At 30.9% G+C, this 144,179-nt stretch overlaps 1 protein-coding gene across 1 annotated transcript; it reads left to right on the top strand.

The window, feature by feature from the left end:
* The first annotated feature begins 42,397 nt into the window (after positions 1–42,397).
* Positions 42,398–135,582, top strand: LOC129963462 (delta-sarcoglycan-like). The gene is made up of 8 exons (XM_056077859.1): positions 42,398–42,481; positions 69,784–70,008; positions 90,486–90,587; positions 100,038–100,125; positions 105,789–105,908; positions 109,055–109,127; positions 130,392–130,515; positions 133,334–135,582. Exons 2-8 carry the CDS (start codon positions 69,787–69,789, stop codon positions 133,550–133,552), a joined length of 948 nt encoding a protein of 315 aa, XP_055933834.1. The 5' UTR covers positions 42,398–42,481; positions 69,784–69,786; the 3' UTR covers positions 133,553–135,582.
* Positions 135,583–144,179: the final 8,597 nt, after the last annotated feature.

Here is a 144,179-nt window from a genome sequence, read left to right as displayed (position 1 = left end):
TTACATCTTTTCATTATGATATCTTATAAAGATTTGATTTTTTAATTATGAATCTCCGCAATATTCAAGGGACATTTATACAATCGTTCACATTATTTAATGAAACTCTTTAATGGAAGTATAAGTGTAGGCGCAATATTTAAGAAAATAAAAATTTGTTGTGGATGGGTATATACAGGGTGTTGTCGAATGCGACCGACAAATTCAGAGGTATGATAGTAGGCATCAAGAGGAGAAAGAATCACCATACAACATGTGGTCCCAAAAGACATTTAGGGACGCGCTTAAAGGACCCCCGAACGCGCTCGCTCATACCAGGTGTGCTTGCGATTTCTCCAGCAGGATGACGATATGTGCTATGAGATCTTCCACTGTATCCAAAGATGTCTGATAAACAAGAAATTTTATGTGGTCCCAGAAGAAGAAATCCGAGGGATATTGAAGGGCGGAAAACATGGAGGCTAATCAACAGGTCCGCCGCGCCCAGTCCACCTCCCAGGATATTTATTATCTAAGTAGTTACGCACAGAATTCGAAAAATGAGCTGGTGCACCATCATGCATTAACCACATGTTCTGGTGTGCAATGGCCGGTATCACTGCAGGAAAATCCGGAAGGATGTACTGCACGAAAACAAGGTACTTTGCGCCACTGAGTTCGAGCATTAGATGCGGTCCCAACAGATTATCTTCGAGAATTCCTGCCCAGATGTTAAAACTAAGTTTGTGTTGCACGTTCGACGATATAGTGATATGGGGATTTTCGGATGACCAAATAATGTGTTGAAGATGCCTTCTCTAGTAAAGCAGACTTCATCTGAGAATAAAATTCTTGCAGGAAAGAATGCATCTTCCTGTGTGGCACCAAACATCCAGCGTGCGAACTCCATTCGACGTGGGAAATCGTCATCGCATAGGAGTTGGATTCTTTGCAAGTGGAAGGGATACAGGTTTTCAGCACGCATGACTTTCCACACCATTTCGAGCCGAATGCCCAATTAAGCTGCGACTGATCGTGTGCTTGTCAATAGGGTATCAGCAAAGCGCTGGAAAGCTCGTTTTCTGTTTCAGGTGTGCGAACACTGCGTTCTTTCCCTACAATTGGCCTCGTTATTTTGAAGGATCCTGTCTCCCGCAACCGTCGATCAATATTTGCAAAGGTGCTGTGGTGTGGACAATGCCTACTTGGATGTTCTTTGTGCTAGGCGTCCATTATCATCCATTCGGCCGTAAATTAAATGCATATCCGCATATTCTTCATTCGTGAAATCTGACATGTTGTTTAAGAATGAAAGTTATCGACTATCAATTCTGCATTGCTCTTACAAGCTGCTTTTATACTCCTCAAAACATAAATTCTGCAATGCTCGCTGCTTTTATATTCCTGAATTCACGGAAAATTTACAGACGAGAAAGCGTTTTCTTCTCGACTACCTAGCTCCAAATCCTCGCATTTATAGGGCCATTCTCTTCGCCAGGCTAATTGTCTCTTCTATGTCTGTTTTTGCGATTTTCACAGAATAAACGTTTTCTGTGCAGCAATGTTTCCTGGCAAACATTTTAGTTTTTCTTGAATATCTTAACATCTCCTCAGTTTTCACATTACAGACATATATCAAATTAAAGTGTATAAAATTCCTTATATTTTCAAGATTTTATTTTTCTTAAAGTTTTAATATTTTTGCAGATAAGGGTTCTAAACTACTTTTTCGTTTTCAATAATTTACGACCCCCTGGTTCATCAAATCACCATATTACATGAAAAATAGCCTTTAAGAATGTGCTTTCACTTAAAAAAATTCATTCTTGAAACACCATTTGTTATTTTTTTATTAATTTTTTACAGTTTCCAACAGTTCTCCGACTCCCTATATTTTTGCGATTTTCACCTTCTAAACGTTGTTTGGGACCCCATGTTGTATAGTGATTCTTTATCCTCTTGATGCCTACTACCACCCCTTTGAATTTGTCGCCCTGTATATATATATATATATATATATATATATAATCCTGTCTTTCACTTTTTGTTCAAAGACTATTGATTTGTTAACTATATTGCTATGAAGTTGAATAAGATTTTCTTATTTTCTTAGTCGAAAAGTATATTTTGAGAGTGACGTGAAAAACGTATAGTAACATTTTAAATGATAACTTCTTATACATACATAATTTCAAAAATTATCGATAGCCTTGTGAATAACACAGGCCTCTTTGTATTTTTTTCATATTTGCATAGCATTTAACTGATAATTTATTTTTTTTTTAGTTTCTTTATTATATTTTTTACATTCAATCATTATAGCCACCAATTCGGAGGATACTTAATAGAAGAAAATAACTCAGATATGAAAAACATTTTTTGAATGTGTTTTGTTCCGGCTTCGAATAAGCCACAATAAATAAGAATTCTCGGCAATATTTTGGCATTATGCTAATAGGAAGTACGAGAAACATGAGAAAAACGTGAATTGTCGACAAATTTGAATGAAAGAACATTCGAATGCCCGTTTTCCTTTTTTTAAGCAGAAATATTTCTGAATTTAAATTTAAAAGTAGAAAAACACTCATCTAACAACATTTAATCCTCTTTCCATGTTTCGCTTTCAAAGAATTTGATTAAACCTCAACATTCTTTGTGTGAAAGAAAATTTATTCATTTGATACAGATTTGCTGTTGCCCCCGCTTTCATGTTCACGCAGAGAGAAAAGCAAACAACAGGCAACTCCCATTCATAAACTTTCCCTCGGAGGACAAAAACCGAATAAAATCGCAGATAGCGATACGTCTTTCGGGAAAACACCTTTCCTCCCGAAGGATTGGGGAAGGGAAAAAAAAGAAAGTGTATTAAATAAAACGATCTCCTTCGGGCTATGTAAAGAAATAAGCGCTCTACCTCTCACTAGTTACGGATACAGCGACTGAAAAAATTCTCCAATCCAATAGTTTTCTTCTCCCACCCCTTTTCCCTTTGTCCGTTTTCGCGGCCATTAGTTAAATGATGAGAAAAGCGCGGGAGATTCGGTTGCCATAGGAACGTGACATCTTGTTGATTGTGTCCCTGCAATGCTCACCCCCCAGTCGCCACAAAAAGAGAGTCGCGTGTTTTCTCTTTTTGCTCGGTGTCAATGCCCATGTTTTTTCCACCTCCAGGGGAAAGTGTTGCTCCTTTTGTGGACATGTTGCTTTTTCAGGAAGATATTCGGAAAGCAGAGCGGGCATTCATGCCGAGAATAAGTATTTATTACAGACGAGTTAGCTGAAAGCGAAGGAAAAAGTTTGTGGATTTCCTAATGCGATCGGTGCGATACAGGATAAAAAAAAAATCTTTTCAGATCTTTCTTCCTTTATGCCAGGATATGTTATATATAGTTAGGCGAACTCGCGGCAGTCGAAACGATTTACAGTTTTTTTTTAGTTCTAACATTCCTCAAATTCTGGAAGATAAATAATCTTGCGTACTCCAGCTTTTCGCTTGGATGATTTTCTGGATTATGGGCTCATTATTGTGGCCTTTAAAACACTGAAAAGTTTTATCAGAAAATAAATACAACATTTTAAAAGTTTCGAGGCATAAAAAGCGAAATGATTGAATGAAATTAAAGAAGGTGCAATGCATATGTGCTGTTGAATATGTTTGTAAAGATACGCAATACAGGCTTTTATTTCACGTAAATAAAATATCTTATACAATATTCCATTTTATTTATGTTCAGGGAATAAAAATAGATGGATTGACTTGAAAACTATTGAGGTGATAAATTGTAAAACCTTATTCAAGAACAGAACTACATGAAATGGTAATCGTAGAAAAGCCGGGGTCCATCCATAAAAGAAGAAAGAAATAATAAAAAGTATTCTTTATCTTACTATTAACAGAGAAATTTGTACTTAACCCATATATGTTGACATTGAATAGTGAAACTAACATTGACTTTATATTAGTAATTATAATGTAAATATAAAACGCTAACATATGTAACACAAAAATCACTCTTTTTTTACTTATTACGGAATGGCTGCAATGAAATGTAAATATATCGATGTATGAAAAGTTCCAGCAGACTGTTTCATTCAATGATTTTTGTCATTCCTGTTCACCATGTCAATCAGTTCATTCAGTCAGAAGTTGTAAAAAATTAAGAAATAATTTTAAATCGGAAAACTTAATAATTGGGAGTGGAAAATAGGCTTAATCATTACTATGGCTCCTCACTATGACTTACCTGCTGGAAATAGATAACTTCCAAAACTATTAATTTCCCCAAAAAGGTTTTTGCCTTGTCTTAAAACTCAAATAATTATTTCTTTAATTATATCGATTTTCTTTCTATACAGTTTTTTTTTCTTTACTTTTAATAAATTGTTCAATTTTAATTTACAATGTTACGATGATTTTAATGTTAGGTTTGGTTTGAAAAAAGTTTTTTATGAGTAATGATAATTTCACTTGCCTTTTCAATGCTATGAAATTCAAACTCATCCATCAGAATATTCAATCACGCGCTTTTGCTATTGTTCAAATTAATTCCGAAATAGGATTTTCACTTTTGGTTATATTTCATAATCTATACTGCCATTCATCATTCTGCCCATTAATTTGTTGCAGAAGGATTCCGTTTAAAACCGATTTTTAAATATTATCAAATAAACTGGTTTTAAAAAAATGCATTGCATATTAATCGCTTAAGAATCTAAAAAAGCAACAATTTTCGCCAGCAAGATGATCACCAAAGACGGCTCGTAATTAAAAATTACATTTAATCTCCGTAACTAGTCACAATGTTGAAAGATTAAAAATATAAATACATAATTTCATTTAGATATTAATAATAAATATGTGGTAAAATAATCTTAATTCTCTTCATCTGAAATATAGACATTTCACATAACAGGCCAATCAATCACATAATGAATACCATAACAGAAAATCGCCCCTTCTCTTGTACATTATATTAACTTTTTAGAAAAATCTGTTACATCATTCATCTCGGGTGTAATCTTGTATAGCTAATTTTTAACGAGTCAACAATCTGTTTCAAAATTCTTCTATAAGTATTACGCACTTATGCTTATTGTAAGTAATGGTCGTAATCTGGAGATAAACTATTGTGAAAAATTATTTATAAAAAATGCAACAAAAATATTTATATAATAGATATCAATTCACTCTGCAACATATTACACCTTTTTTTACATCTAGTGCTCTTCTAGTAATAAGAAAAGATTATCACGACACGAATTCGTAATTAGACAGTAGCTTCATTTACATTGGCACAATTTCGATGCACATTCGTCCATGAAGTCATCAAATTAATTAATAAAGTCGATGCACATTTGTGAAAAAAAAAAAAAAAAAAAAAACGTCCTTCCTATTTTGTTGCTGTTTTAATTTGAAAATTTCAATCGTTACTGTCAGAATTGTAAATATAGAAAAGGAAATTAAATAAATAAAAACAATAAAAATAAAAGATAAGCCCTGCACCAAAGATGAAATCGTGATTTTTCGAAACTCTACATAATATGAATTGTCAGAAATTTATTTTTAGATGAGCTATACAAATATATTTAAACAAAAAATATCTTCGAAAAAAAAACTTATTTTATCCATAAAGAGAAGACGGCAGTCAAACAGCGAAAAGTAAAGGAATTTCATTAAACTGAAACGGGAAACATTTGCTAAACAATAATTTTTCCTTTACCAAAAATCACATTTTTATAATCGCATTTAAATAAATAAAAGAGATGTGTAACTTCAAAATTAAAAGAAGCTTTTCAACGAAATAAAAATCCATGATTTCTTAAAAGCCCATTCCCCATTATGAGGCATAAAATATTTCATTCTAAATTCAAGACCAATAATCGGTGAAATTCAAAGATATTTGAAAACAGCTCTTCGATTTACTTTACAGTTCTTTTGATGGATAACCTTTATCCTCTATTTTCAAGTAGAAAGAAAAAGAAAAGAAAACGATCCATATATTTCAAAAGTTCTTTTGAAGATTATAGTTACCTTTCAAAGGAATCGCATCTTTTTTTTTTTTTTTTCGATTCTCCTTAAATATTTACAACTCGTTTTCTTTCTTTTTTTTTTTAATTTTCTGTAATTCTAATTAAGTCACACATAGCCTTTCCATTTAAACTGAAAGTATATTTTCCATTATTTATAGATCAAACATAAGGATTATTCTTTTTTATCTTAAGCTTATAATTAACAATTCTTTCTTGAGTCTTTGTTTCGTTAATGAAGTTGAATATAATAGTCTTCTTAAATCGTTGTTGAATATAATGTATCGTTATAAAATACAAAATTTTATAACGATATATTCTATTCAACAAATTTCTAAAAATTACTACAATGAAAACATATTGCATAGATGCGCTACTATATGAATGGCGACTTTGACGCAACAGCCTAATTAGAAAAAAAGTACATTGATACGTATAAGTTTATTTAAAAATATATATTCTACATTTGAGTCGCCAATAAATACATAGATAATTTTTGCTGTTAAGACCGGTTGAAAGTGACAATATAAGCACATTCCAAAATAGAATTGATCCACGAATCAGCCTCGAAATATTAAAAATCGAATAATAGGATTTGAAAACACTAAAGGTATGCGCAAGGATCTTCTCTGTAATCCTAAGAGCATTGTAGATAATCTCTGTGTATGTCTGTAAAGCACATCAAGGAGTAATGAAAGCTTAGTTCAGCAAGTCAAATTGAAAAAGAACTTTTAATTTAATATGATTCGAGAATAAGAAAAACAATTCCAGTGGAAATGAAGACTAAGAAAAGTGTTTGAATAAAGATAAATTGAAGGAGGAGGGAGGGAGAAGAGTTGAAGAAGCAAAATTCTGTAAAAGATCTTCGGATTACGTCACTGTGATTTAGGAACGGTAGTGCAATTGAAAATGATGATACCACATACTTTACTCAAACAAACAAGAAAAATCAAGTTAAACCATATACTCGGAGCTTAATCTTTACTAATAATAAAGATATATATATATATATGTGTGTGTGTGTGTGTGTGTACAGGCCAAAGCTCTACAGGCCAAAGCATTTGACCTAGCCTAGAGCTACCAAACTTGACATATACAGAATTTGGAGGGTGAGAATGTGCACTTCAGAGTTTTTTTTAGTTGTTGTTGTTGAAATTTTAAAATTTTTCAATAAGAATCTACGTTAATTAAAAATTGAGCGAAATTTTGATACTTTTCCCGATAATAACCGAAAATATAACAACGCAAAAATGGTGATAACCTCACATGAATGTTCGAAAAATCAACTTTTCAATGATATCAATGCTTCAATCTAATTTAAGTTTTCATTTTTAATAAATTAAAAAATAAATTTTAACCATATTTTTCAACAATTCATTTCGCACAAAATAAAAATAAAATTTAACCTGCAAGAGCGCGTTACGCAAACATGAGGAAAATTAGTTTTCGTTCATGTGATGTCATCACATTAACATAAACTGAAATTAAAAGGTAACGGCAGTGGTTTCCCAAAACCTTTCTCGAATACTCTCTAATAAACTTGTCACACCAAAGAATGCCTCTTTATTTGACTCTGGGCTCAAAGAGTAACAAAATATTACATTTTAGTTTTGGTGATTCATCTCAGCCATCCGGTTAATAGTATTCAAAAATTTAATTTGTGCTTTAGACATATTTCTCTGACCGATCAAAACCAAAAATTTGATGCGAAATTTCACTTCTAGTCATAAATCCCCGTACCAAATTTGATAAGTTTAAGTGATCGCGTTTCTGAATTATCCTGTTTACTTGTCTGTGAAAACACAGATGGACGGACAGGCAACATTGAAGACACCTGTCGAATTTGGCTCAAAATTCGACAGGTGTCTATACAAAAGATGGTAAAACTGCGCACCGAATTGTATCAATCTAACTGTCTTCGCTTTGTTGTTATCGGGTTCAATTGTATCCGAACAGCCCGACAGATGAACTTCCTCTGAACAGATTTTATTCAAAATTTGATAGAAATGTGTGAATGTCATATAAAGGCCCTATACAAAATTTCAGCTGGCTAGCGTAAAGCGTTTTTGAGTTATCCTTGGTCAGAGACGGACAGAAGGAGTTTTTCCAAAAATGCATTTTTCGAACTCGGGGAGGTCTAAAATGAGCAGTTGGAATGCTTTGACGATGCACTTTCTCTCCGTACAAGAGAAATGAAACTGTGACTGCAAACAAGAGGAAGTTAACTGTGACTGCAAATGAAAAGAAGAAAAGTGTCGTTTTCAGCACTTGTTTGTATGAAATGAGAAATGGAATATAATATTTTCGGAAAAAAAAAAGTAAATGCCAGAAAATGTTTTTCATGATATTTTACAATATTTATATGATTACTTGAAGAGAACAGTTTTATTTAAGACAAGCGTGGTTTAATATCCACTCTAATCAGAGCTCATTTTTAAACCTTCATTAAAAAAATGGTTTCAATGAAGTAAATAATTATATTTTATTTAACTTGAATAAATAAATGCTCTGATGAATGACTAATTATAAAATTTTACATTGCTATTCTCACCTGTAAATCCTATTTAACAAAATATTTTTGTAACAATAATATCTATCTATACTTATAATAAAGCTCAATGTGTGTGTGTGTGTTGGCGCTCTACAGGCCAGGTCATTTGACATACAGCTATCAAATTTGGTACATGTATACCTTAGAGGTCGTGAATGCGCACCTGGGGTCCCTTTTTTTGAAATTTTAATTAGAATTTTAATTATTAATTTAAAACTAACTTTCCCGCCAAAAAAATCTTCCATTTTCCCCACCGCCAACCTTTCCGCCAAAAAAAAAATCTTCCATTTCCCCCATCGCCAAATGAGTAAGGCTTCCGTTTCTTTTTTCTCCCAACAGTAATGAGGCTAGGGTTAATATTTTTCGGCGGATTGTTTTAAACGATTCTGTTTATTTTCTTAATGTTTTATGCATTTAAAATTAAACATTGTTAATTAATCCATGTTTCAGATTCATTCTGAAGTACTTTTGAATTAAAATAACACAGAATAAAGGAAATTAAAAATGTATAATCTGCCTAGCGTTACCCCAACTAGCGTAGAAAAATTCATGCATTTGCGTTACCTAACTGGCGAAGAAAATTCACGCATGCGCATTGTTCTGATTGTTGTCATGACAACAACTTTCAACGGATGATTTAAATTACTTTTAGGTTAGTTGTTTGCTTTTGTAATTAAATTGTATTTATGTTAGTTATATATATTTTTTGTATATGCTTACAGTTTTAAGTACATCGTTTTTTAAGTAGTTTTTTTAAACCTGTTTAAGACCGATTATTTTAAACGATTCATTTTATTTTCTTAGTGTTTAATGCATTTAAAATGAAACATTGTTAATGAATCGATCTGTTCATGATGAATCTGAGAAAATTTTGTTGACAAATTCTTGAGATATTACATAAATTAAGAAAGATATTCTTAAGTGCCCATAAAGTTTAAATGCTCAGTGACTCTATTATCAGTAATCATATTATTAAAAAAAATGCTTTGTTTCAGTAAAAAATATTATTATATTAATTGCAGATTAATCATTTACACTTTAATTTAAAGCATAAATTCTACGAGGGGTAACAGAAAATTAGAGAGATACATATAACGTTATGACTGAAGGGCTTTTTAATATTATGAGTGAATTATATGACTATCAAAATTTGAAGTTTTAAAATATTTTGCTGAAGAATCTATTAAAGTTGGAATTGCATAAAATATTTAATTATTAAAATTTTAACGAACATTAAGATTGGCGAACCGGCTGGTCGCCAAAGGCGCCTAGTACTTATAATAAAGCTCAATGTGTGTGTGTGTGTGTGTGTGTGTGTGTGTGTGTGTGTGTGTGTGTGTGTTGGAGCTCTACAGGCCAGACCATTCAACCTACAGCTACCAAATTTGGCACGTGTATACCTTGGAGACCGTGTATGTGCACCTGCATGTTATTTTTTCGAATTTTTAACTAGAATTTTATTTATTTAAAAAATAAGCGAAATTTTGGCGTATTTCTGCTATAACTTCCGAAAATATTACCGCACAAAAAAGATTTTTACTTGAAGTTAAAGATAAAAAATTTATCTTTTAAATGATACCAATGTTTTACCTTAAAATTAAATTTCTATTTTTAATGAATTTTTAAATAAATATTTTAACGATATTTTTCAACAATTTTTTTCGTACAAAATAAAAATAAAATTTAAGCTGCATGAGCACGTTTCGCATTCATGGGAAAAAATTAGCTTTTTTCAAAGTATTGCCATCACATTGATTAAAGCTCCAACTAAAAATAAAAAATCTTTTTGGAAATGAAATCTGAAAAAATATAATTTTCTGCACGTGTCTGTAAGAAATGAAACAAATATGAAATATTATTTTTTTTTAAATAAATTCGAGAAAAATTATTTTATGATCTTTTACACTCTCTATATTATTAATCCAATAAATCAGTTTTATTTTAAGGCAAGTTTTGTTTAATATGAACAGGATATCCATTCAAATCAGGGCCACACAGCTAATTTGCAAACCTTTAGTAAGACACAGATCTGCTAAAATGGTCTAAATGGAAAATGATTATATTTTATGTAACTTGATTCAATAAATGCTCTAATAAATAACGAATTTTTGATTTTACATAAAGCTTCTGCTGTGGAAATCACGAATAACAAAATGTTCTTGAAACACTAATATTTTAAATAAAAAGAGTTAATTTCCAATCAACTAAATCAATAACTTAAACTGACTGATTTATGAACATTTGAATATCACTATTCAATAAAAAAAGGATAATTTTAGATTTTCCATCGATCGTTTCAACGAAAATACGCCAATCAGCGCGCAGGTTTCTTAAGATTAATTGGCCTAAGATTATGAAAATGTTGAGTTTTTTAAAATTTTTAACATTCAAAACTTCATAAATAAGTCTTAGTTGATCGTTGAAAATAGAAACATTCATTCATTTATTTAAAATTTGGTGTGTCCAGAATATTTTTTAGAATATGATACCTTACTGCATTAAATTTAGACTTCATAATTTTTGAAATATATTTACAGGCCGGAACAAAATATTTTTATTGATTTCAGTTCAATCCTTTTGAAACCAAAACTAAAAACTGAATTTTATGCTGAATCTGAGAAATTTTTGTTGAATTATTGTTTGAGAATTACATAAATTATGAAAAATATTTTGTTGTTCACATAAGACTTAAATACCGAGCGATTCTGTTTGCAATACTCATATTCAATAATAATAATAAAATAACAATAAAAATGATAAATAAAATAAAAAGCTTGGTTTCATTAAAAAATATCTTTATACTAATTGCAATTTCAGCATTTCCACTTTAAATTAAAGATGAAGTTTTATCGGAAATGACTACACATTAGGAAAATATATATAGTAAATTGAACGAAACGATCTAAACAACAGTATAAGTTTGGTATGACTATCAAAATTTGAAGATTAAAAATGTTTTGTTTGAGAATCTATTAAGAGACCAGTTACTTAAAATATTTAATTGAAAATTGTAGCGAGCGGTAATACTGGCGAACCGGCTGGTCGCCAAAGGCGGCTTGTTTTAAATAAAGAGACTAAATCAATCACTAAAACTGGCTGATTTATAAAAATTTGAATGTTACTCATCTATAAAAACCCACGTTGTTAGACCTTTCCATCCTCTATCTTAAAGAAAATAAGCCAATCAGTGACCGGAGTTTCTCCAAGGCTGATTGGCTTAAAATAATGAGTTTGTGATAAATAAGGATTTTACGCTGGAACAGCTTATGATGATGAAGTAAACAAAATTTTGAATTACAGCTGAGCAACTAAATTGTGAAAATATTTGAAAATGTTCACTTTTTTTTTTTTTTCAACAGCAAAAGAATTTCCGTTTTTTCTTTTAAATTTAGCATTGCTTTAAATAAAAAAAATGGCTGATGGCTTTTCCAAATAACCAATAGTTCTTTCAATTTTTTTTATCTGCAGCCTTAGAAAAAAATTGAGGTTTCGAAAATAAAGTCGTTTTTATATTCAATTTAAAATGTGTAAAATGAGCAAATGGAATGCATAAAGAAAACGGAAAAACCCTGAAGGTTTTCAAAAAAATTAGGAATCTTTTATTTTTTATTGATATTATATATTCGTGATATTCGTGTGAGTAATATTTTACGTATCATTCAACGGCGGCTTGGTTGCATTAGCACGATATGCATACTACTAATAAAGATGAATGTGTGTGCTGGCGTTCTGCAGACCAGACCGTTTGACCTTCAGCTACTAAATTTGCAAATATAATCTTCGAGAGTGAAATTGAGAAAGTTGTGTATTTAGAAGTGATTTTTTAAATTTTAATTTACTAAAATTGAACTGAATTTTGACATTTTTCCGTAATGTCTTCCAAAAGCGCACAAAACAAATCTTATACGGATTTAAAAAAATTTTAAATATCTTTTTCAAGTTACCAATTTAATAGCATTGCGAATATTTACTAAATTTCCGATTATTTTAAATTTTTACTAAATTATTTACGAATTTACTAAATTTCGGATTATTTTAAATTTTTACTAAATTATTTATGAATTTACTAAATTTCGGATTATTTTAAATTTTTACTAAATTATTTACTAATTTACTAAATTTCGGCAATTTCTTAAAAATATTTTGTTGCCGGATTTCCAGTAATTGATTACATTGTTGCCTTTAAAATCAAACTATTTTCTTTGTTTTCTCAACTGTCTAATTGCGTTATTTCTTCCATTGTTGAAAGCTAAAGAACAAGGTTTTTGATTATATCTAGAGATTGCAATACCGGACCAAAATTACAATACCGGTATTCGGTATTTTTTAGATCTCAATACCGGGATACCGGTTTTAATACCGGTATTAGAAATTTTAGAAAAAGAAAGAAAACACAGGTGTTCCTTTGTTTTATTTGCCAGTTTTTATTAGAGAGTGTAAATATCACAAAAAATAATTTGTAACTTATAAATTATAACAGTATATAAAGAATCACAAAAAAAGTAAAGGAGCAACTTATTTATTTAAATCACAAAAAATTGTAAATATCACTATTCAGTCTGTGGTACTAATACAAATTTTTGAAATGTGATCTAAAAAACATAATGCATCGATTGTACTGTCATTAAGCCTGAAAAGTAATTTTGTGCAAAAATTACTAGCTGTCGAAAACGCTCTTTCGACATCTACGATAGTTAGTTACCACTATGCGATATACTTTTCCCAAGTATTTACCTCTAAATCCCTCATCTTCAAATAAATCGATTTCTTTTCGGATGGTTTTGGATATAGCTAATTTCTGTATTGTGTTTTGATTCGTTGAAATTTTCTTATTTATCGCTAATTTTAATTTTTGTTCAAGAGACAATTCCTTTTCACTATCGACATTAGTGTCATCATAATCTTCGATAACTGAACAGAATTCTTTTGAATGTGGATAGGTTTGTGGGTAAAAAATTTTAAGAAAATTTACTATAAACGTAATCAGATTTGAATTGGTTATTTTCTTTTCTTGTTTTTCACTTTCATTTTTAAAATCATTATAATTATGTAAATACCATAAGATATTTTCTATTTCGATATGCCTTCCTTCTGTGCGATTTTTGAATGTAATATATAATCTTCATATAGTGATGTGCGCTGTTCTAGTGTGATGTGTGCTGTTAGGAGTAAACGGTATCAACGTGTTTTAAAATCTAACATATGTTCTGTTTTTTTTTCAGTTAGTATGTATTTTAATAATATGTCATCTTTTATAGAGGAACGTTTAAATATCTTAACAATTTTTCGAACTTTATAAATTATAGGAAGCAATTCTTGATGGATTAATATTTCATCCTCATTAGCAATAACTTCTTCAACAATTACATTGTTATTATCTTCATTGTCAATATCACTCTCACTCTTACTCTCTTCAAAGTTGAAATCCAAAGTTTCTATATCTACAGTATTTGGATTCTTCTGTTCTTTATTTTTTTGGTATAATACATCTATTATTCCTAACTGAATTCCATGAGCATAGTACAATTGCTGATTTGTATCAATCAACTTTCCAACTTTTTTTCATAACTGTTGCTCCATCAGTCATTATGGATACAAATTCTTCTTTCAGGGATAATCCATGTTTCGCTCATTTAGATTTAAGCAATTAATTAAGACATTAATTAGTTAATTAATTTCGCCCGTTAGGGAGACATAAAAACAAAAACGTATACTATTTTGCTATGTTAGCGATCCCTGAACATATAATGGAGACAATTTTAAAAATTTCTAGTAAATACCGAAAAACCGGTATTTAAACTTGTGAATACCGGTATTACAAAATTGTACAAATGGCTCAAAATACCGGTATTCGGTAACCCGGTATACCGGTATTGCAATCCCTAATTATATCTGTGTAGTTTGCGAAAAAAAAGTGTAGTAAAAAAAATATTGCGGAATTTAAACTAGACATTTCCATTTTTAACAGCGCCTTCATGTTAAGGGATAGGTCTCCATTAAGTGATTTGTTAAGTCTCTTATTAAGCTACTTGTCCTTAAGAAATGCTTGTTAAGCTACTTATTCTCACTGCTCCTAAGAAATACTCGTAATTTTCGAAACTTTTTTGGGGTGGAACGGATTCTAAGGTATCCTATTTAATATTCCCCTTATTCTTGAAGAACTGGCCTATCATACATCGGTTATTAGAATTTGATCAACCAAAGATCTGAATATCAAAATCAACTGAATCAAAATGTTTTTATATTCACTTAGATTGGGAGAGTTTAACATTCATCAGGATAAGAAATAAATGGCTTTTAACTTCTTTTTTATTTTATTTAACAGTGCTTTTTATTTCCTCTTTTTGCTTTGCTTTTCCCTCCTCCCTATAAGGAAGCTTCCCAACAAAATACGAAACAAGAAAACAAGCGAAGTCGGTTGAAAGAAAGGCCGCCCGAGATGGGATTGGCAGAATATATTTTTTTTTCCACCCTCATACTTCTTCCCTCATCCCCCAAGCAGAGTGCCTCCACGTGGGTGCAGCGCTGCGCATTTCCACTTGTGTTGACAGCCTGTCAAAATGCGAGAGTAAAATGGAGCCTCGAATATTTTGTTGACGTGGAAATAGAATTGGGCAGTTACGCGTGGAGGTGCCTGGAAAAGGGGAAACTGAAAGAGGCAACCGGAATCTGCAGAAGAGAGGAAGCGCACAGTCCCTGCAATCCGCTGAAAATAAACGCTTCGGATGATGTAAATGTGGCTCATGTGACGCTGAGGTCGTAACGATGCTTTTTCAATTTCGATTTTCGAAATCTGAATTTGATCACTGCTCCAACTGTGATTTAGCACTATTTTGATATTTTTATAATGTAACAGTAATAGGCAAAAAGTATGGAAAATTAAAATAATAGCTTCTCACTCCAAACCCCCTCCCACATAAAACCGTTTTTTTTTCTTTCTTTTCTTTTCAGCGCGGATGTGAGAGTAAAAAAATATATATATATTCTTCGAAACTATTTTTTTCCAAAAGGAACAAGAATTCGGCGACAGCACAAGTCTCTTGATCGTTTGAATTAATTCATATCTATATATTTATAATTTGATCGTATCCCTATCTGATAATATCTATTGCTCTCTAAAGCAATTGTAAAATATATAATATTTTTTAATTGTTATATTTAGAATAAACTATCTGTGGGAACGGAAGTGGAAAACAATAATAAAACGCATCATTAAACAAATGGTGAACAATGCGTTTTGACAGACAGTTGTGGAAAACAAACGAGTCACCAAATATATCGCAATTTATAACGGTTTGAATCAAGGAGTATCATTAGGCTGCCATTTTTTAAAAAGTGAGCATCATAGTTATCACATTTTTAAAAAAAAATAATAGAAAAAAATATGAAAAAAATTTAAATGATTATAATGGATTATTCAATTTGTTATTTATTTGAAACGAATGACTCATTTGCATTTTTCGAAATGACATCCATATTATCCTGCTATAGCATAACGCAGATAATAATAATGTTTAAGACTTTTAATGCGTCCGTTTACTTTAGACTAATGTGAGTAAACTTAATATAAGGGATGTTTAAAAATCGACGAGTAACTCTCATGCATTATTATTTATATTTTCCCCTAGGCAAATTCGATTCAAATATAGAAAATAATTTCAATACTGAAAACAAACTTCTTTAAAACCTTTTAATGTAATATGTCATTTTCCCGAAGTAAGATATTAATATTGTAGGTTGAGCTATTCCTGTCTTCTATCCATATCAGAAAAGTAGTATCCTGTTTCAGGTATGAGACGCAATGCATTTTGCTTCTACACAAAACAGCAGAATTCTTCAAATAATTTGTCGAAATTTTCTTATAAAAAAAATTCTTTGTACAGCAGCAAAAACCAAATAAATAAATAAAAAATGAAATAGGTTATCACAAATTTCAAGTTATCATCTGAAATCATTTTCATTTTGCAATTTAAATGTTGATTGTTGATAATTTGATTTTTGACAATAGTTCGTTACATTAAATGCATTGACAAATTGTTTCATCAAAAAAAAAAAAAAATAGATTGATCTTTATTGAATGCAGAGATATTTTTAGTAACATTATTAAAATACAAAATAGATAGTTGTAATTCAGATTTAAAACAAACGTCTGAAATTTATTTTTTTTCCTGATATTTATGCTTTATGTTATTCCAATTCCTAAGATCGATAATCCCAAATCACCTAAAATCTTTATATTTTTCTCTGGTCACGTTTTTTCGACATTTTGAACCCCATTACCTAAATAATATCCTGTTCTCATATGATAAAAAGTGATTTTTAAAACTATTTTTATCAAATTTACTCTTAACTTTTTGCCTTATCCAGCTATATCTGAAGAAGTTGCTTTAGAGTTAGTCTTTTGTTGTACACCTTCATCCTACTGATTGACTTTATTTAAAAAAACATATGGATATGTTCTAATGTCAAAACAGATTCGATGGGGGGTTTATTTGTTACAGTCACTTTTGGCATTACTTCTTCGTTGTTATATTGATAACATTAAAATAAAAGAAATATAAGTCTATTAATATTAAAATGCATGTTCTTTTCCAATCACATATTCATAACTTTGACATACAAGTTTCTTCCCAACGAAATGTTTGTATTTTTAAAACGTGCTTCCTTTTCATAGTACGTAAATAAGCGCTTGCATATTCATAAAAGTCTTTAAATATTCTATTCTTTAATATGAGCAGAGTTTCACAAAAACGAAATATTGCTTTTGTAATAAATCAATTATTAACATACCGTATTCGAAAACTCCTCTCAAAACATTCTGGGCTTCTAGTTTATTTAATGATGTAATTGTCAAGGGAAATATAAATGTATCTTTGACATATAAACAAGAACAACTATTTAATAAGCGTAAATAAACTGTATTGAACTAAGTTAAGATATGACCATTCTTAAACCATTGGTAGTTAACGACTATAATAAAAATGCAAGTTATATTTAAATTTATAAAATAATATACTTTAAAAAAATTTGTTTTACACCCTATTAATTTTAAAATGTTACACCCTAACTTTAGATTACCAGAAATACTAAAATAGCTGACTTAATTTTAATCTTAGAAAATATTGGATATATACCTAAATATAAAATGTATATAGGGACAATGTATATAGGAATCATGATGAGGTGACGAAGTTCACGGTCATATTCTCCTATTACCAAATCGGATTTACAGCCAATATAAACCAAACTAAATTATTTTTAAATGGAAAAGACAAAAATTGTGAAAAGAAATAGAATGATGATTCCAATAGACGTTTTGAACAGGATACCTAAAAGAGAAAGCGCGTGTCCCAACTCAAATGGCTGCCATTTTAGCCAATTTGTACTAGTCACAGTGGTGAAGGTTTCACTGTTGAGTTCTTCTGTTTCTTCTTTTCAGTATAAATGCAGCAAAACAACTAGTTCGAGAGAAATGACGCTTATGCAGACACACAATTTTTTTTATTTTTTTTTTTTAAATCTAAGCCCCGATATATCTCGCTTAGCGATAACTTACCATAATGTTGAGTTGAGCAAAGAGAGTTGGCAAAACAAACAAAACAAAACGTAAAATAAGAAGAATTGTGCGAAAAATACTGTTTTGGCATTATGCCTGTCTGTCACTACCAACTGTATGTGAACGCGGCAAATGAACAGCACTTTGTGCTAGACGAATTAAATTTAATATATGGACTCCATGTCAAATTTGAAAATTCTATCAAATTTTTAATTAAATCATGTGGAGGAAAATCAGCCTGCCTTGCTGTTCGAGTGCAAATGAATTTAAGAACTGCAAAACGTAAAGAACTAGATAGATAAAATTTGTACACATGTTAAGCATCTAAAGTACAGATTCTTATCAAATTGTATACCAAATCTATCAAAAGGTTGACCATCTGTCAGTCTGTACATATCCATGCATGCAATGCAATAACTCGTTAAAACGATGACTTGCATCAATAAAATTCGATGTATGATATTGTGTGATCAAATTTCAATATTTGTGTCAAATTTCAAATTTTTCTGCCCGAGGGTGACAGTCAGTTAGCGCAGTAACTGCAGAACATAGATAAAATTCGATGTATAATTTTAACATCTGAACTTTACACTTTCGTTAGCATGTAAACGCAATAACTCAGGAACAACCTCGATAAATGAAATCTGATTCACAGTTGAAACATTTAAAATGCAGATTTGCATCAAATGTTGAACTGAATCCATCAGGAAGTTGATGGCGTTATACATTGGTGTGCAAAACTTAAGCAGCAATGTAAATTTTAAGCAGGTAGCCATGAAATTGCAGAAAAGGGGTTATTGCGATCAGTACAATGAACACGCAATTCACTAGAAAGCTGATGCGTATGCAAATGTCAGGAACAAAACGTCATAGACGATGTGAGTGTGCGCAAAACGCATTCCGTTGGGGCGTGCAGCTCAAGACTACAAGGAAAGGAGGCGCAATTAAAAATATTCGCTGCAAGTGCAAGTGAGTTCTTTCGTGAAATATGATTAGAAGAAATCACCTGGGCGACTTCACACGTGGAAGAATGATCGAAAAGCTGGAGAAGGGACGCAACTTGACCAGTATAGCTGAAGAGTTCGGAAGCAACAAAAGTGTCGTTTCGTTCGCTTGGAAAGCCTTCCAAACCATAGGCACAGTTGTTAGAAAGGTTGGTGGTGGTCACCTCAGGAAAACAAATGCAGTGGATAACCGATTGGTTTGGTTTGGTTTGTATTTTTCTGGCACAAGAGCCATCTTTGGCTAAACTGCGCCATTCATGTATGGATAACCGATGTATCTTCCAGTAGGCGAAATTAGTTCGATATCAGTCAGCAAGCGCCACTGTTCAGCAACTGTGCACAGCAAGTGGGCGACAAATGTCGCGGTTTATTGTGACTAGACGCCTTCACAAAGGTCGGAGATCGTTACTGTAAGGAGGTGATCCTTCTCCATGTGCGTCTGTTCCGAGGTGCTATTCGACCAGGCTTCGTTTTTATATATAACAATGCACGGCTACACCGGACAAGTGATGTTTAGCAGCTACTGGAAAGTGAATATATCACTCGAATTTAAATCCCATAGAACATGTGTGGGATGTTTTGAGGAGGCGCCTTACGGCACGATTACATCCTCCGGAGAACACCCAACAACTGAAACAGAGGCTGATTGATGAAGGGGTACTCTGAACTCAAGAACTGTCAGAAAATTTGGTGCTGAGTATAGAGAGACGGTGAGAAGCAACCATTGCAGTAAGGAGAGGGCATATCCCATATTAAGGAATACCTGTTTGTTCTTCCTCTTGAACAGACAGTCGTGTGTAGTGATCAAAAAAGCTTTTTCTTTGTTTGATTTCATATTATATGCATTGCATTCATATTTGCGCAGCTATGCTTTCATCATCGTTTAAGTACAAAATGCTGTCTCTCATTTCTGAATTTCATGTCTCTCAGGTGATTTCTCGTAAAGTTATGATGAAAAAAGCACCTGTTGCTTAAATTTTGCGCACCAGTATATATATATATATATATACTAGCCGCCTTTGGCGACCAGCCGGTTCGCCAATCTTAATGTTCGTTTAAATTTTAATAATTAAATAGGTTTAACCGGAGTTTAACCCCCTTCTTCGCCAAGTTGCGATAACACACCAAAGCTGGCAATCTTTATTATGCACTATAATTGAACATCTGCTTCTTTGCTTTTGAACATTTCGCAAGGCCGTTGTTGGCGATTTTTAAAAATTTCGCCAAGCAGGGGATAAAACTTCGGTCGTACCATTAAACATTTTACGCAATTCCAACTTTAATAGATTCTTCAGCAAAATATTTTAAAACTTCAAATTTTGATAGTCATATAATTCACTCATAATATTATAAAGGCCTTCAGTTATTGCGTGATATATATCTCTCTAATTTTCTGTTACCCCTCGTAGAAATTATGCTTTAAATTACAGTGTAAATGATTAATCTGCAATTAATATAATATTTTTTACTGAAACAAAGAATTTTTTTTAATAATATGATTACTGATAATAGAGTCACTGAGCGTTTAAACTTTATGGTCACTAAAGAATATCTTTCTTAATTTATGTAATATCTCAAGAATTTGTCAACAAAAATTTCTCAGATTCATCATGAACAGATCGATTCATTAACAATGTTTAATTTTAAATGCATCAAACACTAAGAAAATAAAATGAATCGTTTAAAATAATCGGTCGAAAACAGGTTTAAAAAAATCTACTTAAAAAACGATGTACTTAAAACTATAAGCATATACAAAAAATATATAACTAACATAAATACATTTTACTTACAAAAGCATGCAACTAACCTAAAAATAATTTAAATCGTCCGTTGGTTGTCATGCCAACAATCAGAACAATGCGCATGCGTGGATTTTCTTCGCCAGTTACGTCAACGCAAATGCGTAAATTTTTCTACGCCAGTTGGGGTAACGCTATGCAGATTAGACATTTTTAATTTCCTTTATTCTGTGTTATTTTAATTCAAAAGTACTTCAGAATGAATGTGAAACATGGATTAATTAACAATGTTTAATTTTAAATGCATAAAACATTAAGAAAATAAACAGAATCGTTTGAAATAATCCGTCGAAAAATGTTAACCCTAGCCTAATTACTGTTGGGAGAAAAAAACAACTGATGCCTTACTTATTTGGCGATGGGGAAAATGGAAGATTTTTTTGGCGGAAAAGTTGGCGTTGGGAAAAATGGAAGATTTTTTTGGCCGGAAAGTTAGTTTTTAATTAATAATGGACTACCCCTAACATTTAGGGGGATGAAAAATAGATGTTGGCCGATTCTCATAGATACCGGATAAGCACAAAAAATTTCATCAAAATCGGTCAAGCCGTTACGGAGGAGTATGGCAACGAAAACTGTGACACGAGAATTTTATATATTAGATATATATATATAAGCCCGAAGTACGGGAAGTTCGCGAATCCTTGGCCAAATGTATGTTTGTGCGTGCGTGCGTGTGTGTGTGTGTGTGCGTGCCTGTTAGCGCTCTACAGTCCAAACCGTTTGATATACAGTTATCAAATTTGGCATATATATACCTTGGAAGTCGGAAATGTGCACCGTGGACCGATTTTTTAAAATTTTTAATTAGAATTTTAATTAAAAATTAAGCGTAATTTCGGCGTTTTGTCGCTATAAACAGAAAATATTACAGCACAAAATCGATTTTTGCATCAAATTAAAGCTTAAAATTTAATTTATAAATTATGCTTAGATTAAATTATATTAAAATTTAATCTGCACGAGCACGTCAAATTAAAAAAATAGCTTTTATCAACGTGTTGCCATCACATTAATAGAAGTTTAAATTAAAAAATAAATCAACTATTATTGCAAATTTAATAAACAAAATTGTAATTTTCAGCAGGTGTCTGTATAAAATGAAAAAAAAAATTAAATAAGATATTTTCTGAAAAGTAAAAGGAGGAAAAGTTTTCTATGAGCTTTGACAATACCTATTTTATTAATTCAATAAAACAATTTAATTTAAGGCAAACATAGTTTAATATACTTAGGATAAATCAGCGACCATCAGCTAATTTGGGGCATACATTTGCTAACAAAATGGTATAAAGGAACTAAATAATTATATTTAATATAACTTTAGTCAATAAATGCTCCGATGAATTAGGAGTTTTAAATTTTTACATAGGTCCTCTGCTATTTGAATCATATTTAACAAAATATTCTTGAGACACCAATATTTTGAATAAAAATTGTTGAACTCCAACCAACTAAATCAATCACTAAAACTGATTGATTTATGAAATTTCAACATCACACTTCTATAAAAACTGGCGATTTTAGACTACTTCACCGACTGTCTCAATGAAGATACGCTAATCCTCTGCAGGGTTTCTCGACAGTGATTGGCCTGTGATTATAAAAATGATTGTTTTAAAACTGATGCATAAAAACTTCATAAATCGTTCAGATTCATCGCAGAAGATAAGGACGTTTATTTACTTATTTAAAAGTTGGTGTCAAGAGTATTTCGCAGAATATAACCAAAGGATTGTTTAAATTTAAAATTCGCAATTTTTTCATAAGTTTATTTATTGACTGAAATAAAATTTTATTTGCATCGTCCTTTTGAAAGTAAAAAATTAACTTTACGATGAATCACAGAAATGTTTGTTGAATAATTCTTTAAGATATTATATAAATTATTCTGCAGTGCACATATAATTTCACTGCCGAACGACTCTGATTTCAATTTGCATATTTAAAAAAAGACATGGTTAGCTTAAATATAAAAAGCTTTTATATTGATTGCAGTTTAACATTTCCACTTTAATTTAAAGTAGAAATTTGGCCTGTGATTATCAAAATGTTGATAGTTCTAAAACTGATGCATGAAAACTTCATAAATCGGTCAGATTTCACTGCTGAACGACTTTGATTTCAATTTTCATATTTAAAAAAAAGACATGGTTAGATTTAATATAAAAAGCTTTTATACTGATTGCAGTTTAACATTCCCACTTTAGTTTAAAGTAGAAATTTTATGGATACTGACAGAACATTAGAGAAAGTAGTACAATGAAACAGAACTGTTTAAGATCTACATAAAAGTACGACTGAATCATATAACTACCAAAATATGAAGCTCAAAAATATTTTGCAGAAAAAGCTACTAAGATAACAAGTTACATTAATTGAAAATTTTAGCGATCATTAATACTGGTAAACCGGCTGGTCGCCAAAGGTGACTAGTAAATAAATATAATGACATTCATGTATAAAATATAAATAAGGACATGCAGGTGAAATTCGACAGATGGCGCCAACAAAGAAATGTCTTTAAATAATATTAATAACAAAACTATTTGTCCTTCATATTTGTTTTAATTAGCCCTTATTTTTGTTATTTGCCTTTGCAAAATATTTCGTATTTTTTGAAGCGATATTTCGGGAGACAATGTGATCTGGGATCTTTAACATTAGGTCCATGGAGCAGAAAAAGACTAAGGATCACCCTTAAAGGTAATTAAAAACTGAATACTCAATTTGCCTTTGTATTCATACACGATACGCAACGCCTTTGCTCAAGATATAATTCGTTCATTTTGAAGGGCGCAAATCTAATCTTCACGCTATCACGTTGTTACAGTATATACGTTCACTGAATAATTTCAATTATGGCTTTAATATGAGAACAGAATAACACGAGATCATATTTTTATATATTACAAGCTTATTTTTAACTCAAAGGTGTCACTTATATTTGAATTCGTTTCTGAGACAATTGTACTTAAAAAAACAAAAAACAGTACACAGAAGTACTCATTTTTAAATACTTCATTTTTAACAGGGTGTAAAACAATTTGCTCTTGATTCCTTTCTTCCTACTTTGGCCGATCGTCCCAAGCCAGTTCGCGAATTGGCCGGCCAAATCCCGAAATCAAGAAAAGATCGGACATAGGCCGGTAAGTTTACAGCAACGTTGATCAGATCGCGAATTGGCCGATTTCGGGCTTTGGCCGTTGGCCGTAACACACACACACACACACACACACATATATATATCGGGAGACATATATATACATATGTATGTATGTATGAATTTATGTACCCATACTAAAGTGACTATGCGAAATTCAACGAGACATGTTACAGCTCCAATTACGGTGGAATAAGGGAGTTGTAAAAAATAACCGAAAAAAATAGAGGCGATTTTAGAAAAATTCTATTTAAAACAATGTATGTATGCTATAATAATATAAATGAAAGAAAAAGTTTCATAGAGTTTAACTGTAAAACTGGAGGAAATATTTGCGTTTAAAATTATGATTTTTCCGTCATTTCGGTTTTGTAACAGAACTGGACTTTTTGAATTTTTAGAATAAAGGTTGTAATAAACAAGTCTGGGTTTTTTCAAATTTTATTTCCAGAGTTTCAAAATCTTGTAAAAACAGAAAAGAATAAGAATGGAAAAGAAATGTAAAATTGTATAGCAATTTAAATTTTCACGTAGTTGCGTTGTTATTTGCAAATAATAGAAACACATTCTAAAGAATGAAAGCAGTTTTATCAATTTTGCGAAAACATATAGTGGCGTGTTTTATAAATAATTAACGCAACATATTAATAGTAATGGGCAATTCTAAAAAATAAATGTTGGGATTCCAATGTTCTTCTCATTTCTCATTTTTTAAGCTAATATTTTGTATTCTTTGTGCGAATACATGCATATCGTATACGTGCATGGTACGATATTTTTTGACAAAAATATTAAAGTTTTAACTTATTTTTATTGGATTCTCTTAATAAGTGGTGAACAAAAGCTACCCTATAGAACAATAAATTTTCCTTTTCAGAGTAAATTTCTTAAAGAAATTTCAGAATGATATGAAGAGACGGGAATTATCTATGTTTAGAACCACTGTTCATAAATTGTACGAAACAGAAAAGAAGGCATCTATAAAAAATGTTATTCGAAGTAGTAAATGTGAATTTATGATGCTCCCATAAATTCGAAATGTATGTTTGGGGCTTGGATATGGCAATATCAGTTACTTTTGAACATCTAAATGGCCATGTCCAAGACACAGACACATTTTTTGAAGGACATTTTGCACTTGGACCCTCTAAGTTAAAAACTTATTTTAGTTAAGTTATCTGTAAAATTCGTAAACATACTTTCTCTTTTTCTTAAGAGCAAAACCATTAACACAAATTTAATCACTGTCTTGATTTTTCGACACACAACAAGTTTTGCGCGTCTTTTTTTTTTTTTTTTTTTTTTCAGTCCGAGCGATTCCTTTCTCCTGATAATTCATTCCTCGCTGACGTCAGCCAACTCTCGCCGATGCCTGTTTTGATAATAAATTGACAAAGGTGTGAAAGGGCCGTCGACGTCTCTAATGTGAGCCACCTGACAATTTTCATTTTATAATCAGAAAAGATGTTGAAAGCATCCATTAGACGGAACAGTTTCCCAGCGCCATAAAAAATTTACATGTCAGCGAAAAATAAAGCCACTTTCCCACAGTCAGAGAACAACGCAACTCCGCTCTTTCAAACATAATTTGAATCTTTATCGTTAGCAAAGTATCGCCTCGACAGCGATTAGCTCTTGCTTTTCCTCCACTTTTACACGCCAAATATTTTGCAATTTACCTTCGGAGCACAAGCGCACGTCTTTTTTCCTGCTGCTTTTCAAAAGTAGTTTCAGGTTTTTTTCCCCTCCGCTTTTATATTTACACGAAAACTTACTCGGGAAACTTGGATAAAAAGCTTTTATTTTATGAATTATTGCAAAATAGGCATTGTTGAACTTTTCTTTTGGTTTGGAGGGAGACATGGCTTAAAATTTACTGTATTTCGCTATTTTTCCCAATCGACTCAAGTGAAACTCAGGAATGAAGAAACGAAATGAGAGCAATAAAATAATATATCAGTCTTTATAAAATGGTTGCATGCTTATTTCCAATATTTATTATTAAAGTTAATTGTTTAACTTTGCAAAATAAATATCATCGAAGCAGACGGAGATCTGTACTTTCCCGCTGCCAATAAATACGTGCGTTTGAACGAGACTTTATTCACAGTCGACGGAGAGCCTTCCGTCTTTTTCTTTTCTGATTTGAACTTTATGTCATTGCTATGACACTTTACACTTTATTCTAATCTTTATCGTATATGTATGCACATTATGGTATACATGATATGATAACTAGCTGCTTTGGCAACAAGCTTATTCGCACTGACTTTTCAGGTTGTTAAATGATTCAGCATTTTTTTAAAAATAATCCTGCTATGAATGAGAAACCTAACTTCAAATGCATCAGTTTGCTACAAATTAGAAAGTGTTTATATTATGAAGTAAAAGCAGAAATGAACCTCTTACTATGGCGTTAAAAGCACAGTGCTGAATGTTCTGATGAATGAGTAACATTAAAGAGATTATTTGTCAAATTGAATTTAAAAAATATAATTGTAATTAAAGGTAAATGAAAGTATTATCATTAAAATAGTAATGCACTTTAATTTCCATAAGCAAATCAAAAATTAAACTTATTTAATTAAACTTATTTTTGCGATCGATTCAACTTTCTGTTTGACTCTGCTTCTTGATTGCCTCTGAATGAATGGACGTTTTGGTGACAGACTCACCAAAACATTTCTAATAACATTTTGCAGTTCCATTAATTAACTAAGCGGAACGCTCAATTCGATGCAGCTATAAAAAACGTTCAATGGAGCAATCCGAAATGTGTATGTTGGTCTGTTAGATTTGGGTGGTGCCATTCGAATTTGATATTAAGAGGGATTTCTGTGCCGCGTACGTTATTCTCTTATACAGATAGATACAGAGGCATTTGGACGGTTGGAAAAAATATATCTTTCTCATGTTATTGGTTGTAACCACATATTCTAGCGGTTTTGTAGCTAAAAACATGAAGAAATAGCTAACAATGTGCATTTTATCATTAGCATAACAAAATTTTATTTTCAAGGATATATAAAAATAATGCATACAAATGGGCAGGGGGTCTAATAGCTAATTTCTCAACCGACAGAGATATACATGTAGTTCTAGTTGGAAAAATGTCTTAAATGACTGAAAGAATTGTATTTTATGTTGTTTAAATCAATAAATGCCTTTAAAAAAATATAAATTTTAAATTTTTATGCAATTTCTTGGTTTTATCAGTCATATTTACTGAAAAATATATAACATATTTTACATACATACAAATATACAAACATATTTTAAGGACCTTTTCAAAAGGTAACACAAATGGTGTAAAATTTCAATTTATCAACGATCTTTTAAAATCTCTCGCGAAGCAGTGTATTTAGCTGCAAAATCCGTAAGAAATACAGAATTTCAATGCCTCATTAATTAATAAATTTTTAGTCACAGAATAATAATTTTTTTTCGTTTAAAGTGTTACAGTATTTCGAATAGTTTACTAAATATGACTGATAAGGCAGAAGGACAGTATAAAAATTCAGATTTCGTAACTTTCTGAGAAATATATTTATTAACTCAAACCATTTCCAATACGATTTTTCCTGTCTTTTAAAGCATTTTTTCATCTGGAACTATATACCCATCTCTAACGGTTTAGAATTCAGCTATTGGATCGCGATCAAAATAAATATGAGTAGTCATGATAGTCAAAAGTAGGAAACCCTATATGTAATGCAATGCGTATTCTATTTGTGGAAAATCTGTGATCTATGAACAATGGTTGAAACCAAATGTGGCGTATTGGTTATCGGACCTGCGTAGAAGCAGTTGTAAGTTGTTACGTATATTAATTTTATGTAAAAGGGGCAATTGAAACACCGAAATGATCCCATATAGAGACAAACTGTTTAAATTCTGCTCAGAAATGGCGCCCAATAGTCAAATTTAGCTATTGTTCTTCCGACTCTTCCAGGCGGCATTTAAGGGATGGTGTCACTTACGAGATTATTTTTTGTCGAGTTTTTGTGCTAATGTGGAATGAAATAAAAATATCGATGTCAGTTTTTTAACTGCAATCTATTTAGACATATTTCTAAAATATTTAATAAATCATCAAGCATTTATTAATTCTGATTATTCTGAAAAATGTTTAATTAATTTCATTAATGATCTATTATAATTTTCATATAAACAGTTTCTTCCTATTAAAAATTAACATTTTTTTTGGATACGTATTTAGAGCTCTTTACTCAGTAAATTGAAAAAAATACTTGTTTCTCAACAATTATTAACAATTACTATAGTTCTATCTTTAGAAAATATTTCTTCCAATGACTTTTGCAAGTCTTTGAATAGCAGAAAAGGAGTACTTCTGTTTGAAAAAAAAAAAAAGATAAAATTTAAATTTCATTTTAGCCTTCTATCCAAATTCATATCCAAGAGACATTTTTTAATTAAAGAACTTCATTAATATCAGACGATGATTTGAAGTCTGAATAAAAAAAATACAGCAAAAATAAAATTGTTTTAAACCAGAGGATTGTTAAAATATTTAATTAAAAATACATGGAAGACAATATAGAGCAACAAGAAAGTTCTCCTTGAAATATTTTTATGCGGTTTCTAATGAATATATTTATTCGTAATGGTCACGACAAAATAGGTTTCCATTTTCTGTCCCTGATTCTATTTTATATCAAAAGCTGATGCTTTTATGACGTCAAAACATCATATTACCCTTAAAGAATTTAAAGACCGAAGCTTAAAAAAAGAAAAAGAAATTTCTTTCCCAAAGAATGCACGCACAGAATAAGTCCAGCTTGACAAGTTCCTCTCATAATCAAAAAGGATCTTTGAAAGCATCCATTAGGGAGCTGATTCACATACAAAGTAAAAATGAAGCAATTAAAATAAAAGCAAAAAAGGACGCTTTTCCTCGAAAGCAGAAAAAGAAATTAATTAGCTATGACTTCTGAAGTATCATCTAATCTATTTGGATTTTAGCTTCAAAAATATTCGAAATTGGCATTTTTTGTTTATTATTAGTTTTCTTCGCCCGTGCAAATAAATTTTCTAAGAGCTGTTCGCGATTGAATTTGTTTTTGCTTCTTAATAACTCTGACTGTTCGAAACCATCATCCTTTACTCCACTGTTTTAGACTTTGGGACTGTGAATTATAGCTATGCATTATTTATGAAAATGGTGGCAGAACAGTGAAAGAAGCAGGTTTTTAAATTGTTTCTCAGCATTCTGGTTTGGGACCCGAAACCTGTTTTCACCTGACCCAGAGCTGACAGCCTCAATGAAAAATGAGATTTTAAAGCAAAACGATATTTGCATAATTAAAACTTTAGCATATTGTAATTGCGATTTGCTTTCATTTTATTCCGCCGGTTGAGTGATGTCATTGTTCCCGCGGATTAGGAGGCAAATGCGACTTAAACGTAAGAGCACCGTGACTACTGAGAATCGATTTCAATTTCGGCAGATGCCTAGAGCCATTAAATTAAAAAGGGGTTGCAAGTAGGTAGATTAAAACACTTTATTTTCCAAGTTTCTAAATAGGCAAATCTGCAAAAAATACAAATTTTATGAATGATAAAATATTAGGACAATATTAATATTCTATCAAGTTTAATTGGTGAAGTTTCTGTGATATTTCATTACGTTGGCTTATCTATTTGAATATTTATAAAATTGAATGTCTGATAAACATGGATTTCAGGCAGTCTGGAGTCATGATAGATCCATAAAAGCAAACTATATAAAAAAGTACATAATCACAAATTTCGTATAATAAAAATATGTAAATCTAAATTAAATTATCAGGATGTTCAAATTGTGTTGATATATGAAACGAAATTAAATTGAGTGGGCATTAAATATAGTGGCTAGAGCCTCAAAATAATGCCATAAATTCTTTATTTCATAGCTCAATCCATCGTCTGTTAACTGCAACATCCAATCGATCTGCGTGCCAGTCTATGGTAATCCATTTTGTGTTGATTTATTTTACTTTTCATGCATTACGATTTGAGAGTTTTGAACAGACTAGTTATTTAAATTTTCATAAACACTAATTGTAATAGTTTGGAAAAAAATTATGAAAACCGGATAAATATATCTTAAATTTTTTTTTCTTTTTATTTACGAGATATTTTGCAATTATTTAAGGATGGAAATTATTGCGACTAAGCGAAGTATTAAGAATTACTTTTAAGAAAACCGATCAATTTCAAATTTTAATTAGTGAAGAAAACTACACCAGCATAATACAGTATAAGGAGAGTTTTCCGATAAACTTTAAAGAATAGCAGGTATAAGGAGAAGATACTGTTTTATATAGGACTAATTAATCGCAAATGAAACAAGGCAAGAAGGGTCACTTTGATAATGAAATAACAAACCGAAACGAAAATTAATTTCCCGACTTAGGATTTTTTCATTACGAAAATAAATTTTAACGCATTAACTGCCACCTATGATAATTGGACCACTTGACTGAGCAAATAGGGCCACAGTGGCCTGGTGGTAAGGGCCCAGTTTCAAGTTCGAGTCTAAGGATTTCAAGTTCGAGACTCGATTCCGTTGAAGAACCGTCGTGCAAACGGCCCTGGTGCACACCAAATCCGTCGGGGCCAAAAGTCCTCCCGCTGGTGTAGTATGGAAACGTAGAGGAAGATGCCAGCTTAGGCGTCCTTGTTACTTGACAGGGGCTCAAAATTATGAGGTGCTTCTCAAAATAACCTTAGTCTTAATTTAAAGTAGGGCGTTAATAAAACTAAACTAAGCTGTTAATTTGATGATCCCCTCTTTTCTATATCTAATTTATAACAGAGGAAAGAGCCATTTAATTAAATGGTTTAGTACAGTTAGAAAGTTGGTGAGACACGCGGCACTGAGTGTATAAATATGGAATGGTTTGGTGACACCTGCACGTAACTGGCATCTGAGGGCCAGGTAGAAGCCTACAACTGAAGAATTAACATAGCACCCAAACTAACTTTAACAATAAGACTGGCATTAAAGAAAATAGTTTTTACTCGACTCATGCTTGCTGATAATACGATAGCTTGAGTAAACCTTTCTAACAGTCTCAGAGTAAATGTTTAGCATGTGCCATGTCATGATATGCTTTTTTTCTCCCTCTTTATTACACACAACGACTCATGCAATGGACATATATTGAGCTTATAACCACACGTTACTGCACGAAAATGTCTCCTCTATGCACGTTTGAGTTTTCTTAATTTTTTTCTCAGACATTTTTTAGAATTCTGCTTCTTAAAACCATGAGCGGAAAGAAAAAACGAATTATATCTTGCTGATGGGCATAAAAATCTAAATTCCAATACATCTACAATAATCCAAACACATTTCATTTCGGATATTGGATAGAAAATAAAGTCAGGTTTGACAGAAAGTAAATACTTAGGAATAGCTATAGCCTACAAGTATTGAAATTATAACATAAAGATACAACAATGAAAAAATCCACCAGTATTCACTAAAATTATCTGACCATATTTATATATATTGCAAAATCTGGAAAGAAAATTCTTTATAAATTATTGAATTTCAAATCATTTCACTTGATTCTTTAATGCGTTTCTTTGAAATAAAATGTAACATTTGCTTATTAAATGAAAAAAAGAGGAGAATCTCGAAACAAGCATAAATTAGAAATATTTTCAATCAGAGACAAACTATCAAAATTCCAAAAGTATATTTTCTGATTCGAAGCATCTGGTCATCTAAGCCAGAAAAGATGTCATGCATGAAGCTCCATTTCTTAGCAATTACCTTTACAATAATAATCGCCCCATATTTGAGCTTCTCTGCAGCAAGCCTTAATGTCCCTGGTGTTCGGGATGACAAAACGCTTGTCACCATTTAACAGATTGATTCTTTTTTGGTGCCCAATTCGCCGTGAAGCCGAGTCAAGATGTCTGTATCTTATCAAACCTTGCAAAATCATTTAAAACTTCTAACTTTTCGAAGGCGGATGATGCGAGCGCTGAAGCGTGCCACGAAGACTGGAGTTCGCCAGCCGTGAAAACAAAGATAAAGGATTTACTCGCCCGTCCCTGTTTACGAGCTCCTTTAAGAGACAGTTTTTCTCTTGGAAGTAGTCGTGGCACTTTCCCGGCACAGAGGATGAGTCGCAGAGAAGTTCTAAACGAGGGCTACTATTCGATTGCATGAAGTTCCGAAACACAAATTATTGAAATCCAAAGCTAATCTTCATCTGGAAGTTTATTTCTCATAATGTTTAGAAGTTTGATTTACTGGGTGGGAGAGGGAATATGTTAGATTTCAAATTGAGCAACCACTGCGCTGTAGGCACTCTTCGTCTTTATCAGTTTTCGATTTGATCCCAGTAATGCGAGAGGGAGAGACAGAGTTCTTCGCTTATTGCTGAAAGTGTTTTTCCGGATCAATTTTTATTAATTACGATCAATTTATCCTTCAGATCTCGAATCAAGCAGATTTTTCAGTTCCTCCAGAACAAATTCTGTTAAAAGAGAACGATTTGTTCACGCAATGCATTCTTTGTTCTTATCCGAATTTATACAGATGTAAGCAATCTTTTTTCTATTTTCCAGAAACAGATGGAATGAGAACTCGGAAACTGGATTCAGAAAAATGTGATACATGATTACTTATAAAAGTTTTTCCCTCAACATGACTGAATATTCTCAAGCACTATGCTGCCCTCTTAATACCACAGTATATTGACACAGAATATCGTGAAACAAACAGCTTCGTAGTATTATTAGTGTTATTCTATTAAATCTTCCTCACAGGTTATTTTTACAGGCTCGTTCTCCATTCGCAATTGCTTCAGTAGGAATAGAAACTATATCATGCAGGTTTTATCTTCGTTTAAACTTTCATTTACTAACATAAACATCACTGCTTCTTTTTCACTAATGTGAAAAAATGTGCTGGAATGCCGTTACCGGAATTATACTCCATCAATCGGAATTTACATGCTTTAAAAATGTTCAACTTTTTGCACTTATTATATACTAAGACAATCAAAATCATTAAAATGGATACTGTAATCTATCCTTAGATAAATAATGTTTTATTTGCCTTTAGATGCTACTAGCCGCAGGATCCGCGGTTTCTTCGGGCGTCTATTTATTCTAAATACATATCAAAAAGCGAAATCATACAGTTTTTATATTCAATGTAAAAAAAAAAGATTTAAACCTCAACCCCTAAATATTCCCTACAACTTTAAAAAATATTTTTCGAAAAGATTTAATTTTAACAAAAAAATAAGAATATCTGAAAAAGACATTTGAAAGATTTAAAAGTAGTTAAGTTGGTTGAAAAAGACAATTTAAAGGTTACCTATTTCGGGTACTTAATAGTTTGTTTTCTCGATATATCTATTGATCGATTGAAAATAAATAAATAAAAGGGTTGCCGTTTCTTAATGCCAAGAAAAAATATTTTCAATGATCAAATAAGAATTTGTAGATGGTGCTCCCTAAAAAAAGTTTAGAAAGAATTTCAGAAACTAAATGGAGAGTGATTAAAATAAAGCACATTCAAGTTTCTTCTATGAGACGAACATTTCAAATAACGCAAGAAACTATGATTAATGTTTTTGTTCGGTTACAAGAGGGGCAATAAGTGTTGTCATAAATTCCTAATTTATCCGATTGGGCCAAAGCCCTTTGGCAAATAGATTTGCTCTTATTATACTCCCTCTCTCTTTCTCTTTTATTTTTTAGACATGGATTAAGGACTAACAGATAGGAATATCTCTTACAGTTTCTGAGTACTTGCTGTTTTAAAATGCTAATATGAAATGAGATTTTTTGATAGTAAGTGACAATATCTTCCATTCATAGTATGGATTTTGAATCTATAACTGTTTTTTGAGGGAGGGTCCATTTTTTCATCCTAAGAAGCATGTGAATGCCCAGACTAATATGGTTTAGTCTTGGCTATTCTATGAATAACTTCTGGTGATTTGAAATTTTTAAAGTTGGGAGGACATCGAAACTGCCTGTTCGAAAATTAAATTTCTTTCTGTAAACGAGAGCTCATCGGTAGAACGTAACGCGTAAGAAAAGATAACGTAACGTAACGTAATCACTTCAGCCGGGCAGAGAAATGAATGGAATGAATTCTATTAGCGAAGGATTATTATGATAAGATATTTTAAATTGAAACTGAAATAGAATTCCAGCGATTATAAAATTTAGGTAACCCTTCAATAAATTTTCTCGGAGTAAGATGTTATTTTTATATTTTGTGTTGATTCAGATTTTTAGATTTGCATCCGCGCGCATTCAGGAGTCTTGATATGGATACATTAAAATTTCAAAGTACTAAAATAAAAGAGAAATGAAGTCAAACAGTTAAAATTGCAGCAATTTTAAAAGACGGCATTTAAAGTCGAATGACTGCATGTGCATATCAGTAGAAATTCAAAATTCAACTCAAAATTTAAATTCAACTCAAATTCAAAAAACTATGTAAGAAAAGCAAAAATAACTTCCGATATTGTCAAATGCGCACCAGTGATAAATATAACTAAACAGTAAAAATAGGTTCATATTTCAGACCTTGTTATAAAATGTAATTAAATTAATTTCGAAAAATCGACTGAAATGAAAGAAAGAGTCGTTTAGAAATATGTTAATTTTTGTGCATTATTTGTTTAGAACTTATAACAGAAAAAGGAGAAATATTTCTTCCACATTTAACGCCTTTGAAGAAATGCAAGAGCTTTATAATAACTAATTCAATTCTTCTAGATACACCACATTTCATTAGAGTCCATCAAGAACTATGTAAGATTTAAACATTAAACAAATGGATTTTCAATTCTATATATGCTTCCTTCCTACGTTAAGTATTATGCTGTCTTGATGCCGTCGCTTCTTCCTGCTCATTATTTTTTTAGACAAATATCTTCTGCATTATAAAGCAATTTTGTGAATTCTTTTAAATGTTCGCTGAAAAATATATTATCTCATTTTTAAATCAATCATTTTTTTTAACTGATGACAAATTATTTTATTACCACTTGTTCTATTTCTTTATTTTGATGTTGACATTATTTTTACCTGGATACTCAACGACAGGAAAATGGATGGGCCATCGTACAATTTTATTCTGCTATTTCTTCAATGAATGAATGGAAGTATTCGTGCCCAAATCTTGAAAGACACTGATGATAAGAGTTATATAAAATAGACGCCATTAAATGAGTGGGAAATTCTTCCCTAGACTTTCTCATAGACTGAAACGATACGGAACGCTTTGTGCGCCTTTGAAAATTGAAGAAAAATGATTATGCAATTTGGATCTTTGGTAAGTTAAATCCAAAATTTGATTTTCCAAGCAGAAATCGCAAACTATTTTTTATTACTTATTTAACTGTATTTGCGATTTATCAAGAGATGTGCCTACGAACGAATGCACCATTCATGGAGGGATTTTATGATATCTACACCATTCAGTGTGTAAAACTGCCTGATCCCTCCTGCTATTTGCGTTTTTGAAACAACGTATCGGCGTGCTGATATACTTCCTGCAGCAGAAGTTTGAAACTAAGCTACTATAAAAATCTACAGTTTGGGTACAGTTTTTACATCTCGTGTAAATTTTTATCTTTCAAATTCTACTTGTTTTTACTTTACCGTAGACAAAGCATAAAGAAAGTAATGGAATCGTCAAAAAAATTCGAATTCGATGCAATGATGAATCTCCACATTTTAGACCTACTTAAATGGAAAAAGAAAAATGCATTTTTTGAAAATGTTTGTCTGTCGATGACAAGGATAATTCAGAATTGTTTCGAGATAGGAAGATGAAATTTGTTATATGGCCTTTACGCCAAATGTGTAGATTTCTATCACATTTTGAACAAAATCTAATCAAAGGAAGTCTGTCTGTCCGGCTGTTCGCATGTAAGTAAACACGATATCTACAAAATGAAGAGTGTCAGATGGATAAACACAGATTTAGCGTGTATATTGTGGACAGCTCCCAAATTTTTCACCAAATCCCAGATTTTTTGCCATCAAGAGAGGGAACATCAGATGGTCTGCACTTTTAGAAGAATCTAAACGCGATGACTTAAAAATATGCCAAATCTGGTATGTGATTTGGCAACTGCAATCGTAGTCATTTTGTCAAATGTTGGTTTTAATCGGTAGAGGGGAGAAAGCGCAAATTCATCTGCGTTAGAGAGTATGCGAGAAAGTTTTGGGAAGACCACTCTCACCGCTGGTTGAGCTTTGGGTTCGCAGATAAACAGGTGTCATTTCGAAAATGATTTTTTCGAAGCCAGATAAAACTGAGATAGGATATTTTATTCAAATCTTAGGCTTTGACGATTACAAAACTTTCACTTCGTTAATAAATAAGTAAAAATATTAACATTGCATAGTTTTTAATGGTTAAGAATGCTGGCACCCATTTCACCGCGCGTTTTCTTCTTATGTTCCGTTGTCAGATAGATCATCGAAGCCAGGTGACAAAGGGGCAGAAGCCCGCAGGTAATTAGCAAGATCCTCTCGAAAGCCGGGCCCTCCTGTTATTTATGATTGCAATTTAAAGCTTAAATTACATCCCTTTCAAGAACTTCCCATTAATTACAGACGTCCTGACTTTTTCATCGCGTTTGAATTGAGCTTATTTTTTTACTTTTACACCTTCTTTTTCTTTCTTTCTCTTTTATTCTTTTTCGTACATTCGCAGTTCAAGAAGCAAACCGTTCGGATTGTTTGAAAAAAAAAAGGAAAAAGAAAGAATTAGTAAGAAAGACTTTCGCTGCATTTTGGAAAAAGAAAAATGTTGTAATTAACGCCTTAGGTGCCACTTGTGTAACAAAATGAATAGTTACTTAATTCCAGAGGGGGAGGAACGCTGGAAAATTTGCATTTTTCAAATGAAGAGGATTCATTACGTCAAAGTTACAAAAGAGCGGTTGTATAGAATTTACATCCAACAATTTGTGCTGTATTCTTTTCTTTATATAGAACACATTATGATTTGATGAGGTATGTAACAGCCTTTTTTTACCTGGTCTGAACATTTAAAATGTAACCATCCAGACAGAATAATCCCCCCCCCGTCTCCATTTTCAAGAGATAATGCGAAATACATCATACACGAAACCTCCAACCTCGATAACGTGACCGTCTTTGGCAATTTTTCCCGCCAGTTCATTTCGCTTCCTTTTAAACATAGCTAACCAGCCAGAATTATCTATTATTATTATGTAATCATAATTTAAAATAGTATTTTTTTTTTTTTTTTTTGTTCTGATAAGAATTTTTTTTTGACAAAAGTGGATCGCCATGACTATATTAAAAACAACAATAGGGTCGCAGAAGACTGCCTTTATTAATAAGATTAATTCATTCATTAGACTCAACTTTGATGAACTTACCACAGTAAAATATAATAGAAGTATAATTAAAACAACAGAAATACAAACAAAAGCTTTATTTCAAATTCTACGTGCAAAGAAAGGACAGAACATTCTGATTGTTAGATAATCGCTAAAAGGGCGAAATTGTGAAGTTACCCTGCCCGCTTTCGAAAATAAATAAATTCGAAATCGGACCTCTTTCGGGAGTTTTTCCCACAAAAAATATAAAACGAAGTCACATTTTTATAGATTTCTCTCAAAGAAAGAAAGTAGTGATAATGTATCTAAGAAATAGGAAGGTTTAGTTTAGTTATATTAAGGACACCTTTTAAAAGCAACACTAGTGCTATTTTGGGATGGGCTCCGTAACTTTGAACGGCGATCAGATGACGAGGAGGACAGCTGAGCTGCCCCCCCCCCCTTTCCAAGCTTCCTCACCACACCAGGGGGGGGGCATTCGTCCCCGACGGATTTAGCAAGTACCAGATCCCCTTACACGACGGTGCATCGGGGGAATCGGGTCTCGAACTTCCCTCCAGTTCCGAAGTCGAGACTTTACCACCAGACCACCGCGGCCCCTAACAAAACGCGAATGATCACATACCTAGATGTCGTAGCATCTCATATGAAACAAAAAAAACTGATGAATTCGGGCTGAGTTAATGATTGATTTATTTTCTTTATAATTTTAAATAATAAAGAAAACGATTATTTTTATCATTTAAATAATAAAAAATCTAATGCAAATTAACTCGTATGGATATACAATCTATCGAGGATGCTAGTAAGATTTTCAACCAATAAATATCTTCTGCTGAAGTGATTTAAACAGATTTTTAGCGCTTGTTCCATCGCTTCTTTCGTTCAATGATGTTACTACCGTTTTGTAACGGATTGACGGAATTCACGGCCATTACTACTATTGAGAAAAAAAATTGTAAAAGTGCCATTATAATTTAATCGTTATTGTAAAAGTGCCATTATAATTTAATCGTTATTGTAAAAGTGCCATTATAATTTATTGAATTGATCAGCGTTGTTGTAAAGGATTTTACGTAAATGCTAATTGATAAGTTTGCAGAAGTATTATGCATAGTTATTTACAAAATACTAAATAGTACATGAATAAATAAAACATTATTGCATAAAATACAAAAATAACTCGTTGTGTATGGAAAATTTTACGACAATAGACTTTCACAAAACACTTTTCAAAAAGGGAACAAAGCCTATAACGCCTTTCGGTAATTTATTTGGTTCTTTGGTTATTCAATACGCTTTCAGTTACAAAGATATTAAATATAAAATTTTTTACTGACTTAAAGTATCGTTTGGTGGAAATTTGAACAAGCAAATCGACAGCAGAATGACAACTCAATTACAATGTAAAAGTGTATTTGTTTTGTTTTCTCTTACATGTATATATAATAAATAAATGCAGACATAGCCGTTAGTGTATATTGTTAATATATATATATATATATATATGAAATACAATATTTAAAAAAAACGTGCATTTTTGTAAATATGAACAGCATTCATGTTTATGCAGGAATTCCAAATGCAGCGCTGCTTGTTTTCCAGTCATTCAAGCAATTTCTAAGGTGTAAATTCATTTTTCGCTTATAGAAAGTTAAATATTGTGATTTGCTTCAAAAGCAGCATTTCCAAGTGTCTATTTTTTTCGTAAAAAAATAAGTCAACTGGGATAACAAAGAAATTAAAGAATAGAAAGCATGTGTGCATAGTGTTGGTGAGATAGACAGACTGTGACAGTAACTCAAATGTCAGCTTACTGAAAGCTATGAAAAATTGTTGTTTCTTTCCAATACCTCTCTTACGAATGTGTGCCCAAGGGCATCCACTTCCATTCGGAGACAGAATAATTCATTTGTATGTTTGAGAAAGAGAAAAAAAAGGGGGTGGGGAGGGAACCAAAAAGTCCCTTCTCATAATTGCCGAAATTTGTTTTCTCTTTCTCTCTCTCTCCTTTTCTTCGTTAAAAAGAAGATGAAGTTGTGTAGAAGCGCGCCTCGAAATGACTCACAACGAGGTGAGCGAAACAGGAAGGTCATTAGAGGTTCCTCAGTTTTCTAGAAAATGATTAAACCACTTCATTTATAAGATGCACTCATTAAAAAAAAATATTTTTAAAAAATCACAAAGCACTTTATTTTGCCATCTCCAAAAAAAGAAAAAAAATATTTATATGATGATTAAAATAATCCCCATTTTCACTCCATTCGGTAATTTATTAACGATTTTTTTTTTATCTGGATGCAGTAAAATTTAATCGCACTTAAAAAAACTTTTATATTTTAGTGTGTGATGTTAGAAAAGTGATTTCTTGAAACGACCCGCCTCGGAGGTTTCTGAATATGTTATGATGTAATGTGATCCTCTGATCTCTGATTTCCAACTTTAAATGTCTTTTTTTTGTGTGTGTGTGTGTGTGTTTAATTATTAGAGTCTTTTTTTTTCCTATTTGGTTGTCTGTTTTTACATGGAGGTGATAATTTAAAGATTTTGCAAGTACAATGTAGTTTATGTAATTATAACATGAAATGGTCTTTCGAGAAATTTTATTTTAATTCTATTGTAGTTCTAAAAATTCCATTTCTTGTTCTACGATTCGGTTTCCATGGTTTACTTCAAGTGGAAGTCTCGATATGATCGTATTTTTTTATCCAATTCCGGCATTTCAAAATTTCGACACCTCATTTCTACTTTATTGTGATCAAATTTTTTCGGTAGATTTATACGGCGTAACTACGGCTTCAATTTCAGTTATTCTAAAATATATTAAAAAATGAATTTGTAGCTAATATTTTTATTACCATTTAAATACTATACTTATTTGAGAAAAACCGCGAAAGCTTTTGATATTTCTTAATACTTTATTTAACTTTATTTATTTCATGCTTGCAAGGATGGAACTTCATCTTCGATTTTTCACTCACTTTCTCATGTCGTAGACTTAAGTAATACTGTATACTTGTGTATTCCCTGTGACAATGGGCTATTTCCTTAACTTCAAAATTTAATTATCAATTAAACATTAATTAATTAAAGCCTTGATTCTTTTAAGAGCCTTCATCAGTTAGAGAGTCTGAAAAATAATAAAGTATCGGACTGAAAAGTATAAAATAATTAAAATAAAAGAACTTATCATGTTCAATAGATTGATAAAAGTGTCTTTTTGATAAAATTTATCAAAAAGATACTTTAACAAGACTAGCATTAATGCCGAGTAAACTATAAATATGATTTATCTTTATAATTTTTTGACCAAATAATTTAAACCTATGTTTAGATACACTTTATTGATTTAGAGAGAAATTACTTTAAAATGTTACGCCGAAATACAAAGAAATAAAATTTACTGTCCTTAAAAAATAATATAAGAACTTTTACCCAAAGTAAATCTAATTTAAGTAAATTTAGGGAAAAGTAAATTATTTTTAATGTTATTAACAGTATATTCCGTTTCTTGTGATCGATCGAAAACATTTCTTTCATCTAGAAATATTTTTCCCAGGTTATCACTCTGTTGGTAATTGTGATGAATTTTTAAGAATGACAAATGATGAGATCTCAGCTGGGAGTGGTGGCCTAGTGGTAAGGCCTCGGCTTCGGAACTGAAGGGTCACGGATTCGAACTCCGATTCCTCCGAAGAATTCTCGTGTAAGCAGATCTAGGGCATGTTAAATCCGTCGGGGCCAAACGTCATTTCTCTGATGTGGTGTGGAAGTTTGGAGAGGGTGTGTGTTGTTCTCGTCATCTAACCTGCGGTTCCAAATTACGAGCTTCAACCCAAAATAGGCCTAGTGTTGCTTTAAAACGGGACGTTAATGTAACTAAACTAAACTAAAACTGACAAGGGAGTGAAATTCTTAAGTTTTCGTGTTACGACAAACACTTTTATATATAAAGAGAAATATCGTATAGCATTTTTATATCTTGTTACGGAAATTCTAATAAAATCGCCCCAACTGAAACAAGAAGACATCCGGTGCTTTAAAATATTTGGATAACATGGATATTGTACTTAGCTATAAACAATTGCCATAATCCTCTCGCGTAGCAAACTCTCCCATTGGAGGTTCAGACGGAGATGCAGCAAACGCAACAATAATACTGCTGCACTCCAGAAGAAATCCACTTATCTTTCCACCCCATATTTGCGAGGTTATACTTGATTCCACCTCAAAACTATTCATTTAAAAAAAAAAAATGCATTGCTTACGAAAGCTCTAATTTTACAACTCAAAATGAAATCATTTCGAAATTACATCTTCTATACTGCCGTGGAAGGTGTGATTTTGGATGTCTTAATTTCATATTGCCATCACATAACATTTCTTATAAGATGCGCAGTAGATTCCAAAATTAAACAGCCGCGACACATTTGATTTGCGTCAATGACTATGAAATGACACCGTTAGAAAATATTTATCCATCCCAAATATTTAGAGAATCCAATTTCCGACCAAAGAATACTTCATTCTGACACAAATTCAGTTCCTTAACAAAGTTTAAAAGAACTTTTCTCTTCATTTCGAAAGTCCTTCGCCTCAACGACATCCGAAATCATGATGTCCTCCGGTTTAATTCTGTCGGCAGCGACTGGCAACAACACGTCGTGCGTTTGACGGATAGTACAATATTTACCTTTAGGAAACGGATTTCCCTTATTTAACCATCACTCAGGCGGCCCCTACTGACACAGAACCCCCCGATTAAAACTACTCTACACTGTGCCCGGCGAACACGTGGCCCCGAGGTAGCCCTGACAACCGAATAACAACGCCCCTCCCCATGACGTCATGGGACCGCCTCTTGTGGAGTGCTAACGCCATCTATGGGCCAGATCTGCAAGCGTGGGGAGAAGTATCCGGCTTCTAATAAGACAGCGTGAGACTGGAAATTTCTATTCGTTTGCATCCGGCGCTCCGGACTTTCTCTCCCGGACGCTGCGCCTCTGGGAAGGCGGCAAGCTTCAATCGTCAGGTGAGTTGATCCCTGTTTCATTCGCTTCTTTTCTCAAGTTTCGTGAATTCGGGCGCATCACGAGTTCCTGTTATACAAAGCAAAGAACTGATAGAAAGTAAGAGTTACGATTTCAAAAATCAAAAAAACATTAAAAGCATTTTAATCTGTAGAGCCATTTTCTACAAAATAATGATATATCGATTTGTATTAAATATTAAATCCTTGCTGTCAGTACAAATGCCACTATCCGATGAAATTTCTTTTCTGACGCAATATCTAAATTTCTTCGGCACTGTCTTGGCTTCTCTAAATGGACTTTTTTTAATTTATAAAACGGTTGTTTTATAATGCTTATTTATATCTTACAAATTTCGAAACAAGATCCTAAATATTTATGAAGTTCTCTTAAGATGAATGCTGCATTTATATAAAACGCTTGACAAAAGATTTTCATTCTCCTTTCTTGATTTCAGAGATATTTTTCCATTATATATTAATTTATTTTCAAAATTTCTTATTATGTTATTGTAATGATCCTGGATTTCTCCGAATATCGAAAATAAAAATAAATTAAAAAAATTGTCCAAGTAGAAAAAATGTTATCAAGAAATGTAGAAGTTACGAAGAGGAATTAGACAGAGTTATCAGTGCATTCTTAAAATCACTTTTTTTTTAAATGAAAAGCATTTTTTTGAAAATCAAACTTTTTCTATTCCTGAATATTACTTTTTATTCTTTGGTGAACAAACAGCACAAAAATACGCCTAATAAGCGAAAAGGAATAAGGGTAAAAATTATATTTCCGAATTAAAAATTTCTCATGATTTCCATTTGTATCTAATTATAGAGAAAATTTCCTTAGATAGATTCAATACATTATTTAATTAACTTACTTCATTAATTAAGCACAAAATCTAATAAAATTGAACTTTAATAATTTTTTTTTTCTCTTTTCACTCGGTTGTATTGCTTTGATTTCAAAGAAATGTTCTTCAGTTTTTTCTTTAAAAAAAACAGTTATATGCCAATTCATACAGAAATTCAAAGAAATAACAATCAACATTTAAATAATACGCATTAAAATAAGTTTAAAATTTGAATCTGCACCATGCTACTCATGACATACGATGTGATATTTTTTTTTCAAAGGCACGCAGATTTTATTTTTAATATTTTTGTGCGAAGCATATTTTCTTACTACTATTTGGTAACTTTTTAAAAAAATTTCCCTCTCTATATATGTATATAAAGGGGGTATATATATATACATATATGTATCTACAAAATATTTTATTTAAGAGGAAGCACATGTGAAGATCAAATATATTTAATTATCAAAATTTTATTTTTGATGATGTTACGGAAACTAACCGATGTTTACCCATTAATGAGATTTTTTTATAAGAGTCATGCGTTGCAGATGGAGCAATCCAAAGAGGAGGGCAGGAAGAACAGTGAGAAAGTTAGTTGGGACTTTTACAGTTTTAGAATATGATTCTGTAGGAAAAGCATTTTTGAATTCAGTGGGTAAAGTGCGTAGGGAAGTAAGAGTTTGTAGAAATTAAAAGCTGAAAGTGAGGTCTGAGTTCGAGTGATTAAAAAATAATTATTTTTAGAAAGCGGATAAATTATATATATATATATATATATATATATATATATATATATATATATATATATATATATATATATATATATATATATATATATATATATATATATATATATATATATATATATATAAAATCTCCTTTTTGAAAACGAAGGTGGGAGGTGGATTCGAAGCAGCCCAAAAACTTTTTTATGCTTGCATTCTCAATCGCAATAATCAGGTTCGGGTAATGCTTCGAGCAAATCAAAGAAAATCGGAACAAATCGAATCGAAGAAAAATATATATACAAAGTAATATATAACAATAAAAATGTAAAAAATAATATGGAAACCGAAAATATATCAGAGTAAAGAAGAAAATAATACAAAATTTATGAAAAAATGGGAAGAAGAAACGTAAAACGTGCTTCCCCTGATGCGTCGATTCTCTTGCTTTAAGGAGAAGAAATGTGGAATTCATTAACAATATCTTTTCCTCTTCACAATGTTATGAGAAGTGTTAAATCAACATTTTTTTTTTTTTTTTTTTGCAAGAATTACGATGAGACAGCGCGTGGAACGAATAGAAACGCAAAACAGCGGAAAAGATCTCGTGAGAAAGTATAATGAAATTACGCAGTTTTAAAAAATAATTACCTGCTGCGGCATTTTGATGAAAAAGTAAAATTCAGCGCAACTCCAAAGTTAAAGAGCAATTTGAATTAATACTGAAATTAAAGCGAATTTCGAGTGATTTAAAAATATTTACTTTTTGATCACGGATAAATAAACATTATCACGCATATATGTTATTGTAAATGCGATTAATTTGGTGATTATGTACTGTTGTCGCGATTAATTATAATCACTACTAAACTTATTGGTAATCAGCAATAATCACCAGTTTATTATATATGCCGCAATAAATATAAATACATATAGAGAGAGAAAGGAAATGGGATAGATACAAAAGAGAAAAGAGAAGAACAATTTAATTATGATCCTAAAAGTGCACACGATTTAATCAACATGAATGCATTCCTAATTAATTTTTTAAAAAACTGATACTTTTAAGTCTAATAAGCCTAGATCGGTCAACTCAAATATTTTAGTTGTTAATTACTATTAACGGGAAGATTGAAATTTGTAACCGATTTAAAATTTGAAATCATTTTAAAAATTTGTCTATAAAACTGGGATAAGTTTCTTGAAATTCTTGAAATTTATGGCAATCTTTTAACTCGCGCTAACAAAAAGTTCAATGGCTTTCATAAAGCAGATTTTTTTGTTAACGACGAAGAGAAATGATCAATTGAAGAGTATTAACTAACGTGAAATAAATGTTGCTTAAAAGATTTCACCTCTAAATGATTTCTCATAATTTAGAACTTTTCTTTCTTAATAACTATCCAAATTACATTCAGTGATTAGATATGATCAATTGCTGTCTGGAGAAAACTTCAATATGTAGAGGATGATCGGGAACAACTTAAGTGTTCCCGATCATCATTAATATTTTCTTAAGTGTTTGTAAAAAAATGGAATAGTTAGTTTAGTTTAGTCAGATTAGGGATGTTACAAGAGGCCTCCTTTCGTAAGACGATATGTCACTCTTTAATTTCATTTATAGAATTTCGCACAAAAGAAGTGGGAAAACGTTTATTCCCGATTGATTTAATATGTTCAAAGCGAATATTCCGAAGATTAAGTTTCGAATTGACGATGATCCGATCATGAGGCTGAAATTATATTATCTGATGACCATGGTCCTTGAAAGCAAAATGGGGAGAGTAAAACACTTTTCAGTTTCTTCTTCCTAATTTCCGTTTCAAAAGTACATTTTGAGATTTCCTCTTCCATATCAAAGGTCATTTCTTTGCAGGAAAGAAATGACACATAACTCAACTATTGAGCATAGGGATGAAATCCAAACGCTAAAAATGTATTCCTGGTAACCATACATATATTGTTAACAATTCGGCACGATTATTATCTTTCCTTGTTGTCAAGAGCTTTGTCTCCAGTGTACAGAGGTTGTACTCGACGGAATGCCAACTCTGTAAATGCTCTGAATAAAGCGATCTATCATTTTCAGGAAGTAAATGAAGTTAGAGAATGAAGGAAAAGGAATGAAAGAATTTGGAAAAGTTTGTCAGCGAATGAGGTGGTTCTTCAGAATATTTATTCAGAAAACTTTGGAATCAAATCATAACCCCAGATCAAAAGAGTAATGGTAGGGCAACGTCAAGCAAACAAATCAGTCAATGGTTGCAGACAAATAGTAATAAAAATTCTTAAACTGATAGACTATTCCATCCGAAGCATCAGGAGAATTGTCATTTCTTAGGATATGTTACATCTTTTACAATGTTGAAAACAAGTTCTGTGCATGATAGTTCCGTTCTATGTTCTGTAGGTTGTAGTTGTGTGATTGTTGCTCCTTTTAAATTTTCAGTTCTCGCATTTTTAATCACATTCCATGAAACCGCAAATAGCAAAATTGCTGTGTGTTAAGACTTAATATTTGCGGTGAGTGAACCGCTAGGAGACTGATTCATTTCATTTCATTAAACTCACCGCCTGCTCCTCGAGTCTGCTCCACAAGTGTTTCGAGTGTAATAAATTCCCTCAGATCATTACGAAAAACTTTATTCGTCTACCAAATCCTTCGATCAAGATATAAAAATAAATGAGGCCCATTTAAAGGGAGCTTTCAGCTGGGAACAGCCAACTGAATCTCATTTGCTTAAAAGCTCATAAAATGCGGATCCTGGTGGCCACCAGGACGGATGATTACGCGCCTTCCAGGACGACCAGTTTGGAAGAGTGGTTGTCAAGGAATGGTATTCCCATTAGTTTTCCTAGGAATCGATTCATTTCTAGTTAACAGTTTCAAATCAGAAAAAGAAAATGCAATTAATTGTCAGTCATACAACGTCTGACTCTAGTTTAATTAAGTTTTTAAGGACGCCTCCGCTGTTACCGCAGCTGTTGAATGAATTCGTAAGAATTTAATTATTTTTCGACTCATTCGAAAAATAATTGCTGGTATTATTTCCAAACTGTTCACGAAGAGCAGTTTTATTCATGGTGAAACTGCTTTGTCACTTGTCTTTCAATAAAATTATCCACGCGTATTTGAAAACTGATTGTGTTTGTTAAGCCAACCACTTTATTCGTTTAAACATCCATGTAAAACCGGACAATAAAAGTGACTCTTCTCACACTTTTCAACAGTGGATTATGTTATTGGATTATTTTATAACAATTTTATCAGTAAAATTTCGATGGGAGAAAAATTGAAAGGGAAAATTCTTGAAAGTAACTGAGTGTGAACATTCCAATTACGAACTAATATGGATTTTCTAGTTTCTTCCATGATTCAGTATAATTTAATAATAAATTTATGTAGTTAATTTATGGATATTTTTTAAATGTCAACGGTTCTCAAGCCCCTCCAAACTATATCATCAGTGTTACAGCTGATGTGTAGGATTATGCATTGCAGAAGAAATACCCGACTCTTCTCTTTCAGCCTTTGTTAAAAATTTAAACCATACGTTGTTTTTCTTATATTTATTTATTTTAATTGTATATAAGACTGCTACTAATATCCAAGTCAGCATTATCACGCAGAATGTAGGTTACATTTATACTTGCATTACCGGTTTTATTTTTATTTACTTTTTATATCGTTTTTTTTTAGAAATATTTTAAATAGCATTTAATAATGCTGTTGCTTCTGAGATGTAAAATCAGATTGTGTGAAGGGCGTAAGGACGAAATCTTTCTATTCACATTCATTTTTGTAAAATTACCAACATACCATAGCTAGGATTTTAAGCAATGGCATGTGTATCACTAATGGTGCAACACATTATATTCGAATAGATATTTTTTCCAAAAAATATAAATTATTGTAAAATGGGATATAAATGGTGTATATATATATATATATATATATATATATATATATATATATATATATATATACACCATATATATATATCCCTATATCCCGATACAAACGCTGACGGGCGCACATATGCACTTACACACACACACACATCTATATATATGGAACTTTTGGAAAATAAGCAGCCGGATTCTTCACTAAATTTCCTTTTTTAGATGCCTTTTAAAAATTATCTGTTAAAATCCATGATTAGTATTAGAGCGGTATATACAACTCCAAATGCAGAAAATAGGTAGCAGGAAAAAGCGACCACCAGAAGGCATCCAAAATTTATGTACCATTAAACTAAGTTTCCAAAATATGCAACCCAAAGTATATCTGAGCAAGAAATGTTTTAGTTTCAGCGTGTGTAGCCCCTGTCAAGGTGGGAAATAAAAGCGACGGCAATTCAGTATTTAAAGAGAGGTTCAAATTGAAATGATCAGAAAATAATTAATTTTAAGAATGTGGGGAATTAATTTATTACAAATATAAATATTTACATTTTTGATGCATCTCCGCACTCCGTCTTTTAAATTGTCGTATTCCAGTTACAGATTTGGGGTTCATGTTGAAATTAAAAGTAGTCTTTTTTAAATCGTAAAATATTCTTATGATCGTAAATATATTTTTGATTTTTATTTAATAAGAATAATTTGTGTTTTTCAGAACAACATTTTTAAGTTGGAAAATCCCCGTGCTGGTGATCTTTTTTTTTTCTTATTTTAATCATATATATTAACTCATAAATTAAAGAAACAACACATTTTAGTCATTTAACATACTTTAATGTAAACTTTGTGGGGAAACAAACAGTGGTTTTATGAGAAACTTCTGAAACAGCTGCCGTGAAATTCATGATTAAAACAAAGAGGAAAAAAAATAGTTAATATTTTCATAGTTAATAGTTTCATCTTATATATTAATTATTTTGAAGAGTTTGAATATCTCTTGTGAAATAATTTTACCACAAAGAGAATTTAATATATCTAAATTCATATTCAATTTTGAAACTAACCAAGGGTTATTTCGTGACACACCTCCTCATTTTGAGCAGTCAGATGACTCTTGAGCTGACTGTCTACTTTCCAGCATTACCATTGTATGGATATTGTGAAGAAAGGATGTTCAAACTGAAAATTCTATCGTTGTTGCTTGTTTCATTCATTCAATCTTTTAGAATTCGGACGAAACAGCACAAAATATTAGCGCCTATACATATATCATCATCAAGCTGATATCGCCAATTATGCAAATTGACTAAAATATATAATTGGTGGCAAATTTGCTACTAAATTCCAATTCCAAATTTATACTGGTCGAGCTGAGAGCTGAAAAACAAAGTGCGAGAAATATTTGAATGTGGCAGGAGAGTCACGAATAGAAAAGCTACGCTATTTTGAAACTTGACATAGCCAAAATGTTTATTCTTTAGGAAATCCGTATTTGTAATAAAGGAGACAAATTTTAATGTAGAAAGAGTAACCTTTTTTTAGCAATATTACTGATATCGGTTCATGGAATAGATGTGTATTAATTATAAGTCTATTCCCCTTCAGAATCATATAAGAAACAAGTACTAATTATAAACTTACCCAACAGATAACTTATTCACTATCTCCCTGTATTTCAATGTTTATTAACAAATTAAATCGAACTCATAACTAAAATATGTTTATTATAACTGGAAGATGTCAGTTTTGCTATGTGGAGAGTTAATTTTTGCTACGAAAGCAAAGTCGTTGATGTAATCATAGATTTTAATTTGATAGAATTAAGTAAATCTATTGAAATTTGATTTAGAAAATATATAGATAACTGAATTGAAACGGTTTAAATTTTAAGTGAGAATAACAGTCTAATGACGCAGTTAGAGCGAGAAACAATAAAAGTGTCTCAGATTAAGAAGGCGGCCCTCCCTCTCATGGGAGAAGCCCTGAAGCGCCTTAACACTGATCATCAAGGGTGTGGCTGATTTTCTTAACAATTTTTTGACAAATGATTTAAATGTAACTTTATCGGAATTCGGCCGTTCCGAGGCATGAAAATCAATTTACGGTCACATATTGAAACGCCGTAAAGCAGAAAAAATCTCCCAAGACAAAGGGGTTATAAATTAGGGTTTATACAAAAACCGACTTTTTGAAAAACCGGTTTTCGAATTCGACATTTCCAAAAAAACCGGTCTAAGCTGGTTTTCGAATTTTTGACAAAAAAAAAAAAATTGAGTAGGTAAAAATAAAATAATTTTCCCTATTCTATTTTTTTTAAATTTAATTTTAATTTATATAAACTAACAAAAAACGAAATCAATATCAAAGTCAAAATATAAAAAACAAAGTTAAAGATTACATATATATATTACTTACACAAAATAACGAAAACTCAAACTCAAATTTCAAATGATATTTATATTATTTTCACTCATTTTAATTTCTCCTAAGAAAATAGGATTAAAAAAAAAAAACATAAAATATCCATTGAACGGTGGCTAAGTCTCGTTCTCATTTTGGACACAATATTGCCTGAAATTGAAAATACTCGTTCACTAGTTACTGAGTTTGGCATCAAATTACAAATCTAAGTTTTTTTTTTCTTTTATTCGTTTGTTCAAATAATGAAAATTCAGCTTTCAGTGTCTTTGGATTTGTAAGTTTTTCTTCAGGGTCTTCAAGAAACTAAACAATTACACTATTTCCGACAATTATTTTATGAACTGCTTTCAAATGATTATGTAGATTGCTCGTAGATGATCCTTTGAAGCTCAACATTTTATTACAATGATTTCAGATTGCCTTGTCTATCTCGAACTTTTTGAAACTATCCCAAACTTCCGACTTACTCATTTTTATCTAAAAATGAAATTAAAGTTATTGAATAAATATTTTTGACGTTTATTTTACAATTTTATTATTTTAACTATTAATATTAATGCAAAATAATCTAATCTACATATTTTCTAGGGATTTAGAAAAAAAACAAAAAAAAAACACTTCTTAATCTAATTCCGTTGCTTGCTAAAGACATAATTTATGTTAAAAGGTTGCGAAAAAAAATATGGAATATTTTAACACCCTGTGTTTTATTTAAAATTCCATTAAACAGAAGCCAGAACTTCTTATCTTACACTAATTTTTGATAGAAGAAATTTATATAATAAAATTTAAATTTTAAAACGTAAAATAGGAAATATAAACATAAAAATTAAACATAATACTTACGTTATTTTTACCAAATATAACAACTTTATATTTTTGTTTCCAGTTTTCACCTTCGCAATATTAAGTAAACCTGTCATGACTCGAGACGGATCGGATTCTGAGACCACATTTCGACAATTCCATTTCATTAAGGGGTGAGACGCGGAACTAAGGCACATTTGACCTTGGATTCCTCGCATTAGATACTTTTTTAGTTCTATATTTTTTCACGTGTATGTGAGTGTTATGTCATTTCTGACAGCATTTTACTTTAACTGAATATTTCGTATTGATATGGCTAGTTCAAGTGGTGCAAAAAAGCTTTCAGGAGTGGTACGAAGAAAATTTTATATGATATCATTAAATACTGTGATCAAGAAGCAGAAAACGGGGAAATATTTATTCCTTTCACACGTTCGTCGAAACGAGCCAGTCAAATTGCTGACGTTTCTATTAGCCCCGACTTCATAACGATAAACAAAACATCCAACGAGAAGCAAGAAATGAACTTTATCACACTTTTGTTTCACCTAGAAAAAAAGTGAAAAGGGATGTTCATGAAAAACATAAATTGACGAATTCGAGGCGCAATTGTGCAGCGTACAAGCACTGGCCAAGACAACTTGAAACGTCGAAAAAATGTGTTTGCTGCCCTTTGCATAGAATGAATAGCAAATCAAATAAGTTCAAAATTGATTTTTACATAATAATATGAATTCTTAAAACCGGTTTTCTTAATTTAAAAACCGGTTTTCGAATGTGACAAATTTACTTTAAAAAACCGGTTTTTTAAAGCCGGGCTTGAAAACCGTCAAACCCTATTATAAATATTAATAGTGAAACCATATATTTCTGATCTTAGTTTATGCGTACTTTTTTTTAAAAAAAATAACATAAAAAAAACAATTGAAAACAACTTATTCTGATAAATTGGAGAGGGAATCTTAAGCTGAGACTTACATGTTTAATGGAAAGTAATTTCAATAACATTACGATGCAATTGTGCTCAGTTCTCGACGATCTTTCAAACTTATGAAATTAGGTTATTAAAAGCTATATAAGCTGAGTCTTTTATTTTTTTCTGGTCTCATTATTTTTAGGATTTTTTTTAATGGAATCCGATGAAAGAGAATTACTTAGATGTTTTTAAATTTAATTTCAAAAGAAATCGAAGTCTTCAATTTATTACAAGGATTTCGATTAGGAAATTAGGAGGAACATCATTTATTACATTTAATTACATAAATTACACATTTTTTATAAAAAGATTTTTTTTATTAATTCTTCTTTGTTTATTTATAATTATTTAATTCAATTGCGAAGTGTTTAGATTTCAGTGGGAGTGGCACAGTTTTGAGAGGAGAGAAAATGAAAAATATTCTATATATACTAGAAGTGGATAAAAAAATATCAAGTTTTATTTAAATATTTCATCTACATTAATACGTTACATTAAATACATTATTTTGAAACAGAATTGTAGTAGCAGACCATATCATTTCACATCTTTCACCGGATCATCACATTTCAGTGCCAAACTTTTAATTGGTTAGCAATTATCTGATGAATTAGAAATGCAGCTTTTTTTTTCAAATTCTGCATTTGTTTGTCACATAAAAATAGACCGGGATAATATTTTTTGGAAATAAAATTTTTATGAATAATTTTAATTAATTCAAATATGGTGTCCTCAATTTTAGAAAATTACCATCCATGGCAAGAATTCCCAAAATAAGCAGTGAAACTAGAGCAGCCTTACTTCAGATTATCATCATAACTTTGGCGTTTTACACGAAATTCATCACTGGCAAATTTTTATACGTGAATATGTAGGCTGATGAAATCTGATATCAGTGGATCTAATGTTTTGTAAGATCTTCCATTACTTACAAATTTTGAAAAATTCCGAAAGTGGGAAACATTTAAGTCCAACATTGTCGAGAATTTCAAAAATATCAATTTTATATTTTCAGGCGAACTTAAATGGAAGCGTACTGCAAAACTGACCACATATATGACGAAGAGATAAACAAGTTTTTTTTTTTTCGTTGAATTTTTCGTGAGATTGTTCCTTATGCATTTTTGTATACACTTTAAATTGTTAGATTTCACTCAAATTTATAGAGAAACCCGTAAGTAAGAATAGTGTGTTCCTTAAATTTTCTACCCCTCAAATAAGTGAAAACTTCCCCTTGCTTCATTTCCTGATAAAAGCGGCTCCCTTCGGAAAAGCAGCGGTGCTCGATTAATCTAGCTTACATCGAGGCCACACCTCATCGACAGCGAGAAAGTTGAAGCGATCTTTCTGATCACTTGAATATTTTTAACTGGCGCATTTGTTTTAAACTTCGCAGGACGCATGCGATTATCAACTGCGCCTCACAGCTGTGACCTGTGTAGATTCATGCCAATTAAAAATTGCTAATGTATAAAAATCTTAAAATATATAATGTGCATGACCGGCTTTGCATAACAGGATGTCAAAATAACATGTAAAATGGTTCATAATTCGTAAAGCGCAGACAAAAAATAATTCTTATTCGGTGTTTTTATACTGAAATTCATAATATAAATAATCACTCAGGAAAGAAGATTGTAATTTTTTTAATCAGTAGAATTCCTTAATCATGTGATAAAGATATATTTAATGATGGAAAAGAAAGCAGCTGAAACATGTTGTTAACGCTATATCTTTAGATTGACTACTAGTAAGATTTGAAATATAATATACAAATATTTTGTGAGCCGGAAATTGTAACGATTCTGGCTATCTTTAATATTGATTAATACCAAATACAATTATTTTTATGATTTTAAACACGTTTTGTCATCAGTGGAAAACTGAATAACAGGGATATTTATAACAAACTAGTGATCTGCTCCGCATGCGTATTTTTGGATAATTTAGGAGAACGATTGACTCACCGAATGAATATTGAATAAGAAAAACCTACAATTTTTTTTGTAATGATAGCCTTAGTTGATTATTATGTAGTTATAAATTTCATAAAAAGAGTATCAGAGTTGAAAGTAGGGCCATACTGAGATAGTGTTGCGTTCTTGGCTGAATTGCCGAAGCTACTTAGTTCATTTTTTATCCTCTCTGTGACTTTCTTCTCCCTGAAAAAAAGTTGTTTCCCAGTAATATTTTTTTATTTTACAAATTTGTAAGTAGATTTAATAAAAGAGGTATATTTTTGAATAATTACGTCTTAATGAACTATATTGAAGAAAAGTATTTTACACAGCAGATTAAATTGACACACAAATAAATTCACATCAAATAAAATCAAAACGTAAATATTTTTAATATTTTGAAGGTAAAAGAAATTCATTAGATTGTTTTTATGACAACTACTGAAATTTGAGTTTGTGTGAAATAAGGTAATATTCTATCTCAGGTTATTAAAAGTAGCTCGAAAATTGAACAGAGAAAACAAAGAACCTACTTTACTTGCCTACAGAACAGTGTTAGGCAAGTAAAGTAGGCCAAGGACGCTGAATGCATGTGAAAAGGTCACAAGTATTTAATGTCCGATAAGTGTGAGCAGCAATCCATTTCGAGGCATAAATGTCTGTGGATTTCATTTATCTCTTCTAATGGTAAATTCGAGAGCGTGGATTGGCATTTGCAGGCCCAGAGCAACCAAATTTGACACATATATATCTTGGAAGAACATGAACTTTGGAACGATTTTTTTTATAAATTTTAAATGATTAAAAATGGAGCGAAATTCTGACATTCTTCAGCGATAACTTCTGAAACTATTTATGCACAATAAGGAATTTCACACTTTTAATGAGACCAGTTGAATAATCGCACCAATTGATCTTGAATTTTTGCAATTTTTCAGATATATGTTTTCCCAAATTTCTAACAATATATTACATTGTTCCTTTGATATTTAAACCGTTTTCATTGTTTCATCAAGTATTCATTCGCATGAGTTTCTGATTTTGCTGAAAGCTGAAGAAGAATTCGGTTAAATATCACTGTGGCTTACGAGGAAAATAAAAAAGCTACAATACCGAGAAATTTAGGCGATAAATGGATATATACATTTATAATAATGGTATGGAGTTATCTGGCTGCCTCCCTTAGAAAGATTTATATAGTTAAAATAATATGCTACTGATGTCTGAAAATCTGCCGGATATAAAATTATATGTAAACGATTTATCTGAAATCGAATACAGCCATATTCTAGGCAAATCAACAAGTCGTTTCAGACGACTAGTTATAAATATAATAAACTATTGATTTTTGATTATTGAATTTTGATTGATTGATGCACATTATATTTGTACACATGTACTACTGAATTTTGAATAGTATTTTTTTGAATATATAACTAGCATGAGACCATTTTGGAATTATACTATTATTTCGATTATTTTTAAAGCACTGAAAACAAAGTTCTCATAAAAGTTTCTAAATTCTGGAGCGAGCTAAAAAAAGAAACTGCAACTACATATCATTTTATTAACTGAGTTTATGTCAAAATCAAGACAAGGGCATAATACTACGTAAGAACTTGTAAACACCCGTGTTACATCAGCACGTTTATTTTATGAACTGGTGCACAGCCCTTGATAGCTTCAATTTGTATTTTTAGCAATCAACTTTCGGCGATCAGCTGATTCATCGTGGATACTGACTATACTTACTTTCAATAAAAAATTTTATGCTTAGCATAATATTCGGGATTCACTGAAAACATCAAATTGTAAAAGAATTAAAAATCGTGTTTATTTAATTGTTTTACATTTATTATATTCATAACGAATATGAACAGCCTTAATACAGTCAAGTCCCAAGACATCTTAGCACTTAAAAAAGTTATTGTCTAATTTTCACAACACATTAATCTCACTTTTTTTTATTCGTCATGCAAGTTACACAGATACCAAACCGAATCGTTTTTCCTGATCAAAGACGGAATAAAATCACGCTATTATATATTTTGAATCAAGGAAAATGATTTGAATTTCAGTGCAACAAGGTAATCTGTAATTGAAAATGAGGTAAAATTTTTTTAAAAAATTACCAAAATCTGGGGAAAAAAATGGTGCGACTATTAAACTGGTTAATATTAATTTATAAACTATTTATTCTGATAATTCTTTTGAGTTTTAAGATCATAAAAATAATTTTGTGTTTTAACATTTCCGGGAGTTATCATGAATAAACACCAAAATTATGTTTAATCAATGAAATTAATTAAACATAATTTTGATTTAATAAACTGGTTTTATTTGGGTAAATAATTAATAATGTTTAATTTTTCATTAATTAAAATTTCAAAAAGATTACTTCTAGATGCGCTTTATACAGGTTCCTAAGTATATATTTGCCAAATTTGAAAGCTCTGGGTCTAGGTGGATTTTCTCTTTATTACTAACTAGCTGCTTTTGGGGACCAGCCTGTTCCCACAGAATTTTGATTGTCTGGTTGTTAAAAAAGAGGCTTTTTACCTTTGATATTTAATAAGACTGAAAAATATAAATGAATGACAACTATACAAAATTTATTTTCACTTTTATCGTCGTTTGTTTGCCAAAAAAGCATTTAAATACAATATATTTTGGACTAAATGTCCATGTCTGGCCAAATGAAGCAACAAAAAAAGTATGCGTAAAAGATGCAACAAATCTATCCCTCATTTTATATACTAGATAAAAACAGAATGTGATATTTCGAAAAATTAAATGTGATAACTTGAAATCGAAACAAATTTCCAAAAACAATAACACAAAAATGCTAAAAGTATCATTTAACAGGGCTGAAACATTTTCGAATAATTAATTTTGTGAAGAGTAAAATACTCTTATCGCTTTTTTCCTTATTTACGAAAAGAAAACCGAATTGCAAAATCAAGATAAAACTGAAAATATACAATTATAAAAGTGAAACAAAAAGCAAATCTCCGCGGTCTCATTATCAAAAGATTATTACGATTGATTTATTAGCAAAGATTATTATCTAGATATCATTATCATTGATTTGAAATTCGTGCGAGAAATTTTTCCAAGATACAAAATTTATCAAATGAAATGAAAGACCTTTCATTTAATGAGCTTGAGTTGAAAAAAAGTTTTAAAAAATTGTATAATATCAAAAAAGCAGAAAAATGAAATCTAATTTGGAGCCAATGTATAAAAATACATTAAATAAAGCAAATTTTGTTAACATAGCTAGAATAATGGAAAATGCTGATGTAGTGAAATGATTTGATGAAATAATGAAATAATTTTAATTAAACGATTTGATGAAATAATGTTAATTATACGATTTGATGAAATAATGAAATAATTTTAATTAAACGATTTGATGAAATAATGAAAGAATTTTAATTAAGCGATTTGATGAAATAATGTTAATTAAACGATTTGATGAAATAATGTTAATTAAACGATTTGATGAAATAATGAAATAATTTTAATTAAACGATTTGATGAAATAATGAAATAATTTTAATTAAACGATTTGATGAAATAATGTTAATTAAACGATTTGATGAAATAATGTTCATTATACGATTTGATGAAATAATGAAATAATGTTAATTAAACGATTTGATGAAATAATGTTAATTAAACGATTTGATGAAATAATGAAATAATGTTAATTAAACGATTTGATGAAATAATGTTAATTAAACGATTTGATGAAATAATGAAATAATGTTAATTAAACGATTTGATGAAATAATGAAATAATTTTTTTTCATTACAACAATGAAGAGCATTGTTGGCAATCATGAAAAAATATTTCAAAATATTGGTTAAAATTGTGAGAGAAATTGGATTTCAATTAAATTGATACCCTCAAGTAGATTTCTTTTATTAATTGTGAGGTAGAAGAAAAATACTTTTGGAGAGAGAGTATTCATGGAAAATATTACAGAAAAATGCCGAAAAGTTTTTTAATTAACTGAAATCCTATCTAACATTTGGAAGTTGACTGTGATTTTCCCCCTTATTTTCAATATATATGTGCTAGGTCTAAGCAAGATCGGACAAAATTATGGATTTGTATATAAGACAAATATCATTCATCTTATATATAATAATGATGCTAAACCATTACAAACAAAATAAGTAAGATTTAGGTTTAATTGCATTTTATTTTTATGCAACAAATTTTACTTCAAATGAGAGTGTTATATTTACGTCTTGCTTCCTGCCTCGAAGCTTAAATTTGCATTCATAATAAAAGAGAATACGCCTATAGGCGTGGTGTTTGACGGAACAGACCGTTGAGTCTGTAAAACATACGGGTGGAATAAGAATGTGTACCTCGGAGAGTTTCTTTTTAATTTTAAATAATTAAGGAAGAGTTTGGCTTTATAGAATCATTACATCCGAAAATATTATCATGCAAAAATTGTTTTTAAATCAACAGAAATCTGAAAAAAAAATATTTTTCAAAGGATACTACATAAGTCCTTCACTATGCTTCCCTTAAATTTCGCTGTTTTTCTTTACTAATGCTAAATTACTAATTTTTATGCTTTATTTCTAATATTTGAACATACGTTGCTGTTATGAAAGGCAAACCTACTTTATTGTTTCATCAAATCTTTAAAATTGAATGTTTCTGTTCTGATAAAAACAAAACTCATCTTAAATGATAAAAGATATTTTGATTAGTATTATATAAAATCTCCTTTTCGGTAATAAAATGCAGTCTGTTATTGTTGCTTTGGCGGGGATTTTTTGCTTACTTTTTTCTAGAAATGTATTTTTTTAAATAGATTTACCATATTGTTTTGAACGTCTTGCCTCTTATCTATAAACTTAAAATCCTGTATCCACATAGAGTAAAATGATCTTCTCTAGAAGAGACGCCATTCATTTATTTCTTATAAGTAGATAATGGTATAATAAGTAAATAAGTAGTTATGGTTTATAAATAATAGTTAATTTTGAATTACGCTGTCTCCTTCCCAAAAAATTAAATAAATCTCTCAATTGTCGGTCATTCTTCCTGTACACATTTTAGCAGTTGAATGTAAAAACCAAAATCATGAATTTTATTAGATTAAAAACATAATCCAACAAAATTTAGCCCAATTCCTTTATACTGTTATTCGTTCACTATAAAACCAATTCATTTCTTATTCTTTTGTAATAAATAATACTTTCATTTACCAAAAATTAATAAATTGGAAAAGTTAAAATCGGTTGGCATAGTTAAATTATTAAAAGGAAAAAATTAATTGGCTGCTGATAGTATTTAATAATGCAGAAACTATGCATATTTTTCCTTTTGTTAATTTTTATTATATAACATAAAGAAATAATTTGTGCTTATCAACTGAAATATATTTTCCCCTTCTTTTTTCAAAATACAAAAAATAGTGCAGAGAACTCCTTCTGCATTCATTCCACTTTCTGGTGACTGGTGAAATAAGAATATTATTCTCCCCTTAATTTATCATCAAAGAAACACCAAAGATATGCGAGATTGAAACATTTTAATTCCTTTTTTTTTTCTTTGTAAACATGGTCAAATAAGTATACGGAAATATACAGATCTAAGAAAAAATGTGAGTGCTCCTTACATGATTTGCCTCGGATCTTTTGTTCTCCCTCCTCTTGCAACAATTTCTGTGGCTCGAGGACTTTTTTTTTCTTTTAATTTAAAAGTCCGGCGAAGTCGCATGTCCACTAATTTTTTAACAGTGAAATACAGCTGCAGAAAAAGAAAGCTCCTCCTGCAAAGAGTGATGTCATTCTTTCCTCTCCTTCGGTCTGAGAGCTCATTGTGGCACAGAAGGGAATGTGTTTCCAACAACAGCACACTCTCGAGTATCTGGATTAATGTGGAGGAAGGACTGGGCGAACAACAAAGGGTAGGCCGGAGTTCTATGAACTCATTTCATTGTCCACCAATACCAGAAGACAAAAGTTTTTATACTAAAAATCTCTGTTGCAATACTTATTTTCTCACTTCTTATTGAGTACTAAGACTTCCATTTATCGCAAGCCATGTAGAATGTTGAACGCGGCAGCGGCCCGGTGAATCATAGAAGCAATTGTCGATAACGTGGCAAGTTAAAATAGAAGGCTATGTACTAATAGTTTGTATATATATTTATATATTATACTGCATGCTTCAAGAATTTATTAAAGAAAATGTAAGTTAAAGGATATAAACTGTTCGCATTTTAACATAAATTCTGTAATCTTCACTGTGATACACTTAAAATGCTTTAAGCATACCCGAGAACAATTTACGAAAACTGCACGTATTGTGCACTTTTAATCAGGAGCAACGACAACAATTGAGGTCCGTCACACACTGACGAACAACCAGCAGAACGCCTTCCATAGCCTTGTCTGCATTCCTCATTTAATTACGATAAAAGAAAACTAGGCCGGATAGTCGTGAACCGGATACTCGGGAGGCACTGTGTATACTGGGAAGAGAAGGAGCATATTACCTCATGTGTAAGAAAGCTCATTTGCTTCTGGGCAAGTTGGCCACTCCGCACAATAACTTCCATAACGTTTAATCCAATATAAAAAGCTTTTCTTTATTTTATTTCTTTATTTATGCAACAAATTATATCAATTCTACTCTCAAACCTAATTTTTTAAAGAATCAAGTGTTAATGAATCATAGTATTTTTGTTGCCTCATAAATCAAAATAGTTCTTACAGGAAGATGAAAAGAAATTTATATTGAATTTAAAAAGTTCATAAACGACCTAGATTAGGACTGCTTAAAATTTTTCCACTAAACATTTTCCAGTAGGAAAAAAAAATCAGAAAGCATATAATAAATAATATGAAATTATTAATATAGATATGGTAATAAATTAAAAATCGTATTTATTTTTCATTTACTGCAATACGATGCGAATAAAGCATCTAATTTATTTAAATGAGTGATAGAGCTAATGTTGAGAAGAACAGGATAAACTGGAAATGATCCCGCTTATCTGATTCGTCTGGATTTCCAGTAAATTTATTGAAAACAATGATATGGCTAAATATTATAAAGTCGCGAAAATGTGATGCATTTTTTACAAGTATTGAAAATTGTGAATGAAGAAAACAGGGTCATAACTTAGGAAGCTATGCGCTATTGTCATGTCACACACTTTCGGATATTACAACAAGAGGGAAAGAGGGATTATCACCACATTTTTATAGTTTTCGTGCAGAAATCCTCCAAATGTTTCAGCTACAGGAATTTCGACTACCTACGCAATAACTCCCCCGCATTTGATGTTCGATTGCATCGCGAGGCACCCACTTTTCCACAAATCTAAAAATGATTCCCACAGAGGCATCGCATGCATTTGCTCACTTGTGAAAGAATTGAAAAGAACTGATTTAATTAATTCCGGCGAAGTGCTATCCTTCCGAAATCGATTCGCGCTCTTAAGTCTGGCAAAGACAGATAAACGAAATCATGCTAAACGCGAAGATTTGAGGCCCGAATATAATATGCATACACGCTATTAATTCTAATGTCGTTAGCGGTCTGATGTATTATTCATTCCCAAGGAGTGACGCGCAAAGAACCATCTTTTATGAAAATGGTTACTTAGCAGTTTATTTGAAAATTACCAACCAATAAGAAAGCTGTGAAATGTGGGAGTTTAGAAATTCGCTCACGGCTCATTGAGAAATGTATTGTAATGCTGAATTATTTATTCGCACGGTTCATAAATGGTTCGATGAATTGAATTCTCAACGGAAACGATGTTGTAATTAGTATCCTCGCAAAAAGCAAATGAAGTATCAGGACTGTGGTGAGTGCAAATGAAAGAATTTTTATGTGACATTTTCTGCAAAATCCCAAAAGAAATGAATACTTTCCTTTTCAATAATAATCAATGGTATTTCAAACACAATTCGCAAATATGCACACAAAAAAAAATCTACCAACGCATGCATCCGATTTCTATTCATTTCTTAATTCATTTTCTTTATTAGTGCTACTGGCATGACTGAATTAACTAACATAGAACTGATAGATTCGACAATAATTTTGAAAGAAAATGAGATATAAATATTTATTAAGATTTCTATATCTATACATTAAAATAATAAAGAAAATGAATGAACCAATTGCCCAGGCCAAACTACAGCACCCATTTCGGTAATTTTTGCTTCATATGAAATCTAGTCATCAAAAATCGCTTGCTGTTACACACGCTCCCTTTTCAAGAAAAAGAGAAATAAACTTTTGAACCATATGTTCTTTGTTAAGGAAAGCCTGAGACAGAGTTCCCGGCCTTTAACAATCATCTAACCCCTTCCTTTCCATTTCCAGAGATACTGTTGTATAAAACTCTGACAAAATGTGACTCACCAAATGGATCGGTTTCGCCATTTTTCCTCTCGATAATTCGCCAGTTTGAAGTATAATGAATCTATCAGAAGAATCTATCATTATTGTGCAAATGGGGCTTAAAATAATACTTTTGTTCGCTTTTACTTATATTGTAATTATACTTTTTACTTTATATTATTATATCGTAATCATACTTTTATTAAATTTTACAGAATTAGGATGCATTTCATTAAAGTTGACTGGCATGACTAAATGAACCTTAATACTAGCCGCCACGGCGACTACCTTAATAATATTAACTTTCGTATATCGACTAATTTTGATGAAATGAGTTTCCTCAAAACAGATGAAATTATATTTTAAATTAGGATTGCAATATAATGATTTAAAGAAATTGTTTGCTTAGATAAGCTTGCAAAGTGGCGAAATCTTTCTAGTTGTTGAAATTTGAGTTTTTGCATGATTTTTCTTTTGTTATACTTCTAGAAAATCGAATGAACGAGAGATTGGTTCTTTGGTTTCATAAATTATTTTTTATGGCGAGCAAGGAGTGACGCGCAAAGAAATATCTTTTATGAAAATGGTTACTTAGCAGTTTATTTGAAAATTATCAACCAAGCTGAACCAAGCTGAAGGCGTATTATAATATTTGAAATTACTAAAATGCCTAACATTAAATGATAAAAGTAAAGTTGCCAAATCTTCTAAGTTGCAACCCTTAAAGTTCCTTTAGAATATGGTATTGCCTAGAACACACACACAAAAAGGGTTTATTTAAGGAAAAAGAGAAAGAACAAATTTTAAAGACAATGAAGGAAAAAAAAGCAAATTAGTAATAGGTGTACAAAAGGAAACATGAATTGAAGACTGAACAAAACTTTTATATTTTGATACCAGTTTTTTTAATTGATTTGGCCAAGCAGATATATTCTATATGTTTTAAAAAATAAATTCTTCTAAAGCTATTCCTTCAAATTAAAATAAAACTGAATTTTTTAAATGTTTTTGTGACACAGTATTTTATTAGAAATAAATTAGCCAATGTAAGATATTTTAATGCGAGTAATGAAAGTAAATGTTTTAAACTTTTTTCATGCTTGGTATTTTATATAAATTTCCAGTTGTAAAGAAAATATGGAACAATGGGCTTTTAAAATAAAATTTGAGTCTAGAATAAATTTTTCGATGAATAGTCATTTGAAAATCACTGTTAAATATCCAAAAATATGAAATATTAGATAAGAATTTATCTAAAGGAGGCTGAGGCTGTTTATTTAAAATGTTATAAATATAGCCATAATGCGATTTCTACATGCAGATTTAGTAGTTTAATTTTTGTTGATGAAAAAATTGAATCAAGTATTAATACGATTGGCGTGAACAGACTCTTAACAATAACAATCCCTCTGTTTACCTTTACTACGGCTAAACTATAACAATTAAAATGAATAAATGAATAGTGATATTTTTTAAAAAATGGATATCGTAATGAATGTTAGCTCAGATGCAGCAAAAACGGAAAGTAACATTTTCTTGAAGATGAAGGTAATATCCCTCTTCTAAGCCTAACAATGCGCCAAATTATTTAAATCTACAAACTCTCTGCTTGTTTGTTTCAATGCGATCAGCTTTCTTGACCGAAACGTGACATTGGATATGAAGGATGCAGATGCTCTATTCATTTTTCGTTTTGTCCTGGAGAGTGGAAAATCTTTCAGTTTACTGAATAAATTAGAGTTGCAACTGCTTATGGACAAGGAGAAAATAATGCCAAAATTGAAAATTAAATCATACAAAGAGAAAAACAATTAAGATTGTCCCATGTAATCAGAGAAGTCTTGCTTTCGGTTCGTTTTCATGGTAAAACGTGTCTAATTTTACGGAACTTGGCGATATTCAAATGAATTACATTGCTGAATTGCCATTTTTCGCTATACGTTAAAATTCTATGAAGAGAAAAACAAACTAACTAGAAATTTTTGAATACTGTTATTTCAGAAAATAAATTTAATTTATCTTTTTCCTAATTTTCTGAATATGAACTATTTATTATAATTTTTTTTAAAAATCTCGAATTCTGATCGCCTTGTTTTCAACTTATTAAGAAATCAAACTTCATTTCCGAAACAAATTAATAATCATTTTCCCCCTTTTTACGGTTCCAAAATATGAAACAAAAATACAATTTTGGATATAAATTTCATATAACATATTCATTCTTTATGCTCATTCTGCTTTGATTTCATATTCTCGCAGATGGAAATGCAATGTAAACTTTGGGGAATTTAGTTGAAATCTGATGGTGTTCAACGATTTTAAAATGACCTTACATCAAATCTCATCGACCTTGATTTGTGTGTTTCCCATATTGATATACATAACAGTTCGATTCAGATTACTACGGTCGATAAATTATTAAAGACATATAATTTTGGTGTGTATTTTCCGTGTTAAAGTTTATCTATTGATATAACTGCCAGTTATAATGACAACTCCATGTAAGATTTATCGGATATGGTTGATCTAAAACTTGGAGATTTATTTAAATATAAAAGACAATTTTTGAAGAATATAATTCTAGCTTTCTACTTCTTATATCATTCGATATATATTATTCATATTAAGCATAAATATTATTCGAAAGTGGATACTTCCTTAAGATTGGAAAAAGTATAAAAAACTGCAATTATCCCAACTAATTATTGTTTGAGAATTGCCAATTACAAGCAAGGCTACATTGAATTTTTTACAAATTGCAATTTACATAAATCTGAAATATTTTACGGAAATGGAACCTCGTATTAGAATCTGGGATTTTTTCCAGCTCATTAAGTGTGTCTCGTTACATTATGTAACATGTTTTCATTTTCTGTAGCCCCAGAGCATTGCTGATTTTTTAGACTCTGTCATTTTGTCAGAATACGATAAACTCCGAAAGCTTTCGCTCATCTGGTACAACCGGATTTTCAGTAATTCTCAGCTCAATCTCCTTTTATTTAAAACCATGGTCATTTTCTGTGAATATCATTTCACGAGTGAATGATCAAAAAGAAAGTGAGACAATTATGAGAGCAGTCATTTTAAAGGCCAAAGTTCCCTGAACTCAATTAATAAGCGGTCGCTGCCCCCTCCGGTCATTCAGTCCGGCAGTTATTGTGTTTAACTAATGGAATAACTTTAAAGACTCTTTCGGAATCCTTCCGGCCGAAATGGATCGCTCTCGGCCATTCCAATTGTCCGGGGGCACCTCGTGTGCTACAATGAGGTATTAGCGTAATAATGGACATATATATTAATCGCGAGGGTTTCTCCGATCTCATGTGGCAATCACTGCACAGTGCGTGAATGAGAGCGATAATGAGACTTTGCCGCTCGCCGATCGATTACTATTTTAAAAGGGTCAATATGTCTGTCCATGTTTCATGCTTTCGACACGTCACAAAATAGCCTGTCTAAACATTACATACGACCACAGATGTTATTTTAAATTTCATTAAAGGCGTCAGAGTATCTCAAAATTGTGAGAAAAAAAACTTCCTCCAGATTTTCTGTATTTATTGAGTTATAGTATTCATTCAGCGATATAATTATATGCAGGTAACCACATAAAACACGATAGTAAATGACTGCAGCAGTTGACCACAGCAAATCCTGCCCACACAGCTTCGTTCAGTGGTGGCGGGGAGATCGGCTGTACAAAAGAAGAAGAAATAAGTTCCTGTAATGGTTCAGTGTCCTCCTGTAAAACCAAGCAGTAAAAAAAAAAAAAAGCCACCAGAAATTTTGGAAGTGAATAAATAAATAAGAAATACTTTTTGCGAAAACGTTATTCACCAAAATCGTGATTTAAATGTAATGCTTCCTTTCTTATCTTTATAATCCTGCTCGAACGAAAGTTTTGAAATTGCTTTCATTTTTTAAGCTTTTGTTATTCTGCGTCAGATGCAGATTAAGACAGACTTTAAAAGTTGTTAAAACTTTTTTATATTCACAATTCTCGAGCACATAAATAGGTTTTAAAGACGTGAGTTTTCTTATTTGAAGAAAGGTTTTCCCAGTTCTCAGATTGTGTTAAAAGGAAACCAGATTTTAAGAAATTTCGTAATGTGTCATTTCAAATTCATAGGCGAAACAGTATTACTTTCGGAATCACTAAACAAAACCCCGCAATTCCACACAATTTGATAAAGTGTCCAATAAAATCGATACTTGTGAAACTTGAATTTTTCTGTGGCCATTCTGAAGTATGTAGGCGAAGTAAAAATGTTATACACCTAACTCTTTTCATCACATTTGAAACGTAAGTACATTCTTTTAAAAGAATGCTTGAAATCTGATTTTATTTTTGCTATTAGCTACCACACAAATATCAGAAAATCTATTTGCGTCTAGTGAATAGTGCAGCTTATTCACAAACTTGCAACATTTTTTATTTCATTGTTATGAGGTAAATCGTGCGAAATTTCTTTTCAAAAATTTCATTTTTTTTCAAGCCGAATTGGTAATTTAAAAAAAAATTTAAAAGTTATCAATAATTATTTTGTGTTAAACATAAAATAAAACTTGCTATTTAAAGATACTTTTTTTTGTGCTATATTTGAGTTCTGTTATCGAGGTTTTTTTTTTTTTTTTTTTTTTTTTTTTTTGAGTTTTCTTAAAGAATATAAACTGAAATATGATTAACAATTTCAGAAGATGTTTCAATATCAAAAAAGTACTTTACAGAGGAACATCGATTGGCACATTCTGGATAAAATGAGAAGTATTTTTGTTAAAATAAACTCTAATTTTATAATTTTCAACTTTTAATTCTTACCTTACCTACCTAATATTCTTTACGTTGTAACATAAGGTTATAGAACACGTCCATATGATCAGCCTTCCAAAACAAAAGAACCGTATAACTGTAGCGTTTCAAAGACAGATATCAGCAATTCTTTGAATGAACTTATATTCTTCTGAAATCTCGACAAGCTAACAACACCGCCTGAAGAAAGTGCATATCTGAGAATGTTTCCTGACTAAGTTGAAAATTTCTACATATGGATGAAATATTTAACATGTATCGTCCACAGTTACTATGATGTATTTACCATGGAACTCTTTTGATGTTACGAATATCTTCTTTTATTAAAATGCTGATATTATTAAAAAAACAAGTGGGCAAAGAAACTCCATTTTTAATGTTCTCATTTACAGCAAAAAAGGGAAAGAAATCCTATATCTTTGACTTCATATCGGAACTTCATTTCTTTTTTAAGGGTCCCAAAAATCTGGAAAGCAAAGATTTGTTCTTAGGGAAAATGTATGTTCAAAGATTGAAGGTTACATTTAAAAAGCAGCCATGGTTAAGGGTAGGTACAAATTGTAGCAAATTTCCTATTCATATTAGTTAAAACGTTTTAGGAAAATTATAAATTAAACATGAATATCAACGCATTTTTTCTTACACACCGAGATGTAATAATAATACTTTCTAGAGAATATTAAATAAATTTAACAGAATTATACCTGCAATAGCAAAAAAAAAAAAAAACAGAATTTAAAAAAGGATTCGAATGTTAATTTACTGTTAGTTAATATATATATTACACATATTCCTCCTAAACGACAGAAAAAGAATTGTATTTCATATGTAATCAATTATCACTATTGAATGAAGATTTATTTTAAATTACTTAAGATGGCAATGTAAATATTTTCTGATGTGCTGACATTAGATGCCATAATATAATAAAGAAACTAGTATCACTTCATGGATTTCCAATTTCACAATTCAAAATTGTATTTAAATGTTTTATTTATTATGGAAAATTACACAAAATCAATTTATTTTACCAAAATCTATTTTTATTACTTCATATGCAATGTTGCAGAAATAAAGATTTTAAATATTTTTATGCAATGTTTTATAAAAATACTATATATATGGAGACTAAATTTCGGGGATGATTTCTAATAGTATGATAGGAATAATTGCTTATTCACAAAGCTTATTCATCCAATTCTAAACAGAAAACTATGCCTTAAGGTAGAAAAGAAGTTAAGCTTTAAAGAAAAACATAAAATTCCATTTATCCTTTTAAAAAATTTGTGTATAACTTTTCCCATGTTCAGTATGAGAATATATATGAATGCATGAATGAGAAGAAAAAATTGAAAAAATTTTTCGATATAATTCTGTTTATTTTCACAGTTTTATAAGTGTAAAATTTTTACAGTTTGGTTTCTTAAAGGATAAAATGCATAACGAATCGTCTTAAAGGTATCTCAAGCGTATGCCTTCAAATAATCTATCTCATACGAGGAATAACGAATTAACAAATGATCCAATTTATGACGAGCCACTTATTATACTTATTCACTTAAGAAAGCGGTGAACTACATTAGGCACTTTTGCCAACTATTCACTTAGGGTTATGAAAATTTGTATGCATATGTATAAAAATATAAATATGTCAAACATCTATTAAAAGAAACTCTTTAAAGCAAAATATATTATTTTTTAAAAAAATTAAAAAGATATTATTTAATTTTTAGAAATTTCAAAATATTCCAGGAGATTTAATTATTTATTTTTCTATTATTTTTTCCATAAATAAATTTAAATTTATTTGGAGCAAAACTGTGCATGATTTTTAATTCCAATTAAAGGTTAATTTTTTAGAAATACATTTATGCACACTTACTGAATTTTCATAAGAATTTTATATTTTTCTGAACTAAAATTGACTTTTAACGAGCTAAAAAAGTTCGAAATATAAAATATATACCCTATTTTTTTAATGCTAAACCGAAACCTTTATTATCAATTCTATTTAATTTTTTCAAAAATGAAGACATCGAGAACATTTCAAAGTTATTTAAACCTAATTTTAATATCATTTTGAGAAAAGTCATTAAAATCTACGTTTCTTTCTCTTGGCCCTTCAAATATTTATTTTATTTAACAATACATTTTATAAAATTATTTTAATTGAATATAAACATATATTTTGGTGATGAAACGATAAAAATAAAATTTCACGTTTCGTCCATTTTTACTTATGTCAAAGTCTACTTCCCCTTTAATTCCTGTTATTCCATATATATATATATATATATTTGGAAAAGGCAAATGAACAATTATCGTTTGTGTTTCAAATAATGCCCCTCGGGCTCCATAAAATTTAATTTGAAATTAGCCACTAAGAGAATTTAATGAAAACACTCTTTCGATGCTTAGAGTGGTGTTGTAATCAAAACATTTGTCTCTTGCAGGAAATGGCAACAAAAACCTTAACCGTGCCTGTAGCTCCTGGTAATTCCTGCAATGGCGAATTAAATCCTTCAGATCCCACTCTGCTCACAGTTGTCTACCCTCAGGGTGGGATCATCGGCTGGAAGAAGAGAACTCTCTACCTGTTGCTCATCCTCCTGGTGTCCGTGGTGATCATCAACTTGACGCTGTTATTGTGGATTATTAAGATTCTCGATTTAACTTCGGTCAGTTTTTATTTATAAGAATATGCCCTCAAATATTTGTATGATGACATGATTTCAAGACAAGAGTAATCCAAATAATTTTAATTTCATGAAAATTGATTTTTGTATATAATTAGTAATTAATTTATCATTCATCTAAATTTGCAATAATTATAATTTTCATGAATTTATTTCAAAAAAAAACATTCTTCACGGTGCTTTTTAGAATTTATATTATTTTCGTGGAAGAAATGATGCAAAAGTATTCGTATGTAAGATTATTACTATTTAAATAATTTACGTATTTATCGTATCTTGGACAAACCATAATCATTGAAATGCAGGATACGGCCAAGAATACAGAATAAAAAGAGAATATGTTTTACAAATTCGCCGTGAAGCTTTTTATACAAAATTCTATGAGGAGCGGAACATTTTATGAAGTTGTAATTCTCTTATTAGATACATTTTCTGATTCTTCTTTTTACTCAAGCCACTTTCATTCCTATTATTAATGCTTCATTTTGAATTCTGATATGCTCATCTTTTAATCTTATCTAGTTTAAATTTGAGGGAATCTTCCCTTTTCTATTTAAATGCTTAAGAAACATTTAAAAAAACCCGATGTTGTCTCTTTGTTCGATAATACTATAAGTTAAGTCTCATTTGAATGACTTTTATATTTTCTAATGTTTTATAGGTGTGTAATGAAGTTTTAAAATGTATTATAAATGTCATTACGTGGAAATTAAATAGAACATAAATATTGAAATATAAGCCAATCATTTCAAAATTTATTATCGAAAGGCAATAGTATAATAGATGGAATTCCATTTTAAGTTTCTTAAAACAAGAGTTCTAAGAAATTTGAGATTTGAGTTACCGTTCTAATAACAGTGTTAATAAATATTTTCAATATTTAGAATTTGATTCTTTTGAAATTATTTTTCGTATAAAATTGAAATTATTTATTCATAATATTCTTTAAAAGGAAATTAATTTTAAACTCAAAATATCTGCATTACAATTCAATCTAAAGATAATATTTTGTAGCAATCTATTGAATAAAATCTCTAAATTTTGCAAATAACATTTTATTTTAACAATAAAGTATTTTCGGTTTCATACCATACTAGAAATACAATTTACATCTAGTTCCAAATTTATGGTGTAACAACTGTTCCAGCTTTACAGTTTTACTTCTTTCGTTGAAATCGGTTCTTTTTTTATTTAAAAAATGACATTTCAGTTTTACTATGAATAATATAATTATTTATGCTAATTCAGTGAAGCCAATTGTTAAAATATTTTTAAGATTTTTATCGCTTGCAATTAAAATATTAAAATTTCTTAATAGTTATACATTTTATTTAAATTTTTTTCCCCATTTTTACTTTTTTTTTTTTTGCTCAGATAAATTAATATACTAAACCTTCCAAGTAAGCAAAATTTTACTCAATAATCTTATAAAAATATATAATTTTATTAATGTCATCTTTTTATTGATTTATAAAGAAAATAGAGGATTTTTTTCACTTCTGCGTTTATTTAACAAGGAAATTGAGAGAGAGAGAAAGATTTAACTAAAGAGGAATTATTGAACAAATTATTTCATTAAAAAAATAGGTAAATAAATAAAAGTTGAAAATTTTTGAAATGTGTAATGCTTAAAATTATTCTTTTAATTCAAATTAATCAATTTATTAAACTATTCATTAATTATTCCTTCATTATTCACTGGCGTCCGGCTCATGTTGCCATTTAAAAGCTCGTCTAACCCTCTAGAGTAAATTAGAAATGAAAACGCATCAGAACAGAACGCCGTCTCATACCCCCGTATCCGTGACCATTCTGGTCACTGAACGGTTTGGTAGGCATGTTACGGGAATTTTATTTAATTAACAAAATATTTACAGTAGGAAAACGAAACAAAAATAACTATTTACAAAATTTACAATTATATAAGAAATTATATTATGATGAGACCGTTTACATAATTTTTCAACTTAGAAATATAATTTGTAGTAATTAACTTAGAAATATAATGCAGATTGAGAGATAAAATTTGTAAAAATATACATATAATCTGTGTTCACATTTTTTATGTTATAGTAGATCAGGATGCAGTTAAAAAAAATCAGATGGAAAATGATTTGAGAAATGGAAATGAAGACAATCTCTGTTTGATTGAAATGTGGGGCAGGAGACTGCAGTGCTTGTTTTTTCTCTTAGTCTTTTTTGGTATGAGACTTGATGTTGAGTGCTATGGAGGCGAGAATAGGTCTCTATTTCCACTTATAAATTTAATTATACTGTGGATTTTTTGCCTGGAAAGGAAGTTGGCGGCGACTCTTTTGAGCCATTCCTGTTCATGGCTTGGTGATGGTTTTTTCATATGCCAGGAGATTGTAAGGATGCATTCCGTAGCATAATGAAGTGCGGTGCCTATCCCACCACAACTGCACTGGTCACTCTCAGACAGGTTGAACCTTTTGAGGTAGGCAGGAAAAGGGCCGTGTTCTGAGAAGAAAATAATTTCCTCTCTGTTCCAGTTAGTGGGATTAAGGTTGACTGAAGGTAGGATATTAAAAATTTTTCTGCCTGTGACACCATTGCTCCAATATCCTTGCCATGCCTCAAGCATGTCTTTCCGGAGGAGGGCTTTTATATGTGGTTTTGGTATCTTTGTTTGCATATAAAATTGCCCATTTTGGGTTGCGTCCTTTGCCAGTTGATCTGCTTTTTCGTTACCTATATTGCCCGCATGTGCTTTAACCCATGAAATTTTTATTGTTGGTTTTGAAAGCAGGACACCAAAAATTTCTCTTGCTTTTTGGTTTGTGCTCTTTGGATTTGAAGATGCCAAGATACTAGCTCTATTGTCAACATGTATTTTAAAAGTATTGTTGTTTGAAAACTGAGATGTAAATTTTACTTCTTCATGAAGTGCAGTGAGTTCAGCTTGGAAAACGGTATTGTTGTCATTCAATTTGGCAGACCAGTGGTAGGACCAGGTATCATTGAACAGAACACAAAACGCAGCTCCAACTCCATGTTCTGTTTTTGAGCCATCTGTGAAGATATTGATATTATTTATTTGAGATAAATTTATTCCTTCATCTTCCAATGAAATTTGGTTGGGATTGAGATGCTGTGAAGGGTGAGTAGACCAACCAGTTGCTTTCTTCTCTAGATCTTCTGGTTGTATCTCTGTTATATTATGAGGAAGAGGGATTCTTAGGCGATATATTGTCGTTAGTCTGGCTTCAAACTGTAATTGCAGGTCCAGGGGTGGAATGCCGAGAATGGTTTGTAGCGCTGCTGTTGGAGTTGTACGGTAAGCACCTGAAATGTAGAGAAGAAATGGTCTCTGAATGGTGGAGAGCTTCCTCTTCATTCTATATGTTGGGTTTAGACACCACGCTGATGAACCATGGGCGAGCATTCTCTCAACTACTGTCTTGTAAAGAACTCTTTTGTGTTTCTGAGAGATTCCCCATGTGCTTCCAGCGATTCTTTTGAGGTTTTGGTGCATTTTAATGGCCTTTTCTCCTTGTTTTTCTATGTGTTCTAGCCAGTTTAATTGGTCATCAATGTGGACTCCTAGATATTTAATAGATTTATTTCTCTTAATGATGTCTCCATTCCACATGATTCTGGGGTCTCTCGCCATTTTGCTGAATAAAATATGGGTTTTTTTTCTGTGGAGATGGAAAGTTTATTATTTGAGCACCAGGAATTATATTTGGCTATTGCAAATTCAGTTTCTCTTTCCAGGCTATTTTTTGTGTCCGCTTCGATAACCAGTACAAAATCATCTGCAAAGACTTGGATGTGTACATTTTCTGGCCAGACCTGCTTGAGAATTTCGTTGGCTACGAGATTCCACAGAGCGGGACCACTGCATGATCCTTGAGGGCAGCCTTGTCTCTGATCTTTCATGGCCCTACCTTCTGGTGTTATTAGGGTCACTTTCATGTTTTGGAGGAGACTGTGAAAGAGACGATTGATGTTTAAAGAACAGGGACTTTCATCCAGACTCTTGAGAATTTCTTAGTGTTGCAAGTTGTCAAAGGCTCCTTTTATATCAATAGAGAGCACTAAGACATGCTTGCCCTCTCTTCTTGCAGCTTGAATTTTTTTTTTCAGCTCATGGATGGCTGTGTCTACTGATTTGCCTTCTCTAAACCCATGTTGACGCTCGTTGAGGCTATTAGTGGTCTCAAGATGATAAGTTAACCTTTGGGTCATTAATTTCTCTAGCACCTTCCCGATTGTTGGCAAGAGAGAAATGGGTCGATATGAAGATGCCAGTCTCTGATCTTTTCCTTGTTTTTGGAATAAAATAATATTTCCTATTTTCAAGGAATCTGGGAAGCAACTTAATTCTAGGCACTTATTAAAGAGAGTTGGGAAGATATTATGAAAGCGCTTGTGTATAATTTTAAGAAGGAGGTTGTCAATTCCATCAATACCGGGAGCTTTACCTGACGGAAGGTTGTCTATAATCATTGAAATTTCTAGGAGGGAAAATGGGGGGTCAAGTGGCTGCGTTGAAGTGTTTAAATTATAGTTAGTTGAAATAGCAGGAGATGGGAAAATCTGGTCCAAGATGGTTTGCGCTGCTTCCTTCAGACTTCCTTTTGGGCCACTGTTCATCAGGTATGGAATTTGAGATGGGAAAACAGATTTCCGGAAGGCGGCTTTGTAATGCTTTCCATATGGGTTGGAGGCTGAACTGCAGAAATTTCTCCAGCCCGTGTTTTTTGCTTTTTTAATATGTTTTTTGTACTCTGTTTTTTCTTTCTTGAAGATCTGGTATCTCCACTGCTTTTCAATTTCTGGCGCCCTCTGTGCTCTCTTTCTTAGTGCTCTTACTTTCTTTTTATGAATTTCCAATTTTTCTGTCCACCAGTTTGGTTTCGTTAACAAAAGCTGTTTTTTGATCTTAAAGGTTTTGTTGCAGGCATTAATAATAGAGTTTTGAAGAACTATTGTAGCGTCATTTAGCTCTCTGGAATTTCTTGCTGTTGCTATTTTATTTTCTAGATAATAAATATCTTTACCAAGTATATTGAGAAATCTAGGATGATTCCCATGGCATGTCTTGTATCTTTTGTAGAACTGGTTAGCTATAGTGGATGCTATTGTAGTTTGTATATATCTATGGTTGAAAACGCATCAATAAAATCAGATCATAGTAACGAACACCAACAAAGGAAGATATTTTTAAAAACAGAACTTAACGCTTTGGAAACGCAGCTATTAGACAAACATTAGTATGAGTTTTCTACTATTTGCAATTTATCAATTATATTATTAAAACGCGATGAAAAATAAAGTTCCCAATTTTCACTTGTATTTTACTTGCAATGTGATTTAAAAATATATTTCTGTAACAGTATCTGATACACATCAACGATAATGTTAATATTTATTCATAGCTAGCTGCTTTGGTCACTAAGTGATTAAGCACAACCGAAATTTGGGTTGTGCTTGATCACTTAGCGGCGGTTAACTTAATCACTTAGCAATCTTTTGCTGTAATTTTCATTTCAATTTCTGTTTCCTCATGTAAACTGCGCATACAGTGAGCAGAATAATTCTTCCTTAGCTCCCATCGATAGAAAAAGATCAAATGCAATGAAAGCAATTTGAATTTCATAATAACAATAAAATTTATAGCCAAAAATAATGCATTTTTTTATTTTGCCAAACTTCAGTCAAAAATGGGCACAATTAAATTTTTATCATTATACAGTTCTTTAAATTTTGAAATGATTTAAAAATCAGTAGTATGCAATAACTTCTTTGGAGTACCACGAAAAAATATCAATACATCGCCTAATCTTTTATTATTTAAAATTCTTATTTAAATTTCATGAGAGTTGATCCGATTTACATATTAAAATCCTCCATGGTATACTCATGCCAAATTTTAAACTATTAATCAAACAGTATGACTTGGTGAACATCAGCGCATACTCAAATTTTCGTTTATTACTAGTTCAGATAATCAGTCGGCTAATATTACAACGGAATGAATCAGAAATACTTTTAAATAATAAGAAAATCAGATATGGGTAGGATTTTTCTTAAAAAATTTAAAAATAATTAAATCTGAAAATACTACTTCTTATTTTCTATTATTATCATATTATTAATCAATTTAACTACAAGGTTTTGCTTGGAATATTTATTCATAATTATGAGTTTTCAATCTACTTCGCTGGAAATATCGATGTAAGTTAAAAAATATTTCTTCAAGAATTGTATGATATTTGTGAAGGCACTGTTCATGGAAATATTGCACTTCAGCAGAGAAAATGATTTCATGAATGATTCATTAAAGGGAAACCGGCAAACATTTGTATCAAACAAAGATGAATAAAAGAGATATCGCTGCGTGTGAAGGGAACGGATGTTTCAAATTCAGTCTTAAAAGTATTAAACTGGTATTTGTTTTTTTTCATTTGAAATTATGCTAATGGAAAACAAAATCGAAATTCGAATCTTAAATCCCTTACATAACGACTGAAACTTAACACTATGTATTAAATGGAGGTTAAAGTGTTCAAAAAAGACAAGAGGAATACCTCATTATTAATATAGTATATACATTTAAATAGAAAATAATAACACAGTTGCATTAATATTCCAGTTTGGAGAAAGATGAGAGAATTTTTGTTTGTAACGTGATTAGATTAGCTTCTAAGCTGAATACCTCCTCCCTTCCCCTTGCCAACCTAAGCCTCAACACTGAAAAACTTTGCTTTCCGACGCAGGATAAGTTGCATCAAACCCATATAGATGGCACAGATCTTTGACAGAATCAAATTTCAAGCCTGGGGCTTTCGATTCCAAAACTGCAACAAGTACTGACAACCACGTACTAAGTCTTTTCCTACATGTACCCTTTTTCCCCACCTTTTTGCTTGTTGTAAACAATTTTAATTTAATAAAAAAATAAACATTTCTTGTTTAAAGATCTGCAATGGTTTCTTCCCTTTTAAGAACATTTATTTTGAAAATGGTGACCAGATCTCTTATGATAAACAATACTTCCAATTTTTTAACATATATATTAGCTCTGTTTGGATTCAAATTATTTATATTTCACTGTTTTCACAAATAACGGAGCAAATGTAAGCTCCAATATTGCAATCTCCAACAAGAACACATTTAAGCTCCAATATAAACTTATTCGGTTTGTTGTAGTTGTAATCTTTCGCTCCTATGAAATCCGTATTAGCCATTAAATTGCCATTCTTGTATTTTACGACAGATTCTTATAGTTTTTATTTTAAATTTATTTGTTATTGAAAAAGATATTTATTCGCAAATCTGAATACTTCTTTTAAGTCTTTACATATATGAAAGTACTTTTTATTTTCTTTTGATTTCAAAAGAAAGTTGAAAATGAGTGCCTAATTTCAGAGGGTTTTTTCTAATAAAAACAAATTATTGATTATGACTTGAAAGGACACGAAGATGAATGAAGAATAAATTCGTTTTATTCGTTCGAAGAATAAATTTTGTTTTAAAAGAATGGTCTTGTTCTATGTTTTTAATGAATCGCACTGTTTTTCATTCTTGAACAAGAACTTTAATTTTACGTTTCCAAATTTCATAAAAAATTGTTGAAATTGTGTTATAGATAAAATAAAATCCATTGAATCATTTTTAAAGCATAAAAGTGACATCTCTTTTATGACAATTAATTAAAAAAATGTAACTTTATGATTTTAATTTCTTATTATTTTGTTTAAATGTTTTAAAAAACGTCTTTATTTCTAAATTTTTAAAATAATTTTAATTCTAACTTCCTCTATTGTATGTTTATTTAAGCGTAAATTAAGTCTTTTCATTAAATTTGAGTAAACCTGAAAAGCTTTCATTTGCTGATCACATCGAGTAAAGTAAATATTCTGAAACTTTTCTATGCCCTTTTAAAATAATAACACTTTAAAAATGTATATTTATAACTTGAAAGAGAGGTAAACAGACTCACTTGGCAAGTACAATATATTTATTAAAATCTGAAATAATTATCATTTGATAATAATTGCGTTACATGAACTGCATGTAGGAAAATAACCAAATTTAGTCTAAATCGTTTTGTTAATGTTTCTTTGTTCGTATTTTCAAAAGGAAGCATTAGGAATGCGCTAATATTTGTTTGTACAGAATAACAAAAATGATGGCGTGTGTCATTAAATCCTTATAATAATCATAATCTGACATCTTTTGTCATCATCGGCTAAATCTTCACCAATTCAAAAATGCAGTTGATTTTTGTAAAGGCCTGATAAAGCATTGTACAGAATAAATCAGATAGTTTCCAGAAACAGAAAAATAAAAACAAAAGGAAAAAAATATCTCCTTACTTTTCTACCACGTGTCAAAACATGGTCGGGCGATAATATTAAAGGCTTGATTTATCTGACAAGTCTTTTCCTAAGGATGCGTAACGCTTTTACGCAACTTACAGAATGCATGCTAGCTAAAAATATAATAAAAACGAAATTGAAAATTCTACTTTGGAATTAATATCCAAAGTAAACATATTTTTTGTCAAACTCTTAACATTCGCAAATGCACACGAATGCAGGATTTGATGATACTATAAAAAATGTTTGAAATTTATTACAACAATATAAAGCAATGTGCTTAATATGAAGCTTGAAAGATTCTTTTGAAGTGGAACAAAAATATGCTGAAACAAAACTGGGGTCAGTGAAAACAAATTTTGGAATTTGAATATTTCATAGAAATGTTCTTATATGACAACATCCTTGATTCAAAATCAAATCTAATTCATCATAATTCGATTAAATTTGTAATAATTAAATATTTTATTAAAACATTAAAACCCCTTTCTTAATGATCACCTCCTCCAACCCAAGGAATAATTCACTGCCAAATTTTGTAGCTCTCACTTCGACAGTCAGCCTCGTATGCCTTTGTATTCTGGAAGTTACGCATTCTATTCGATATGATATTTACATCATGGAATCTATGCCAGCCTAAAAATATTATGTTAAAAAGAAAAGAAAGAAACCAAATAAGAAGATTTAAAAATACAATAATACAACAGTTAAAATGAATAATCCATTCAAATGTAAAGGGGGTTGTAAGATAAACTCTGATCATACGCATAAAAGAAGTACTTTGTGTTTAGAGTTTTTTAAGCTGATTTTGTCTCTATTTGATAAACTTGTTTGAAATATGAAAACAGTTTTTTTTTCTATCATCTTTTGTTTCAAATTTAAAAAATAAATCATAAAGCATTTAAAAAATATTATAAAGTATTTAAAATCACGAAACGTTTTGTTTAAAAGTAGAAAAGACCCTTATGATAAATGTAAAAGCACGATACCATAGTCTTTGCCATAGGGAAGATTAAGTTTGAGGACATCGATAGATAATTAGTTGGCACTTCAAAAAAAAAAATTGAGCTACCTCCTTAATCAGCAAGGGTAATAAACATATACTTGTTTTTTATCCCTAAGGAACAGAACTGCTAAACAATATTATGGTTTAAGAAAAGAGAAATCTGTTAGAACATGACTGCTGGAGAAGGAAATTTCATTTATGAAATCACATCAACTTGCTTCCGCTAATAAGAGTTAAGTTTAATGACTCTGTTTCATTGCAAGAGTGTGTCGCCTATTTAAGACGAAATATACATAGAGTGAATGAAGAAAAAAAACTAAGATTTTTTTTATCATCTCTAAATTGTATGGATCATAAACAATCCTCTTTTTTGGATTCCGCGAATAAGACAGAGTGAAAAATATGAATCTCATTTTGCCCCATTCGTCAAAAACTTTCGGATAAATACAAGACTGAAAATTATGTTGTTTTAGTTAGCAGCAGTTTTAGAATCATAAATGTCCTTTATTATCACAGCAATTCAAGTTTTTGGCAGTATTAATAAAGGACAAAGCGAGCGTTTTTACTAGGACATAATGACAAAGGAGGACCAATACCAAGGTTGGTGAGATAATCAAATGATGATGAATCACTGCGGGAAGACTACGCAAACAAAGTTCACTCAAGAATATTAAAAAAAAAAAAAAGTCCTCAGAGTGGAACAAAACAATTTTGTCTCCTCTAATTATTTCATTCTTTTCATTTCTGATTAAGTTACTGTAGATTTAGAAGAGTAGTGCTGTGTATTCGATAGACAAGGTTTTTCGACTTAACACCTGTGCCTAACCCTTGATTTAATATGTTAGCTTTAATAAAACTATCGCCATATAAAAAAGAGTTAGTGGGCAAAGATTAAATCCATATACTGATAGAAAATAAAGACAGCATCGCAAATGGGTTGTGTTAGATAAAACGAAATTCGGTAATCTGAACAATAATATCTATTCAAATTCAAGATAGGCGAATAAGAGTGCCAATACGAAAGGCATTTTTTTAAAAATATTTTTAAATGCGCGATGCCAATTTCGCTTGCGTTGTGAGCTAAATTTAACCCAGGAATGCCTTTAAGGGTAACAAGTAATCAACAACGGAGTTGTGTAATGGAGATACGAGAAGACGGATTTTTTTCGCTATATTGCAAAATGATGTTGCAGGAATGTATCCTTTGATCATAAAAACTCTTTCAAGAAGGGCAATGGTACCCCTGAGAGGGAAGATCGAATTTTATCCTCATGGCTGTGGCGCAACATAATGCACTTGCAGCAGCGTCTGTTAGTATCAGAATGACATAATGAACAATCATAAATTGATTGTTTGAGGGACAGCTTCAAGTTGGCTCCCTATAACACTCATGCCTTTAACTCCAATCCACCATCATCTGAAACTTCAGCGATTTCAAACTAGAGATTATTGGATGCTCTAGCGGACATCTATTGTTTTCTCAGATGTGAGCAGTTTCTGTCTTAATACTTGTGATGACGATATGTTAGTTACATGAACAGTAATTAAGTTGTCTGCGACTTTGACACTGAACTAGACTTAAACAAGAATTATGGTCCGGAGAAAATATACCTATTCCAAGAGAAGCACTCTTGTCGTTATCCCATGCACCTTGACAGCAAATTTTTACATCAGCCTAGAAATTGAACCTGTTGTCTATCATTTGTATCACTACTTCACGGGTTGTTTTCTAGTAGTAAAATGTTTATCTACATACTCCTTCTTTCATTTAACATGCTCTTTAGAGTGCCGATATATTGTCTTTGACTGCGAGATCCTCAGATCTTTCTCCTATCGTGTATATAGGATAACATGGAACAACAAATACAAAGTCAGCTGCAACCAGCAGGGGCCGTTAAAGTGTTAAACCCTGCCAACCGCAGGGTTTATTTAATTGACTTAGAGTAACAGGTTTGGAACTCCATTCCACAAAATGGCATATGGCATCTGTCCAACAACAATGCAAAAGAGCTTACATACCTGCATTCGAAATTGTGACACTATAGTAGTTATTATAGTACTACCATTTCATATTTCAAACTGATATATTTCAGCCCGTGACTCTGAAATTGAAATCAAATAAATATATTACTAAGAACAAATATTTTGACTCAGTTTCATTCATTCATCTGTCTTCATTTCTTCTTGCTGTTGAGATTTTACTTCCCTGCAATGTATTTGTTTTCACTAGATCTAATGCACATAAAATTAGTTTCAAAATTCCCAGGCACCAAATTGTGTAATTCCCGGTTTCATGTTTTCACAGTTTTCATAATTTGAAAGTTTCTCCTTCTTTCGTTAACAAATGGCTGCTCTCCAAAATGTGTTTGTATGAAATTATCAAAGATATATATTTAAGAAAGGATATATTTTCCATTAATTAAACTACCTAATGTTTATCCTCCTTTTATAATTTTGATATTTATTAATAAATGAATTGTTTTTATTCACTGTAATGTATTTAAGAATCAAATTAATAATTAAACACCATGAAAAATTACTCAGAAATTCACAGAATTGTGATTCCATAGGAAAGCTGTAGAAATTTAGGTTATAATTTAAGTTTCAGAGTGTTAGCCTGCCTTCCTCTCCTTTTTTATTTCACAATTTCGCATTTCATATAGCTTAATTTGTTTCCGAAAATTTTGGAATTTCCTTTCAAACCCATTATTAAGAAAAATTCTATTTTTGCAGATATTTTATCTATTTATTTGGATTTCTTAAAAATATTCTCTAAAATAAATTTTTAGAAATTATAGTACATTAAAATCGCATTTAGCTTACAATGATTTTTAAGAAAATTAAGCATGTAAAATACCTTTTTACCTTTTTACGTGCATATTTTTAGATATGAATTTAATGTTTTTCACTGATATCATGAAGTAAAATAAAATTAAATGCTCTAATTCATTGATTTCGTCATTTTCTTCATAGAAATAAGTAAAACAATAATTATTTTTAACTTTTTGAACTCTCATTGTCTTATTAATCAACATGCAAAAGTGGCAGTTTAAACATCCATGATAAAAAAAGATACACAAGTAGAAAAAAAAACTCATTCACCAAATTAATTTAAAATCTGATATAGATTTTCAATTCTTGTATTAATGCTGAATTTGATTTCTCTATTTCGCTACATGTTCGCGTTATCGGTTTCATAAGCTCGCAGATTAAATAAGGCGAGTTTCGTTCAAAATCTGATTCGGCTCTACAACTTTAGAATAAACATCACATATCAGATTTTATTTATCCATTTCGTTACAGTGTCATTTGAAATTGGAAAATTCACAAAAATCTTCAGGACGATTCTTTATAAATAATATAATCCTTCTCTTTCATATACTTCGTATAAGAGAAGCAATAAAATCTCGGTTAATCGAACTCTGATTAATCACCTGAGTCACCCTAAATGCAAAAGCGTGCGTGCGTTGGGGGGCTAAGACCAATGAATCGCACGTCGTACTTTAGTATGATTCCGCACCTCAAACTAAATATAGTTGCACAGCAAATCCTTCCATCTTATTTCTAAACCGAATCTTCTGTAACCACCAACAAAAAAATGTACATCTGTAAAGGCATGGAAGCATGTGAAATTATCGTGAATCATTCTGAAGCAATGATGGACCAGGAAACAGTATTGCAGTGTCAAATTCCGATATTTGATCGAAGAGCACAAAATAAATGACAATGCTTTTAGAGTTCGTTAAGAGTTTAGGTTATTTAATAACTTACCACATTATTTAAGTGCCACCCTTTTTAAAGTAAAAATTAAAAGTGACCGTTGTATCAGTTCTAGCCAACTATAAACATTAAGTTGCGCAGAAACCATAGTACATCGATCGTTTGTAAAACCGTGGGAAAAAAGGGAATCATACAGATGAAGTTTGCATTCGATCATCCTGAATGAAAAGTAAAAGTGCCATTTCTATGGCAGTAATGAATACTGAAAGATGCCATGCCTAAAATTTTCATAGGGATTGTCTACATATTTAAAATTGCACACACTTTGAAATTTCCTATGGCAACCCAAGCAATAAAAGATAGTTATCCAATCATTGACCAAATACTGCCATGCAGAGCTGTTTAAGTGGGGGTGACCTCACCTGCGATGTTGTCCCGACTGAATGTTCGGCGATGATCACTGCGACTTGTTTCCGACATATTTACCGATCATTTTCCGATATTTATTGACCATTGCCGACCCAATATCAATTATTTTCCCATGCATTTTATCAGTGAGAAACCCAATACCAATCATTCCATCAAGCATTTTATCAATGAGGGACCCAACACCAATTATTTTCCCATGTATTTTATCACTAAGCGATCCAATACCAATAGTTTCCCCATGTGTATTAACAGTAAGCGATGCAATACCAATCATTTCCCCATGTATTTTATCAATCGGTGACCCAATGCTATTCATTAGGCCATTTGTTACTGAACGCTTGCTGGCGCCATATTGAAATATTGTTCCATGGTTATTCTATTTTCTTAAACTATTGTCACAAACTGTCGTGCTTTCAAAATTTTGCTAAACGACTGAAAATACGAAATATTTTGTGTAGTTTATTTTTCTTTATTACTTATAAATAATTTTATCACTTATTTTGATAAATTTAAAACTCCGTAAAAAATTTACTTTCTTTTGATAGAATGGCGTTCCCCATGATTCTGTTATTTTAACTTTCCTGATTTCTTCAACTTTTGGACTATTATTATTGCATATGCTTTTCCATATTCTTACTCTATATAGTTTTTAAATGACAAAAGGATTTTTTTACTACTCTTTAAGTAAAATAAACAAATATTAAAATAATCTGACCATAATTTTAAATCTGATCATCTGTACATCTATCTATCAATATATAAGATTTATTTCCTTCATTTATATTTCCTATTTGTTTTATTTCGTTGTTTAATGTATGAAAAACTGTTAAACACATTCATAGTGTCTATTTCGTTATTAATCAGTATAATTTTACACACACACACATATATATATGCAAAATTAAATGGTTAAAGCCTACAAAGTAATAATTACGTAATAAAATTTCTTTTTTATTTTCTGGAATTTGTTACATTTTGTAAGTAACATCATATGAGCTGACGAATAAAATCTCTAGTTTATATAATGACAGAGATTACCCACCTCATTTGTAAAAAAAAACGACTGTTAATAAAATATTATGGCAATGGAATTTTTTACTTTTATTTCATATTTTTTGCCCTCAACGCGTTTTTTAAGTTATATTTTTATATTACAACAATGCAGTAAACGATATTTGTTTCAAGTCATTCATGATTAGCAATATTTCAATGCCAAATAAAGTGCTGTCGCTATTTTGAAATGTGTGTATGTTCCCATAAATACATCGTTTTTGAACAATACGGAAAAGATAATATTATGGGGAAACTACTCGTAGGAATGAGCCGAAATTTTGCATGTCCCTCTTTGAGATTGTAGAAAGTGGTCCAAGAGCATCGATTTTCGTTTTGGAAAAAGTATCTTGGGCAGTTGGTACAAGTTTTAATGTAGCTTTCAGTTATTAATTATGATAAAAAAGCATCCTTTTTAAAATGGGAATCAAAGTCTCTTCTTCAAGTTCATGGGCTAGAGATCCACTTCCATCAGGTGCGGACAATCGCACACTGATCGAGATCGGTGCATCGAGTGCGGATAAAATCCAAGTTCAAACGGTCTCACTTTCGCATGATACAAAATTTTACACAAGGAAATCCCGGATCGGCCGCTGTCCCTTTTTTACTATACTGCTTTTACATTTTGCATTCATGAATTTCAAAAAAAAAAAAAAAAAAAATCCAAAAGGGAAAACAAAGCGTTCATATCGGATGTTTTTTGCCTGAGGAAAAATGGTTCCATTTTTTTTTATAATAATAAATTTTGCATCTCGCATATTATCTATAAAGTACATCATTTAATACGATTGATAAAAAATAACTGTTATATAATTTTAATAAATTTATATATAGATTTTTAAATTTAATTTTCAATAACACCTCTTACTGCTGTACTGAAATTTAAAATAATTTCATTATTTCACTCGTTTTTATAGTCACGCATTTTTATTTCTTCATATGATTTTTTTAAAAATTGTTTCTTTGAACTTGAACGTCAAGGCACTATTTTCACTTTCGCCTTTGTTAATAGGATAGGGTTCACATTCTCTCTGTAAGTCAAGCAGTGTGCAGAAATGGCTTCGCGGGGACTGCTTTAGTGGAAGCCATCTGATCAGAAAAATGAGAAGAAACCAGCCTACAATGTTTCAGATCATAGTTCAGAATTTCCTTTATTTTTATCCGAAGAAATAATGTTTTTGAAGGCTACATTTTAATTTTTTAAAGTGTTTTGTTACTTACTTATTTTTGAACTATAAGCAAACGTTTATATTAAGGCGGGCCTCATATCATCCTTTGAAGGGTGAAAAAATTATAATTTCTCATTTCAAATCGGGAGAAATCGCCACCCGCCTACTCTATCGAAATAAATATCGCCCCCCCCCACACACATTCACACACACAGAAGAGGTTACAATGAACATCGCGAAAACCGTTGACGGCGTCCCCCCCACGCACATAGGGGGGAGTTAACGGATGCTTCGGAGATTTTTATTCGCCTTATCTGGTCGGCTTGCCACCAGATAACTGCGAGGGCGCGAATGCTCTCAAAATGTATCGACATCGAAGTGCGCGGAGGACTCTCTTATCTCGGCCGATACGAGGGGCAATTTGAAATGCCCTCTTTTTAGCTCTATGGATTCCCGACTCTGTTAATGATAGCTTTCAAGAACTGGTCTTCAATCTTTTTTCTTTCATTTGAATTTTTTTTTTAAATTTATTTTAGAAAGAATCTGGCCTTGTATTGAATAAAATGATTCAGCGCAAGGATGAGAAGGAATAAACAGTGTTCTAGATAACTACTAGTAATTTGGATAGCCGCAAAGTTTGACTACAAAAAAAAAAAAAAAAAAAAAGAAAGAAAGAAAGAAATAATTGGCGTAGATAATTTTTTTTTAATTCGTGACATTTTTAATGTAAACAGTATAGCATATAGAAAACAGATTACCGGAAAGATACGTATGTGATTTCAAGAAAATGTTATATAACACATACTTGCACTTTTCTGTTCGCTCTAATCTATTGAGTTTTTAATCGACCTACAGATATCATTAAGCCTTTATCTAAGTTTGCAACAACGGAGAGGTTTGTTGAGAAAGTGTGAAGACAAATGATGCAAACCTGCAAACAGTTTGTGAGATCGTTTCGCGCTTCTCAGTGGTATGAAAGATGAAATTTCCACTGATCTGGGCGAACGATATTTTGTACGTACTGAAACGGAAGATGATTTTTCCATTTATTTCGAGTAGAAGATACTTTAACAAAAGAAATTTGTCTTGCGCCAAAAGAGAAAATGGAGATAATATATATTTTGATTTTAAAAAAAAGTTTTATGAGTGTTTTTTTTTTTTTTTGTCTGACTGAACAATTTATTTTATAAGTAACGTGCAAATAACCTGAATTAAATTATCTTTATAATAGGAAAGACCATGCTTTTTTAGTCTAATGCAACAGCATTTTTCGTATTTCTTATATAAAATCCTTGTCTTTAAAGGGGGTATTGGGCTACACTTAGCAGTCGTCTAAAAATTAACATTAATATTCAATTTCTCTAAGGATTTCGAATGAGTTAAACAAGATGAGATGAGTACAAGATCATTAAAGATGAGTGCGAGAATAAATACAAGTTCCAAGATAGCATATCACAAGGGGAAGAATTAGAATGGTCATTTTCGCACCGACTTGATGACGCATGTGCATTGAAAAAGCTGTTACATAGACTTCTTTTGTAGAGAGCATAAAGTTCCTCTTTGGCTGGAGTCAGTATCATTCTGACATCTCTCTGGTATGAGAGTGTAAATGATAGTTGAATATGAAAAAGTTCTCCATCGTTTTTTGTCTGACTGTTGCAATCTGTCACTCTTTTCCTACAACAATACAATATCAATGTAGCAATATTTTTCAGACTTTACGCAAAGATTTTTAAAGCTTTTCAAAATCATTCAGAAGCTTCTATATCACTAGACCTTTCTGACGAAATGTTTGAAACAATTATGGTTGTGATTAAGGCTCGTGACTAAAACTGTACGAAAATGGCTTCGAACAAGCAGGTCACTAATTTCTTTGTAGTATTCAAAGAAAAAATGATGTTAATTCTCAAAAAATTCGAACTCAAGATCTGGATGAATCCGCAGTTTTTTAATATTATTGAGGCTAAAAATATTCATTTTTGGAGAAATTATGCTCACTGTAGCTGTTGTAATTCCAAACTTGCAAGCCCAGAATTTACTAGGCAGCATTTCGTTAAAATTGCAGATTTTTATCAAATTTTCAATGAAAACCGTTTATGGAAAATTTGTCTGAACAATAATTTAAAAATGCTAAAAGATAAATGGATGAGATCATGCCTACAAATTTATTGTTAGAATTGTTGATTTGTATCAAGTGTAGAACTAATGGTGGAAATAAAGTCACCTATCATCAAGATTCAATTTTCTTCACTGTACAATTGCACATAACCCAGCAGAAAATGTTAATAACATATTGAAAAGCAAGGAAAAATATTCCCTTTGAATTTTACACTATATTTTTATGTAAGTTTTTTTTTTATCTTAATGAAAGGTGATATATGATATAAGAATCAAACTAGCTCCATGATTAGGAAAATTTTTGCATATTATTCTCTCAGCTTTCTCGCAGGCTTGCTCCGTGTGACTGGTTTCATTCTTAAGTTTATCGAATAATGAAGAGAATCGGGTGTTCGCTTCGGATCTCAACTCGAGGACAAATTTCGTCAAAGTCTGATATTTGTTTACTATACTCGTGATAAAATTGTGAGCTGAATTTCATGCTGTTAGTTTGTTGCATTTTGAGATTATTGAGTTCATGTGCAGAGAGAAAGATGAGCCTTATCCAAAAATTTGATGCATATCTCCTAGTTTGGAGTTTTGCTCTTCTTCCAAATTTCAATAGTCTTTGTTGTTTCCGTTCATAAATTACAGTTCATAGACAGACACAATTCTAAAATTGCACCTTCTAGGTGAAAAGTAAGCGTACAAAAGCTAAGTAAATTTCATTGATTTACAACTACAGTAAATTGCATTGTAGAAATTTTGAAGAAATTAACATTTCTATGAAAATTAGACAAAATATGATGACAAAATGAGGATATTTTAAAACATTTTTTTTCCATTTTATGTCAGTGGAAAATAAGATCTGATTTTTTTTTCCGACCATCCATGGTTTATGTTATTCTTATATTTATTTATTATTTAAAAAAAAACAACTGTAAGTGTCACGAATGAAATGCTGGATTATGATTATCGAATCAAACCAACAATAAATTAATTAGGGCTATTGATAGAATAGCGAAAGCACTGAAAATCTTTTTAAAGTGTGTGTCCATAAGATGGGGGTTTCTGTAGAACCGGATTATTTAATATATAACTACCTAGAAATTCTGCAATACCGGCAACTTAAAAACCTACAGTTTTTATTGCATTATTTTCATGAAAAATGTACAGATTCAAATGAGCATTTGGTTTTCAAGAACTGCGTACTCATATTTATTCAAATTTAAATAACAGTATTTTAAAATTTCAGAGCATTAGCCTAAGATTTTCTTAATGTTTTCACATTCGTTCATAAATGAAGGTGGCCTAGCTTTGTTTTGCATTTGGCCGACTGGAACACGAACAGCAAGCTTTGTGTTAGAATATTGAGTTTCTTATTATTTTATTTAAAATTAAAAATTTTGACACGTGAGATGCTGAAACCAGCGGTTTTGAATATGACATGCAATTGAATGTTTTCTGTTTGTCATTATGTTAATTATTAAAATACTGTTTATACGGATATTAAATTAAAACCAATACAGTTGGAAGATGAAAGCTGAAATTTTCATTTGGGCCCTGGTCTACGCCAGTATATTTGCACTTCAAATTCATAGTACATTTTATCGTACATTTGAAAATTGGAAATGAATTTTTTAATTCCATAAGTCATCAAATAAAATAAAGCACTAAATAATGAAAATGACTATATTTCATTAAAGGACCAAAAATTGATAAAACTGACAAAAAAGAAGAAAAGTTTCGATTCAAAATCAATAATAGCATATTTACCTGTTTTCTATAATATTATATAATTATTTCTATATTTTTGAATAAATTAAATCATTAAAATCAAAGTTTTACTAAATTTAAATGGAATCCCTATACATAAGAAATCTTTCATTTGTCAGGAAGTCATTTTAGCACTCCGTAACGGTTTGAAATTATACAATAAGTGAAGCATTAGTACTTTAATTCGACGGATAATTATTTATATGATTTTCATCCAACACAATCCAAACTAATTCAATTTGTTTAGTTGAATAGAAGCATTGATATCGCAACAGTAACAACCTATTAAATGCAAATAATAATGCAGAAAATTCATATTTTCTGAATTTTCTCTACGCTTTAGAAAAACTAAATAAAAGAGTGGAAGTGATCTCCAAAAATGAGAAATTGTACCTATGTTTGAAATAACGCTAAAATAAAGAACTCACTAAAAGTAACAGCATGCAAATTCATTTATCATTAGATAAATATGAGCAACTCAAAGTGAATCTGACACTAGGTTCAAAGAAGTTAATATTGATGTAATATAAAATTACAATTTTCAAATAGATTTGTTTTTTACTTAAAGCCCTTTTACAAATTAAAAGAATTCGATTTATTATTTTCATGAACGCATAATTTTAGTAAGCCTCTCTCTCTCCACACGTAAGCAATATGTTATCCGTTGCTACAGGAAAATAAACTTGCGAATTAAAATGGCATAAATGTTCAAACATTTCAATTTTTTAATTTACATATTTACTTAAGACTGCTTTAAATGATGTCTTCTTGTTTATCTCCATAAATTCCGAATCCTTTAATACGAACTAGGAATATGATTTGCCAGTGTTTTTCATTTATGCCGTTCTTATTTCGTTCCAGGAAGGTCCCGGAAAGATGCGAATATCCGAAAAAGGACTTCGGTTGGACAGCGATGCCGAATTTCTGGACACTCTCAGCGGGAAACAAATATGGGCACTTCCTGTAAGAATTTTGAATATTCCCCTGGTCAATATTATTGAATATTGTCACGTGTCAAATTGAATAACTAGAAATAATTCTGAGAGATTTAACCAATATTAAAAAAGCCGTCAGAAATGAAAATAAATTTCTGTTGCTAAAGCTAAGTGGCACTTTTATCGATCCCATTCTGAAATGCAACATTTTTTTGCAATAATAATGCTTTGCGAATAGGAATAACAAGGACATGTTTCCATGCAATAATAAACTCATTGACAGTGGATCTAAAACTTATATCCATACGCGCAGAACGGAGAGTTCAAAGATAACAGAAGATTGAATGATCATTTTGTCAGAAGCATGTTTTGAATCATTCATACTTGATGTATTTTCCTATTATCATTTCAAATTTTTAAGTGAATAAAGTTTCGATGTAATAAAATAATGAAAAAAATAATTAAAAACCGATAGTGCAAATACGTTTTACAAAAAAAAAAAAAAAAAAAAAAAAAAAAAAGTTTTAAAAACACATTTTTGTTATCTTCTTAAAATATCTTTATTAAAAAATTCTTTTTTTTTAACTTATTATTTATTATAATAAATATTCTAATATAGCGAAATATATATCTCGAATTCTTTAGAAGTTGTAAGTATGTAAAATTAAAATCTAATTAAAGTAATCGACAAATGAACTGAAATCAGAAGGCATAAAATATTTTCATATAGAATTTACAAGTGAACAAATTTCCTATGTTTAGCAAAAAGTAATTTCGAAACTCTTATACATCACTTAACCAGGAAAAATAGATTCGAAAATTTTATTTTTATAATCATTAAAATTATAAAATTAACCATTTAACTGCTTAGACCTCTTCAGACAATGCGCATCTAAATTGTATGGCAGTCATTTAGCGATGACGAGTCTACTCGCCAAACTCAGAGTATGTGTAAATTCTGTTATAATGAAATGACTTTCCTTTTTTTATTTCAAGAATTACATTTATTTATTTACTAAAACTAACATATATTTTTTGCCTATGAATAAAAAAAAATGATGGTTGCCTGACTTCTTCTGGGATGACTACTGCAATACTGCAATGCATTTAAGAAAAACAATTCATATTATATGCGGAGTGTACTAGATAATAATTATTCATTCATTTTATTTGCTCCTTTGATTTCGATTTGCCCTCAAAATATTTTAAACATCTTGAAAATCACGAGTATGTTTGGGGTTTTACTAAAATTTTAATTCAAACTGCAAATTGTCACTACTTATTACTCCTCACGAATAAACTCGTCATAACGCAAAATGTTGTACTCTTTCCGTGGCGTGCCCAAAACAGTTAACTGACTAATGAAAAGTTTATAAAAGTATTATTTAAACTTTAACAAGTTCCTTTTATGCTCGAAATATTTTCAGCACACCTCGGCTAGAAAAAAAAGTCCCCATTAATGATTATGCTCAAAATATAAATTTAAAAACATAATTGATAAATCCACCAAATAAATTTTTATAATAACAGTCATTTTCAAAATATATATTTTTATTTTAAGAGAAATCGAATTGTTCTTTGCATTTTCTTTACATCTTGCTTACTGTTTGTAATTTCTTAGCTATTTACATGAACAGATGATTGCAATGACTAGAGGTCAAATAATCTCTGACGGTGCTGCAGCCGATTCAGCTTATATCTGGAAAATCCATATTCTGGTAGTCCTCCTTAGCTCAGAAATCCGATAAATTCGTTGGAATGTTGTTTTTATTAGGAAACCAAAACTTGTTTCTTTCCCTCAGAAGTTGCATTTTGTTACTAACAAGGCAGTTCCAATTGGAAATTCTCATTTTTTTTACATAGTTCTCTTAAGTAAAATTTTAGAACTTTTATTGCAGATATCGTTAAATTTTCAACTGTTTGGGTTCTGAACGACATCGAATCTTAGAGATTATAGTTACTTTCGAAATGAATTCTGAAATATACGCACATCTCATTCATGCTTTTCAAAAAATAAATGCAACTACTTCAGGAAAAGCCTTCGTGTTTTTTGATACCATCAACAAAATTATTGACTAGAGTTGTTTTCATTTTTTCAAGAGGTCCAAAGAATTACTAAAGCAAAAAAAAAAAAAAAAAGGAAGCAGATATTTTTTTATTCAAGTTTGCATTCCGCCATTCTGTGGCAAATCGATTATAACAAGATGAAACTCGACAATTCGAAAAAGGTTAAAAAAACAATATTTGCTTTCTTCCTAGAAATGCTAACTTTCGTAAAAGAAGGTCTAAGTACCTTCTCAAAAAATAAAAAAATAAATGTTTGAACTCAATTTATTAGAATACAAATGGCAGCTGATGTTATAGAGTCTACCTGGTTATATATACAAACCATGTTTTAGTATATAGTTTACTTTCGATTTTAGGATATATCATTTCATTTTAAGGATTTTGAGCTTTAACCGCTTTACTAGTTTTTCTTATATTTTTTCATACCTTTAAAAGGCATTTTGATTAGTCTAGGAAACTATTAACGATAAATTAAGGTTGATTATTCGATGTGTTTGTACTATATAAAGATTAAATAATCAATAGAATTCAATGTATCATATTCTACCTATACGCCGCCTCTTAAGAAAGAACCTCGTTACTTAATATCATTTTAATTACCAAGTCTTTCTCCAAACTTACATTCGATGCGAAGTTTTTGAGTCTTGATAGCGGACTCCTCCAGTCAATGCCCGATTTTGCAGTCAATGCAGATTCGTGTTTGTGTGTCCTGGTAATACCAACCTCACGACCCTGTGCCTCGAAAGCGCAGTCCAGCCACCTTGTAGCTATGTCCAGTAGAGTTACAACGAAATTATAATAAAATTATTGTGATTTCATCCACCTCCTACAGCCATCATTAAGTGAATTGGAGTCTCATTGGAATTGAATGAGTGTTACTCAATTGGAGTCTCAATGGAATTGAATGAGTGAGACTCAATGGAATGGGTGTCTCACGCATATGAAATATAGCTCTTCTGATTGTTAGAATCAATCCTTAATGAAAAGACAGTTTCACACAACCCAATTTCCTCAGTACTTTAAATTTAGAAGATTTAAAGCTTTTGAATATAAATGAATCCAAAATTTAAAAAAGAAAACAGGCGGCAAAAAATTAAAACTTTTCCCCAGCTACCATCTTGTAACAGCAGACGCTTATTCTTAGTTCTCAGAAATAAACAAAATCACTAAGGCTCTGATTAGAGAATTTCATTTCAAAATTTGATTAAAAATAGATAAGAAAAAATGAATTTTCATTTATTTACTGGAGAAAACAATTTACACAGATATTCACTTCTTTCTTGAAACTGCTGAGTCAATTAAGAAACTTCTCATAAAAAATTAAAAATTATTAAGTTTCAGAAATAAGCATACAATTTAGTGTCTTCACATTAAAAAAAAACATTTCTAAAGGCATTCTTGACATTTTGACTGCCATATTATTTCAAATCTTTAATGATTTCCTCCCTTCGCTTGAATTTTCAATGTTTAAACCTTATTTGTTGCTGCAGCGGAAGTAAAAAAATATTTTTAGAAATCTTTTACAGACCTGGCTCATATTACCAATTAAAAATACATCTGAAGGTGGCGGGATTTTTTTTTATGATTTAAAGGGTTTGGTTGAGAATTTCTGGGTAAACAATTTCGATTCCATGAGACGGTTTTCATTTTCCATTTTTTCCCGTGTAACGGAATCCTTTTCAAAGATCTTTCCTGTTTCTTTGCTTTCTACAACTCTAGTCGAAACCTTTGTAGGGAAGTAACAAGATGTGAAAGAGAGGTGAAAGCGAGTCGACGTAGGCATTTCGAGGGAATTTGAAATCTTTACAGTTAGTCTTTGATCAGTCCTATCACAATTACAGTATATCAATGATGAGTAAAGGATTTTTGAACTTTAGATTTTTGAGTTATCAATAATCTATTTCTCTACACATAGAATTGCTTTTATAGGAAAAAATAATAAACTTCGATACACGATTCGATTAAGAATAAGCAATAGCATTTATATTTTGCTTATTCTTAATCGAAATTTTATCTTCAGATCTTGTAAAATTGTACAAATAATTGTACAAAATTCATGCTACTTCATTCTAGTTTGACACAGAAACTAAATTTTACATACATGCAAATTAAATACAAAAATTCAAACCAACATTTTCATTCAATCGAAAATGTGCGAGATTCTGTCGAGCATTTAAAATACATTTAAAACACGCTTCTCGCTAATATAGATATAGATTCACGGATATCAAAGCAAATAGCTAAACGTTATAGATATCTAAGCAAATAGTTTTATACACTGAGTTCACAATAATTTTCGCTTTATACTCGAAGTTTCTCTATTCACTGAGCAATTTCCAATCATCCCAATCCAACCATTCCATCAAAATGTTAAGATCTCATCGTAACCAAACAAAATGCTTTCCTGTTGATTTATGAGACAATAGAATAATTTAAATCAAAATAACTGTGTTACTTATATGCAATCATTAATTTAAATGACAGCCATTTTTATTTTTCTATTAACCTGCTGCTTATTCTCTTATTCCGGCTCTGATTAATAATTTTGCATGCTTTATTTAACTCTTTACTTTAACTATGTAATATCTTGTAATCTATTTTTTTTTTTTACTTGTTTCCTGATGTATCCGGGTTAAGAAATGCTGAAGAAATGAGGATGCAATGCAAAGTTTTGCTATTTTTAGAATTTCAACGTGGGTTATTGAATTAATAGGGCTCCATTTTAATTCCTTATGAGAAGCGGATTCTGTTATGAATCTGAGAAAAAAACAATTCTTTTTATTATTCATAATAATAAATTTTGAAAAAGTAGAAAAGTTTTTTTTTCCCAAAAATCTGGTAGTCGATAAAAAAAATCACCTTCCAAAACTCAGCCAAATAAAAAATAGCCAAAAGTTAGATTCTCTTTTGTATTTATATTAACCTTCAGGATATGCTATTCGTAGCCACGGTGCATCGTCTTTGAAATTCAGTCCAGTCTCGTAGCTGCAGTCCATCACGAGGCTACGAACCCCACGTTGAGGTAACAAAAGAACTAAATAAAACATCGATTGTATTCTTTTTTACCTACGAGTAGTGTTCTGGATTCTTAATTTCTAAGGGGATGGACAGATTAAACCAAAATTTTAATAAAAATTGTTCGTCGTGAGGAGGCAATTATTCTTTTGAATTGAATAATCTTTCTATTATGAATTGTCATGAAGCTATTAAATTCCTTATCTTTAATTTCTTTCCTTTTTGAACTCATTTTTGATTTCATGCGAAATTTTTCGCATTTGACAGCAAATGTCCAGTTTAAATGCAATCAAAATTATTTTCGCCATCTTTACCAGTTAACTTTGCTTTCACTTTGTAGTATTTTATTTCTGAGGATCTACCAAGTATCCATTAAGCAATGCGTATTTATTTTCGATATTTTCATGTCTGCACAATGTTTATCAAGATAAAACATTCAAATCGTGAATCTACTTTAACAGCTGTATGACCTCTAGGTTTTAATTAGGTATTTTAATTACCGCATGAATGCCGTGAATTTGTTTGCTTCTATTTCCCAACAACGTTTTCAGATTTTTTTTAATTGCTATTTTTGTTCATTTTCTTCGTACCTTAAATTTTACATCGCCGTTCCTTCGTTCTAGAAATCTGCATGATAATACCAGATATTACAATTTTTAATTTTAGGGTGAACCCTTTCTCAAATCCTGGTAAGTTCATGATTTTAAGCGCAATATTTACGAAAATTTTGCAGATAACTCCATGAAACTTTTTTCTCTGTTTTTATTTTGACATAGCGTACATTTCTCTAACTTGAGTTCAATCGGAAATATTATTTTAATCTAAAAACAAGGAAAGGATCAGAGACTGGCATCTTCATATCAACCCATTTCTCTCTTGCCAACAATCGGGAAGGTACTAGAGAAATTGATGAACCGAAGGTTAACTTATCATCTTGAGACCACTAATAGCCTCAACGAGCGTCAACATGGGTTTAGAGAAGGCAAATCAGTAGACACAGCCATCCATGAGCTGATAAACAAAATTCAAGCTGCAAGAAGAGAGGGCAAGCATGTCTTAGTGCTCTCTATTGATATAAAAGGAGCCTTTGACAACTTGCAACACTAAGAAATTCTCAAGAGTCTGGATGAAAGTCCCTGTTCTTTAAACATCAATCGTCTCTTTCACAGTCTCCTCCAAAACAGGAAAGTGACCCTAATGACTCCAGAAGGTAGGGCCATGAAAGATCAGAGACAAGGCTGCCCTCACGGATCATGCAGTGGTCCCGCTCCGTGGAATCTCGTAGCCAACGAAATTCTCAAGCAGGTCTGGCCAGAAAATGTGCACATCCAAGCCTTTGCATGTGATTTTGTACTGGTTATCGAAGCGGGCATAAAAAATAGCCTGGAAAGAGAAACTGAACTTGCAATAGCCAACTTTAACTCCTGGTGCTCAAATAATCAACTTTCCATCTCCACGGAAAAAACAACCCATATTTTATTCAGCAAAATGGCGAGAGGTACCAGAATCATATGGAATGGAGACACCATTAAGAGAAACAAATCTATTAAAAATCTAGGAGCACGTTGATGACCAATTAAACTGGCTAGAACACATAGAAAAACAAAGAGAAAAAGCCATTAAAATGCACCAAAACCTCAAAAGAATCGCTGGCAGCACATGGGGAATCTCTCAGAAACACAAAAGAATTCTTTACAAGACAGTAGTTGAGAGGATGCTCACCCACGGTTCATCAGCGTGGTGTCTAAACCCAACATATAGAATGAAGAGGAAGCTTTTCCACCATTCAGAGACCATTTCTTCTCTATATTTCAGGTGCTTACCGCACAACTCCAACAGCAGCGCTACAAACCATTCTCGGCACCCGCCCCCCCCCTGCACATGCAATTACAGTTTGAAGCCAGACTAACGACAATTTATAGCCTAAGAATCCCTCTTACGCATAATATAACAGAGATTCAACCAGAAGATCTTGAGAAGAAAGCAACTGGTTGGTCTACTCCCCCTACACAGCATCTCAATCCCAACCAAATCTCATTGGAAGATGAAGGAATAAATTTATCTCAAATAAACAATATCAATATCTTTACAGATGGCTCAAAAACAGAACATGGAGTTGGAGCTGCGTTCTGTTGTGTTCTGTTGAGTCATTGTGTTCTGTTCAATGATTCTTGGTCCTACCACTGGGCTGCCAAATTGAATGACAACACTATTGTTTTCAAAGCTGAACTCACTGCACTTCATGAAGCAGTAAAATATACATCTCAGTTTTCAAACAACAATGCTTTTAAAATACATGTCTACAATAGAGCTAGTATCATGGCATCTTCAAATCCAAAGAGCATAAATCAAACAGCAAGAGAAATTTTTGGTGTCCTGCTTTCAAAACCAACAGTAAAAGTTTCATGGGTTAAAGCACATGCGGGCAATATAGACAATGAAAACGTAGATCAACTGACAAAGGACGCAACGCAAAATGGGCAATTTTATATGCAAACAAAGCTTCCTAAACCACATATAAAAGCCCTCCTCCAGAAAGACATGCCTGAGGAATGGCAAGGAAATTTTAGCAATGGTGTCACAGGCAGAAAAATTTTTAATATCCTACCTTCAGTCAACCTTAATCCCACTAACTGGAACAGAGAGGAAATTATTTTCTTCTCAGAACACGGCCCTTTTCCTGCCTACCTCAAAAGGTTCAACCTGTCTGAGAGTGACCAGTGCAGTTGTGGTGGGATAGGCACCGCACTTCATTATGCTACGGAATGCATCCTTACAATCTCCTGGCATATGAAAAAACCATCACCAAGCCATGAACAGGAATGGCTGAAAAGAGTCGCCGCCAACTTCCTTTCCAGGCAAAAAATCCACAGTATAATCAAATTTATAAGTGAAAATAGAGATCTATTCTTGCCTCCATAGCTCTCAACATCAAGTCTCACACTAAAAAAGACTAAGGGAAAAAACAAGCACAGCAGTCTCCTGTCACACATTTCAATCAAACAGAGATTCTCTTCATTTCCATTTATCAAATTGTTTTCCATCTGATTTTTTTAACTGCATTATGATCTACTATATCATAAAAAATAAGTGAACACAGATTATATGTATATTTTTACACATTTTATCTCTCAGCATTATATTTCTAAGTTGAAAAATTATGTAAACGCTCTCATCTCAATCTAATTTCTTATACAATTGTAAATTCTGTAAAAAGTTATTTTTGTTCTGTTTTCCTACTATAAATATTTTGTTAATTAAATAAAATTCCCGTAACATGCCCACCAAACCGTTCAGTGACCAGAATGGTCACGGATACGGGGGTATGAGACGGCGTTCTGTTCTAACTGGAGTTCTGGTCCGTTCTTCTTTATTTTTTGCAACTTCCTCATTTCGTTGCTATAGGCAATAATATTTCTTAAAGAAAAGAAGAAATTTCTAAATATTCATTAAAATTTCAAATATATTATCAAAGCTAAAAAAATCTAGTTTGTTAATTTATATATATATTAACAGCTCACATTTTCATGATTTTGTTTGGAAAACCATTTTCTATTTTTTAGCTCATTAATTAAAATGTATTTTTAAAAGCTTTTTTAAAATTCTGTATTGTTTCACTGATCTTCGTGACTTCTAAAATATTATTATCGTGTGAGAAGATGATATTGTTTTGGTTAGGGAGTTTTGAAGCTCGAAATTGCGTAGACAATGAATATTGAAGTAATGAATTAAGCATAAATGGCAATTTTCATCATCATCTTTTAATCACATACATTTTTTTACCTGCTTTTACCAGTATGGCATTATTATTATTAGGTATACTTCTTTGAAAGCAGATGCGTTTTTTTAAAAAAAGGTAAAAGGTTGACCTGCTTTTACGAGTATTGCTTCATTATTACGTATGCTTCTCTGACAGCAGATGCGTTTTTAAAAGGTTGACGTAGAACTATGACATACATCATAGCTGTTATTTTATCTCAAAATCGGTCGAGCTCCAAAACTTTGTTTTTTGTTTGCCAGCTAGAAAAATTGAAAATGAAAATTTTTTAAAAAATTATATATATATATATATATATATATATATATATATATATATATATATATATATATATATATATATATATATATATATATATATATAATTTTTTTTAATTTTAGAGAGAGAGAGGGAGAGAGAGAAATCTCGTGATTGCTTCAAACCGGTTTAAACTGGTTAATGACTTAAATTAATTAAGACAAATAATGACATAAAAATAATAATGTTCTCACATGATAACTTGAAATTTGCGATCGTAGATTTCATTAAAATTTTTTTCCTTTCATACTTTTTTGCTGGCCAATATTCAGAATTTTATTCAGGAAAAATGACTGTAGTTAGCTCTGTTTCTAATTGCAGTCCCAGTCTCTGAAACTGGAGTCGGCTGGAAATGTTACTATGAAAGCACGGAACAGTCGAGGATTCATTACAAACATTCTTAGCTTGGGTAAGTTATTCAATTTTCACTTTTGATTATCAAGTTGTCTGTTATTTAGGAAATTCAGCTTGTTTTTCAGAATATTTAACTCGATAAGTTCCTAGCCTTTGTCAACCACCTTTTTGTTATAGCCCTAGGCATCCGATTTCTTCGATATACTCATGACATCGAATAGATATTCACATTTCAATTTTATAAATAAAATAACAAGAGGTATTTAGGTTCTTTCTTGAAATTTATTCATAGAAATTTCATCATTTGTAAAATAGAAATTTATTCATAGAAAAATTTTAAAAAATTAATTGTATATGGCCAATCTATAGAGATAGATACGAACTGAACGAATATATATTGAACATATATTCGGTAACAGAACAAAAAGCGATCTTTTTTCTCACTGATGACTAACGAAGTCCAAAGGTAAAGTGTCATGCCAATCACCGGTGAAGCTTAATGAGTTAATTGCATTTGATTTTAAAGCAGAATATTATTCGTTTAGGAAGTTAATCGCTGTTTCGAGTATTAATCTTATGGCCTTTTCAAGCAAAAATATACTCCGATTCAAATGCTTAAAGAACCTCCCGTGTCACGTCTCCACTGCTCCAAAATAGCTCACAGAACTGTATGGACACTGATTAAAATCGAATAAAATTTCGATTATAAACGAAATTTTTTTAATGAAATGCAAGAGCACTTAAATGAAAGTGGGAGTGTGGACCTAGCGTGGCAGAATCCTCTCTTGGATGGCTGCGTATGCGAAGAGAAATCTTATAGATGGCGGTGAAAGAAAAGCGAGACTTAGTCTGTTAGAAGACCCGCATTTATTGATGCAGGCGGTCATTTAAAAGCAATTTTGAAAATTTAAGAACTTAAAATAACCCGAATTTCTTGTACAATAGAGAAATAAAGTGTATTCTTGATTTCTGTAATATAGGGAAAAAAACGGTTATATCCATTTCAGAATGAATTTTAAAAATTTACAATCACAAATTTTCAGGACAATCTGTATGGGACTAGGAAAAATTACTTAAAAGTGTGTAATCCATCTAAAACGTATATTAAAAATATTGAAATAATAATAATTATTTTTTTTTATTTTTAGATCTTGTGTGTGAGAAATTACAATCAGTTATAAATTAACTTCCCGATGAACTAATGCCTTGACTTGGCGCCTCCTGTCTGTAATGAACATTTTTAATCGATTGTTGTTATCGTCGTTGTTAGGTTTTATTGGTGCAAGAGCCTTTTCTTGTCCAAATATACGGTCTAATTGCATGCTAGATTGTAATTATGCTTCACATTATAATCGATTGCAAAATCTGTAAGACAAACATACAAATAGGCAAGAAAGTGAAACAATATTTCGTTTTCATCCAGTTCTATTCTATCTATTCTTAAATATGTATAAAATTTCTTGTCTTGCGTATCGGAGAGTTCTAAAATCGATTCCAAAATTTTCGCTGAACACACAAACAGAAAGCGAGACTGAAAACGTATTAATAAAAAAATATTATTTGTAGTACATTGTAGATATAAATAGATTATAAGATTAAAAGCTTTATTTTTTTGTAGCAGAATCTTCTCTATCCGCAGTGTTCAGGAAACAATCAAATCAAAAAATAATTATTAAAATGGGTTTGGAACAAACAGTGATCCAATAACAGAAAGAAATCGGACATGACATAGGCTTGGAACTAAAAAAAAAAAAAAAGAAATTCATAAAATAAGGAATTGCCAAACATTAATACTGTGAAGTAAAATAAGTATGATAAAATGATCGATAAAAGAAAGAAATTTAAATGAAAAGTATTTGAGATGTTAAAAATATTGAAGAATTATTACATAAAAGAAAATGAATCGATCTCAAAACTGAAGAATGCGATTCCGAAAACGGTGAAATCCCATTTCAGCTGAAATATAATGGCAAATACAAAATAAAAAAATAATGCTGGAAGAAGATATTAACAAAATTCAACTCAGTAATCTCTGCATAAAAAATGCATACAAAATGTGAAGTTTACGATTCCACAACTACATTTTGTCCAGGAATCCTCAAATTATAATTATGCATTAAAATCGAAAAAAATGCATTGTCAATCCACAATTTAAAAAAAAACACGCCAAAAGACATGACATAGGTGTAGGGATTGCAATACCGGTATACCGGGATACCGAATACCGGTATTTTGAGCCATTTTACAATTTCGTAATACCGGTATTCACAAGTTTAAATACCGGTTTTTCGGTATTTACTAGAAATTTTTTAAATTGTCTCCACTATATGTTGAGGGATCGCCAACATAGCAAAATAGTATACGTTTTTGTTTTTATGTCTCCCTAACGGGCGAAATAAATTATCTAATTAATGGCTTAATTAATTGCTTAAATTCTAAATTAGCGAAACGTGGATTATCCCTGTAAAAAGATATTGTATCCATGACGACTAATGGAGCAACAGTTATGAAAAAATTTGGAAAATTGATTGGTGCAAATCAGCAATTGTGCTATGCTCATGGAATTCAATTAGGAGTAATAGATGTACTATACCAAAAAAAAAAATAATAAATAAATAAATAAAGAACAGAAGAATCCAAATATTGTGGATATAGAAACTTCGGATTCCGACATTGAAGAGAGTAAGAGTGAGAGTGATATTGACAATGAAGATAATGCCAATGTAATTGTGGAAATTGATATTGCTAATGAGGATGAAATATTAATCCATCAAGAATTGCTTCCTATAATTTATAAAGTTCGAAAAATTGTTAAGATATTTAAACGTTCGCCTACAAAAAATGCCATATTACAAAAATATATACTAATTGAACATAAAATAGAATATATGTTAATAATAGATTCTAAGACACGTTTGAACAGTTTACTCCTAATGATGGAACGGTTTTTGAAATTTAATTCAAAAATTCAAAATCCAATTCAAAAAGCAATTATCGACTTAAACCTGCAAATTAATTTTTCAGACAGTGAATTCGACTTAATATCCAGAACTATATGAGCTCTACTTCCAATAAAACTGAGTATAGAGGCATTATGTCGGAGAGATTTTAATTTATTAACAGCTAATGCAACAATAAATTTATGTTGCAATCATGAGAGAACAGCACACATCACTATCTGAAGAATTATATATTACATTGAAAAATCGCATAAAAGAAAGGCATACCGAAATAGAAAATGTCTTATGGTATTTACATAATTATAATGATTTTAAAAATGAAAATGTAAAAGAAGAAAAGAAAATAATCTGATTAAGTTTATAGTAAATTTTCTTACAATTTTTTACCCACAAACCTATCCACATTCAAAAGAATTCGGTTCAGTTATCGAAGATTATGAAGATACTAATGTCGATAGTGAAAAGGAATTATCTCTTGAACAAAAATTAGAATTAGCGATAAATAAAAAAAATCAACGAACCAAAATACAATACAGAAATCAGCTATATCCAAAACCATTCGACAAGAAATTGATTTATTTGAAGATGAGGGATTTAGAGGTAAATACTTGGAAAAAGTATATCGCGTATTGCTAACATTATCGCCAACTAGCGTAGATGCCGAAAGAGCATTTTCGACAGCTGGTAATTTTTACACAAAATTACTTTTCAGCTTTAATGACAGTACAATTGATGCATCATGTTTTTTAAGATCACATTTCAAAAATTTGTAATAGTATACACACAGACTGAATAGATATTTACACTTTTTTTGTGATTTAAATAAATAAGTTGTTCCTTTACTTTTTTGTGATTCTTTATATACTGTTATAATTTATAAGTTCCATATTATTTTTTGTGATATTTACACTCTCTTATAAAACTGCCAAATAAAACAAAGAAAAACCTGTGTTTTCTTTCTTTTTCTAAGATTTCTAATACCGGTATTAAAACCGGTATCCCGGTATTAAGATCTAAAAAATACCGAATACCGGTATTGAAATTTTGGTTCGGTATTGCAATCCCTACATAGGTGGTAATAGACATTCTTACATCAAAATATTAGGAGAATTAACTGTTTATCAAAATGATGGACTAGATGTTCGATGCAAAAATATTTTCTACTTTTTACTATATTAATATAAAAACTTAAAATTTTTTTATCAATTACAACTTTTTAATTTTTAATATATTTCACGATTTTTGATTACAAATATTCTGGAAATTAAAAGGGAAAATCTCACAAATGGATGATGCTATCTTCGCGGAGTCAATTTCCTTTTAAATTAATGTATAATTAGGTGTGCAAGTATAAACTCGGAATTTTTTCACATATTACTTTATTAAAAAAAAAACTTGTTGTTATGATTAATAACTGAAATATTCGCCATTAAGGACTTTTTCCATTTATCAGATTTATGATGAATGCCTTCACTATAGAAATTTGGTGTTTTCAAAGCAAGATAGTAACTAAGCCATTTTCATACATCTGCAAATTTCGTGAACTGCTGGCCTTTCAAAAATGACGACATCGATCTGAATATGTGGTAACCAAAAGGAGCTAATTATGAAGAATATGCGGCCTGCTGGACAACTTCCCATTTTAAAGAGAAGATGAATTTCTGATTTCACTTATGTGGGCGAACGTTGTCGTGAAACAATATAATTTTCCGCCTTCCTTAGCCGTAAATGGCCCTAAAGTTTCCTCCAAAACATCCTTTAAAGTGATCAGTTTGGTCTGATAACGTTTAACTTTCACAAATTGACCAAGTTCCAGCAGCTCATTGTAAATTATTGTTTTCCAATTCCATCAGACACACAATAATGCTTTCTTGATATGAATATTCGTTTATGCAATTGATATTCACCTGGGTCCACAAATCTAAAATTTTCATCTCAAAATCTTACAAATAACATGTTTGGCTATTGAAAAACTCACAGAATGATCATCCAAAATCTAATTAATCTATTCCGTAGCTTGAGCAATATTTTTTCCATAATGAAACAGAACAGAATGCAATGGTGTAAATGTTGCTTGTCGAAATCAGTTTCTTATAAAATTGACACACACGGAATGATAACTTGCAAATGACTTATGTCAAGAAAATATCAATGACTAAGCTACATTAATCTAAAATGACAGGCGAATCGGTATATAAAGTATTTTTCTCAATGCGACCAACTTCACAGCCGAGTCTCTACTTGCACACTTATTAATTGATGATTAAAAGTTCCGAGATTATTAAGTTATTGAACCCAAAATTATTAACTATTTGTCATGCGAATCAGTAATTATGCACATATGCTATGATTGAATGATGAAGGAATGATTGAAAAATCAGACACAAAATTCCAACCTTACAAACATGCGATGTTAAATAAGAATTTAAAGCATCTTAGACTATTGAAAATGATATTATCAAAAATTAAACCGTTCTACAAACTCATATCATAAAACATTTGTTTGAGAAATTATTTCTGGGACAATTCGACTTTTATTGTGATTTTATTTTAATAATAGACTTCCTGATATAAATTTTGAGCGTTGGAACACTTCCGTTTAATTCTGAATTGTGCAATCAAATTAATTTCGCTTTTATTTATAAGAGACTTTAATTTTGTCTTAAAGTAAAGCATCATATAATAAGGCAGGATGGAGCTTAAAAAGCAAAGTAAATAATCAGTAAAGGATACAAATATTTTTATTTCTGTTTTGCAGGAGAAGCCGGGCTTCAGGCAGTAGGAAACTACTTTCTGGTCCGGGGAACAACCGGCAATGTTCTGCTGCAAGTGGATCCTCACGAAATGGTAGTTTCGGCCAATCACATGGTAGTATCTGGTAAATGGCAACATGTTTTTGAACAATAATTTGCATTAACTGAATCATCATTTTGTGCTTTTTTGTGTTTAGAAATAAAAAACACGATTAAAAAGGAAGAGAATGGATTTCTACCCATCACGAACCGAAGGTTAAGTAATCAAAAAATGTTGCTTAATCCAGCACGTCTGGTTACTTGAGTGCTAATATGCACTCATGTCCATAAATTAAGGATAATTCAGAGTCACGCGAAAATAGAACTCTAAAATACGTATATGACCCATAAAATGACTACACACATCTTCAAAAATCATATGCAAATTGCTGGAAGCCACCAGATGACAACGATAGTACGTCACAATGACGAGAGTGTAAGAGAGTGATGAATAAGGAATACAGGCAAAGAAGTAAAATTGTTCGCAAGCGCTTTGTAAGCCTTTCAATCCAATAATTCAGTAGAGAATGTGTGGGACATGCTTGGTTGCAGCCCGTCAACCACCTCCTAGATATCTACCGGAACTTCGGAAAGCATTGCTTAATGAGTGGTGTAATATTCCTCAAGATCAGATCGATAATTTGAAACTCCGCATGCCTAGGAGTTGTACGGACTGTATTGCATCGTCTGGGAGACATACTATGTATTAACCATCATAGCAACCATGTAATACTGGGTTTTGTAAATGCTTTTTTTTTTTTTTTTGTAATTTGTTCCAAGGAGCAAAAAAATTGCAATTTTTACTAATGATATTAAACATATAGCTCTTTTTCGCTCTTTACCTTTCTTTTAATAAATAGGCTTTACAAATAAGTCACATTTGTTTTGCTTCTAATTCTTTCTTTTCTGAACTTGCATTTTCCTTAATTTATGGACATGAGTGTAAATGACAATGAGATCACACACTGCGGATACTAAATTCTTAGCTGCTGAATCTTTCCGAAATAATGTTTTACTGTCATTGCAGCATTTTTCACAGTACTGATCTAAGTTGAGTAGAAATAGATTGTTTATATTCACTTCGCAGTTGAAGTTCATATTATCAATCATATTATTTCATTCTTTATACTTCTATTATCTTTAGCACTTTATTTTTATTACTTTTATAATCATTCATATTTTTTCGAATCTTTCCCATTGTCTCATCGTCATCAAATTACATAGTCTTTATCAATAATTCGAAATTAGTAAATTTTAATGAGAACGGGAAATAGGAATTGACGAAGAAAATTATGGTAAAGCATATAATTCAATATCTAATTTAACTAAAAACTCGTGGCATTATAAGTGTATATATATACTAATTTTAAGCATGCTTAAAACAAAATGCAGAAGTTATTAATTAATCTTTAAATGTGCGTAGCATTCCAAATATGCCTGCGTTTTCCACTTTAAATGTACTAAATCTGCGAGAGAACACATTACCGATGAATGACACAATTCGTGTTTCGTCATTCATTAGAACTGGAAAATGAATGCCTTAAAACTTTCCGTTGGTCATGCAGATCTTATTAAACAGATCATTTTTTATTAATGTTTGCAATTCAGATGTGTTCAAAAATATATGAAATGTTCCCTATTAGATCAGGAGCAGATTCGGGATAAATTAAGTGAGCTTAGTAATCCAACAGCAGAATTTTTCCAATATTAACAAATGGGATGATCTTTTAAAATACAATTATAATAAATATGATTAATATAAAAAAGCATATATTATTTGTGGTACTGGGGAGCAGATCAATGAACCTGTAAGCCCAGACCTACTTCTCTGATTCTATAAATGAAAAAAAAAAGCGATAAATTACGAAAATCCAAAAAGAAGAAATTCAGACATTACAATAAAGAGTCAACGATTAATGTCTTATGACAAAGTAAAGGTGAAAAATTTCTTATAGTCATCAAAGTAATTAAACAGAAAGTAAAAAAAAAAAGTCGTTTGACTAAACACATATTATTGAGGCGTATGTTTTTATTGCACATACTCTTTTAAAGATTAAACTTTTTTAGCTATTTCTGAATATTTTTGCTTATTAAAATATTGTTCATCAGGTATAATTTTAAATGTGCTTATATCTTTTGTTTAGAAATCGTAATACCAAGATTTTTTAAAGACTATCATTAGGTACCTCATACGGTAGAACCTCATATATTTGCCATTATAGAGCAATATGTTGCTAAAACTTTTACGAAATACTCCTATTCAAGATTTAAAAATGATTTCTCAGAAATCGGCTAGAACTCTCATTGTTAATTTTATGAACGGAAGATAGTAAAGTAATTAAGATTGTTTAATTTGTCTTTTTATAAAATTAATATTTACAGTGACTTAAGGGTATCAGTTCCTTACGGAAAAGCAGAAATTGTTCTTTTAAACGGATGTGTATCATAGCTGAATTAAATTAATTGGATTTGCTTGCCTCGGATATTATTTATCATAATTTCAGCAGTGGTTAAGGCATCGAAAGGATAAGAAACTTCAATCGGAAATAGAGTCTTTAAGCTGTCTAAAACTCGGTGTCCTTGAGTCATTTGTGTCTGGCGACCTGTACTGACAAAATGACCAAAAAGCGATTAACAGATTTGAAACATATTGATGCCATTTGTGAAGGGCACATGTATTTACAGCCGTGCTAAGGTATAGGACAAATCCTTGCAAGGCTTTTCCATAGAAGTCGGTTGAAAATCATAGGAGACCGGATGTGAGTGCGCTACTCTACTGCTATCAATATATTGCACGCCTCTAATTGGTTCTCTGACATTTCTCTAACACATCGAGCGTGCCGGATGTTAATAAGTGTTAATCGTAACAAGTAGTCAATACGTATTTCAGTAACATATTACAGGCTGAATTTTGTCTTCCAGGTTTACTTTTAAGATAAAACATTTCTTCCTGAAAATCCTCCAAGAAGCGACCTCTTTCCCCATATACTGAAGCTAAATTCATATTTCTAGATGACTTGATATCTAGTTTTTCCAAGATCGCTTTGGCCAACAGAAACTGCACTCTTCCCTTCAACACGAGTCCTTAATCCACCTTATGATTCATGGTTAATCTGGATAGACCACGTGAAATAAATTATACTATTTATTGCAATTTATTTCCCAAGAATTATTTTTATTATTTCAATTTTTATCTTTAAGACCTAACTCGAGATGTTTCTTCAAATTCCAGACTCTGGTGGCTTACGATTGGATGGATCGCTGGAAACCCCTCTCGTAAGAGGAGACGCCACCAAAGACCTCAGGTAAATAAAAGTACATTCGATCATCGAAGAATTCTTGTTATTAATTTCCATTAAAAAATCCTTTAAAAAGTGCACAGGAAAAAAAATTGATAATTTTGTGTTATGGAAAGATAATAAGTAACAAGTAAAAGAGAAATTAAGTACATTTCTTCTCTTTTACTTATTCATTCGTAATAAGAGAAATTTAAAGGTACCATGGCAAAGTTTCAGCTTGAACGATCAGAAGATTCTCTGTTCGAATCTGGATTTAACCGAAGATTCGATTTATATCAGATAAATCTGTCCCTCTATATATGCGATACTGAGAAACACAGTGGCCCTGCTCTCAATTTTCGCTAAAATGAGTTAAGTATAACTTTTGACTAACATTAAAACTGAACCATTTGACAAGTGTTTCTGTCTAGTACAATGTACTCGTTTGATTCAGCATGGTTTTGAAAGGAAACAAGTTTATCATATGAATGTCAGTTTGAGAAAAAGGAGTAGGTTGATCCAATTTAGGTATTTACATCTCACAAGTTCTTGTGATGCTATAGTTTTAAATATTGTTGAATAATATTCTATGTCACATCTCGTCTCCATCGTCTATAAACCTACAGTAATTGTTGTTGTTTGCTATTTCTGATAATTTTCATTTTGTTATAAAACAATAAAAATGGAGGAATTGGCTCAGGGCTAATGAACCTTTTTTATCCCCTAAAAGCCCCTCTTGAGGAGAAAAAAATGTCATCCATTCTATTTTCACCTGAAATATTTTAAAACACTCCAAAAAGTGGAGAAAAAAATCTTGTTAACTATCCAGGAAGCAAAGATATATTCCATTTATCCAGAAATGCAAGGAAACGAAAATGTAGCTCTCTCTGCCTTTTCCTTTTCTTATTCAATAAAGATTGGAGCAGTGATGAAAAAAGTAGAACCGCTGACATAATTTCCGAAAAGGTATCAAAACTTCAGGTTGAAGAACAATCGAAGTGAAGAGGCTGAAAAATTTTTTTAGCATTATAACTTCTAAGTAGTCAAGCTATTAAAACATGTCAGTGCAAACATTGTTCATTATGAGGAGGTGATCATTTGCTTAACAAATATTATTTCAAATAATCTGCAGTCAAAAAAATTTTATTGCAAAATGAAATTTACAATTCCTTCCATTTCTAAGGCCTTTCTCTTGGATGACCCATCTATGAATTCGACGATTTTTTAACCTCTCCTGCAACGAATATCAAGCCAGTACAAATCCAATCATAATTATTCTAATTATCAAATTCAGAATACAACATGGATAAAGCTTTATAATCAAATTTTCAAACGAAGTTTCTTTGAACCGATATCGGAAAGTATGCAGAAATTTTCCCATCATGAAAAACTGTTACAGTAGAAAATATTTTTATAAAGAATTTATCTATGTAAGACAATGAAACGTTATTTAGTAATCATTGAGGATTCAGTCACCAAAAAGTTATTAAAGAGATTTTAATAAAACTCTTGAAATAAAGATTTAAAAAAAAAATATTGATTTATTAGCATTAAGATGTTTAAATTTTGCTAATGAGTTCAGAATTTAAAGTAAGAAAATGTTCTCATTCTATTATTATACCCACGCATCCTCATTCGGAATTGAAACCTACGCTTAAAGAAATCCTAGCTAAAGTCCAGTCAGTGGCATTTAATCTATAAAAATAAATAAGAAACGCATTACGTGCTCATGTAGTAACCAAAACAAGGAAATAGATTTTCTTCAAATTTTGTTCAGAAATTCAATGGAGAATGAGAAATGAAGGAGAATCGGGAGTGTTTCAATATAAAAAAAAATTAGATTATGAACTCATTTATTAATGAAAAACTTTATTCCCATTGCGCACGCCCAGTAGCAAAAACAAATAGAAAGGAAGCGCTCAAAATTTATTTAAAATAACAAATATTCGGAAAAGAAAGGTATTTCAATAAGATTTATTTTACCTTATGGATATCCAAGCATGCTTTTTTCATTTGAAAATGAGCTTGAAGACTATGGATCTTACAGTTAATCTAAATCTTCATTATTTTCTTTTAATGGAGATAGAAATAGTTTGTTGAAATGTCAGTTTTCCTATCCCATTTTGTAAACACATATTGACGGTGCCATTTAAAATCTATCATCAAATTTGGAATCATTTTTTTAAAATGATTAATAAGTTATAGAAAAAATGAGCTTCCTGCTTTTTTCAAAATCGTTTGGGATAATCTGTCATTTTTCGACAATCCATAAGGTACTAAAATGTGTTGATGGAGCAGATTTCATCATTTTAATTAGAAACATAATTGTATATGTAAGATAGAGTTTATATTTTATAATATCTTGTAATTATAATTATATAATAATAAATAATTTAAATTTAAAAAAAATAATTTAAAATTATTTTAAAAACTGCAATAAAAAAACAAAATGGCGGACGATAAGATTTTGAACATATCTTATCTTATATTTATTTTAAAGAATCTTTAATATTAAAAATTTCATAAACATTTCAAAAGAATTTGCATGCGGACGCTGTAGGAATTTTAGCAAATGGTATATTAAATAAATTTTTACTTAATCACGCACTACGTTTGCATTACATAGATAGTTTTAAATAGCTGATTTGTTATGAGATGACTTCAACCTTTACAGCGCGTAATGAATACTTTAATTTTTGCCAGCAAATATTGAATAAACAACATGGTTTTAATGAAAGTTTTGCATCAAATAATGAAAGGGTTAACATTTCATAAGTGAAAAAATATTTTCACCCTTGTTTACATTTATCAGCTAATTTGACATAAAATGCATTCTAGAAACTGAATCCTCTGTAACTGTCACTTTATAAAGCAAATTTAATAAAGTTCAGTTCTTTTAAGTATAAGGTAAAATTTATTCATCTTGTTTTTCAGAAAATATTCGAAAGATAAAAATAACCTACAAATAATTTTATATAAGATGAATCATAGCTATCTTAAATTTTAACTAAGGGGGAAATATTTCATCAAAATAAGTTAAGTAATACATTTCTTGGCATAGAAGTACTGATTTTTAGCGATTAACATTTTCAGTAAAATAAAAAAAGATGGCGCGTTTATTACAAGGTAAATATATTCCTTCGCAAAAACTATTATTTTTGTATGCACATTCTTCCAAGCAGAATGACGCATTATTCAAAAAGAGACTGCGCAACTAAATGATAGTTATTTTCCGGTCTTGCTTTCTGCGAAATGCTTCTAGGATTTTTTTTTTCTGCATTTAGAAACTTAAATTTATTACACGATTTCAAAAAACTGATATATCGCAAAATTTTCTGGAAATCCCTGTATAAACAGATATTACGTAATAAAATTTAACAAAAAAAATCCCTCAATCGCACGCATTTTTGACAAAGTAAATTGTATTGAATAAAAGTTTGCGCTTTAATTTCCCATAAGAATAAATATACGAAATTTTAAACGAAACAGTAGGAGAGATTTCAGATGGGGGGGAGGGGGGAAATGCCTTACTTCTCTGTCAATATCGAATCAACTTTTTTTTAAAGTAAAATCTCACTCTCTATCTCTCTGACAATTTTTTTCTTTCCAATTTATACGAAATAAATCGTCACCTTCTGACGAAAATCTGTTTCATTCCGTCGAAAATCCGAAATCAAAATAGACAAAAAGGGGAGGAGAAACAGCAAATCCTGAGGAAACAATGGATCGCGCCCCTTGCACGAAGATAACAGTAATAATAGAGAAGTGAAAAAAAAAAAATTGGAAAAGGATAAATAAAGTGAAGAGAAAAAAAGCTGTGAGAGGTAAAACTTGGTCTTTTTTTGCTTGGGCAGAGATGTACTTAAGCTGCTTTATGCCGTCTTCATCATCTCTTGACGCGAACTTTTTTCCCCTCCCCGCCTACTTTTGTTTCAACGAGATTTTTCCCCCGATTTTCCCACCCACTGACACGCCGACTCTCTTCTGCCACGGTATTGTTAACTCTGCTCACTGTCCATTATGACGTCTTCTGACACCTTGGCGGGGGGCGCGCACTAAATAAGATTCCGGACGTTTCATGAGTGGGTCCGGAGCATGTAGTGAGTGTGTTTCAAATATTTAGGAGTGAACGTTTCGGTTGTTTTGTATAAGATTTCACAGAAATTAGTTAATTTCAGAATTGCATTAAAAGAAAAAGAATTGAATTAATTGATTCAGTTCGATTATTTTTTATTCGATGTTTGCTTTTTAAAGTATAACCTAATGAGAAAGCATTGTATTATAATTATTAAAATATTCGATCTAGATGTTTTAATCTTTGTTTTACATCTTTTTGAGTCGGAAAAAATAATTTTTAGAATTATGTCTGCAGTAGTTGAAAAAGGGACGAGTGAGACAGATGAGATATGGCTTACGGTTTTATTAGTTGCACTTCAGAAGTATACGGAACATCGTATGGGAATTGTCAAAGGGCTGGACGTCTATTGGTCGCTCATGCAAATGTGTATTCAATAACTCAAGAGTGCGGTTACACAAAATTCTGGTGTGTAGATCAGACACACACAAAAAAAAAAACTCTTAGTACCCAGTTGGTCACAGGAAAAAAAAAATTCAAAATACATATGCGATTCTCTAAAATATGTCATCCAATTTAGCAGTCTAGGAAGAACCTTCGATAACCTTAATTAAACAGTTCGATGATATTATATGCATCCCCTTCAAACGGATATTTCGATCACGGCAGGAACTTTTTAAAACTCTTGTTGATCTTGCACAATTATGCAATGCCACAAAAGGACAGAAAATAAGACAAGCTTTAAAGAATTAAGAGATGTGACGGAAATATTGCGTAAGAAGAAAAAAAAAACGGTTTAATGGACGGTAGTTTTATATGCCCGTAAAGTAATAGAAGCACTTAAACCACCTGAGGCCAATGTATATATATATATATTAATGTGGGGAAACATGAATCGGTAGAAAAAGATTATGTTTCTGATTCAGTGCTAAAATAGAATTGATCCAAAATTTGTGGATTGACATATCTTTAGAAGTGAATTATTCACAATAGTTGGCTGCAAGGAATTTTACAGGTTTTTTTTTTTTTTTGCAACAGAAAAATAAATCCGTTTTATTTTTCTCTGACAGTCTTGGAAGGAAGTGAGCCTCATCCTACACAGCTCAGTCGAGCTCTAACGTATGACAGGCGTCGAGAGTCACTTTGGCCATCCAAAGATTTCACAGTGCCCCAAATATCACGAATCCTTGAGTCATAGACTTGCACAGGTCAAACAGGATCGGATCCAAAACCTCATTTCAGCTTTTATAGAGTTTATTTTCATTTCTCATTGAAAACAACATTATAGTAAAAATGTATTAGTTAATAAGCAATTTATTTTTGTAATAAATTGGAATCAATGTATAAGACATTATTATAAATTGATAAACCTTTCAGATAAAAAATTAGGATAATGAATTTTCATAATTTAATTACAATATTATTTTTATAGTAATTTATTTGTGAGACGAGAAAAAATACTGACATTTTTCTAATTTTTATTAAAATTTTAATCATCTTAAAGATGGTAAATTTATGCTTAGATAATATTTTACTTAAATACCTAAAACTTTTGAATGGGCATTATGTTACACAATTTTTTGTGAAAGGGTGTTGCACTATATATTAGAGTTAGCCACTCATTTATCTTATAATTCAATCTTGTACTTTGTGAGAAATACATACTACTAAAAACAATTTAAATTTTAGATTTATAGTTACTTTAAAAGTGCTATTTGACACACGGTTCCATAAATTAAGAGATAGAATTCTGCAAAAATTGCAGTAATATATGAGTTTTCGCATCGTTTTTTTTTTTTTTTTTTTTTTGAGGGGGGAACAAATGTATTGTTTTTAGCCTTTAATAGTGAGCTTTGTTTTAAATGACAACAAAGAAGAGCAGTCCTAAATTACCCAAAGGAATAATCAAAACTTCTTTTTTTTTTTCCAGTTATTTATTTTCCAATTAGTTCCACAAATCAAAAAGAATGGCATTGCCAATCTGAAGAAAATGAAATAAAAAAAGAAAAGAGAAGAGAAATTAAGTGAAGCTCGAGCTTCAGTTCTCTGGGTACATAAATAACCGAAATTAATTGATTAATTAATTATCCGCTCTTTCCCTCGGCTGCCGAGAGGTCCCCCTGAAACAGATTCCGGTCTTTTCATTTCTGACGGATTAACGGGAGAACGCAGACAGCGAAGAAGTGCAATTCCTAGATCCACTCGATCACACTTAACGAAACATTTTTCCTTTAACGAGTCTTCATCGTTTTCATCACCAGGTGAAGCGTCTCCATCATCAGGAATCAGAAGCAAAGAGTCGCCGGTGTCATCGTGATGTCGTCTATCGGTCATGAAACAATTATGCGTCTAAGAAAACTCAGTCAGAGTAACATCATAAGCACATGATAAACATATGGTCTGATCGAAAAATTAATAATACTGCAAAAAATATAGAGAGAGATTGCAAATTTTAATAATCAATTTACCTATTAATCTAAGATTGTTAATTTCAAAGTCTAGGCATAAAGAGTTTTGCATTTCAAAAAAATTAAATAACTATTATATGAAATAAATCTTTTGTACTTTTGCCAACAGAAATGAGAATGATAAAATAATATCAGTATATAAAACTATCATAACCTCCCCCCCCCCCCACACACACATGCAATTGAATTTTCTCACACTCCTTTTGATAGTACTCGCAGACGTGCAAAAGATTATCTGCAACATCCAATGCTTTTTACATGTATTAACTAGTAATAATTGGTATCTGCTTGTAAAAATATTCATTTGAATAACATTTTAGAAAATTATCCATGTGCCTTTTTTTTTTTTTTTTTTTTTTGAAAAGTGATCTTTAATAAAAGGAAATGATTATTCAATAAACCATTTTTTTTTTTGTCCAAGCAACGACAGCAGAAAAAACTCCATAAGTAGCCAACAAGATGTAAAAAAGTAACCACGACCACAATCTGGCTACTCCGACACGCCGGAAGGCACACGCAAAAATCTGCATGATTGGACCGCCGCAACAGCAACACTGGCGGGAACTGTGGTTGAGTCCTGACGACCATTATTGGCCAAGGTAAAACCCTCCTCTAAGGAAGTACGTCCCGTCATCGATGGGATGAGCCAGACCCCCCACAAGGGTGGCTAGAACCAACCACCAAGCCGGAAGATTCTCATCCTCAATTACGAGGTGCCCCATGGGACATATAAAAAAAGTAAAATAAAGAAACAAAACTGGGAATACAAAGTTAAACTTTGAAAGGAAAGTGAAAAAAAAAGAGTAGAAGAAGAAGGAATCATTTGTCGCACTTCAAATCAGGGGATGATTTGATCACTACAGCTCTATCGTCTCTGAATTAAACGTGTTGCTTTCATTTCTAAAAACTCTGTCAGTTGTGTACACAGTTATCTTTCATGAGCTACAGGCAAACCAGTCCCAATTTGCGTTTCTCTTGCTTTAAATCCATTTCCTGCCTTATTAGTTCAATAATTTTAGCATTTTTCTTCGAAAAAATTTTAAGCCAGAGTTTTTTTTTTTTTTTTTTTTTTTTTTTTTTTTTTTTAAATTACAGAGACCTTACTTATGTCATTTTAAATAATATTTCAAAAATATCCAACATTCGGATATACGATTTCCTATTTGGGGTGGGATTAAGAAATTTATATCTTAGTAGTCTGGGCATAGGCTAATGACGGGGAATTTTAAGTCAAAGAAAAAATTATAGCTAAAGCTTTATTGCTTTAATAACTTTATTAAGAGTTCAGTGTGACTATGAAAATTCCCCCTACTGATCAGTGAAGTAAAATGAGGCATTTTATACTTTTTTCTTAATTTCTTCGGAAGCAACAAAGTCAATCATAAAAATGTCAGTTACTTGTTATAAAACAAAAAAAAAAAAAAAAAAAAAAAAAAAATCTACTTAAAATGAATGCCAAAATACATACCATTATACATTTTCTAATATAAATATGAATTCAAAATTTTATTAAAGTTCTAATTTTTCTAATTTTTAAAAAAACATCTTTTTTTTTCGAAAGACAATATATATATATATATATATATATATATATATATATATATAATCAGTTAAGTTGCCTTAATAAAGATTTTGCTCAAACCTATTTACTTTTATATGCATATGCAGTTCATTCTAGAGTATCCGGTCTAATGTGGCGGAAAGGCAAAACGATAACAAAAAAGTCGGATTTGCCGAGTTCCGTGAACTCATTTCTTTGCCCACCAATACCAGAAGACAAAGTTTTTGTACGTAACGCACCACTTTTCAATTTCTGGTCGATTTTTTTTTCCAGGCCTCCTCATATTTTTCTCAGCTCCTAACTCCGAAGTTAAACGTTTTGTTATTACACCAGAGTCTATCCGACGTGTAGGGCATAAAATTTCCTCCATAGTCACTACAACTTTATTTCGGCTATAACCCATTTTGGAATCTTCACTGTGGTACACTCAAAAAACATTAAGCAGCCTGAAGAACAATTTGTGAATACTATAGGTAGAGTGCAGTTATAATCAGGAACAGCGGCAACAACTGAGGTCCGTTACACACTGATGAAACAATGAACACTGCCTTTTTCCTGTTACAATTCGTATTATGTACGACGCTAAGGATGATTGTAGCAGACGTCCACTTCAACTGCCTTGCCTTCCTCATTCAATTACGATAAAATAAAACTAGGCCAGATAGTCGCAAACCGGATACTCGGAGATACATACCAAAATATTTTTATTATTGTTCTAAAGAGCCTTCAATCCAACTATCTAACTTTAAATCAATATTATCAATATTTGAACATCTAAATGGCATTTATGCATGAATATTAAAAAATAACTCAAAGAACTGCTATCAAAACGCATAAGCAGAATTCTGCAAGAAAACAAAAATTTTAAGTGTGTAGATTAACTTTATTTTATGCTTTCTAACTAGGATATGTTACACGAGAACAGTTTGAAATGTATTTAAATTTGGTTGTAACCAAATTGTGAGTACCATGCATGCGCCATATATCTGCTTTTTTAGTTTCTAGCCTTTTTCTCAGCACATCCGAGTTAGGCGGTTGTAATTGGAAACGCTTTAGTAGAAAGGCCTGCTATGTTATTAAAGCGGAGCCCTATATCCTTATCAGTGTAAGTATTGAAAAACATGAGGTTAAATTTTTATTATTCCAAAATAAAACTTCAGTTGATTTTCACGAAAATTGTAGGAAAGAAAAACTGACGCGAAACTGAGGAAGTTGGCGCATAAATAAACGCTAGAAAAGAAAAAAAAATGGCATCAACACCCAAACTTTTGTCTTCTTCTTCTTTTTTTTTTTTTTTTTTTTTTTACAAGAGTCCTTTTTTCTATGTATTCAAACTTAAAAAATTGAGTCATAAGTTTGGCAAGTATGCTTGCTACTTACTTAACAGTTGTACCTAACTTGCTACTTACTTAACTGTTGTACTTAACTTGCTACTTATTAACAGTCGTAAAATCCCTTTAAAAGCCAGATAAAAGCTATTTTAATATGAACCACACAATTTTGAATAGTGGTCACTTAAATATGGCACGAATTAACTGGAACTTCGTCCTCGAACTTCCACATCACATCAACGTTTTTATTTTGATACACTGACATATATATATATATGCCTTTAAGAGCATGTATTTTGCGTAAAATCTTTATTTAGACAACTTTTATGACTATGTGTCTTCTTTCAGAAGAAAGTCAGTTGTTTATTTTTCTTTTTAAAAATTAAAAACTTATCAAAGTTTTGATTAGAACTAGTGCTCCTATTTCTATTGCAAATTATATAAAGTATTGAAATAATATTCATTTTAAGCAGAGTTTTGTATTTCATAACATTTTTGTAAGTCATTTTTAGCACTAAATACGTCCTTTTCGAGAAATTTAGAAAAAGAGAAAAACTCCTCATTTTAAAACATTTTATCCCATTTTGTACCTTCACTTTTCAGTAAGGGGGGTAGGGGGATTTTGAAAGTTATGCTGGACTTTTAAAGTGACTGAAACAATAAAAATTTATCTGTAGTTTATCCATAGTTATCCATAATATTCATCTTTGGTATAAAATCATTAGTTACTAGTGTATGCCTAGATTGCTAAGATATAAATTTCTTAGCCCACCCTTGGGAAAAAATAGGGAAAGTGTACATCATATAAACGTCTATTTTTAATATATAATTTTAACTGATATGCCCATAAATAAAGTCTCTCTACAAAAAAAGGGGAAGGGGCTTTGAGTTACAATTTTTCCGAACTTTTTTTTCCGATTTTTCTGAAGATTTTAAGATTTTTTTTGTATTAAAATTATTGGACTATATTTTCACGTTTTTATTGCTTTTTTTCAATTTTCTTCATTATCGTACTCAATAGTAATACGGTAAGTAAACAGCATCGAGAACTGAGAGTGGAAAATCAAACAAATTAGATGAAAAAATGAAAGTCCAATTGTAAAAATTAACTTCAAGTAATTATGCAACTCTTTCGGACGAGCTGCCATTATGATAAACGAAACTGCGCATGTTATCGAACTGCTTATCTTATGCTCAATAATGACAGCTGGTTATTTTTTTTTTCACTCCAGTTTAATTTCTATCAGAAAATGATTGGACTATTTTATGAATATGGTTTGAAAACACAATTACTACGCAACAATTTATGAAAAAAAAATATAAAAATTTCCAAATTTATCTTAAAAATATGTAAAAGAAACTGAATTGATTTGTTTTGGTTATTTTTCGCTAATTTCAATGTGCCTTTGGTAAAATTTTTTAAAAAATTCGACTTCTTTAAAAAAAAACAGAGAAGGAAGAAAGAAAGGAAAACTCATGAAAAGATAACCAGAGGAATATTTGTTGTAATTATTTTAATTTAAAACCCCTAAATCAGCTACATTAATTTAGAATAAATGCTCGATAAACGAGATAGGGACGGAAACCAAAAATTATTTTATGTATGGTTTTAAACGGTACATTTAAATAAGCTTAATTTTGTTTAAATGATAAGCCTTCTTTATAGATCCATTCGATTACCGTTACAAGCTTTTCTTCTGTATCTTTCACCATTTTCGCAGATGATTCAACAGGAAAAGTAATCAAGAGGGATAATTTCATGACACATGATTAAACTTTCTAAAGCAATAAAAGCAGCTCAAGGGACATCCTTACGTTAATATGAATTACTCGATGCCTTACTCTCTGCTAGGGTATCTCATCTTCTATAGGATTCCCAATGAATTCAGCCAATGGCTGCTGCTTTTTCCACGAATTTCTTATATACTTCCACAATATGTCGTGCTCAACTCCGCAGCACAATGAAAAGAATCGATTACGTCATATGAACCTGGTCCAGCCTCCTTTGACTAATCAGACCCAACACTTTACACTCATCTACAGTCAGGGCGCCGAGACATCGTATTATTTTACATTTGTCTACCTCATGTCCTTTCCGACTTCTCTTGCAAGGAAAGACTAAAGATGGCCTGCCAAAATTCAATCTAAAATTAAGCACAGATCTCTCTCTATTCCCAATGAAATTATTGTGTTCTCATGCATTCAAACGAAGACAAATAGTCGAAAGGTTTTTTGAATTTTTAATTAAAATTTTGATTAGTTAAAAATTAAATTGAATTTTGGTGTTTTCATATATCTTCCGAAAATATTAAGGAACAGAAATAAATTTTACCCGGTTTCAAAATTTTAAAAATTGTCCTTTTAATGATACCAATTTAATAATAGTGCCACATTTTGCTGAATTTTAGCAATTTTTTAAAAAATATTTTTTTTCTCCATTTTTATTAACGGAAACCTTGAAATTCAAATCGTTTTCGTTTTTCCATCAAATAATGAATCGCATGATTTTCTTCCATTGAAGAATTCTGTTTAATATCTGTGCTGTTTACGAGACAAATAAAAAAATGATTAGGATATCGCGAAATCTAAAAGATAAATGAACTGCATGGTTACTTTTATATCAGTATGATGTTATGAGATTATTTCCACTAGACATGTTTCATATTCACAATAAACTGAACACAACTAAGACAATTCCAATAACACGGTTATAATGTTTGACAATTTGGCAGGAATCAGGAACATGGAGACATACATGGATCACTCAAAGTATGTCATTCCATTTTTTCGCTCGTCCATTAGTCAGTCATTCAAGAACACACAAGAAAGTTCACTCCAACCCATTAGCTGCATGCTCTGCTGGAATATGCAGCCCTCTTTCCCTCTTGAAACTCATGTTTTTCCTCCACACTCGCATTCAATGACAGTTAAATGGATCTAGTAGGGTATCAGAATGGTTTGGATCTTGAAGCTACCAGTCCATACCCAGCCAAATAAACCGGCGTTTCGCATTAATGATAGATCTTGGAGTATCCGCAGGTGAGGTGTGAAGTGATCGTGAATACACGCATTTCGGTTATGTACCAAGCTTCTGCAAGATGGTGTAGTAATGAAACTTGGGTATTGTCCTATTTATCCATAAATATTTTGAATTATGATAAAATTATCATCTTCCTATTGTTTCAAATTTAATCTTCAAACAAATTGTTGATTTTAACAGTGAAAAAAAAAGCAACGGAATGAATAAAATGACACTTCTAGTCAAAAGTTGTTTAAAGCAGCATTAAAGCATTAAAAAGAGTCAACATTTATGATATTAATATAAATTCCAAAATATTTTTTTCATACTCTTGCACGTTGAAATAGAAAAACTTTTAAGTATCATTTTATTAAAATCAAAATGAAATATTTAAAATTCATTCATAAAAAAATCCTTTCAATTTTACTTAGTATTCGATTCCGTTGAAGAAAAAAGAAAAATCCTTTTTTTCTAATTCAAGGATAAAAACTCGACATATTTTCTTAACTTAAAATCACTAAAAAAGAAGAAAAAATTGCATCGGCATCTTTTATCTTATTTGGTGTCGTTTGAATCATTATTTTAATTATTTCATTCCAATCGATGTCATTTTTTCAATGTTAGTTTATTATAATCTGATGCAGTACCAAAAAAAACATTTATTATAGCAAATATCCCCAAGGAAATTAAAATAAAATTTTTCCTATTCACTTCCATCCTTATGCTCCCGAAAAGAAGGAAAAAGAGGACATTCCTCGATGACCACTCAAAGAATATTGGTTGATATTCGCGTTATTTTTAATAGATAACCAAATAAAGATCAAAGCAATAATCGAGTCGCAGATTAAATATCTAGGGCAATGTATGATAGTTTTAATTATTAAATTTATGCAGTAGTACTTAGTTATAGTGACGTATAGTGAAGAAAATTGTACGGATTTTAAACTAAATTATAAAGTAACATAGAAATGAATTGAATAAGTCTAAAAGCAGCATGAAATTAAAAATACTCAGCAATGAGTTAATTTTAAATTACTAAATTTTAAACATTATTGTAGTAACTTCAAGGAGTTTTTTACTTCTTCAAAACAATAAAAACAATGATCTGCTTTTGATAAAACCACCTAAAACTAACAAAAGAAATAAAATAATAATAATGCAACACAAAATTCTCAAGCAGAAATATTTTTATAATTTGTTGAGTCAATATAGAACTTAAGTTCATCTGAAACGCAAAACTATAAATAGGTATTATAAGATCGCGGGAAGAAAAAATTCTTCAATGCATGCTGTAGCCATCTGGCTACACATTTTTATTTCTATTTATACCCTCCATATGAATGTTTCAAAGGGGAACAATGAGTGATTTCGAATCCTTTTTTTAAATGCATTTTGATAAACATTTGCAGAAAACACCGATATATAACAAAAGAGGAACTAGAATTAGATTTAAACTGGAAATTTAGAAAAACACGAAGGTGGCTGTTGCATGAGTAATTCTACCATTAAAAATACTATCGAAATATTTTATTTCCATTGTAAAAAATATATTGGTACAAATGGACTTTTATTTTGATTGCAGAATAGCTATAACGTGATTTAAGTCCCTAGGATATTGTTTAATTCACAATGTAGCCAATTGGCACATTGTTAAAATTTCACCAGAAAAAAATAAACTAAAATTTTTCAAATAATTTTCCTAAATTATATGCAGCTCTTTAAAACACATGTATTTTTCTCGTAAGAAAATGAAAATACATGCTTCTAGGGTTAAAGAATGGCAAATCGTCTTACAAATCCCAAATGGGTGACTCTCCTTACGGTAATGTCATAGGTTCCATGAAAAATGTATTGTACATGTACAAATAGTCATTGCAAACTTTGCATCTGATTTTCTACATTGCTAAGTGTGTGTGAAAATTTTAAGAGAAGGAGATAACAGATGTCATATCGCAAGAGTTGAAATTATAGGTACCCTAGAACAAAACGTCGATGTAACAAAGCAATCAAAATGGATGGTGGCCTCCAAAAAGCTTGTCCAGTGGTCGTTCCTTTTCGACGCTGCTGAACTGCATTAAAATCTCTTTAAAGATTATTTTACGCGCTTATTTCATACTTATAAAGATAGAATTTTGTGGGAATTTTTTCACTTTCTTCTTAAATTATACTAGACTTTTCGTACTGCATGTTTTTAATGACAACATACTATTTTAATTTTTTCAGAACTTCATTAATAATCTATTTTTTTAAAAAAAATACATTTTTATTATGGATTTGTGGTGCTATCTGGTAGTAAAACTGAAAAAAAATTGATTTCAAGATGCGATAATATCTATAATAAGGAATTAAAAATAAAAGATTGTTGAGCAGAATATTAAACTGAAAAATTCTCTTTAACTACTCCAATTGAAGCGCGTTTTTTAAATTGTTTTTATTAAATTTTTGGTAAATTTGCTTCAATCCGGATTTCCTAACCATGATTTTATAAGTTGAACAGATTGTTTATTTGCAATTGAACAACCATAAATGTTTACTGAAGATAATTCGATAATGAAATATGGATTCTGATTTTGGGGAATTTTATCATAAATAAAAACGTTTATCCTTTGCAAAAACTTCTTCACGAATAACATTCTTAAAATTTACCTTTACAGAAGAACCAATAATAGTGTCTACTTGTATCATCCATAATATTTGTTATGATAAATAAATACATTTAGTAAGTATGAATTTTTAATATTTCTATTTTAAAAATTAAGGATGAAAATTTTTCGCTCTAAATGCTGCAAAAAATTACTACATTTTTTTACTGATATATGTTTAAAAAAAGTAAAAACAAAAGTTTTAATTAATAAATGTCCCTCATTTTTTATTTGTTAAAATTTAATTCTGATATAAAAATCGTTTAGAAAGCTTTTTTTAAAAAAATATATACATTGTTAATTGTAATGATAATTTATTTCTATTTGAAACTAAAAACAACGTAGAAAATATAATTGAAATATCAAAAGATTTAAAGATAATTCTATCCTTATAATTTCTTCTGACTTTAAAAACGACAATAATTAAGATGCAGCTGACAAATTGCATAACAATTTTAAAAAGTAATAAGTCAGACATTCTCTTATTTTTTATACAAAGCATTACAAATTAATTACAAACTTTCATTTAGAGAGGAAAATTCTTCTTATTTTAATAAAAATTACTTTAAGAATTTCGAAAAAGGTTTTAAATTATATTCGAAACTAATGTATTTAACTTCCAATAAAATCATAAAAATATTACTTTATTATCTGAAATTAAATTAACCTTTTATTCACCAAATAAATGTGATATTTACCGAAAAATAAACTGAGATTAAATTTTTAAATATCGAACTATGAATTTAATTTCATAAAATGAAAACATTAACTTTCCATTATTTAGTTTTCGCTCGTGGCCTACAAATCTTATGATTAAAAAACAATGGAAATGCATAATTATTTGTTTGCGTCTGTAATTGTTTAGACAAAACTTTTAACTAGAACATACAAATAAAAAAAATAATAAAATTATTTAAAGGTATTCAAGTGGAACTAAAAATAACTAAATTATAGTTTATCAGTTGGCGTTAAATATCAGGAAATTTAGCATTTTCGATGAATGCAGAACTTTAAGATTTGTTGAAAAGACTAGTATGTAAAGGAACTATCCTACAAACTTGTGAATCACAGAACAAAATTTAACGTCTGAACCTAAAAATGTGATCTGTTTTCAATTTTTTTTTCAAATATCCTGCAATGATATGTGATTATCTGCATGGACAATAAGAGAGGTTATAGGCCCATTGGCTACAATCCTTGGGATTTTCCAATTAAAATTGGTTCTGCTGTGTATGAAGATGTGGCTTTGTCGATAAAAAAGTTCTTCACTCATCTTTAAAACTTGGAATTGTTCTTAAAATGTCTTTTATTATTGAAGGATATGCAAAATTTTTTACTTTAAAAATTAATACATTTTCTAATATTTGAAAGCAAACTAAAATTATTCCTTTTAATAAAAAAGGTAAAACTAGTGGCAGCAAAAATTATCGGTTAATATCTATGTTAAGTCCTTTTCCTAAAAAATTTAAAATCATAAGTCATAGAAAGGTTTTCTCTAAATTATACAATTAATTTCATTAGTGGAACGTGAATTTACTCTAACAAATCACTTTAAGTGCCTCATCATAATTGATATTATTGATGCTAATTTTCCGAAGGCTTTTGATTCGATTAATTTTGATGTTCTTTTAAAGTAATTGAAAAGCATTAGTTTTCATATCAATTTTACGGATTGATTCTTTTCTTATTTAAATAATTATTAGCTTTATTTATAGTTTAATGATGTCATATTTGAAAAGTTTACAGTTACTTCAGATGTCCAAAGGCGTTCTAATATTTTACTTCTCCTCATTTTAATTATCAGTGCTCTATTTTTGAGTTTCCAGAATAACTTTTTTTCATTAATTATTATGATTATTTTTAGGATCATAAGATCTTTTAATGAATCAATGGCTCTGCTTTAGCTCACTGTGGTTTGCTTGATTATTTAAGCGCTATTTTCAATACAAAACTTACTTCGCCTAAACATATCAACTCTATCAATTCAAAATTGTATAAAATGTTTTAATTTCTTAAAAGTTAAATTGATAGATTTTCTGATGTGCAAGCTATAATACTTTTGCACTTCTCTTTCGTATACTATTTTTTGTATAATTATTAATAGCACGATTGACTGCCTTAAAATAAACAGCTGCATTCGTTTTGCCGTCCCTCCAAAGTTTTGACACATAAAGAATTAAATTTAAAAATGACTATTAAATTTAATTACGCTAGCTCTCTGCAAGAGGGCACCAAGAATCCGTGATTGAGAAGTTGAATATGAGTAAACAGGATCTCCTCCTCATGTGAATAAAGCAGTTTTGTAGAATCGAATAACCTCTAGTCCGATGATGAAACGTACCTCTTATAAAATTGGTTGGTCGGTGAATAAGACGGATATCTATGTCTTCACTCATATAGTGTTGCGACAATGGTCATTCCCGTTTATAGTGTTGCGACAATGGACATTCCCGTTTATAGTATTGCGACAACGGACATTCCCGTTTATAGTGTTGCGACAACGGACATTCAGTTAATTTGGATGTCCAAACAGAACTGGTAATACTGATATTTTTAAAATTAATTTTATTAAAATTCTTTCTGCATGCAAATCTTATAAAAATTTTGAATAAATATGCGGATAATATTTATATTTGTCTTTTAATGTTTTAAGGTTAAGTGTCTCCAACTTTTAAAACTATAATGAAATGGTGCATTTTTTTTCTCTGTTTCTTAAATTGTTCTGTAAAGTGTAAATGTTTTTTAATGCATTGTATTTGTGATTAATTGTTCTTTATGTATTCGCTTTTACTTTTGTGTATTATCAGCAGCATCTTATTTTTTGCGATTTTTTTTTTTTTTTTTTTTTTTGCAGTAAGTATTTTCAAGAAAATAAATAATATAAAAAAGATTTTTAGAATTGTCAAATTCTTTCTTTGAAGGAGAAAAAAATAAATGGTAATAATTTTAGAAGGATCTCAAAAAATCTTATTTACAATTTCTCACATGAAATTGTTATAATTATATATTATATTTTAAGGGGGTTGAAAAAAAGTTACTTTATTGCACTTCATTCACGAACACGTTCTTTTATCAAGAATTTTCAATAATCAAAGTCACGACAAAATGTAAATTCCTTCTTTAAAATGAATTTTGAACTTGACTACTGAAACATGAAACATGTTCGAATCTCTATATCATTTCTGTTTGATTCAATTAATATTTGAAATATCATTTCAACTGAATAGAGATACTTTTTTGGTAATGTATCGATACACACAAGAGAAATGCTATTTTCAAAAAAGAACCCTTTCAATGGGTTTCATTTTTTAAAATTGTATTGAAGCATCCAAGGTTTCTTTTCAAAGAAAACATTTCAACCACCTGTATTTTGTGCGCACTCCCTCAAATACACTTTCAAAACGTCCAGAAGAGACTTTTCCCGTTTCCTCCCACCTTCGGGAAAAGTCGTCTGCTTCCGTGACGTTCTTTTTCTTCCCTTCCTTCCTTTTTTTTTTTTTTTTTTTTTCCCTTCCCTGCGCTCCACCCCCCCCTTTTTCCTTCTCTTCATTCTTTTATATTTTTCCCGCGCACTTCAGAATATCTCCTCATCACGTATCCCCCGGGAATTTTCAGGGAAAAGGGAGAGGGAGTAGGAAGAGAAAAAGAAGGAACTGTATCCCGTCTCTACAATATTGGCAGGCGAAAAAGTTTTTCTGGAGAGCTGTGCCAACATTGAAACGCGACAGACATTGAGGAGGAAGAATGCAGCAACAGAATGGGCAGGGGGAAAAAAGCACTACAACTTCAAAGCGAAATCTAGAACTGGAAGCATATGAGGAATCAAGAGTTAGCGTACCGCACAAAAGAATACTGGAGAGAAAGTACAGGAAACGGACGGAAGATGGCGCTACTTATCGTCTTCGGCTCCTCCTGTGTCAATAGCTGCCTGTCAAAGAAAGTTCTGAAGGGTAACAAAGGGATACATGAATCCATATACACCCCGCGGACACGCAGTTTCGATATATGGCAGGGACTAGAACAAATATTCTTGAAGGTATCTGCAGATCAATTGGACATCAAGCAGCAACGTTTTTATTTTACTTTTTGTTTTTCTCTTATGAAGAGATGAGTATTTTTTGTTAACGTTCTGATCGGTGATAATAGCTTTTCCGCACATTTTGTTCATTCTTGATGAAGTATTATGATAAGAGATTTAAATTATCTTTAAAAAATACCATTTGATTGTTTAAAGGTGTCCAAATCCAACTCTTAAAGATAAATAATATTATAAGATACAAAAAAAAATATTTCAATATATTCGGCAGGAAAAAAAAGATCCGCTTTTAATTTTTTTAAAAATTATTTATTTAAACGAAAAATATCTACCATGGAAATTTGATATTAAAAAACTGGTCACATTCTTTTTTGCTGAAAAAGTTCTAAATTCGGATAAGGCTGTATTCCAAAATTAATTGGAATGAATTAAATTTTAAAGATCGAAAAATCAGTTGTCCAGTTGGTCTGATTAATATTATGGTCATTCGGATGGGAGAAGGGGAAGGAATTATCTATCTGGCCTTTCTCAAATGTATACGGTAAAATTTGTTTAACGCATAGTAAACAATCGATTTTCTGACGGCAAATTACTCACTTTGTGGATTATTCACAGTGAATAATTAGCGCTCGAAAACATTTCTATATTTTCTATAAGACAAGAAGTGGCTGATTTTTACTATATATAATAAAACAATAGATTGCTACATATAAGTATAGAAATCTACTGTTTATTATATATATATAAGCATTTTTATTCATTTAACGGATAATCCGTGGAATTCGTTATAACTGCATTTTTCGCTTCAACAATTCCAAGGATTTCAATTCTTTCATTAACAACTCTCTCTGAAAATATTCTTAAACTTTCTGAACAATTGTCTACTGGTCAAAGTCTCTCTGCATTCAAGCGGAGTGAGTAATGCAGAGCTTCAGTAAGCAATTTGCAGCTCCAGTTTCTTTTCTGTCAAAAACTTTTAAAGCAATCTCCCTCCATTGTTGAATAAAGAAAGAATGCAGAGAGAAGATTTTTAAAAAAATGTACAAAACAAGTTCTGTTCAATGTTTTCAACTTGATTTTTAAAAAAAATTATTTATAATTTTTTATAGTTAAGTGTTTATACCTTTTATATTCTTACTATTATTATAATGCTTTTTTGTCCATTGTATAGTACTTAATTATTTTGATAAGTTTTTAAAATCTTTAAGATTCATTCATTTGATTTTTGTTTTTTGTGCGTGTGATGCTTATTTATTTTAACATCCTATAACTGAAGTTTTTTCTGTGGAGTGCTCTTGTTTCAATAAATAAGCTATGTGTTCCGACATCAATCTAATCGCCCACATTAAAATGCTTTGGATGGATTTGTGGTCCTTACCCCCTCCCCCAAATTGCCGCCACTGAGTTGTCCGGATTTGTTTCAATGTTCCTCATAACTATCAATTTAATTTTCATTTTATAAAAATTCAGATTAATTCTATAGTTTTCTGTACAATCCGTCGCAATTTTTTAAAGGAAGAATTCCTTTAAAAGGATAAAAGATAGTACGAGCGTGTTTCTTAAACAGTCACGCATAGGCACATTTTTTCTTATTTGCTTCCTTTGAAGGCAGCTTATTGCAACTTGTTTTAAGTATCATTGAATTGAATGAATTTTTCTTTAGCATTCCTGTTAAAAGAACGTTAAGTAAACCAACAACTCTTTCCCTCCGTGCTAATTTTTGTAATTGGATATTTTGTGCTTATTTTGTATATTAATCCTTCGACTGCTTTAACAAGGTTTAGAACCACACCACTGCAAAGATGAATTTAACTTTTGATCCTGCTCATGCATCATACGTGCATCGAATCATTGCTTTTGAAACTTATAAGGTGAAATGAATTCATTCAAAGATGCTACTTTTATAAAGAAGTTACACGTAATGCATAAACAACTCAAATATTTTACAGATTCTTGATTAAATCGATACAACAGTCCGTTCCTGAAAAGGAAAGATATTCTTTTTTCTAATCCAATGATTAAAAAATTCATAACAGTTCGAGAATTAACGTGCAATTCGTATTCACGATCTTCCGACCTTGAAGTTTTACCATCAGCTGTGCTTAAGGATTGAGATCAAAGCCAAAATGTGTAAAATTTCGGATGGATTTATTTTTCAGACTGGAATCGCTGCTGAAGAAAGTGAAGATTCGCAGCGAGGGGGCTACGAATGTGGACTCCCCGGCCGGTGGTATCTGGGTCCAAGGCCTGCGTGACATGAATCTCCGATCAACTGGAGGAAGAGTGAGAAACTTACTTTTTTAAATATATATTTTTTATATTTAACTTCATTTGTTTCATGTTTGTGAGGAGAGAATTTTGTAATTGGTTAAATTATAGGAAAATATCGATTTATAATTAAATTTTGATTCTATGTGCATCGCACCACCGGGAGAAATTGAGAATTCATTATAAATATTATAGAATCTTCCAACCCTGATTTATAAACTAAAAGTAAGAAAGAAAAAAAATAAAGATAAAAATTTCCAAATCTTGTTATTTTAATCTTGAACCTATTTTCATATTTTGCCACAAAATGTGAATTACAAAGGGACGAAAATGTAACATATAAAGGCTATTCTAATTATTTTTTGACACTTCTCTGCAAAATGTACCCATTTTTTTTAGTTCTTTATCATTTTCTTTTCTTTCTTTTTCTACCACTATTTAACAATACATGCCTTCATAACGAATTTGTTGCGCTATGAAAACTGAATAATAGCAAACGGCAGGCACCTGAAAAAAGGTACAGCCATAAAAAAATGAATACATTTACAATTCAAAATCTCATGTTGTAAGATCTTTAATGATAAAACTAAATGTCTCATTATATTTGCAATGCAAGGCAGTAAATAACCTGTTCATTAAATACCTGGGAAATTTTCAAATTGTACTTTTTTTGGAAATTTTTCGATCTATACGAGTTGAATTAAAACAAAATTAATAATAATTGCGCCAGATTTCTACTAAACTGAAGGAGTTTCTTAACAGAATCCTATTCAGCGGCTGCATTCAATTTCTTCTAATTCCAGAAATCGGCATTGTTCGACTCATGTTTAGCCCATTTCTAAGCCCTGCAAAAATTCGCGAAATTTATGCAGCAATACTTACATAAACATGCATTTCTAACGACATCTCTTATCGTAAGCTAATCGCCTACCTTCTGTTTACCATTAATCCAGTCTAATCCCAGAGTACCCGTCATGACTAGAGTAGGTATGCAGAAAGAACCGCTTTTGTTAAAGTTTAATTTAGATTCATTTGAGTAACAAACTGATTCAAACAAGATGGCACTTCATTTTATTGAACTGACAAATTTTGTGATTTCAAAGGCATGAATTTAACTTACACTGGGAAAAAGCAACAGCGTATATAATTTACTGGTATGATGTGTTTTGAGTGAATGGGTGGAGTGGATTCAGTGGCGCAAAAAAAGGTTTTGGTTATATTGTGTCAAATATGTGATGTAAGAATTGCCTGGGCTTGGTACAATAAAAGCTTCAGTTAAAAAATCGATTTGAAAAGAAAAAAAAATGAATTGATAAAAAGAAAATTAAACAATTTGGAATAAGGCAAATGCTTATTTCACTCATTTTCCCTTCGAAATAACGCAGACTTTATTCTTTGAATGCTTTATTAAATTTTAAAGTTCATCCTTTCTGTTAAAATACAGTTCAAATGAAGATCGTCGAAAAGCAATTTCCCAAACCAATCTAATCAACCAACCGAATTTTTACACCTATTCCGTTTGACTAATCATTTCCAGTGGAGAACAATTTTTCGCATCGGTTGATTCGGCGATTAAAAGGTATATCCACTACATATGCAAAGTTAATTAGAAAGGGTGAGATGCAACCGCTCTTGTCTCACAATGCTTAAAATCAATGTCCAGTTTACAGGAGCATTATTATCACTAGTGGAATTTAACGGTTGAAAACCTAACAGAGATTCGAAATCATGATTACGAATGTCTGGCGTTTTTAACTCAATTACTATACTCTAAATTTATACTCATCGAAAGAGAGAATTTCATTTTCAGAATTATTTCCAAAGAAAAAATGATTTAAAAACGCATGTAAATAAAATGTAATAAAACAATTTTTAATGTAAATAAAGTATTTTTATTCTAATATTGGATACTTTTTATTCGTTAATTTACATTCAACAGTTAATTTGATCTATATAACTTATCTGCTTTACTATAATTAATGCATAATAATTAATCTGATTATTATTCTAATCGTATTTATCTACTAAGCATAGAATTATTTTTTAACTCAATCTAAAGAGAAAAAGAGAATTTTGAGAATTTATTATCAGTCTCAGTTTGTGTTCATCTTCCAAAAAATACTGAATACTCTATAATAATACGATATTTTTGAGTTCATAACACACCAATTTTGCCAAACTTTTTTGTTTGTTTGTTTTTATTCTTTTCAAACTTTTTTTTATAGAGAAATCTAGTTTCGAAACCTAGCTAGAGTTAGAAAAAGAAAATAATCTCATAATCCGAAATCCGATCTTGTGTTTCAATTTACAGAAAACTTGTTTCTGTTTAAGCTTCTTGAAAAGATTTTTTTTTCTTACTTTCTAGTAACTGTAAGATTTATTTTCTGTTTCCTGTATATTCTTGAAATTAAATCTATGAGTGGAAAGCATTTCTTCAAATTTTGAATTAAAGATATTGAATAAAAGCAAAATATTTCGAAAAAATAAAAGCATTCAATTGTTACTGTTTCGTAATACTGCGTGGTGTAGTTGCTGTTTTAGCAGTGTTGAAACTTTAATGAAACCCAATCTAATACTTTTTCAATAGTTTGTAAGATCTTTAATTCTTTACCTAATAGAAGAATTGCCTGATCAAAGAGACCATGACAAATATTTATGTTCCTTAAAGACAGGTTTGCAAAATTTAATTAAACGTGTTTTTACAATTCCTGACATCACTCATACAGAACGAATAGAGCCTTCCTAGAATTCTATCAGATGAAGAATCTGCAGATATAAAATGTGATTACCATTCACAATAGAATTTTTCTTTTATGCTTTATGTTTTTTTCAGGTAGTTATTGACAGCAGTAGATTAGAAATGAAGAATCTCAAAACAGCCAGGCACACGAAGGATAAGAAAAATCAAGATGTATTCCAAGTTTGCATGTGTGACAACGGTCGTCTCTTCCTGGCACATAGGGAAGGCCATTGCCAGATACAGGAATCTGTGTGCAGAGATTTCGATCAAGATAGGTACAGAATGCGGGACATTCGCTCCAAACAATCTTGAAGATTATCTGTTCCTTAATTGAAACAGAATGAGTGAATGTTGATTTTGAAATTAACGCTAGAGGGTGCAGACAGCATCCTACTGGCCAAAACATGTCTCCAGTGTGTGAATTGACAGCAGCAACATAAACGTTCACAAATGGATGTGGTTAACATTACCTGCTTACTATAAATGCGCAAACAGAATGCGATTAATCAATGCAAACTTCGGCTGTGATGCTAGACGCATTTGGATGATCAGAAAGGAAAGAATCAATACATTTTATTTTATTCATTAAAAAATATTTAAATTATTTTTATTTGTATGAATTAGATCCATAATTTAATATTAATAAATTATTAGCATATAGTAGAAAATGTGGTTACTTGTAAAATTTCAGATATCAAGTAAAGCAGGCACTTTCTAATGATGCCACATGATCATGACAAATCATTGCACATTTCTGTTCGATATCTTATCGCTCAAAACCCCTGAAATTAAAAACAAACTCTTCATTGATATAGAGATAAATTTGAAACAATGAAAAGATAGCCCATGTTTAATGCGTGTTTGTCTTCATTGGATGCTTTAATTCAAATGTATACAAATTAAAAGTGAATAATCTTATAAACTATGTAAATTTGTTTCGATCCCAGTAGCCGACTCACAAACTAAATTTTCTTTTCTTATATCAAATAAGGTTTTCATACGCAGGAGCTTAATCTTTCCATAATATCTTTAGAATGTATAACACACATATGCATGTTAATTATGTGCTAAGCGATTAGATTGTAGTTAAATGTTATGTTTTGCATGAGAAAAAAACGTCAATCTCATAAGAGAGGGGAATTATATCCTGAAACTTTTAATACGTTTGAAAACATTGTAAATGTAAATAATTGATTCTTGAAATTTACACTTTCTTTTCAGTTATCTCCGTTTTTGTGATAAGTTGCGAATATTCCATCGGTAATTCTGATTAGATTACTTTTCCCTTTCAGACTGATTAAATGATTTAGTCTCTTATTATTAGACAAAAGTTAGTTATGTTGGTGTTAATTATATTCGAAATAACATCTTTTTTTATATATTCTTGAAAAAAAGAGATTCAGTGAATGTTTCATGCATTGATGTACGCTTTTCATTCTTTATACATCGATGTATGCTTTTCAGTTTAGTAGAAGGTCGATATCGAATTATTCTAATTCTGCGTCGAGATTATCAGCCTGTTCGTATTTTTAAATTTTGCAGCTCATCCATCTACTGCAAGTAGCTTAATTCATCCACTGCCATCTTCTCATCTCATTAGATGGCCCTTCTGCTCTGTTTCTGAACTGTAATAGAGAAAATGCCATCTAATTGCATAGACGGTGTGACTTGCAGGAGTTCGAGAACTCGATCGTGTGTCTAAGAGATCCTATGTGATAAACACTGAGAAAATTTGTTCCCACTCATTAAAAAAAATTTGAATCTAACTAATCTGGTTCTTTTAATGTGAGTTGCTTAGTTAAGAATAAAATTGGGTGAACACGGGGAAAAAATAGGAAGATGTTTCGGTCACGCAAAGAGTAGAGATTTCAGCTTATTTCAAACATCTCCTATTAGTTAACCATGGCTGAAGTTTTTTAAAAACAATGCTGCTTTGTACGTCACCATTATTTTCTTGAACGTATATAAATTTTGAAACCCATTCCTTCCCGAAATTGTCAAGCTAGGAATGAGACTTCTGGCGCATGCTGATAATCTGAATTTGCAGAACTGCGAATTATTTTTAAAATTCAAGTGATTGATATCCTGTTATTATCCTTCATATGGATTTCTTTGTTTCTGTATAAGTGTTACTTCTGTGTACTGTTTGGTGTTCTCGTGAGCGAAAAAACTGTAGTTTTAAATAATTAAAATCGTATGTCTTCCTCAATACTCAGATCATGCAAAGGATCCTTCACTGTTTTCTGATATCTGTTCAATAATAAATTTATGCTAAATCGATGATCAGATTTCTATGTGCATTCAGCACGAAAAGTTATGTAAAAAATCTCTAGTGTATTAAAAGTGTGTATTGCCATTTTCATTTATACAATAAATGACATGTTTTCGTTTCGGCATGTTTGAATTTATGTGCACAAGTTCGCGAGAGATTCCGTATTTCCATACTGTTCTCCTCACTTCACAGACTGAGTCATAATTGATCTTTTCTAAAAATCAATCATCAAGACCTAAATGAAAATATTGCCTTTTATACATCACAATATAATGATGCTGAAAAAATATTAATATTGCGTAGTATGAAAAACTCTATATCTTTCTGCATGAAATAATAAAAATGTATCAGTTTTTCTAAAAAAAATGCTTTTCTGAAGTACCTTTTCTTTAAAAAAGTATCAGCAATTCTATTTAAACTGATTTATGTTTATTAATTGTATCTTAAAAATTAAAAAGTTCGCAAATTTTTGAGAATTTAAGTTATTTACCTCTTGACATATAAATATACTTAACTTCATAATTAGATAGCGCAATATATTTCAGATATTTACTATTATTTTAATACGTATAAGAGCATTTGAGATAAGGATGCGTTTTCAAGCGACATTTACATTTTAAATTACTTAATACTTACTCCTAGTAGCAGGTTGTTCGTCATTTTAAGCGAAGGTATTGAAGGTATAGTATGGCGAAACTGCTGTTTTTACAAAATTATCCATACAACATTTTCAAATAATAACTAGGAGTAAAATTGGGCTGCCATTGTTCAAATTGATATTTTTTTTCTCTGTAACAGAAATAAATACGCATCAAATTAGAAAACATTTTAAGCATGTACTTCGAACAAATCTCTAGTGCGCGAAATGACGTAACAGAAAACCGAATTCACATTTCCAACAAAATAACTCGAACAGCAGATCATCCTCTACAGATATCTCGTTTTGAAGAAAGAAACCGTCACCCAATGCCTTCTCTTTATATGAGATTCAAGGAATCAAGAATCTAGCTATTCACTAAGTGGACTCATATTCGAGATTCGGTTAGAGAACAAAATATTATTTTATAAATAAATGATCGCTTTCATTAAAAATAGAAGAATGTTAACACAAAAATAAATGTGTAACAAAATTATTTAACAAATGAGTGCTCATTAATTATATTTGCAGAAATCCGAGTTATCCTTCGATGACTAAGCTTATTACACAATGGAGTTATTTTTTTAAAGTTCTGTAAACAGAAAAATTTAAATATTGCACCGATTAGGAATCACTACAACTTTTTTGTAAACTACGGCAGGGGGAGGAATAAGTTGGACATAAGACAGAAGGATGCTTACAACTTTATTCAGGTACATGATAATTGCCTTTTGTGACATCTTTCGGCCACAGAGGCAACATTCATGCGGTAGCTCGTTTCATTCACCTGTGAAATACATTCTATGCGTATCTATACCCACATGCAATCGAGGAATGAAGGCTGAATTTACGGCACATTAAAGGAAAATGAAAACGCAAGAAAGTTTAGCTAGTGGCTATTGAACGATGGATGAGAATAGGCTTCAGCCCGTGACCTACTCCAATTGTATAATTAGTTTTCACGCATTGTCAGTATTTCACCCCTTTTCTACTACAGTTAAGAGATAGCAAAGAAAAGGAGCATTTCATTAGACACACGGGTCACAAGAATAAACCATGGCAACGAATTTTCGTTTCTCTATTGAGCCCAGAATTTTACATCTTATATTTTTTGCCAGAAAGTTACAGCCTTTTATAATCGGTGCAATTATTTTGAATAATCTGTAATTTTAAATACTTGCAATTTCTAGATTATTATTCATGTCTCTAATGATAATAAATGAAATCTCTGCATTTCATCACCAAACGTCAGACGCATTTTCTACGGTCAAGACAAGGCCACTCTATTAGTTGGCCTTGTTAGACGATCCTTACTTCTTTCAGATATTAATCGCATTCTGATAGCTATGCAAGTCAAGTTTGATTCTTACAAAATAAATGTCTGTTCCTAACAAAATCGCGTTTTTCCAAGTGAATGAAGTAAGAAAAATGCATAACATGCTAGCGGACAAAACTGTCATTTGATTGCATAAATTAATTTATCTTGATTTTTTCAGACATAAAATGTTACACACCAAACCAATTACATCCTATTTTTATTTAATACATTATTAAAAGAGTAGCAAACAAATGCATTAGTAATATTATATTTTGTGTTTCTTTTTTTATTCATAAAAGCATGCAGGCTAGACAGCTACAACCGTATTTTGCCCACATATTGCCAAAAAATAAAACATCAATAGCTTTCCAGTGTGAAAATGGTTTAGCGTGCGATATTTCTTTTTGATATTAAATTTGCTTATTATTCAACTGAGTTATTTCCCAGATACAAAAGTTGAATAACTTTCTCTCTTAGAAAACAGGATTACAAAAAGTAACTCACATGAGAATAATTTTTATATATTCCCAAAGTTTGCAAATAATAACAATATCACGAGAGAAAGTGCAGACTAAAAAATAGTATCTGATGAATGGAACTTCACCTCTAAAGCTTCACGACAAATATTGAAAAAAAGGTATCGAAAGAGCGAGAAAAAATTGTAACAATTTCCATAATACTGAAATGCCAGAGAATACCAGAGAAAACTATTTATACGTAAATTCTGTGCTAGGGAAAATAACTTTCTGCGTTTCTCCATCAAGTAGCGCATTTTCACAACGCATCTCAAAAACTTATTTTTGAAACATTAAATCACCAGCATTACGTGATTGCAGCAAATTTATATAGACTATCTAAAAGATTTCATAATTGCTCTTGTAAAGCAATTTTACTCAAAGAATTTACCGGGCATTTTTATAGTCATAGGATGCATAAGATAAAATACATACATACATTTTGAAACCTTTAAGGCCCCTCGCACATACAGTATTTCGGTAGATCGATCGAATTCTTTTAGAGTTGCACGAAAGAAAGTGGGCGTTTGGAAATATCGGTCACCTACTCACTGGCTGTTGGTTTTTCCAATGACCGATGTAATCAGATAATACTTTAAAGCACCCTAATTCTAAAGACTCTAGGAGAGGAAATAATTTAAACATTCATTGCGTTGATTTCGATCGGCAATCCGAATTGTTGTTATATCCTTCTTCTTTTCATAAGAAAGTAAAGTAGTAAGGTTTTAATGAATATATTTTTTTTAAATTTACTAAACAGCATCTTTTAATCATAGCCTTAAATTGTTATTTCCTTGGTGGGAAGGCATATTGCATATGATTTCTTAAACATTATGGAGGAATTCGTAAAATACGTTACTGATATTATTATTTTAATAATGAAAAGGTTATTTATAAACAGAAAATGTTTTAATGATATGTTAAAAGTTATTATAGATAAAGAATAGTCATATCACTGACTTTCCAACCCGCCCGATGGCACACGGATAATAAATACTGAATGACCGGACCGCCGCAACAGCAAGACTGGTGGGAACTGCGGTTGAGTTCTAAGGGTCATCATCGGCCACACTACAACCCTTCACTAAGGCTCCGTCATCGATGACAAGAGCCAGGCCCCCACCTTTTCGTGCATCCTCCAGTGTGGCGAGATCCAATCCGCATGCCAGAAACATCTCATCCTCATTTCGAGATGCCCCCCTGGGGAATAGATAAATAATAGATGAAAATTATTAAAAGAGCATTGCTCTGAAGTATTTAACAATCTCTAAAAGTTAATTGCTTTTTTTAAGGAAATATTTTACTTGTCAATCACTACTTTATAAAACTATATTGCATACTTTCTATCCTCACATCGTTATTTTTATTAATAATAATTACGGTTTATTATTGATTTTGATATATATTTATTTACTTTCAATTGCTTTCATCAGTATTTACTGAATGACAAAAACGCTTTGAAACCAATAATTTTAAATTTAATCTAATTTTTCAATTTAACACTTTTTATGAAATAGAAAAGATAAAATTATCTTTCATTTCTGAACAATTCACAATTACGTTACAATTATTTTTAATACATTTTTTTATGTATAATAGTACCATACCATTGAACTTGTTTCCCTAAAGCGAAATTTGTTAATAATAGCACTTTTAAGGTTTTACATATTTCATTTTTTTGATTTTTTTTATCTTTCTTTAATAGTAATAAAAGGTATTTTGATTCATTTGATGCGTAATTTTTTTAATTTTCCGAAGAATTTTTTTTTCTTTACTCTTTTACAAAACAATATGGTGTAAAATAATTGAAATTTTATTAAAAATATTTGCCTGAAATTTTACACGATATGAACCAAATGCCTCTCAGTGATGCTCCATTGTACAGCATTTGAGCTTAAATAGATTAAAATTTTTTCAAAAATAAAGCCCCTATGCATTGAAAATAGACGAACTTTTGCTTCAACTCCCAGCCATTGCGCTAATGATTACGTGCTAAAAAATATGTCATTCTCATTAATTATTATTTATTAAAAGAGTTTGAAAAAGAACTGAATTGAATTGAAAGAGTTTGAACATTTAGTACAAAACGCATTTAATTCATAATTATGTTGGTATGATTAAATTTAACTTAAATGACGTTAAAAAATATAAAAATTCCGCCTTATATTTCCCTTTTTTTATTCGTGCAATGCTTGAAATTTGATACGGCGTGTCGCAGACAAAATGTCGACCGACTGAAATCGATATGTGTGCAAATAATTTGTTATTCAATAGTGCGACAATTGATCTATATCCAGAAGTAAACTTCTTACGAAAATAAATAGAGAAACGTAACACCAATTCCCTTTAAAAGAAAAGTGAGGCAATAAAGAGTGCCAGTCACATAAATTAAGATTTATTGCATTCGAGCATTATTTGGAGACCACTCACAACTACTTATATGCATCTCCTTGTTGACTCATTTTTTGTTCACTTTGTTTCCTTAGGGTTTTTTTCCCCTTCGTTTGCTGAACTTCTAAGGTGGAAAAATAACCAAACAGGATTTAAAGAAAACGAAAAACAAGAATTTAAAATAATTTCAGCAACATCCCTGTAGGCTTAATTGAAGCGACGTGACTGAGTGAGATTTAACGAAAATTAAAGAATAACAACAGTCGACGGAGCCATTATATCCTTAGGCTGAACAAGACAGAAAAACTATCGTCAAAAATCAGGATAATATCAAAAACAGTGCATATTATCAGCCATAGAAATATTAAACAACAGAAGTCAAAACTTGCGCTTTTGCTGTACCAGAAGGTGGGTGATTTATTCATCATTGCCATAATGAAGAGGTTAAAGAATTATTCACTACCAGCAGCGAAATGAAAAATCCTTTGCAGTGAAAGGGGAAAAGTAACACTTCGTTTGATTAATATCAACTTGTCACTGTAACTGGACATAAATATTTGTTGAATGCTTCTTAAGAGCACACGGAAAAAAAGAGTGTCAGGAGCGGAACATGGAAACTTCAAGATTTTTTTTAAACAAAACACGGCCCAATGAAGGTTCGATGCATCTTCTCAAGTCATGGCATTGGGGAACTGTAATATTATGCAAATATGCAGGTATGAATCATGTTCGGAACATTCAATCAACCTTGTACTCGGTTATCCATTGGCGAGTCTGCATTTATCATGCGTTGATAATTCCCCCACCCCACACATACCATCTTTATTATTATTACTTTAAATCGTTCGTTCTCTCCATGCCTTTTATTCCACGCTTGCTTATCGTTCCGAAAGAATAAACAACCCCGCTCACTGTCTCAGGTTTCAAGCTTCTTTTCTTTTTATATAGATATATGCATGTGGAATAATAATATTCTTCGTGTCATCAACGCATAATTGAGTAATATGTTTACTTTTGTTTCTGAGATCGGTGATGAAGTCTGAAATTGATTGTTCTTACTCGATTTTTTCATTACATGTGCGAAGAAAACGTAATCCCAAGAGAAAAATTTAGGTCACTCTGCATACAGGGTTCTCCTGTAACAACCTGATAGAGATTCCATTTATTTTTGGGTTTATTTTGAGAGGGTGTTGTTGTCAGCTCGAATTTTTCTTGCATCTCCCCCCCCCCCGCACCTCTATTCCATGAAAGGGTGTGTGGAATTGTTTTGCATATCGAAGCAATTTCTTTGATGGAAATATCGGTAGTTTAAGTTAATTGAATTTCTGATAGACTGAAAAATAATAGATAAGTCTGGATTGTTCTTCCGTGAGTATTGAAACTTCGATCACATAATACATTTTTGAAAAAGAAAATGCCCATAGAAAAAATATTTTTGAATGTCTGTTGATGGAAATGGATTTTCCTTAAACAATGCGGTGTTATTTTCAAACAATGTATTTCATTTAAATAATATCAATTATCTTTGCAGTAATAATGGATTTTTAAATTTATTGCGAGATTCCATCACATTTTTGCCAAAAGTAATTATTTCAAACAAAAGATATTTGAATATTGAATATTTACTTTCCAAATTCTCCGCATTGTAAATATAATTGATTTTTTTCCCTTCGTGTAATGTCATCCAACCTTTATTAACAGCGTCTTTCGAATATAAACAATATTTAGATGAGTTTTCACTAGACAGCTGTTATTTGCAAATCTGAAATAAATACATTTTTTTTAAATTTTGCATATGCCTTTTTTTTTTTTTTTTCGTATTTAAAATTTTTTACGCAGCATTTAAAGTTAATTCTTAACTATTTTTTCTTCAATGAATAAAATTGAATTGCAAGAAAAATATAAAAAAAATCTCAAAAACCAGCAAAACAATGAATTGAATTTTTATAAAACATTCTTGATAATATTCCTTAATGATGATTAAATAAAATGCTCTTAAAATGTACGGAAAATAAATTATTGATTCATTAATCTGAAATTAACATTTCAGAAATGGAAGATTTTCTGAATTATTTTTCAACAGTCGAAAAAATGTTACAAGAACATAATTTGTTTTTAATATCTAGCATTAGCAATTGAAAATGTAACAGATTTTCTTACATTTTTTTTAAACTGTAGGTGATGAAATAAATAAAAAAAATATTTATCTTCTGTTTGGTGAGATATCTAATAGAAACCCCCACATTGATTCAGCTCACCTTAAAAAATGTAAGCCCAGAAGATTTGCAAAAAGAAAAAAAATCCATGATTACTTGAATGCAGAGGATTAAAAACGCGATTTCAAGAGAATATTCGATTTGTTGCAAATTAGATCCTTTAAGATCAAGCTTAAGATTTTTAGTTCTATTTTAGATCCTTTAAGATTTTTAGTTCTATTTTAGTGAAGAATTTTGAAGAGGGAATGGGGATATCTGTTGAATATAAAAACATCGTGCAAACTCTATTTCTCTGACAATCGAGTGGCTTTAAAGTGAGAAGTTACTAAACATCAGTCGGGCCGGGAGTCCATTCAAAAATTTTTTAACATAAACCTTTTTCAATAATGAAACAATATTTTATCAAAAACGTGAAACACCATCTTTTAGCTCGAGCCATTTTGCGCCAGAGGAACAGTATTATCCGAAGGGCCAGTAAATTTTACAGTTAACTCCCAGTACTCAGCACCTGAAAAAGATATGCAGTGATGGCCAAAGTTGTGGACACTTTTGAAAATTTTTATTTTTTCTAACTTTGTATGTTTATAGAAAATGTTACGTTTCACAAAATGCAAAGTCTTGTATATCATTTTAAAGAGAATTTAATAGTGATTTTAATACAAAAATAAAATTTGAATGTTTGCAATACAAAATAATTAAGCGACAGTAATTCGCGAGACACATTAGATGCTGATGACTGCAGTGATTTATCTGTACTAAGTAGGGTAGACTTTATTTTTCATTACAACTTCACATCGGTGTTTCATTCAGCTGACGAGAGTTTTAAGCTCTTCATTCGTTATTACATGATACCAGAAAACAATTATAGCTTCAATTAGTTATCTTTTATTTAATGGTCACCTCATTCATACAACAGTTTTCAAACGGTGCCATAAGTTCTCAGTAGGATTGAAATCAAGACTGCTTCCTGGTCATGATCACAATTCAATGCTCTTTGTACTAAACCATTCTTTCGATATTTTTGCTATGTGACAAGGAACTATCCTGCTGAAAAATAACGTTTTTGATAAGAGAACACTAATGGAAGGTATAAGTTTTGATACTTAAATAATGTCAATGTATTTTCTTGCATTTAGAGTCCCATCGATAATATGAAAGCGACTAATACCCTCTGCTAGAATGCATGACCAAGTCATAATACTAAGTTCTTTATAGTTGCTTGAATGCAGTTCGGATGTAGCTTTTCGTATATTCTACGCTTTACATATTTTCGCTCATCATTACCGAATAACAATAATTTCATTACTCCATATAATTTGTAACTACTGATCATCTGTCCAATTAATGTGTTCCTTTGTCCACTGTAATCTTTCTACGCACTTCTATAAACTGTGATAAGGCTTTTTTCGAGGAATTCTGCCTTTTTGTCCAACATCTAATAATCTTCTCCTAATTGTCCTTGAACTGACAGAAACGCCAGCATCATTCAATTAACTTCTGATGGCCGCTGATGACATTTTTTTTTTTATCTTGGAGACACAGTCTCTCTATTATTCTGTCATTAACAAATGTGGTGCATATTTTTCGGAC

This window comes from Argiope bruennichi, chromosome 3, assembly GCF_947563725.1.
Source record: "Argiope bruennichi chromosome 3, qqArgBrue1.1, whole genome shotgun sequence".
Classification (NCBI taxonomy): domain Eukaryota; kingdom Metazoa; phylum Arthropoda; class Arachnida; order Araneae; family Araneidae; genus Argiope; species Argiope bruennichi.
This window is presented reverse-complemented; position numbering and strand designations above follow the sequence as displayed.

Coding starts and splice junctions, on each gene's coding strand:
- LOC129963462 (XM_056077859.1), top strand. CDS start 69,787: ATGGCAACAAAAACCTTAACCGTGCCTGTAGCTCCTGGTAATTCCTGC. Junction 109,128..130,391: donor GACGCCACCAAAGACCTCAG/GTAAATAAAAGT, acceptor TTTATTTTTCAG/ACTGGAATCGCTGCTGAAGA. Junction 130,516..133,333: donor TCCGATCAACTGGAGGAAGA/GTGAGAAACTTA, acceptor TGTTTTTTTCAG/GTAGTTATTGACAGCAGTAG.